General features: G+C 40.5%; 1 protein-coding gene across 15 annotated transcripts; it reads right to left on the bottom strand.

Annotated features, from left to right (window-relative positions):
* Positions 1-20,453: 20,453 nt before the first annotated feature.
* Positions 20,454-95,193, bottom strand: ilrun (inflammation and lipid regulator with UBA-like and NBR1-like domains). Of its 15 annotated transcripts, none has more exons than XM_043716941.1 (6): positions 94,637-95,176; positions 77,590-77,744; positions 66,896-67,093; positions 61,239-61,567; positions 37,070-37,100; positions 20,725-20,744 (listed from the first exon to the last, which is right to left on the bottom strand). In XM_043716941.1, exons 1-6 carry the CDS (start codon positions 94,789-94,791, stop codon positions 20,740-20,742), a joined length of 873 nt encoding a protein of 290 aa, XP_043572876.1. In that variant the 5' UTR covers positions 94,792-95,176; the 3' UTR covers positions 20,725-20,739. The 15 variants fall into 15 exon arrangements, with proteins under 15 accessions (XP_043572867.1, XP_043572876.1, XP_043572865.1 ...); XM_043716937.1 differs by lacking the exon at positions 20,725-20,744 and adding an exon at positions 29,102-29,344; XM_043716938.1 differs by lacking the exon at positions 20,725-20,744 and adding an exon at positions 29,890-29,915.
* Between the last annotated feature and the right edge of the window lie 26,974 nt (positions 95,194-122,167).

The following is a 122,167-nucleotide window of genomic DNA, read 5'->3' as shown; positions in this document are numbered from 1 at the left end:
ACCAACCCCACCAACCTGTGGCACAGCATTTCAACTCCCCCTCCCACTCCCCCGAGGATATGCAGGTCATTGGACTCATCCACCGCCAAACCACAACAACCCGACGGTCGGAGGAGGAGCGTCTTATCTTCCGACTGGGATCCCTCCAACCGCAGGGGATGAACTTGGACTTCACCAGTTTCTTCATCCCCCCTCCCCCCACCGTGTCTCAGCCGGATCCCTCCAGCCCGGCACCGCTTCCTGACCTGCAGTCTTCTTCTTGACCTCTCCGCCTCCATCCTACTCCGACCTATCACCCTCACCTTGACCTCTTTCCACCTATCACATTTCCAACGCCCCTCCTCCAAGTCCCTCCTCCCTACCTTTTATCTTCTCCTGCTGAACACTCTCTGCTCATTCCTGAAGAAGGGCCTGTGCCCGAAACGTCAAATCTCCTGTTCCCTGGATGCTGCCTGACCTGCTGTGCTGTTCCAGCAATAAAGTTTCAACTTTGATCTCCAGCATCTGCAGACCTCACTTTCTCCTATAGGAGTTGGGATGTCATGCTGAGATTGTACAGGACATTGGTGAGGCCACGTTTGGAGGGCTGCTTACAGTTCTGGTAACCCTGTTATAGGAAGGATAATATTAAATTGGAGAGCATTCAGAAAATATTTACCAGGATGTTGCCAGGGATGGTGAGTTTGTGTTACAAGAATTGGCTGGGATTTGTTTTTCGCTGGTGTGTAGGGGTGACCTTATACAAGTTTATAAGTTAATGAGGGACATAGATAAGGTGAATAGCAAAGGTATTTTCCCTAGAGTATTGAAGTTCAAAACTAAGGAGCATATTTTTAAGATGAGAGGAGAAAGTTTGAAAAGGGACATGAGGGGCAACTTTTTTTTAAACACAGAGGGTGGTTCATATCTGGAATCAACTACCAAAGGAAGTGGTAGATGCAGGTACAATTACAACATTTAAAATATATTTGGATAAGTACATGACTAGGAAAGGTTTAGAAGGAAATGAGCCAAACAGAGGGGTCAGAGGGGTGGGACTATTTTAGTTTGGGAAATTAGATCAGCATGGATGAGTTGGACCAAAGGATCTTTCTGTGCTATATGACTGTCTCTTTTTAGTGATGTTAAATACGTAATAAATATTGGCAAGGGGATAACTCCCCTGGTTTTGTTCAAAACACTGCTATGGGAATTTTATGCCCAGTTGAGAGAGTTTTGGTTCAAAGGCCTCATCTGGAAGTCAGCCAATTCAACAGTGTAGCAATCAGAGTACTTAACTTTAGTGTTAACTTGGATTTTGAGCTTAGGTCCCTGGACAGGAAAATGAACCCACTTTCTTACTATATAGCGCTACAGTAAATGCTACCAAATGAGCAATCTAGCCATTGCTTTGTACTCCAAAACTGCAGAATGAATAATTCAAACACCACAATGAGCAACTTGTTTGGCACCAGAAGATTTATTATATTGCTTAATATTTACACAAGCAAGACTTAAGCTTGAAGGTAAAATTGAAACTAGGATATTAAGGTGACACAATGATATTTCATAACTGGAACAGGAAAAAATTCTAACACCCAAAGGAAATCCAGTTAAAAAGTTCACCTTGAAACAGATGCAGTAAAAAAGGATTTGACAGAGGATGAGTTCTTGCTGTTTTGCAACATATGGACAAGAAATCATTTGATGACCCACCAAGTTTATGCCTTCCAAAAGATCCGCATGTAGGGCAGGTGATCTGTGGTAATGTGAAATATTGCTGTGAGTGCCAGCTGAATGTGTGGCTTAACCATGTACTAGTCTATATGCAGATTTCAGCTGTAAATCACTGTTCTTAATTTATACATAATGCAAAGTAATATATATCACCCAGAATCTATTCAATATGAAGACAAGAAAGTCTTGCATTCATATTGTCCTTCAGGATCCTGGGACATCCTAATGTTGATAACATACTTTTTTTTTTGAAGTGCAGAAACCATTGAAATAAACAGAAACTAAGCAGACAACTTAGTAATGTCGCAGTAAGCAGTAATGAGACAAATGGCGAAAATAATCCATTTGACTGGTGTGGATGGAGGAGTGTGCAGATTTTCTTAAGACTGCGTTCACAAGATTTGGCAAAAATAATTTCTATGTCAACGTGGCAACGTTTGGCATACGTAAGTACATTTATGCGCACCTGTCTCAATGTACCCATGCATTTGCTTATATGTTTGGGAATTCATACAATTCTTTGTAACTGTTTGTATAACCCTATCTGAGTTCACTTTTCCTGTATATTAATCAGGTGTCAAGGTCACCAATTTCCCAGGCAAAAAGTAAACTAACATTGGATTATTCTTCTATTTTCACGACTTTGCAATTTCCACTGCGATTTGACATTGAGAGTAATTTTGGCATATGACAGGGAGAAATGTAAATGTAGGAATCTTTTCCTGACCTCTCCTTTAGTAAACTATTCTGCTAGGTAAAACCAGCATGCACAGTGCACACAAAGTACAAAGAGAGGTATTGATGAAAAACATTTCAGTATTAATCTCCAGCATCATGACATATTACCAGTGTTAAAATTCTGCTGTTATAGCATGCCAACTTTAGAGCAATCTACAGAAAATTAGTGAGAAACCTTGTGCATGTGAACTCCAGCCAATATCATTCCAGAAGAATGGGTTTCAAGTTTACAGACTGCGACAACAAAAGGAAATAAATCCATTTTCACAAAGCTTTAGATTCACTTATGCTAATCTAGAAATTTTTTTACTGCTAGTCGCATTTCTGGTATTACTTTTAATGACTTAACATGTTTCCATTTTCATCATATGTTTTAGTTACTTTTAAAAACTTTTGTTGTCATTTTACACTGTGGAAATACACTGCAATACTTTACTGTACAATGATGAGGCACAAAGGAATTTTGTGACCAAAGCCTGAATTGTTGAGAATATGGTATGAGTTTTGCTTTTAAAAAGTCAGCCATTTTGGGGAAATCTTCAGTCATTCTGGGAAGTAACACAGGGCAGAGAAGCCATCCATCAAAATTCCAACCTTAAAATTAGCCACAGCAATTTCCCTAAGTCCCCTAATCATGCTGCATTTATGTAAGGTATGAGTATGATTTAATTCAAGTCCACAAAGTTGGAAGGAACAGAGGAGGAGATGGAAGTGGGGGTCAGTAAGTGAGGGGAAAAAAGGGTAGATTGAGGGAGGGAAGAGAAAGTGGGAGATAAAAGGGAGAAGAGAGTGAAGAGTGTCAAAACGGACAAGTGACAGATAGGAGAGGCAGAGAGTTGGAAAGAGAACAAAATGCTACAGAGTTTTCCAGCAAACATTTCCTGAAATATTGAGACTTATTGCACCCGACATAAATGCACCATTATATTGGGAAGGTGAAGGGAAAGAAGATATGCGACAATAATCAGTGCTCACGACAATGAAGCTTGGTGTTGTGTAATGAAACGGTTCAGAAATAGTTAAATATTGGAGATGCATTAAACTCCATCGCCATAGAGTCATACAGCAAGGAAACAAACCCTTTGGTCCAACTCATCCAAACTAAATAGTCCCATTTACCTGCATTTGGCCCATATCCTCTGAACCTTTCCTATCATATATATGTCCAAATGTGTTTTAAATGTTGTATTGATACCTGGATCTACTACTTCCTCTGGCATTTAATTCCATACATGAACCACTCTGTGTGGAAAATGTTGCCTCTTGTGCCCCTTTTAAATCTTTCTCTCTGGAAATCCAAGATGGCGGTGGTTTGAGAGGTCTGCTGTGCCATACCCCGGGCAAGGTGGACCTTTACCTCACCACCCCCACTCCCCCTTCGCTAACCACCCCGAGGAGAAAATTGATAATATAGTGTCATTGAATATCTAGAGCTTCTAAAACTGATGTGAAAGCTCTGAGAGCAGAATGAAGTTGAATAAAGGAAAAGGGGTGAAAGGTGTACAGCAGGCAGGGCACTCCCCTACTAGGTCGGGGGTACCCGTAGCCATTGCTCAAACTCCCGTGGCGGTTCCTTTGGGTTCAGCGGAGCAGCAGTGTTTACTCTCGAAGTTTAGCAAGCTCCAAGAAAAAGTTGAGGCAGTGCTGGAGCTGATCTCTGCCATGCTGAAGAAGCATGAGCAGGAGATTCAAACACTGGACCGCAGCATCGGAGACCGTCGCGAAGGACTCGGGAAAATGGATCCGAATGCTGGAAGGCCGGGTTCAGGTCCTTCAACAACAAGTGGATGACCTTGACAATAAAAGCCAAAGAGAAAACTTATGGCTCGTGGGTCTCCCGGAGCGTCGGGAAGGTGATGATCTTGTTGGATTCCTGGAGAAGTTTGCTCCCAAAGTTCCTGGGGCTGGAGGTAGCATTGGGCAAGGTGAGTGTGGAGTGGGCCCACCGGATTCCAATGCACAGGTCTTGCTCGGATCTGCACCCCACCCAGTCCTAGTGCGACTCCAGCACTATTAAGAAAAATAGCTAATAATTGAAACAGCAAGAAAACTGGGAAAAGATCCATGGGCTTTAATACACAAAGGCACAAGAATAGTGCCCTTTCAAGACTTTTCTGGAGCCATAATTTAAAAAGAGAAAGGCATTTGATGAAGTCAAGAGGAAATTAAGGGACCTAAACATTCAATATTCCTTGAGGAACCTGGCGGTGTTGTGTTTTGCTTACAGAGGGACGGTCTATAATTTCAATTTGGCAGAAAAGGCAAAGGACTTTATGAACTCTTTGAAATAAAGGACGCAGGTTCAGGGTGGGGTAAAAAGGGCACCATCATGGACAATGGTATAGTTTTTCTTTACTTTCCCTGCTCCTTTTTTTTCACTCTCCCTTTTTGTGATTATTGGTCTTACAGATTCTGTACTGCCTTGGTGTAAAACCTGATTTATTTAACATTTTGATCAGTTGGTTATTATCTGGGTGGGGGGTTTGCTGTTCTTTTCTGGATTGGGTTGGCTATATCTGTGGTTAAGATGTATGGAGAAGAGGTGTACACCGGGGAGGGTGGGCATCCATTTTTAACTCTCAGTAATGTAAATAACATAGAACATTATAGCGCAGTACAGGCCCTTCAGCCCTCTATGTTGCGTAGCCCTGTGAAACCAATCTGAAGGCCATCTAATCTACACTATTCCATTCTCGTCCATATGCCTATCCAATGATCATTTAAATGCCCTAAAGTTGGCGAGTCTGCTACTGTTGCAGGCAGTGTGTTCCATGCCCCTACTACTCTCTGAGTAAAGAAACTACCTCTGACATCTGTCCTGTATCTATCACCCCTCGACTTGAAGCTATGCCCCCTCATGCTAGCCATCACCATCCTCAGAAAAAGGCTCTCACTGCCCACCCAATCTAACCCGCTGATTATCTTATATGTCTCAATTAGGTCACCTCTCAACCTTTTCTCTAATGAAAACAGCCTCAAGCACCTCAACTTTTCCTCATAAGACCTTCCCTCCATACCGGGCAACATCCTAGTAAATCTCCTCTGAACACTTTCCAAAGCTTCCACGTCCTTCCTATAATGTGGTGATCAGAACTGCATGCAATTCTCCAAGTGTGGCTGCACCAGAGTTTTATATAGTTGCAGCATGACCTCATGGTTCTGAAACTCAATCCCTCTACTAATAAAAGCTAACACACCATATGTCTTCTTAACAGCCCTATCAACCTGGGTGGCAACTTTGAGGGATATATGTACATGGACACTGAGATTTCTCTGCTCATTTACACTACCAAGAATCTTACCATTTGCCCAGTGCTCTGCATTCCTGTTACTCCTTCTGAAGTGAATCACCTCACACTTTTCTGCATTAAACTCCATTTGTCACCTCTCAGCCCAGCTCTGCAACTTATCTATGTCCCACTGTAACCTACAACATCCTTCAGCACTATTCACAACTGTACCGACAATAGTGTCGTCTGCAAATTTACTAACCCATCCTTCAACACCCTTATCCAGGCCATTTATAAAAATGACAAACAGCAGTGGACCCAAAACAGATTCTTGCAGTACACCACTGGTAACTGAACTCCAGGATTAACATATCCCATGAACCACCACCCTCTGTCTTCTTTCAGCAAGCCAAGCTCTGATCCAAACCGCTAAATTGTCCTCAATCACATGCCTCCATATTTTGTGCAGTAGCTTACCATGGGGAACCTTATAAAATCCCTTACTGAAATCCATACACACCACATCAACAGTTTTACCCTCATCCACCTGTTTGGTCGCCTTCTTAAAAAACTCAGTAAGTTTTGTGAGGCATGATCTATCCTTCACGAAAACATGTTGACTATCCCTAATCAACTCATTCCTATTGAGATGATTATAAATCCTATCTCTTATTACCTTCTCCAACACTTTACCCACAACTGAAGTAAGGCTCACTGGTCTATAATTACCAGGGTTGTCTCTACTCCCCTTCTTGAACAAGGGAACATTTGCTATCCTCCAGTCTTCTGGCACTATTCCTGTAGACAGCAACGACATGTATTATTTGTCTGTGAATTGCCTGGGACTGGAGCATAGTCTCAGCTGGAAGGAGCCAGGATGATTGCAAGAATTGGGAGTAATGCCCCCCTATGAGCAAGGGGAGGGATCTCTAGTGAATTGGGTTTATTTGGGCGTTTGTTTAAGTTAAATGTAGTGGTTGGTTTTTAAGTTATGATAGCTTTCATATGAGTAGTTTTTAAATTTTATAGAGTTAATTTTTTTTGCTCGCTGCACCTCAGATAAACTTCCTCTTGGGAAACCATGGGCTGCCCTGGGTGACAATGGCTACTGATTCGTTCAGATGGTGCACCTGGAATGTAAAAGGGAGCCATTCCCCCATTAAAAGAAAGAAGATGCTTTCAAGCCTTAGGAAGGAAAGGGTGAACATCGCCCTGCTGCAGGAGATGCATTTAACTGATAAGGAACATCTGAAACTGCAGCAGGGGAGTTATGATCAGGTATTCTTCTCCTCCTTTAGCTCCAAGAGTAGAGGAGTGGCTATACCAGTAAAAAGGAACCTCCCATTCTAGATAACTGAGCAAATTAAGGAGGAACATGGACGGTTCATCATTCTTAAAGCTCTAATACACAGAGAAGAGTACAGTATCCTGAATGTTTATTGTCCCCTGGCGCACCCTCTTAAATTTCTAATTGATGCAGTTGCTAAATTAATGAATCTTGGGATGTGCCGTACAATCATAGGTGGGGATTTTAACCACCTAATGGATCCCAGAGTAGACAGGATGCCAGGGGCCCAGTGGGCACACCCGTACAACCTAGACATTTGGTGGACTTATGTGAGGAGTTGGGATTGATGGATGCATGGAGGTATCTTCACTCTAATGGAAGACACTTTACTTTCTATTCCAAACCACACAAGCGCCACACATGAACGGACATGTTCCTTATGCCATCGGTTTGTTTGGACAGAACATTGGTGTGCAAAATTGGGAATATAACTATCTCGAGCCATGCGCCAGTGTATTTAGATGTTAAAATCAAGGGTGGCAGAATAGATGCATGGCACTGGCGCATGGACCCATTCCTGTTAAGGGATAGCAAATTTGTTGAGTACATTACAAGAGAGCTCAGGGCCTTCTGGGATATCAACTTGAGAACGGCCAGTAATTCATCGGTACTTTGAGAGATCAGTAAGGCATATTTACAGGGACTAGGAGAAAGTGAGGACTGCAGATGCTGGAGATCAGAGCTGAAAATGTGTTGCTGGAAAAGCGCAGCAGGTCAGGCAGCATCCAAGGGGCAGGAGAATTGACATTTCGGGCATGAGTCCTTCTTCAGGAACCTGAAGAAGGGCTCAAGCCCGAAACGTCGATTCTCCTGCTCCTTGGATGCTGCCTGACCTGCTGCGCTTTTCCAGCAACACATTTTCAGCATATTTACAGGGTCTGACCATTTTATATTCAATGACTAGAAAGAGGCAAAGGGGGGGAGCAGCAATGGATGCTGGAGGCCCAGCTGAAGGTAACTAAGGAAGTATAATAGACCTTCAGTGGTCAAGCTACAGTGGGTCACGGCTTTCCAGGCTGCTCTTGACTCAGTGAACACTCAGGTGGCAAAAGAAGAGGTCTCCTTTACTAAACAAAGATTGTTTGAATTTGGAGATAAGCCAGGTAGATATCTGGCTTATCTAGCTAGAAAGAAAAGTGCTTTGCAAACCATTATAGCTAGCAGAGAGAGGGCTTGCACTGTGTCACAAATCTAGTCCCTTTTATTCTAAAAGCTGTTCCTTGGCTCAAGGAGACTCTGTCCTTGACTTTTTTTCAGAGGGGCAGTAAAGCCGGCCAGGCTCCGATCAGTCTGGTTTGGTACAGAGATGAAAAGGATTTTGAGAGGCTTTATGTTTAAATGTAAACAGATGAGACTTCAGACCAAAGTAGTCATGTTTTAGAAGTGACCTGTATAACGAAAGGGGAGTGGTCAGCTCTTTAGCAAGCTGAGCTGAGCTGAGCTGTTTTAGTTCAATCTTGAACTGTGAAGTTCAACAGTGAGCTGTGTGGAAACTCTCTCTCTTTTCTGCCCTTCAACTTCAACCTGTAAGCACATGTTCCATTTTTAAAGGGAGTTTGCTTATTGGGACTGTTGTGTCCATTTGGAACAGCATAAATAAGTCTAGTTGGATAGACCGAGTTCTGTAGGGCTCTTTATTCTGATCTTTGTGCTTCATTGTGTAATTTTGTGAATACTTTTGTCAGTTTTAGAATCTAGTAGTCAACCTACCTAACTTTCTCTGGGTAATTTTCACTGTATACTTACCAAAAAGAATTGCAAAGTTATGGTCTGGAGCTGCCTGCTTGAGAATGTTTTGATTGGTCTGGCCTAGCCCATAACCACAGTTACCTGTGAGTTGAAGATCAATGCTAGACTTCAGGAATATTTTGCAGAGTTATACCAGTCCAAGGCTGGCGAAGATAATGCAGCAAGAATTCAGTCCTTTTTTGAGAACCTGGACATTAATAGGCTTCCCTATTAAATGCACCTATGACGATACAAGAGGTGCAGGAAACAATAATACATCTCCAGGGTTGCAAAGCATTGGGGCTAGATGGATTCCTGAGGAGTTTTATAAGAAATTCATAAATGTGTTGGCAGATGTACAGTCATTCATATACTCAGGATTGTCTCCCGCCCTCTCTTAGGGAAGCTAATATCTCTCTCATTTTAAAGAAGGGGAAAGACCCAGAAGAATGTGCTTCATACAGACCAATTTTATTATAGAATGTGGACTTTAAAATTCTGTCAAAGGTGCTGGCCTTGAGGTTGGAAAAGGTATTGCCCTATATTATTAAAGAAGATCAGATAGGTTTTATGAAGGGCTGTAGCTCCTCCAACAATATCACTGAACATAGTGCAGGTATGCCAGCAAACATTGATCCCAGGTTTGGTGGTCTCCATGGAAGCAGAAAAGGCGTTTGACCTGATAGAATGGCCGTAGCTGTTTGGGGTCCTAGAGCACTTTGATCTGGGGCGTGCCTTTGCTTGGTGAGTGGCGGTATTTTATAACGATCCTAAGGCTGCAGTCATTACAAACGGTACTAAGTCAGATAACTTTACCATTGGGTGAAGTAGCTGACAGGGATATCCTCCCTCACCGCTGTTGTTTACCTTAGTCATTTGCCGAGACTATCAGGAGGGACCCTGACATAGTGGCACAAAGTGTGGGAATGGGGAAGCATAAGATCACCCTATACGCTGACAATGTCCTTTTGCTTTTGGCCAATCCGGAAAAATCCGCACCCTGATTGATACAAAAAATTAATTTATCTGGCAGTTTTTCGGGAGGCAGGATCAAATTCACAAAATCAGAATCCATGCCGGCGGGGAGTTAGTGGAAATGCCTGATTTGAAGGATGGAATGCAGTTCCCATTTAGATCGCCATTTACAATAAAATTTTTGTATTTGGGAATTTTTATTAACCCTGCCTTCCACAAGCTGTATAAAACAAACTATGCACAATCACTGGAGAGGATAAAACAATTTGCAGTGGTGGGAGGGATTACAGTTATCGCGGTTAGGCCAAATAGCCCTGATTAAAATGAATGCTCTTCCTCACATGTTGTACCTTATAAGAATGCTCCTGTTGTTGCTACCCAGATGAGCGTTACAGAGACTCAATGGTTGGCTTGAATCCCTCATTTGGTGTTGCTGGCACCCCCTAATTAAATTTAAGAAATTGCAACTCCCGCAAGGTGAGGTTGGACCTTCCAGACTTGGAGATATCAAATAAGCACCCTGTTAGCGTATGTGGGTGACTGGGTAGGGGGTGGGCGGGGGGAAGAGTCGGGGTTGATTTGACGTTAAAGCCTTGCAGCTCAGATGTCCCCTAGTTAATCTGTTATCTATGGATAAGATGAAATCTGTGACCTACCAGTGCAAGAGCCCAATCATTTTAAATACGGTGAAAGCCTGGAGAATAATGAAGCAAATTGCCCTCGTCTTGCCTAAGACCTCACCGTTTACCCCATTGGCAGGAGCCCCAGGATTTAAACCTGCGGCAATGGACTCCAGCTTTAAGGCATGGGAGAATAAGGGGATCTTTTGTTTGGGAGATTTATTCAAGGGGGAGGTCTTGTTGTTTAGTCAACTAAGTCAGAAGTATGGATTCCAGTATTTTCAGATAAGGGATTATATACAGAGGAGGACCATGCTCCTGGCTCAGCCTTACAAGTCAGACAGGGAGAAAAGAGTTCTCCAATCCATGGGTGCTCTTTCGGTTAGTACTTTGTATCATTTACAGAAAGGGTGCGCATTAGGAGATATGAAGAGACTCTGTGGGACTTGGAATCTGGAACTAGGAGAGGATATTTCATTGGAAACATGGGAAGATAAATAGGAAAATGTAAAGAAAATCTCAATATGTAACAAAGCGCAGGCTATGCAATTGAAGATTTTACACAGGGTTCATATGGCACCAGAGAGGCTAGCTAAGTTCAAGAGAGGAACATCTCCAGGGTGTGCCAAATGTAAAATTAGTATAGGCACTCTGGCACACTGCTTCTTGTCACGTTACAAGATCTGGAGCTAGGGGAGTGCCATAGTAAGGGAGGTGAAGGAAATCCTGGTAATTGAGGTCAAGATGGATCTGGTATTTAGAGCCATAGAGATGTACAGCACAGAAACAGACCCATCGGTCCAACTTGTCCATGCCAACCAGATATCCCAACCCAATCTAGTCCCACCTACCAGTACCTGGCCTATATCCCTCCAAACCCTTCCTATTCATATACCCATCAAAAAGCCTTTTAAATGTTGCAATTGCATTAGCCTCCATCACTTGCTTTGACCCCTCAGCCTCCGATGCTCCAGGGAAGACAGCACCAGCCTGTTCAACCTTTCCCTATAGCTCAAATTCTGGCAACATCTTTGTAAATCTTTTCTGAACCCTTTCAAGTTTCACATCTTTCTGATAGGAAGAAGACCAAAATTGCACACAATATCCCAACAGTGGCCTAACCAATGTCCTGTACAGCCACAACATGACCTCCCAAATCCCGTACTTAATACTGTGACCAATAAAGGAAAGCATACCAAACATCATCTTCACTATCCTATCTACCTGCACTCCAAGGTCTCTTTATTCAGCAACACTCCCAGGACCTTACCATTAAGTGTGCAGGTCCTGCTGAGATTTGCTTTCCCAAAATGCAGCACCTCACATTTATCTAAATTAAACTTCTCAGCCCACTGGCCCATCTGATTAAGATCCAATTGTAATTTGAGTTAACCTTTTTCGTTGTCCACTACATCTCCAATTGTGGTGCCAACCGCAAACTTACTAACTATACCTCTTATGCTCACATCAAAATCATTTATGTAAATGACAAAAAGTAGTGGACCAAGCACGATCTTTGTGACACTCCACTGGTCACAGGCCTCCAGTCTGAAAAACAACCCTCCACCGCCACCCTCTTTTTTTCTACCTTTGAACCTGCTCTGCAGCCAAATGGCGAGTTCTCCCTGTATTCCATGAGATCTAACCCATGGGGAACCTTGTCGAATGCCTTACTGAAGTCCATATAGATCACATCTACTGCTCTGCCCTCATTAATCCTCTTTGCTACTTCTTCAAAAAACTCAATCAAGTTTGTGAGACATGATTTCCCACGCACAAAGCCATGTTGACTCTCCCTAATCAGTACTTACCTTTCCAAATGCAGGTACATCCTGTTCCTCAGGATTCCCTCCAACAACTTGCCCACCACCGAAGTCAGGTTCACTGATTTATAGTTCCCTGGCTTGTCTTTACCACTTTTTTAGATTAGATTAGATTACAGATTAGATTAGATTACAGTGTGGAAACAGGCCCTTCGGCCCAACAAGTCCACACCGACCCGCCGAAGCGAAACCCACCCATACCCCTACATTTACCCCTTTACCTAACACTACGGGCAATTTAGTATGGCCAATTCACCTAACCTGCACATCTTTGGACTGTGGGAGGAAACCGGAGCACCCGGAGGAAACCCACGCAGACACGGGGAGAACGTGCAAACTCCACACAGTCAGTCGCCTGAGTCAGGAATTGAACCCGGGTCTCTGGTGCTGCGAGGCAGCAGTGCTAACCACTGTGCCACCGTGCCGCCCACTTTTCTTAAACAATGGCACATTAGCCAACCTCCAGTCTTCCGGCTCACCTGTGACTATCAATGATACAAATATTTCAGCAAGGGGTCCAACAATCACTTCCCTAGCTTCCCACAGAGTTCTGGGGTACACCTGATCAGGTCCTGGGGATTTATCCACCTTTACCCATTTCAAGACATCCAGCACTTCCTCCTCTGTAATATGGACATTTTTCAAGGTGTCACCATCTATTTCCTTACATTCTATATCTTCCATATCCTTTTCCACAGTAAACAGTGATGCAAAATACTCGTTTAGTATCTGCTCCATCTCCTTTGGTTCCACACAAAGGGTGCCTTGCTGATCTTTGAGGGGATCCCCCTAGTTAGCCTTTTGTCTTTAATGTATTTGCAAAAACCCTTTGGATTCTCCTTAACTCTATTTGCAAAAGTTATCTCATGTCCCCTTTTTGCCCTCCTGATTTCTCTCTCAAGTATATTCCTGTATACTCTCGATCTATCCTGTCTATACCTGACATATGCTTTCCTTTTCTTAACCGAACCTTCAGTTTCTTCAGTCATCCAGCATTCCTTATATCTACCAGCCTTTCCTTTCACCCTAACAGGGATACACTTTCTCTGGACTCGTTATCTCACTCCTGAAGGCTTCCCATTTTCCAGTCGTCCTTTTACCTGCAAACATCTGCACCCAATCAGCTTTTGAAAGTTCTTGCCTAATACTGTCAAAGTTGGCCTTCCTCCAATTTAGAACTTCAACTTTTAGATCTGGTCTATCCTTTTCTATCACTATTTAAAATCTAATAGAATTATGGTCGCTTGCCCCAAAGTGCTCCCCACTTACACCTCAATCACCTACCTGCCTTATTTCCCAAGAGTAAGTCAAGTTTTGTACTTTCCTTGTAGGTACATCCACATATCGATTCAGAACATTTTCTTGTACACACTTAACACCTTTCCATCTAAACCCTTAACACTATAACAGTCCCAGTCTATAATAATCACTCTATTATTCTTACAGATAACTGAGATCTCCATATAAATTTGTTTCTGAATTTCCCTCTTTTCGGGGGCCTATAATACAATCCCAATAAGGTGATCATCCCTTTTTTTTTATTTTTCAGTTCCATCCAAATAACTTTCCTGGATGTACTTTTGGGAATATCCTCCCTCAGTACAGCTGTAAAGTTATCCCTAATCAAAAACGCCACTCCCCGTCCTCTCTTGTCTCCCTTTCTGTCCTTCCTGTAGCATTTGTATACTGGAACAATTAAGCTGCCAGTCCTGTCCATCCCTGAGCCATGTTTCTGTAATTGCTATGAGATCCCAGTCCCATGTTCCTAACCATTATCTGCCTTTTCTGTTCGGCCCCTTGCATTGAAATAAATGTAGTTTAATTTATCAGTCCTACATTGTTCTCTGCTTTGTCCCTGCCTGCCTTTGTTCTCAACTGTACTAATCTCAGCTTGAAATCTTTTCTCACTATCTCCCTGGGTGTCCCCACCACATACCCCACCTTACTAGTCTAAATCCTCCCGAGCAGCTCGAGCGAATCTCCCTGCCAGTATATTAGTGCCCTTCCAATTTAGGTGCAATCTGTCCTTCTTGCACAGGTCACGTCTACCCTAAAACAGCTTCCAATGATCCAAAAATGTGAATCCTTCTCCCGTATATCAGCTCCTCAACCATGCATTCATCTGCTCTATCCTCCTATTCCTACCCTCACTTGCTCATGGCATTTCTTCTCCTGGGGTTGCCAAACTTGCCCTCTCTGAGGGAACATGGGAAGAGGTTGTGTAACATTCTCATGCACTGTGGGGAGAACATTCTAATGAATTGGGCGTCAGAAAACCCCCCAGGTCTTCTGGGATTGCGCTGGCTGGTGATGGAGCATCTCCCCCAAAACTACCTTACCAAATATGTTGCACCAGAAAATGGAGCAGTTTTATAAGACTTGATGGACATTTCTAAATTATATAGACTCAGACTTATTAGAATTATTAACCAGTGCCATGATATAGCCGAGGAAGTCAGATTAGGCAGCCTGTGGGGACTGGGAGGGGGAAGCTGGGAAAATCAGGTACAAATACTGGTACTCCCAGGGATGGAAGCTTCAGCAGAGGTGCAGTGAGTGAAATAGAATAAAGTAATGCGATGTAACTTAATTTAACTTTTTTTAAAAACTTGATTGTAGTTTAAGTAGATACGTTTGTTCTGGTAGAATAGTAGGTAGTTTATTACTAATAGTATTGTGATATGACACTTGTACTACCTCTACCCTTTTGTTTTTTATATATATATATATATATATATATAGTTGTTTTTTTATAAAAGATTTGAAACTTTTTAAAATAAAAATATACTCTTTCCTCTTACCTGCTGGCCGGCTAGTGATGCCTACATACCACAAGTGAATAAAGTCATTTCAAACAAAATACTCTGATCATGCACTCTTTTAATGATCTGCTTCTGTTTATTCTTGTGACTTGAAACAAAAAGGCACTAATTACCAATATCAAACAAAAATAGGCAACAAACCATTTTGTTGATGATCTCCATAAACACAGAAGCTTTCTACCAGGATTAGGCAGGTTTCCTCTTTACCTCAATGTCCTGCAGTGTAAAGTGCGATCCAGCCATCATAATCTTTAATATTTACATCATAACATGCCTGGAATAGAAGCTTTAAAACTTTCCAATTAATCTCAATTACTCAGATTGGAGAGAAAAGCCGAATTTAGCTTCGTATCTTGTACAGTGAAGACCAACATCCTAGGTCTTCTCAAAGTTTTCAGAACAATGTCTAACTTACTACTATATACAGGTCATTCGACCATAACGCACATTTCATTAACACGAATTTGCTGTAACATGATTGACGAATTAGGGGCACTGTTTCATAAGTGTGAAGTTTTAAAGTTTTCTGCCAGTATATTAGTCCCCTTCCAATTTCGGTGCAATCTGACTTTCACTGGTCATAACACAATTCTGGTCCCATTAGTTTAAATAGCGCTACTATTGCACGATTTTTCCGATAACACAGGATCACATGAGAATGGAACTACTGTGTTATAACAGAACCGACTGTCTGGCACTTGATTCCTATAATATAATAAACTAAGAAAACAGTGACCACGGGTGATCTGGTGATGGGGGAGGTGGGGGGAAAGCAATTCAGTTGTGTGTAACAGCACTTCTGGATTGAGAGAGGGAAAAAAAGGAAGATTGTTTAAGAAAGCAGCCTCTTGTTAAGACTCTCTTGGTTTTCTTCCACCACTGTAAATCAAATAGACCCTTAGGATCCAACAATAAGCTAGTAGTTGTTAACACTGCAGCACATAACAATCAGAAGAGAAGTTAGGGCTTTACTATGCTACCAACACATGCTATCAGGCTGGGAGTCCTCACTGCTTTTCTCCAGTAAAGGAATTATTTCCAATGGCATATCACAGTAAAACTCATGATCCCTTGCCTTATTCATACAACTTTCAATGAGTGGAACAGGACAGTTGCAAATATATAACAGGATTAAATAGATTATCTTTCTGTAAACAGAGAGTTTAGCAGATATATATGTTCAGCTCCTTTTTGAACCATAAATCATCATTTCTTCCCGGATACAGAATTACTCTGGAACTCTCTTCCTAAAAGCACCATGTACCTACCTATAAACTATGGATTGCACTGGTTCAAGAAGGCAGCTCACCAACTCCCACTCAAGGGCAGCTCGGGATAGAGAATAAATGCCAGCCTAGCTAGCAATGTTCACATCCAATGAACTAACAAAAATAATTCAAAATAAACCTCCTTTATTCACCAGGTAATCAATCTGCATTCTAGACTGCCCTTGGGAAGTTTCAGGAATGCAATAAGGAGCCGCAGCTTCCCAATATTTGCATCCCTTTCCATTTGCCTTGTGAATCATTGAAAAGAGGAAGCAAGGACATTCATGAAAACATTCTAAATAATGAGAAGGAAAGTAGCCAAGAAAAGGTTAGTAATAATGACCACTACTATAATTTATAATGAATGATTACCGATGTGGCTCCGATTATCAATTTACCGTTTAACCATATCAGTTATTTGTCAGATGATTAACAGACATTATAGTCTCAAAGAAATGTTATAAAAGAGCAGTGCTGTTTGCTTAACTGTTGCAATATGGATAAACATTAGTAATGCATTTCCACTTGACGTCAGTGTTAAAGTTGCAGCTGCTGGTGTAATTGAGGAAATGGGCATGAGTAAACACACTTATTGATCATTACAAATACATCCAAAGATTAGATAATACTCAAGCATTTAAGTGCCAAGTTTGATTTTGATGTACTCAGAATCTATTGGCTGCCAGTTAACTACAAGCTTCCATTATTATGTAGTTTGTGCAGTTGTCACATTTTTCATCAAAAATGATGAATCATATTAAGGTTTATGACAGCGTGATTCAAAATGAAATTTGAACGTAGTAGTAAGAAACATATCCATATACAAATCATGTCCAAAGTGTGATTCAAAAATGTCAACAGGTAAAATTCATTAGATTTTGATATTATTGGGTGTGGAAGTTATGAAGAAAACCAGTACACTTGTAATAACCAGAAACTACTGTTACTATTTTAGTTTTTCCATGGTGACTAAATTGAAATATAAAAATCTAATAATCACAGTCAACCAACAAAATACAAGAGGTGCAGCAACATATTGGCCCCTAAAAGGTCATCCATTTGAACCTCAATCTAAATTGCATGGCTGATAATTTTTTGTAAGGTGTGTTTAATATTAACATGTAATTTTAGTGTCATTATTCAAGTGAAGGAGATATGGTATTGGCATGAATTCTGGAGAAGGTGCATGCTATTCAAGGAGGACGCACTTCATCCAAGCCAGAGCAAATTAATGGTGAACATCAATAATTATAGCAATGAAGATCATTTGTATTCAAGAAAGAGATAGACAAAGCAACAAATCAGAACAAGTTAGATGGCTAGAATTAGAAAAAGGCAAACATACAAATAAAAGGAAGTATTTAGAATAAGGAGGAAATATAAATTATTTAGCTATAAGGTACAAAAATAGAAATAGCTAGACAATCTGACTTCATCTCTAGATGGTAACAGTTAATGTTGCAAGTCCAGTAACCCTTGAAGTTGCATTTCTCCATCATTGGATGCTGGAAAACTAAAACAAAAACACAGTTCAGTGCTTTTATTAAAGCTTTAAGATGTTGGCTTCAACAAAAGAAAACTGGGAATTAAAAAATTACGCCACAGGAAGTTATTCTTTGAATATAACCACCAGAAATTCAACTTCTGAGAAAAAGTAGGAAAATAAACAGATTCTGGTTTACAATATTATTAGGAGAGACAGAGTAAGTCTGTTTTGAGCAAGGAAGGAATACATGGAATGAGAATTTTCACAAAGGTGCTTCTCTTCTAGAACAGTAACAAAATGTTCCAGTCACTAGTGTTCATGATCAAAGATTTTAAAAACGTAGCACATCCTAAGCTATCCAATAACAGACAGATCAATAGGAGTTTCTTTGAGATTGGAAAATGCAAAATAACCGAACATTAAAAGGACATTTTAGTGTTTCAAAATGCCATAGAGTAAGATGTTGGCAATTAAAAGTCACAAGGAAATATATATAGCCATAGTAAAACTAAGCAATTTAAATATGGGAGAGATCAAGAAAGCAAGGCAGGAGTATGACACCACAATCTCCGTATTCAAAATACACTCCATTTTTTACAAATATACAAGCAAAATGAATCATTACATTAGATTGAAAATCAAGAGGTGAAAGCAGTGAATCAGGATTGATGTAAATTCAACAAGTTACTTCAGTGCTGTCAAAAGAGGACTTTGTGGTATAGATAAATTCTGTATTTAGATATTATAATAAACATGAAAGTTTGGCAAATTACAAGACAGGACGCTCATTGTGTGGATACAGGCATCCTAATCTTGATCCTAAAGGAAAACAGCAAACACATTTTAGAGGTCTTATTAATTATATTACAGAATTCCATTGGAAATATGTAGCAGAGCACTGACATGAATAGTACAGTATATACTTTCAAATGTTGAGACTGCATTTATTCAAGCAAAGTCAGACTTCTCACTTTAATGTCTACGGTAAGAAAGAAAAAATGGGAAGCTTTAAAGGTGAAGTTACTAAATATCAAGATGAACAAAATTAATTAGGAACCATCAACATTGATTTCAGTGAGCACATTTGACAAACTTCATGGAGGTCTTCAGACAAATCAAATACGGCAAATGGGGTAAATGTAATAGATGAATTCTCCACATTCAGAAAGCCTTCGACAAATTACCACAACACAGGATTATTGATGGTTTAAGGCAATGGAATGAGGGTAATAATAGCAATGCGGATTAAAAGCTACTATAAAGGAGGAAAGACCAGTTTCTCAGTCATTGGGGAGCGTACAACAGCATTAAGTTCTGGGATTATTGTTGACTGTTGCATGCGTATGAGTTGAATGCACAGCCATGTTGTTGCATGAGGTAATGACTCTGAGAAAGTTAATGCAGGACACTGCACTAAGCTCCACCCAATTTGGTAATGACACACAGTCATAATGGAGAATGGTAAGCAAGAATTAGGTCCCAATCGAGACAAACATCTTTACCTCCTGATAACCTTTGTAATGCTGCCTACTTCATTAATTTTATTTGCAGTTTTTGCTAATATGCAATAAATAGCACTGCATTGTTAAGACTCTGTATAGGTTTATCCTCTAGCACTATCAGTCATATATCATGGATTGCTAATTAAAAAAGGTTCTTAGATTAAGTTTTCAAAGAGGACTGAGCAGAAGTCTGTGCTGTAGTGGTAGTGTCCCTGCCTCTGAGCCAGAGGCCTGGGTTCAAATGCCAAAAAAAGGCTAAGATGTCTGTTGGTTTTCTTATAAAATTCTGAACAAAGGAGATTATTAAAATTAAATGCCTGATCAAATCAAAATCAATGTTAATAAATTATATTCTGGTTCTATCAGCTGCATTATTTTCCAGGATTCTAGAACAATGCAAATAAGACTAAACGCAAAATAGTTAGAAGGAAAATTTTACACAGGATATTGTGCATTTATGGAATTTGAGTAAAGACCATTATTTATTAAATAAATGTTTGAAGATCAAATCTGATGTCAGACAGGAATATAAAATATGAATGCAAAAGTGGATAGATTCTGTAGTTTTGATCTGCTTCAAGCTATTTTCTATTATAGATAAGATGATCATATAGGCTTACTACACAAATAAGGGAATAATGGGTAAATCTCTCCCACACTAGAACCAGAAGCTATGTTGAAAAGGGTGGAATTTCAAATCCATTAGAATCTTGGCACAGGAAATACATTTTCTCGACTCCCATAAATATTAGTATATATAATGGTGTATTCTTGATGTTCATTACATGTATTTGTTCTGTTTGGCATATACAGCTAGTAATGTCAGGAGATTCAAGGTTAGTGATACTCAATGTTGGATTAGTGCCAACTGGATCATTGTTACTCAACTGAGGATGAACATATTACGTAAATTGAATATCCAACATGCATTTCATTTCCTGCCATTTTCCATTTATTTCAGTCTTGAACTCCAGCTGATTAGCTCTTCCCTCCATGACTCACCCATTTCTTTCATTCCCTCCCTTCTAGTTCTCTACTACTCTCCCTCAACCCTCCTTTCAAACTCATGCTACATTTCCTGTTCCTCAACTTTATGCTTAGTGCAAACCTGTACAGCTTCACTTTTTGGTAGAATTCATACCATTTTAGATCTCTGTACAAACTTCATGTAGAACAAAATTGATAGGCAATACAATATTTGTTTATTCCATGCTTTATGTTCTTAAAGGCTTCATGTAGCTTATTGTACAGAAATAGGCAAGACAGAGTTGGCTGATGTTGCTTTAATACTAATGCATTTTGCCAAACTGGTGCAGGATCCAGGTTTGCGTCTGTGCTCGACAAGCATAGCCAAGCGCTGGGTTAAATGTTTAGTTTTTCCAAAGATTTGCAATCTACATCACTTGGTTCACTTTCGAGTTCCTCCTCCAGAGCACCATTGGTACACTGGAAATAGGTCACATCCATGGTCTTGCAGCTGGGTTCAATCTATGTTTTAAAAAAAAACAAAGTAATTGCCATTAAATTTTGTGAAATGCTTCAAGAAACAGAATACCAGAAACTAAAATCTTATTAGTCATGCAATAAACAATAAAATCATTTTGAGTATCTTTGAATTTGAAGTTTGATTAGAGGGGAGAGTTTGTCAATTTTGTTTGATACTGGAGTATAATTTCAAAGATGAAAGGTGTTTACAATACAATAACTGGGAGCTGCCTTTTCCACAACAAGTAATAAATAACTAATTAGTTTGTCTGCATTCTATACTGGAAACACCTTTGGTTTCCTTTAGCATACTAATAGAAAGAGCTATTGAAAATATCTTTTGGCAGAATAGCTTTACAAAACTGGACATGGAACTTAGAAACAAAGCATTGGAGACAAATGCTGCTCAAAAGGTTATTAACAAGACAGGAAATTGCAGGAAGAAAGGTATGTCCCAGGTCACAGGACAGTAAGTCACGAAATTTGGTCTTTAAACCATGCTAGTTACCTTGTCAACCTGTGAAATACATTTAATATTTCACACATATTACACCGGTCTTGCACACAGGAGGTGAAAAGTCGATGTGATTCAGAACTAAACCTAAAATTAGTGGACACAGCCTTAGAATTAGAGGGGGTAAATTCAGAACAGAAATGCAGAGACATTTCTTCAGCCAGAGAGTGGTGGGCCTGTGGAATTCATTGCCACAGAGTGCAGTGGAGGCTGGGACGCTAAATGTCTTCAAGGCAGAAATTGATAAATTCTTGATGTCACAAGGAATTAAGGGCTACGGGGAGAATGCGGGTAAGTGGAGTTGAAATGCCCTCAGCCATGATTGAATGGCGGAGTGAACTCGATGGGCCAAATTGCCTTACTTCCGCTCCTATGTCTTATGCTTAAATTGACAGCTCAATTTTACAGATATTGGGGAAACACGCAAGCAGAATTATAAAATAAAATACCAGATCAGAAAGCAGATACAAGATTATTTTAAGCAAGTAATTTGAGTGAATTAACTGATTACACCTGTGAAAATATGTGCATCAAAATCAAAACTTTAAATTATTAGGGACTTTTGTCATTTATATGGTACCTATCATTGGAAACTAGGGTGCTTTTAAATTTCAATTCTTCTTGTGTACCAAAGTACCCTGATATAACAGCTCCTGCCCTGCAACTAACATTGCCTGAGCATAAACAAATTTCAAGGAAATTAAAAAAAAGGTGCAAGAAAGGTGAGAAGAATCACCAGGATTCTAGAGGTTACAATGGTTCATTGAATTGTCAAAAAATTATCTAGCGTTATTAGCGCATCACCAATGCAGTGTTTGGGAAATTAAGAAGTTTTATTCTTGTAAAAATGAAAATGGGAGCTGGAAACTGTTATCCTTACGTCATGAGCAACAGTCCGGTTTCCACTGGCTAAAATGATTCACATGGGTGATCAAAGATAAACTACCAGTCTCTGGAAATATGGTATATATCAAAATAGTATCGGAGTCCTCGCCAGCAATCATCATAGAGGGCGATGTTTTGAGGGAACCGTTTTCTTCAACTGGAAGCTGGACCAGAAGGAATTGAGAGAAAACCCAGGGTGAATTCCTTCCCAAACACTTGTGTGCTATTTATCATATCTAAACTGTTGCTTCTTAACCAACTGGAAATATCTGACAATTGGTCATTTGCCCACGTTAATTGTGGTAACAAAGCCCTAAAATCTAATACCGTGGAATATTGGAAGGTAGCAACATTGAATTTAGATTCTAATGCTAATCAAAATTTAGTAGAGAAAACACATGGAACAATTTTAAATCGTGCAAAAACAGACTTCCTAAAAAAAGTTTCACAAGTAATTAATTCATGGGATGTGGGCATCACTGGCTAGGCCAGCATTTATCACCCATCTCTAATTGCCCAGAAGGCAGTTATCGGTCTTCTACATTGCTGTGCTTGTGGAGTCAAAGTGTAGGCCAGATCAGGTAAGCACAATAGTTTCCTTCCCTAAAGGACATTAGTGAACCAGTTGGGCTTTTTTGGATAATCAACAATGGCTGAATTATATTAGACTCCAAATTTCTGATATTTATTGACTTCAAATTTCACTGTTTCTCCAGCACATTACCAGAGTCTCTGGATTAGTTGGCTAACAAGAATGCTACTACGGCATCACCCCCTCTCAAACTAATTTCCTATCTGAAGCAAGTTTACATTTATGTGGTGCCTTTAGCAATTACAAGATATTGTTTAGCAATTCTGCCCCAAATCTTATGGCTTCAAAGTAATTTACACAAACAAACACTGAGATGCAGGAGAATTGGGAAGAATGACAAATGTTCCTTTAAAGAGGTGAGCTCTATGGCAGAGGTGGTGAATAAGTGTTAAGGATACTCCAGAGCTTCTGAATATGGGACAAAGTGACTCCAGGATGAACAAATGGTACAAGAGGAACAAAGTTGTTTGGGATTGCAGATTGGGCCAGAAAACTAGTGACGAGTGTTTGGAGTGAGGGGGTGGGGGACAAATCTGTTGTCATGAAAGCATTTCAACATGAAGAAAATATTAATCTTTAAACAATGAAAGCTTTTTAGCCAATAAACACCAGCAGGCACAAGATACGTGGGTGATTGGAAATTGTTGCAGGGTAGATTTAGTTATAAGGATGAGCTAAGTTCATGAAGCATAGAGTAGTGGAAGCCGGCTAAAAGGACATTGAAATAGTTTAGAGCTGACAGTTGTTGATCTAATAACAAAAGATGTATTTTAACAGCAAGCAGCAAAACTTGAGATTTCAGAAGTATCACTTCTGTAATTCTGAGAGATACTTAATTCCACAGAAAACAGATGTTTTGAAATTCAAGGCAGGGGTGGGGCGGGGGGGTAAAGTACAAAAGTAGGGAAATCTCAGATGACAAGCAACAGGAGTTCGACTGGGACAACACTACTATTATAGGACAAGCCAAACAGAGAACAGCCAGGGAATTCCTAGAGGCATGGCACTCATCCACAGATTCAATCAATAAGCACATCGACCTGGACCCAACGTACCGGCCACTGCAGTGGACAGTTGGAACTGACAACCGGAAGCGGCAGATACAAATCACTATAAAGGCTGGAGGAAACATCACAGAAGCGCTTCACAGGAGGCTCCCAAGCACTGAGGATGTCACCTAGACAGGGGACGAAACGTCTGCAACACAAATTCCCAGCTCGGCGAACAGAACCACAATAACGAGCACCCGAGCTACAAATCTTCTCCCAAACTTGAGTAGGGAAATCTTGTTTCAACTGTACAGAACATTGGTGAGACTGCAACTAGAATACTGCTTTGTTTTGTGCTGTTTTGTTAACTTTATTTAGGAAAGGATATACTTGCTCTTGTGCTACAGTGGTAAGTGTTTCTATCACTGGGATTCAATATCTGTTCCATAGATATAAATAATATGCCCCAACATGTCAGAACAGATTGATTAGAAATTGTGTCTGTAGCAGTTTGGAGAAAGCATTTGGAACATGGGTTGATTAGCTTTGTTAGTTGGTGCAATGACTGACATTAACACTCAGATGATCTTATTGAAACATGCAAAATCTGAGGGACTTGGCAGGGTAGATATTAACAAAACTTTTCTCCTCATGGGAACCTACAAAGGGGCATAGTTTAAAACTATGAAGTCTCCCATTTTAGATGGAGATGGGAGATTGTGCCTCAGAGGGTTGTTAGCCTTAGAATTTCCTTAAACCGAAAGTGAAGGCTGTGTAATTGAATAAATTTAAGCGCAAGTTTACAAATTCTGATCAACAATAATTGTAATGCTGGCCCAAGATGCCCACTTCCTGCACCTATTTCTTATGAACAAAACCAGAAATTGCTGGTAAAGCTCAGTAGATCTGGCAGCATTTGTGGAGAGAAATCAGAGTTAATGTTTCGGATCAAGTGACCCTTCTTCAAAATTGTTCTTGACCCAATACATTATTCTTCCGACAATTTGTTTTACAGCATCCGCAGTTCTTTAGGCTCCTGTTTTTTTTATTATCTTGGGCATGTTGACATAATTTTAGCCAAAACCTAAGTGCATATTAAGTGCTCAAAAATTAAAAATAACTTGTGGAAATTATCAAACTAACTTGATGTTGCAAATGATAAACAGACCTTAATATCTGGGACTAGGATCAAAACTCAACCAAGTATTTTGAGATGGAAGTTGATGTTCTCAACTGTGAAGATCTTTCATTTAATGAGCCTGACATAGTTGCTCATAAATACTGGCTCATGTTACTGAATTGGCAATCTTACCTAACAACCACACTGTCATATTTACAATAATGCGGGTTTGCACCTTCTCGCTGATGCATTGAGTAGAGGAAACTTTATAGGCAGGTATCCAATGCTGGAAACATTTGATGCTGACATCAAATATGTTGCCAGGACAAATATCCCCTCTTTTATTTGGAAGCAGAACTTAAATAGGAGTTACAGACTAAAAAAAAGCTTCTTCAGTTAACAGATGCTATTTTATGTACAGCTTTTCTATTTAAAATCTGCAATCGCAGGTTAAATTTTCTTTATCTGCACGGAAACCACTTATGCAGAAGTTTGCTTCCATTTTAAGAAGTGCTGTCATGACAGGGTTTGATGGAGGCCATTCAGCCCTGGAGACAGAAATATAATGCATCTGAAAAACATTATCCAGTCTTGTATTTTAAAAGACTGAGCCACTCAGGTTTACTTTAAATCTTGCTGCAAAATCTTTGCTCTTAAATGTTGCAGTTCTAATAATGTATCCTGCCCCTCTCCAACAAGATCTCAAAAATACTCTCCGATTCAGAGCACTTTTCACAGCTTCAGAATATTCCAAAATATATTCCAGCTAACCTTTGCAAGTGCAGTCACTGTTGTAATGTAGAAAACATGATAACCAATCTCAACTTAGCAAGATCCCACAATAGCATTATAACAACCAGATCATTTGTTTACAGGATTTTGACTGATGGATAAATATTGGCCAACCACCAAGGATAATGTCCCTATTCTTTTCAAAAAATATTGTCACAGGATCTTTTACACTCACCTTTGAAAGCAGATGAGACCTTCAGTAGTGCAGAACTTCTTTGGCATTGCCAACCACCTAGGTTTTTGCTTTGAAATCTCTGAATTACATCTTCAATTCAAAACTTTCTGACTCCAAGGCAAATATGTTACTCTACAGTTATAATGGCAGCCATGATGTGGAGGTGCTGGTGTTAGACTGGGGTGGGCAAAGTTAAAAATCACGCAACACCAGGTTATAGGAGCACTAGCTTTTGGGGTGATGCTCCTTCATCAGGTAGCTGGGCTGGTGTTGAGAGATTTTTAACTACAGTTATGACACTGAAATTGTACAATAGGAAATGGTATCCAATCAACAGAAGCTTCTGCAACCTCACCAACTCCTCTCCCACCCTCCCAATCACCCAGAAACAAAATGTTCCTCTGTTTTGGCACACTGTCCTGAATACAGTAACCCATTCCATTTCATAATTCTGCAAATGTCAACAGCCTTTTCATGGCATACTTTCCATGTGACATTGCTTAATGTGAACCTATCCTATCAGAAATAGCTATATATTTATTTGTTTTCATTTCCAAGACTTGTCCTGTTGAAGCAAGTTTTGAACACTTACTGCTGCAGCCGAGGTCAGACAACACACATCAGATGCCTTCTTAAACTGCCTGACCCGGTACAAATTGATAGTAGCCTTTTCCACAAGGAGAACAGACGTAATATATTTCTGAAATATCCCTTGATTATCACAAGCGCTGATTATTAAATTCAAATATATAACCAATGGGATGGTTGGTGGACACAATGACATCCAAAACAGGAGATGGATTAATACAATAAATTTCCTTTCCAACCAAGCGCAGATTATCAAAAGTTAAGTAAACTGGCTAGACCACATTTTGCTTCGCTCTGATCACCATGTTTACAGTAAGGATGTAGAGCACTGACGTAGGTACAAAATAAGTTTACAATGGTGACACCTGGACTGTGAAGTGATAATGATCTTTAAATATTGAACAATCTGGAACACTTTTCTCTAGAAAAAAAAGAAATTTGAGAGGTGATGTCTTGGAAATTATGGAGGCTTTAACAGGATAGACTTGGGTATGCTTGCACTTGTACATATGGTCCCTAATGACCTCACCTTAAGACAGTCACCAATAAATCCTGTAAGGAATTCAGGGGTAACATTTTTACTCAAGAGTTGTAAGATGGAACTTACTATCATATGTAACAGACAGGGATTCTCAAACCCATTGCTCCAAATCCCTGCTGTAGCAGATTTTTAAAGAGTAGGCTTCTGACTCACGGTAAATTCAGCATCAATATCCATCAGCTCCAGTACTCAGACCTGGCACCATAATCTCCCAGTGGCAGTGGTCAATTTGATCAAGAGCCAGTATCACGTAGGCTCTATGAACAGCTGCCATGAAAAAGTAGCAGTCAGCCAAATAAAGATTAATTAAGTAAACCACGCACTAACTGTTCATTCTTGGTCCATTTATTCTACAAATTAGCTGACCTATAATGATCTGGTGTGATGCACACCAGATTTAAACATGACAGTAAAAGACCATTCAGTCCATAGGCCTGTTCCACCATTTAAATGATATCATGGGTGATCTGACAATCTTCAACTCCACTTTCCTGCCTTTCCCATCATCCTTGATTCCCTTACTGATAAAAAAAACTGTCCGTCTCAGTCATGAATATACTTAGCAACCCAGCCTCAACAGCCATTTGCTGTAAATAATTCCAAAGATTCACTACCTTCTGAGAGAAGAAATTCCTCATCTCTATCTTAAATGTGTCTTTTATCCTGAGATTAGCCCTCTGCCTGAGACTGTCCCATAAAAGCAGAACACTTCCATTTCTACTGTCAAGTCTTGTATGTTTCAATAAGGTTGACTCATTGTTCTAAATTCCAATCGTTACAGCCCCCAACTAACTCAACCACTTCTCATAAGACAATCTGTCTGTGCTTAGTAATGCTGCACGGCACGGTGGCACAGTGGTTAGCACTACTGCCTCACAGCGCTAGAGACCCGGGTTCAATTCCCGCCTCAGGCGACTGACTGTGGAGTTTGCACGTTCTCCCCGTGTCTGCGTGGGTTTCCTCCGGGTGCTCCGGTTTCCTCCCACAGTCCAAAGATGTGCAGGTCAGGTGAATTGGCCATGCTAAATTGCTCGTAGTGTTAGGTAAAGGGTAAATGTAGGGGAATGGGTGGGTTGCGCTTCGGCGGGGTGGTGTGGACTTGTTGGGCCGAAGGGCCTGTTTCCACACTAAGTAATCTAATATTACAAACCTTTTTAAAAAGAACACTTGTAAAGCTTGCAGTTGTCAAATCACAAAAAAATGATCACATCTACACCCAGTTTAAACCACCACTAAAACACTCAAGCTTCCAATTTATGCCAAATGCTCTTTAACTACCTAGGTTAAGGGATAGTGGTAAAATAAGAGCAAAATCTTGAATTCCTGGAGTTTCAAATTGAGTCAACAGATGACAGAGCTTCTTCTTTAATGTGAAACCCTCAATTGTAGGTAAAGTCAATTAGCAGTTCGAATTCAGATTAAAGTTTATGGAATGCCACTACCCATGATCATACAAAAATTTGCAATAAAATCCTAATGAACCATATAATGCAGCAAATGACAATACCACATTGGTTTCATGGAGTCACCCTTAGAGGTTAAAACTTAGACCAGGAGCTCAGTCCTGCATCTACATGTAATCTGGCAATACTTGGTGATGGAACTGTCTGGGTAGGAGAATAAAAGCTATGCGCATCGTGCCAACAATTTTTAGCATGATGGAAAATAACATTTGCTTCACCTCATGAGGGTAGGTGGGGAAGAAATTTCAGTAACTCAGAGAAGTTACTGTGAATGATAGTTCCACCAGGTATTTTGTGATCATGTTTTAATAGTAATCATCCAAGACAATGGCTAGAGGCCTCATTACTATTAATATATCCAGATGTATACCAATCTACATTTTGTATAACTTGAATTATATCACGTGGATAAAAATATTATGTGCCTCACTTTGATTTTATTTACAAAGGCTTCACTTAGTGTCTTTAATATTACTAGAATTAAGATGAAATTGAAAAACTACACTGAGAAAGGACAACTTCAGGATTTTTAATTAGAGTCAAGCACCAACTATATTTTAGTTACTGTCCAAGCAACTTTGTTTCCAGTGCTGTATGGTTCATTTAATAAGTCTATTCCTATACACTGACAAAACAGAATTTTAAGTTTACTCAAAATAGCAGCTTACTTTCTCTTACACCAATACAGGGCACTTCCTTACTTTGGTTTGGGCTGTGGGAGGAAAAATTTAATTGAAGGACCATAAAGCATCTAAACATTACAATCACTTTACAGTTAATAAGTCATGTATTAAATTCCTTGGCTCCTGTTGTGTAGGGTTAGCCTGATTTTGGCCAAACGTTTCTTGCTTTGTTCAATATCAAATGCCATAGATTTAAACACAATTGTTCTGTCTTGAATACTTGGAAACTGCATTATGATGTCTTAACTCAAAGCCAAATTCCTAAAAGACAGAAGGAATTAATGTTATGAATCTAGTAAAATTTCATAATACCTGACAGAGATATTGAAGAAAATTTTAATTTCAAGAGAGCAATTCAACCCAAAAGAATGAAAATTTAAGTTATTTTTAAGGCATCCCTGCGACCTTTGAAAATTCAAGGTCATACTGTTCCATAGCAAAATGATTTGTTATTTTCATTTTTTTTGATATAAAGAAAACAGACATAACAGAACTTGATGGAATATTAGACTAAATATCATTCATTAAACTCTTAATTTAGTCACAATGTCCCATAACAGCAATATAAATACAATTGGAATTGAGCAAATTAAACTCTAGTTGTCACTGTTAGGAGATATTTGAAGAAAGTGAGGACTGCAGATGCTGGAGATCAGAATCAAAGTGTGGTGCTGGAAAAGCACAGCTGGTCAAGCAGCATCAGAGGTGCAGCAGTCATGTTTCGAGCACAAACTCTTCAATCCAGGATATCACCCAAGCTTTGTAGATTTTGCTTATTTTCATATCTTAACCCAAATCCACAGTTAGAAGAACAAAGTATTTCATAAGAGTCCTATGGACAAGAAGATTCAAAAGTTTTAAGGAAAAAAAAGAGACAGGAAAATGCTTTTTGAAAGTATAACTTAATTGATAAATAGGCAAAACTTGTTATAAATATCTTCTTGGCAATTGTGCACACCTATATTTAATGACCTTCATTTTACTTGGGAAGAAAAATATTGTATGAAAGAAAGCACTGTACATTAAACCAGTAAGGATAGACAACACCTCCTGGTCCACCCAAATCACAGTGGTGTCCCACTAGGCTGCATAGTTGGTCCCCAACCACATCCTGTACACACTAACAACTGTGGGGCCTATTTCTGCCTCAAATCCATTTACAAGTTTTCTGACAACACCAAGATTGTAGGTTGGATCTCAAACAATGACAAGACCCAATACAGGAAATTCAGTATGTCCTCAAGGACTCTTACCAACTTTTGTAGATGCACTGTAGAAAGCATCCTAATCTGGATGCATCACTGCTTGGTATGGCAACTGCTCTTCCCAAGACCGCAAGAAACTAGAGTCGTGAACACAGCCCAGTCCATCACCCAAAACAGCCTTCCATCTATTGACTCAATCTATAGTTCCCACTGCCTTGAGAAAGCAAGCAACATAATGAGAGACCCCTCTCACCTGTTATACTTTCTTCCACCCTCTTCTGTCAGGCACAACATATAAAAGTTTGAATACACGTATGAACAGTTTCAAGAACTTCTTCCCGGTGTTATTTGACTTTTGATTAGACCACTCAAATGTTAATTCTGATCTCTCTCTGTGCACATCTGCAGATGTAACACTGTATTCTGCACTCTGTTCTGCTACCCTGATGTATCTTCTATGACATGATCTGCCTCTTTAGTATGCAAAACACTTTTCATTGTATCAAAATCAATGCTTTGCGGAGACATACTGTATACGTAAACTTTGTGCAGTAAATCACAATAGCTAGATACTTCCTGCTAAAAGTTGAGTCAGTTATGAGTTAGATGATGCTGGTCCATGCTATTTTTTTTTCAATGATCTATTCAATAGACGGACTATAAAAATAAAAATGATTATACTTTCAGGGATGGTTGGGTGATGTGAAATATGACAAGGATGAGGCAGCTCAGGTTCACAACCTTTAAAAGGAGCCCTTCAAGTAAACAATGTCATCAATGTCATTTAAGAGCTAACTGAATATTGTTTGCATGAAGCATAAAATAAAGTTTAAGGTATGAACATATGCAAAGCTTATGTAAAACTGTAGTAAGGTATGTCTTACACAACAGAAGAACGTTGAAGCTACCGAGAGGAAAGTGTAGATTTACAGAGTCTCAGAATTGTAATGGGCAGAAAGAGGTCATTTGGCCCAATGCACTTGCACCAGTTCTATTAGCTAGTACAGATACACAATGCTTTATCTGAAAAGCTTGGGACCAGTTGGTTTTCGGAATTTTTCAAATTTCGGAATAAGGGAGAGTTCAACAGTGAAATTTTAAAAAAAATTTACAGCAGACTTATTGTGAGTATCGGGCCGTGGGAAAGAATTGAGGTCAGCCAGTGCTGCCCCCCCCCCATGTCACATCTGAGTGACACGCATCGAGTGGGTGTGGAGTTGGGTTAACTGCTTGCATGCCAAACAACCTTGTTAATGAGATAAAAACTTCGCAAAAAAACCCTTCCAATTTTGGAGCTTTTTGGATTTCAGGATTTTGGATAAAGGGTTGTCCACCTGCGCCAATCTCCTGCCTTTTTCCCCATATCACTGCACACCATTTCTATTCAAATAATCATCCAAAGTCCTCTTGAATGGCTCAACTGAACCTGCCTCTAGGCACTGCATTCCATTTCCTAACTCCTCGCTGTGAGAAAACACTTTCACATCACCCTTGCTTAATTTGCACATTGTTTCAAATCTATAACCTCCCTTGTCTTCCTTTCATGAGTGGGAACAGTTTCACCTTCTCCGCCCAGCCTGCTCCATTTTGAAAAACTCTATCAAATCGTCCCTCAGCCTTCTTCTCTCCAAGAACAGTCCCAAGTTCTTCTTGTAAATCCCTTTTACATTCTCTCCAATACATTCCCACCTTTCCTATTATGCAGTGCACACAACTGTACAGAATACTCCAGCTGATGTCCAATAGGCACCTTGTAAAAGTTCAACATCACATCCTAGACCCTTGTACTCTATAACCCATTAATAAAGCCATGAACACTATGTTTTGACTGCTCCCTCCACCTGCCTTGCCACCTCCAATGGTCTGTGCACATTCACATCAGGGTCTCTCAACTCCTGGACATACTTTAGAAATGTACCCCTTATTTTGTACTGTCTTTCAACATACGTCTGACCAAAGCACATCACCTCACTTTTCTACACTGAACCTCATCTACCATCTATCAGCTCACTTTGAAATTGTCCCCTATACACTAAGATCTAGATCATTATAATACATCAGGAAAAGAAAAAGGCCTATGCCAACTGCTGAGGAACTTCACAACAAACTTTCTTCCAGCCCAAAAAATATCTATTGACTATTTCTTTCCTATCACTCAGCCAATTTCATATCCACATTGCTACTGTCCTTTTATGCCATGACCTTTAACTTTTCTCAGTGTGGAGTAGGACTCTATCAAACGCCTGGAGGTTCATGCATACTGCATCAATAATGTTATCTCATCAACCCTTTCTGTTACCTCTTCAAAAAGGTTCAAATTTATTTTCTTCATCAACCCACCTTTTTCCATGTGACTACTAATTTTTTCCTGAATAATTGTTTCCATAAGTTTCCCCATCACCAAAGTTACACTAATTGGTCTGTAATTGCTGGGATTATCTTTACTATTTTTCTTGAAGGCCATAATTTTTGCAATTCTCCAGTCTTCTGGCAAAGCTGGATGGAAGGGTGGGTGGTGAGGAGGATGCAAGGATATTGTATTGTGACTGTGACAGGCTGAGTGAGTGAACAAATGCATGGCAGATGGAGTATAATGTTGCTAAATGACATTATGCACTTTGATAGCAAAAATATGAAGGCAGATAATTAATTGAATGGCTATAAATTAAAGGGAAATGTTCAGCAAAACCTGGGTGCCCTCATGCACTCGTTACTGAAGTTAAGTGCAGGCAGTAAAGAAGGCAATCTATGTTGGCCTGCATAGTAGATGATTTGAGGACCTGAACAGGCATGACTTGCTTCATTTATACAGGACACTGGTTTATGCAGTGTTTATCTCCTTGTCTGGGGAAGGATGTTCTTGCTATAGAGAGTGCATCGAAACTTTACCAAATTGATTCCTGGGATGGCAGGTCTGACGTAACAGGAGAGATTGAGTCAGTTTTATAATAATAAGCAGAGCAGTGGTGGTGGTGGGGGTGGTTCACAGTTAGAATTCTCATAGAAACTTATAAAATTCTAAGACAACTACACAGCTTACATGCAAGATGGTTGTTCAAAGGATTGTTCAAAGGTTCATAGTTTAAGGATAAGGGGAAAATCTTATAGGACTGAGGTAAGGAGAAAATTCTTCATCAGAGAATGGTGAGCCTGTGGAATTCACTCTCAGAAAGTGATCGAGGCCAAAACATTTTGTTTTTCAAAAAGGCGGTACATAAAGACCTGTGATAAAGGGGTCAGGCCTTTTGTTTTGAGGGGGACATGATGATACTATTTAGCTTGATGAACAGCCATGATCATTACAAATATTGGAGCATGCTTGAGTAGCTGAATGGCCAGCTCCTCTTCATTTCCATATTTCTATATTTAATGCCTTACTCCTGTCGTAAGTGCACTATTTCTTTCTAATAGAAATTTCTACTTCCTTGGATACCCAGGGATCAAAGGCTTACAAATTGTGTAAGGTAAAAGTAAACAGAAAAGAGACTCTGATAATTTCAAGAGATCTGTAATTTTAACAACTTCTTTTTCCTTTTAGCACCAAAATTCTCCCAGGATACCAAAAGTGTATCATTTATTTTAAATATCTTGGAAAATAGATAAGTAGTTTTGACCAAAGTACAAAAACACTAGATGCTAAATTGTTTACTATGAGCTAACTTATTAATTCATATTAAATCAGTACCAATAAAACTTGTTAAGGAAGATTACTGACCTTTCGATATAGTCTTCCTCATCCTCTAGGCATAAATGCAATATATACAAGTAGTTCTCCTATAACGTGGGTTTATTAATTGTGATTTGTCGAAAATGTGATTTGTGAATTGCCAACTTTTTTTCAAGTGAACTCCTGTTCGCTGTTATGGGATTCTTACCATCAGCATTAGGTGTACGAGGACTGGACTCTGTGTCGGTGTCACATGATCAGTCAGTTTGTGTGCTTTCTCATGAAGAACTTCGTGAAAGGTATTGTGAAATGTTTGTGTCCACAGCCTGAGGAGTAATCTAAGTGAAATTTCACTGGAATTGACTAACAGCAAAATAGTGTTGAGGAGCAGTTTGAAACTTGGCTTTGTTACTTGTATTCAGAGTTTTTTTTCTCTTTTTGTTTAATAAAATGCTTAGATGTTAAAGAATATCTGCAGACTCATGTGAATCTGTTTCAGTGACTAATCACTATAGTAGGTTAAAAACAAGGACTGCAGATGCTGGAAACCAGAATCTAGATTAGAGTGGTACTGGAAAAGAACAGCAGGTCAGGCAGCATCCGAGGAGCAGGATGCTGCCTGACCTGCTGTGCTTTTCCAACACCACTCTAATCTGATCACTATAGTAACCAACTGCAAAAAAAAAAACAAAATCAGCAAAGGGGCTTGGGCATGATCAGTCAGCTGCTCAGGGTGGTCACAGTCAGGAAACTCTGCATACAGCACATGAAGGAGAGAAAGGTGGGTAGCACACTGTTACTTTTGGTGCATGTGTGGAATGTCCTGAGTGGGTGAGGAGGCTGTGCAGAAGAGATTCAGGGTTAGTGAGCATGAGTGTGTGAGGATGATATTGCAGGAAATGGGTACAGCAGCAAAGCTAAAGTGAGTGTGAAGTATCAATCAGAAGATGGTGGCACTTTCACTGGCAAAGTGGAGGAGGTCATTGATCTTCTTCCTACATTCTGTGCATTCCTTCAGATGGTTGAGACTGCACTGGCCTGGATGGTAACCAGGTGGGCACGGTTCCAGTAGAATGCTGTCCACTGTTGGCCTGGGAGAAAGGACCTCCTGCGTCTGCATCACTCCATCCCGAGCAGCAGCATCTCCATGTCTCTGCCCAGAAAAAGGAGAATCGACGTTTCGGGCATTAGCCCTTCTTCAGGAATGCCAGAAACGTCGATTCTCCTGTTCCCTAGATGCTGCCTGACCTGCTGCGCTTCTCCAGCAACACATTTCCATCTCTGATCTCCAGCATCTGCAGACCTCACTTTCTCTTCTGCCCAGAAAAAGGCTATTTTCCTGGCAATTGCCTGCCATGTCCAGGGCCAAAGTCAGGAACAATGCAGGGCAGCTCTAGACTGACAGCTCTTGTGTGGGTGCACGATATCTTTTTAAAGATGGTGCTGCACCATAAATGTTGGTAAATTTGAGATAGCCAGGAATGGTGCATTGTTTTGGAAATGGCATATGGTATAATGGTGTTAGAATGTGAGAGGCGTACCAAAGGGTGGGACAGATAATAAATCAGGCAGGTTTTATAAAATAAGGTGCTAGATGTCTCCAAACATCACAATGTGCAAACCTCGAAAAACACTTGGCAAAACTTGGCAACACCTAGCGAAAAACATTAAGAGTCAGTGTATGCCATCATTGATCAGTGCATTGAGTATAGGAGTTGGGAGGTCATGTTGTGGTTGAACAGAACACTGGTTAGGCCACTTTTGGAATATTGTATTCAGTTCTGGTCTCCCAGCTATAGGAAAGATGTTGCGAAACTTGAAAGGATTCAGTAAAGATTTACAAGGATAATGCCAGGGTTGGAGGGTTTATGCTATAGGGAGAGGCTGAATAGGTTGGGCTATTTCCCCTGGAGTGGAGACTGAGGGTTTACCTTAGAGGTTTATAAAATCATGAGAGGCATAGTTAGGGTGAACAGCTGAAGTCTTTCCCCAGGAAAGGGGAATCAAAAGGTAGGCAGCATAGACTTACGGTGAGAGGAGAAAAATTTAAAAGGGATCTAAGAGGCAAGGTTTTCACAGAGAGGGTGGTGCATGAATGGAACAAGCTGCCAGAGGAAGTGGTAGAGGCTGGTACAATTACAACATTTAAAAGGCATCTGGATGGGTATATGAATAGGACGGATTTAGAGAGATATGGACCAAATGCTGGCAAACGGGACTAGATTAGTTTAGGATATTTAGTTGGCATGAATAAGTTGGACCGAAGAGTCTGCTTCCATGCTGTACATCTCTATGACTTTCCAACATTTTTAATGGGAGACAGCCCTGAAGTGTACAGATGATCATATGACAAACAAACAAAATTAAAGATCTAAGCACTGCAAAACAACCTGGTCTCTGGTTATACTAAAACCTTAACTTCTTTCATGAATTTACAAACTCAACAATGAAAGTGCTTGGGATGCAATGTGTTTGAATCTTAGAAAGCATCTGGAAAAGTCCAACCCATGTGGCAATACAGGACAGAATATGGTGGATGATCAAAAAGAAATTAGACTGAAATAGCAGGAAATGGAATACTATATAAAAAAAGTTGTGTTAGAGCAGTCAAAGTCCAACAGCCAAATACTACAAGGCATCACTTAGTCTCATACTCACGTGCCTAAGTGGAAGAGGAAAAGTACAAGTTTAATCTTAGTAAGTTTGCAAAGAAAAAAGTCATTAAGAGCAATAGGGCTCAAAACATTTATAATTTGAAGAATTTAGATCAAGTTTGACAATTGGTCAATTAAATTAAATTCAATATTGACTAAAGTATTATAAATTTCTTGTAAAGCAAAATTAGTGCAGGGAGGCTTACAGAAAGTATTGAAGGATTCATTTTAATGTTGATATATTAACAATCCCAAAAGCACAATCCAGAAACTGAAGTCTAAAAGTCTATGAAGTCTTTATCATGGATTGTTCCAATCAGAGAAGAATTGAGCACTATAGCTTAACATTATTGAAACAAAAATACCCAATTCTTCTTCTTCATTCTCCATTAAATTCTGCTCCAATTGATCTTACCTGAACTCTTCAGTCTTGAGGAAAAATTCAAAAGCATGTTCTTACCTGGCTTATTTTCTCTTCTTCCATTCATCATCTATGGTGTGAAAAATATAGAGTAGCAACTCTAAGAAACTAACAATGCGCAGACAGATTGTTAGAAAGGAAATACTGGGGATATCTACAGAGTTGTGGATATTAGATTATAATGCAGTGCTCACTTCAGTGATAGTCAAGTAAATTAGTTGATAACACTGCCAAGCTGCAAATGTAAACAATATTTTAAACTATAATTGGATCAAGCAGATTCAGTCACTAGATTGAGAACTCCACTACTGGTACAGGCTATGCTTCAGCGAATTCCACCCAGCAGAAACTGTTCGGCCTGGGAAAGCAGTTGGGGGAAGAAAGCAGATCTTTTGACTAAAGTTGGTTTTGTAAGATTTGAAATCCAAATAATAAAGACAAGCTACAAATTCCAAACCCCACTGCTTTCATCTATCAAGGACAAAAATTGAGTCACATTAAACGCTGAGAATACAGATGAACAAGACACAGGTTCAAAATATGAATGCAAAGTTGATGACCTTTCATCAAACTGAAACATTAAAATTTTTCTGTCCACAAATGCTTCCAATCCTTGCAAAGTAATTGAAGCATGGATATTAAAAGTCCTACTGCAGCACATTTAACACATAATTAGGAGCTCTTTCCAAGAAAATTCACACCGTGAAAGTCCAGCTACTTCTTTCCAATTCTAAGATCCTTGGTACAAGGGTAGCGGAAAGAACACGGATTGTGAAATGGATGCTCGGTTCCTTCACAAGAGGTCAAATCTGAGGGCTATTCAGCCTGCTTTATTCATACATTTATTCCAAAAACTGTATCAAAATTATCACCCTTGGAGATTTAGAAATTGGTTACTTGCTTCTTACAGCAGGTAGATGATATGATAAAGGCCGGGGTAAACTCTGCAGTTCCAGAGCTGCATGCGCTCAACGTCTCACTTGCAGCTCCCAAACTTTATCAGCTGGTTCTCATTTTCATGAAAAAAATCTAGAATTATGTTTAGTGAAAGTTAAACTCAAAGAACTAGAAGGCAACATAATTACCCTGTGGGAATCAAAGGTTAAAAATTAGAATAAATTTCACAGTTTCAAATTAGTTTACGAGGAAAGAATGACACCATCATGCTGCCTGTTCAGGTCACTGGTTAGAGTTAATTCCTTGGGTCCAATGATGAGATTTTAATTTTGCACAATTGATGTTTCTAACATAGCATTCACAATAAATTATTTTGAATTAGCTCTCTGGACTGGACAGTATCTTCGTCCTGTATATTTTGTGAAATTCCTACTTTAACGATGCTCTACTGGCAAATTCTGACCACAAAGATCTTCTAACCAGTTGAATAATATATTAGAATACTTATATTGACAGAGGAATTACTCTTCAATCAATTAAGTTTAAAAGTAGTTACCAACTGAATAATTTATTAGAAAGCTTATATTGTTGGAGGAATTACTCTTCAGTCAATTAGGTCAAGTTTACAAGTGGTTCCAAGGGGCTCACGTGACGCAGTGGCAGTGTGCCTACCTATGGACCAAAAGGCCTGGATTCAAGTCCAACCTACTTCAAGGATGTGACATAACAAAGATTTTTTAAAAAGTGATTTCTAATATTACTCACAAAAGTGAAGGTGAAACATTAAATTTTGCCATACTGAAAATCACATCAGCATCTCACCATTCTGGCAATATTTTTAAAAAAAGATTCAAACCTTAGCAGAGATTGTATTTACTTCTTAAAGTCTCACCAAGCATCCCAAGTAAAAGCTTCCTTTGCTCAAAATACATGCAACTTTCAATTATACTTTTATGTAATGGTATATTTGTGCAAAAGATTAGTTAATTCATAATTATGTTGTGCTTTAGGTAATAAAGTAATGAAAACAATTCAAATTAAGATAGCATACTATGGGAAATCACTAGGAGTATTAATTTAAGATTGTAGGACTATTTCTGCCATTAGAAGATTGAGCAAATGCAGGGAGTCAGTGACAACGAGTGGGGCTATCAAGTTAAAAAAAAGACAATGAGTAGTGCGCTTCGGATAAATTTATTCACACAGTGGGCTGCTAGTGCTGAGCCACATCAGAACACGTTTTGTTTTCTTTACTTGTTTCATTACTGTTCCGTTAGTCATTTAATGTTGCCCAAATCCCACATGATCACACATTCCTTGTTTGTTCTTTTCCCATCCACCTCCATTTGGTCTGCTTAAAATCTATTACATTTCTATTCTTCCCAGTTCTGATGAAAGGTTATCGACCTGAAATGCATTTCTCAGAGCGGTTAGAAATTTCTTGCATTTTTTGTTTATATTCCCATTTTCTATGATTAAGATCATTTAAATTAAGTGTGAAATCTATTTAATATTATATTTTGACTTTCAAAATGTCAATAGTGCATTTGGTTTGCATAGGGAGAATCTCACAGCCAATTCTTAATGCTGCGTTACAACATACACAATAATAAATACATCATAATGCTATCAATAATTGATAAAATAAAAGAACTAACATAATCTGGATTCATGTATGGCTCAAGATTGTCCATCACAGAAACAACAGTTGGATCACAAGAAATAGATTTCATATCTAAATAGCTTCTATACATATTTACTGTGCAATATAATTACAAAGATGTGATCTACTCTACACCTAAACTGTATGAAATCTTGATAAGACCATAAAATTACTTAAAGCATGAAATTACATTTTTATAATCCTAAAACCTTTACAACACTGAGGAAAGAAATACTTGAAATATGAGTATATAACCTTAAACAGGATGTAAAATTATTCACACAAGTTATAAATTGGCATTTCTTTAATTTAAACCATTTCCAAGTGCTCTTGTGAAGATCAGTTCAGTGCAGCAATCAGCCATGTACATACATCAGTTTTCAAACATTTTCAAAAGTCTACCAATGCATACATAATCAGTTGATTATACTTTTCGATTGATGGTGACTCAAGAATATCAAGCAGTTAAAAGAATGCACAGATTAAAACAATTTTCAACAAGTACTAGAGGTTTTGTGCAGTTTTAATGACAACTTGAGTTTATCCTCAGTTTTGTACTTTATTGTCCAATTTTCTTCAACTGTTGACCACTAAGGTGGGGAGGTTAAATTTTCAACTTAGTTGTCATACATGAGTCTCTTTTGCAGAACATCTTGGGGTCTGTACAGACTTTCATATTTGATAGACTGAACTGCAAATGTAAAAAAATATAAAGTGATTGGTGCAATGGCCAATTCTGCAAACAAATGCAAATCTTTTGCGACTCTCAGTTCACACAGGAAACTCACATGCTAAGTGCTGTGCCATGAAATAAGTCCATGACTTCAACTGATAATAAGACAATTGTATGAAAATTGAGCAGCATATGAAGATAATGAAATATACAGCATTTCATCAGTCAGTGCAACATAATACTGCTCCACTTGTTACACTTCAAAATTCATAATTCAGAATCTTAATTTTTAAAGCAGTCTCTCCAAATATGCAAAGGCTCAGACCTCCATGTCACTACTTACTACTGATTTTAGTATTTTATCACAATTTTAAAAAATAAACATTCAGTCACCACCAATTTATTTATTTAGTATTTGGACAATTCAAATGGCTTTCTTCCTAGAAGTGTTACAGAACAGGTTAACGCAGAAGTCTTCAAGTAGTATTTGGCTACAGCACACATCTTCATTAACAGTTGCCCTCATCTTCAGGATGCAGAATATTCATACCATTTGGAAAGCAATTGATACAGTGTTGAAGTACCAATAAGGAAAATATCACCAGTGCTTCCTTCAATCTGATGCTCCTTTGTGCAGTTCTTTTTGTGAAGACTTCACAAAATAGGAAATGAGGCCCAAGCGAAAACATTAGCACTGAACAGAAATTAAATAAAAAGTATCTTAGGAACAGTAATTATGCTTAGAGTTGCAGAACCATTTCACCTTGGCTTGCTGTTTATGATCTTACTTCTTCCTACATGGTTAAGTGCCCTTGTCCTACGCCTAAGACCAAACCTATCCGAAATGCATCCTTTTCATCTACCGTATTCTATATGCAATGGTATATCTCACCAAAGTATAAGAATTTTAAAAGTGCTTACAAGTATTGTGAACAACTTGGGGTAGTTCCAGAATGAAATGCATTTTATAAAAACTGTACTGTGCTTCCAACTTTGGGAAACATGGCATCAAATGTCTAAGTTACTTATTCTTTGGAAGGGCTTTTAGGAGGAAAATGTGGGTTTTACTAAATTCCAAGCAATTTAATATAGTGCAATAACCACTGGCTACACAGTAAAATTTCAGTGCTGATCCATTACTTTACAAGTTCAACCTCACGGGATTTCTCCCAAATACCCCATCACTGCTGCAAAGACAGCTGCTCCCACGTCTCAGCAGTTTTGGAATCAGCTATAGCAAACATAAAGAAACAATTATGACAGTTTTCTTAATTTTTCCTCTTTGAGAGAGCCCTTACTTTCATTCTGTATTGTTCATAGTCTGGATAGAAGCAGGAACATAAATGACGTTGAATTCAAAGTACAAACATGCTCGACTACTCCTTGAGACAGAAGGTGCACCAAAACCACTGTACAATCAGTATCCTCATCTAACATACTATGAACCATCTTCAGCAACAGGTATAAAAGTTACACCAATTCTGTATTATTAATAAGCATCAATATGGTTACAGGCAAAGCACCATATGCAGGTGAACATCACTGCTTAACCAATCAAGTGATGCAAAATAGTTCCAAAAAGCACATTATAAGGCTAGCAGCTCTAAGATAATTTTTTTTTAAACTGCGAGCATAGGACAGGAAATGTTTGCTTGGTATACACAGAACCATAAGCAAATCTTCTACGAAAAAATAGATGTAAGAACAGAAGAGATATTTCTCAGGTTAGGCAATGTAGTTGCATTGATGGTATTGGATATTTAACAAACCCACATCAGATGTAAGAGACATCAGTTGTTTCAACAAATGAATGAGTAATTGATGTGATTTTTGGGTGTTTGGGTGAACATGAAATCATCCAATTAGTAGATCATCCACACACAGCAAAAATCCATCAGCGCACAATAATATATTTGCAATCAACTGGAGTCTGGAATAAAACATTCTCAACAAATTGAAAGTTTGCCACGAGTTGGTATCCACTGTAATTGAGAACGTGATTTCTAAAATTAGACACAAGTTTGATTAGAGACTTTTCAGTGTTAATTTAATAAACTTCATTTGTACAGTATGGAAAAGTCTCCAATTGATTGTGCTGTCATCAACTGCTCCCATTCTAAAGTGAGTTATACTCATCTTGCATCCAATCCTACTCCACTCATGCATTCTCCATGTCGTACTCTGTAGGTTACAGAACAAACTCCCACTCGCACAGGAAAAAATCCAACAATTAAGATGCTTTGAACAAACAAATACAAAATAATTTTTTTTTTATCTTTTGCTTAAACTACAGTCGCTCAGTAGGCAAAATAATTTGAACATGGCTTTGTGTTTAACTACATAATTATTCCGACAATGTCATCTAAAAAATCCATTTTTTAAACAATTACAGCACTCTTTAATTTAGCATTCACACATGCATACATTGTTTAGAAACAACCAGCCATCATTTTTCAGTGTTGGGTCAAAGGGGATGGGGCCATTGCAAAATTGCAGAGTGACACCAAGACCCACAGAGGCTGCTGGACAATGGCAATACCCGTTTTAAGACTGACCAAAAGGATAAGGGCCATGGAAACCCTGAAAAGAAAAAAAAGAAGAGTGAAAATGTTTCTCTTAGCAACAGAACAGAATTTCATGGGAGTAGTGTGTTAGTATCAATCTCCACTTAGTTTAAAATAGGGCTGTAACGAAGCCTCAAGAATTGGCATGATACTTCATTAGCTTGAAAGCAAAATATCAATCTGCCAAGCTCTCATTTCAACTTCCATTTTTATCTTTTTCTTTCCCCCTCATTCTCCCTCACTCTCACTTCAACTTTCCACTTCCAATCAAAACTGGACAGAATAGACCAACTGGAAAAATTTCCAGCTGGGTGGCTTCAGTTTAAGTCCAGGTCCAAGTGACCAGAAATGGGCCAATTTTAGCGGGCTCAGTTTCATGACATTTTGGAATGAAATGGAAAATTCACAGCATAATTGGATGCAAAATTGAAATTCCTAATTATGTGGAGCAACATCTGGATAGAAATGACTTAATTGTCCAAAAGAATTGCAAAGCGTCCTGTCAATAATTCAGAAGGTGATATTTTAAAAAGGCTTCGTTACTGCTCTAGCCTGGGACAATTACTCCACATCCATGCAACCTTCTGTACTACGAACGCATAGACTCAGATAAATAAAATTCTGAATTACCTAACAAAAAAAGTCAATAACTTTATTTCCGTCATCACAACAGGAAGTTAGAACAGCCTCCTCGGCTGATAGGGGGAAAGAAAAAGGGATATTGTAGGCAAGGACACATGAATATAGGTTTGTGAAGCTCCAAAACGCTGTAAGCCAGTCACGTTACCATAAGGTGAAGCTTATTTTTCAACTATATCATAAGGCTGCTGACTCACAACGCCAGGAATCCGGGTTCGATTCCAACCTCGGGCGACTGTCCGTGTGGAGTTTGCACATTCTCCCAGTGTCAGCATGGGTTTCCTCCCACAGGCCAAAGAGGTGCAGGTTAGGTGAATTGGTCATGCTAAATTGCCTGTAGAGTTAGGTGCATTAGTTAAGGAGAATGGGTCTGGGTGGGTTACTCTTTGGAGGATCGGTGTGGACTAGTTGGGCCAAAGGGCCTGTTTCCACACTGTAGGGAATCTAGTCTAAAATCTAGTCTTTAAAAAAAGATAGACACTGTCGCTTCCTCAAACAGCAAGTTGAAACAAGAATCAGTGTCAGTAGACTTGTTCCACTTTGACAGGTTATCCATTAAATAATTACTTGACATGATTTGTAAAGGCTAATTTACAAGTCTCCAACCCATTGCCCATACAAGATAAAAGTGGAGCAAAGACAGTTATGAACTTTCAAGTGCAAATTATCATCCTAATTCAACCACCTCGGGCTGAGCCAGAGAAAAACTAATAATGTCACACCAGCCACAAAATGTAGGATTCTTCTAGTCCAAATTCACATTCTTATACATGTATTGAAGTACTCCTTACAACTTGCACTGTTCAATGATCTAATATTAAACCTACGTTATGAATTCAAAGCTTTAATAATTAAAAGGTGCTTTACATTTAGTAAACAGACATTATGGCTCAGAGAAACATAAGGCAGCAACTTATAAATCACTCCGAAAATTGCTGAAGCTTCACTCGTACAGATTTATGATATTAGAATCCATCTATTTGATTTGTGCCTTGTATCCTTCTGCCAGTCATCCATCACCCCATACAGCTGAAGCTATTCCAATTTCCTATTTGGATGCTGTGGCATTTACAAAATGAACATTTCTCTATGGCATTCTGTAAAGTCAAGCACACACAACATTACGGTCCAAAGACACAAAGAAAAGTTGAGGATTCTAATAAAAAAACAAGTCACCTGAGAAAAATTCACAGAAATGAATGCAGCACTAGGAAATCCCAACAGCCAGATATCAATTTTTTTTGTACAATTGACCCTCACAGTGCCAACTAAGTTTAACTTGTATTAAAAGCTCCTACAATCTAAGCCAACTACCTCACTTGACAACTTACCTGGCAACATCTCAACTTCAAAATTTCTATCCAGTTTCTTGGTATATTTTGAGAGATCACTAAAGAATCGGATGTCATATGGTCTGACAGCAAGATAGTTAAAAAGAAAATCAGACCATATTTTTATTTTTTGTAGTATTCCGACATTCGGTTGTTAATATAAAATTAATAATACAAGCAGTACATGTTCTTTTCCTTCAAAGGCAAAGAAAATACTGGGAACTCAAAAGTATTTTCAATATTTTTACGATTATCTGAAGCAGTTTTCAACTCTCTATCTAGCAAACAAATAAACATGCTTATAATTCCAAAACTAGTCTAATGCCAATTCAGAGGTCTCTGTCCAAGTGCCCTGTTTCTATTGATCCTACATTTTAAAAGTGTCCAACGCACATTTATACTTTTGGACATAGTGTTACAACTATGGCAGACGGCCAACAAATACCAGTTTATGTACCATATTGAAAATGTGAAAAGGTTTATTCTGCATGAAGTTAAGGGAGGTCTAAAAGTTAGTCACAATCAATGGACTTATCTTTGAAATATGGCTATCATCATGTAGGTAAAGGCAACAGCTCATCTTGACATGGGAATGTTCCATAAATATCAAGTGAATCAGATGACCAAGTTTGAATAAGATAGAAAACTTGGACAGAACACTAGAAGAATCTATGATGATGGCATTTTCATCTCAACATGAGAAGGCAGATGGGACAGCGGGTTGAACAGTCTAAAATATATCTGTGATAATATTGGAAAAATTCTGCACTATGGCTATAACAAGTGCACATGAAATAATAGCTGAAATAGTGGTGCATCATGGCCACCTGCAAGGCTCTTGTGGATTCTTATTAGATTATCAAGAGTTAAGTCAGTGTCAGGCATCATAGAAATGTTTTCGTCATTTCCTTCCCTCATAACTTGTCAGACGTTGCTAATTCTACTTTGCCTAATTTCAGGTCAGAGAGTATAAGAGAAAAAAATTTTGTGTATCCATCAGAAAATGAGCTATGACTTTATATCAGATTTTAACAAAATAACTGACCATTGCTTTCTGCTCATTTGCCTCATCAACAAGAAAAAAATCAACAGTTTTAATTCACATTCATTAAACTGACAATTGACTCAGGTGCATTCTTGGGAACATGGATGATAAAAGTACACATTAGTGCATTTTCAGAGTTTTCTATTTGTATGCTTTTACTTTATTAAAGGGAGCTCGACTCAAGAAATAAGCTTAAGTAGAAGAACAAAGATAGGCCCAACACAAAAAAAAAACCAACGGTCTTGGCAAGTTAAATCAGACTGAATTTATTGTGTATTTTTATACTTATGCTACAATTCTTATTTCAATACAATGCTCTCTGGTTACTTACAAAATTAGACAGCAGACTAAAGGGACTCAAAGTACTAAGTTAAAGCCCTAGCATTTGAACATCCAATCTACACTGAAACTTCAGGACACTATTGAGGGCAAGTTTCATTGTCAAAAGGTTTAATGAGAGTTCAGACTGAGGTCCTATTTGTTAGAAGATGCAGAGTCCTATGAAACTATTCACAGCGAGTTGGGGTTTCCTTGTAACTGGACCAATTCAACCAATGCTACCAGGTTAGATTCACAAGTCACTCTCCTTATTTGCTGTTGATGGCATCATGTTACAAGCAAAATAACTGCTGAAATTGCTTCTGGTACCTAGGCAATTTTGGGATATTTGAAAGATGTCAAAACATCAAAGATTTTCCAATAATGACAAGTTGATAAATGGTTCACTACAATGCTCAGAAAACCGAAGAGCTGTTTATGTCAGAATAAAAACCCAGGGAAACTTCAAAACTTCAATGCATCTTATGGCAAACCTATCTAGCTTTTGTTGGGGCACCTGAATTTTTTTTGAGTCTCTGAAGTTACAGGTTTGTAAACAGAAATTTGATATCTCAAGTTTCATCCTGAGCACTTACAGCTTACCCAGTAAAGAAAATTTACAAAAGCCACAACTTCCAGCTTCAATTCCTATTCTGTGGTTTGGTTGAATGATCTCTGCACAGTCAAGTAGTAAGGGGCAGGCCTCAGAATCCCTGGACAATTTCATGGAGCAGAAAGTAAGGGAAGAAATAGATCAGCATGTGTGCCAATTTCTGACTGCAATCCAGTTGCCCCTTCTGGCAAATGCAAGCATCTAAATACAACATCTATTCCTGGTTCGCCATGGTGCAAACCTCCCCAACCAAGTACTGATTTACTCAAGTTATGCGCAACCTTAATAGTCTTATACATTTACACATAAAAATCGCCACTTTGATGAACTACCACTGAACTATATACCCGTATTACCACTTGCAGGACAAATGAAGAGAAAAATGTGTCATGATTTATTAATAGTACTCACCATAATTCTTGTACAGCTATGTTGGGAAAAACAGAAGTGTTGTTACAGGCCAATCTAAAACCTGTTGAACTTATATTGCTTTGCCTGAGTTTTGCAATAGCATTGCTATCTGTCCCACCAATGGCACGCATTAAATATCATGAGGTTACTTTGACTGTGTGGCAGATACAAACTAAACTCATTATAGTAGCTTTGTCTTTTCAGGCATAAGTGGGTTTAGCAGTGTGATGCTTACCAAATTCCTCTGTCTCACCCTAATATTTCACTTGCTGTATTTGGTTTTAAATTATTTTCTATTTTTCCATGTTTCTTCAATTATATTGATTAAGTACATGCATATTTAGTTTCTATCATCACTCTGATGATTGATATCATTCCCAGACTGTACTGTTAATACCTTAGCAAATGCATCAATCTTTTCAAGCTGCAAGGTGCAGAGGTGATTCGGCCCAGACATTAGATACTCTGGAAAAATTTGACTACTTAAATTGCAAAGAATTAACACTGAATAATTGAGCACATATTTGTACTCCCATTACCCTGAACAAACACTCTAACTTAGTTGCAGTGCATGCCAGATACGAGGAACACTTACTCAGTTTAACCAGCAATATGCCTTAACTTTAATTTTAAAGCAGCACATCTACTACACTTATGCCTATCATCTATGACATCTACTCCTTGTTACTGTTAACTTCAGAGTTTTGAACTCTGATAATCAGTGACAATAAATAGGGATTTTCTGTTTAATGGAGAAGTGCCTGATAAGTACGGAATTAAAACTCTTTAGTACATTTAATACGCAACTAATACAGTGCCTCATAACAAGGATTAATGGATTTAGAAACAGAATTATGTTCAGTGTTGTTAGCACTTGGTGCTTTCCTTGCCCCGAATTGCGTCAACTTTCACTTAAGTAGAGAAAATCATCCAAATCACTTCAAGTTTGATTATTTAAACTTGTGAAGTTGAGGAGAAGACACTCAGGTAGACTACAAACTTGCTCAAAGAAGTGCTTTTTAAGAACGATCTTAAAAGAAAAGATAGGAGGTGGAATGACAGGTAGGTTTATGGAGGGAACTTTGGACCTGAAGCCCTGGGTAGCACACGGCAAGTCTGCCAAAACTATGGTGAAAGACTGGACATTGCACAAGAGGCCAGACGTGGAGAGGTGCAAAATTCAAAACTCAATGCTGCAAGCAGTCTGGCTCAGTTGAGGTAGTAGTGGCTGGGGAAAAGATGGAATTAGTGGCATGGCAATAAGGCCTATCGCTGGTTGGGGGCAAAGGGAGGTTTGAAAATAATTATTCAAACCATCTGATGTTTAATGGAAGGAAATTGACAGTTATCCATTTCAAGATGGCAACACAAAATGTTTTTCATGTGCTACAACTTTCCAGCACAGAATAAGTGATTGACAGTGCTATCTCGACATAATTTAATTCATGCCATGATAGAGGCAATAGGGGAGGGGTAATATCACTGGATTGGTCATCCAAACCCTCAGGTTAAAGCTCTGGGGGAGATGGGTTTGAAATCCCACCAAGGCAATGAGTAAAATATGAATTCACCAAAATCTGGAATTAAAAATAGCTAGTCTCATGGCAACTATGTACCCATTGTGGATTGCCATAAACATGTATCTGGTTCACTAACATGCTTTTCAGGTAAGTAATCTGCCTTCTTTACCTGTCTGGCCTATATGTGACTCCAAATCCACAGAAATGTTGTTTGAAGAGCACATTTTAAAAATTTATCAGAGTGGATAATCTAGTTTTGTACCTTCGACAAGCATCCACTTCAAGCTCACCATCCTCACTCATGACACTCAACGGTTTCCTAAACATATTTTGCATATACTTAGCCAACAAGTATAAATACCTTTGAACTTCAGAGCACATCCATCGAAACTCCAAATCTGCCTCAAATTTTGCAGATATGTTCCATTCTTGAACTACTTCAGTCATTTGTGCTTCCCCCAACATCTGTTGTGACAAATTTGCAGCAAACCTTCAGAGCTTTTCACTCCTGACACTTGCATTCACTACCACCCTTAATGCATAAGCTGAAGCAAATAAGACTTTCGATCTGCTTCAAGCACATGTTGGAGATCAGGTTGGTGAGGCACAGCACACGGATAGAGTCATAGAATTATACTGCATGGAAACAGATCCTTCAGTTCAACTTCCATGCTTACTGTAATCCCAAACAAAACTAGCCCCACCTGCCTACGTTTGGCCCATATCCCTCCGAACATTTCTCATGCATTTATCCAAATGTTTTTTAAACATTACAACTGTATCTGCATCCACCACTTCCTCTGATTGTTCATTCCACATATGAACCAGTCCCTGTGAAAAAGCTGCCCCTCATCTTTTTAAAATCTTTCTCCTCTCCTGAAAAATATGCCCCCTCGTATTGCAACCCTCCAATCTCGGGAAAAGACACCTGCCATTCATCTTATCTATACCACTCATTATTTTATAAACCTCTGTACAATCACCCCTTAACCCCACACATTCGAATGAAAAAAGTCCTAGTCTATCCACCCTCTCCTTATAACTCAATCCCTCCATTTCCGGCAATATCCATGCACATCTCTTCTGAACCTTGACCTGCTCAATATCCTTACTCGGGAAGACCAGAACTAGGCACGGTACTCCTCCACGTCCTGTACAACCTCAACATAACGTGACAACTCCTATACTCAAAGACCCGAGCAAGAAAGACAACCATGATAAACACCTTAACCACCCTACCTGAATGTGATCCAAACTTACAAGAATTATGTACCTGAACCCCTAGGTTTCTCTTATATAAGACTACCCAAGGACCTACTTGTAACTGCCTTTGTTTTACCAAACGTAATACCATGCAAGTTAAATTTCATCTGCTATTCTTCAGCCCATTAGTCTACTATGTGGAACCTTGTCAAAGCCTTTACCAAAGTCCACGTAAACAATATCACTGCTCTGCTCTTGTCAATCTGCTTGGTTACAAACAGCTCAAGTTTGTGAGACATGATTTCCCTCGCACAAAACCATGCTGACTGTCCTGAATCATTTCTTACCTCTCCAAATGCATATTCTTTCAGAATCATTTCCAACAATTTACCCACCACGGATATCAGACTCACAGGTCTACAGTTACTATGCTTCTTCTTACATCCCTTCTTAAAGCCACAACTTTAGCCACTCTCCAGGCATTCGGCATCTCACCTATATTTATAGATGATAGAAATATTTCTGCAAAGCCTCCTGCAATTTCCTCCCGAAACTCCCTTGAGAAATAGGAGGGAGCCAAAAGTAGGAGCAGTGGTGAAAGTGGGATAGAGCCATTATCTGGCTATGATTGGATTGACAATATAGAATTAGGTGATCACAGTCTCATTCAATTGAAGGATTAGATATCCCCCATAATCAATTTGATCATGGTTTATTTTCAACGTACTAAACAGATGCAAATATTATCTGAGAGATTCAAACACTTGGGAGTATTCTAGAAAAGCAACAAAAATGCTCAAGGACTTCAAATGGAAGACTGAAGATGGAATAATTACTTCAAAGAACAGTGATGTCAAGGAGGGAGGTGATTATGGCAGTTTTGAAAGGAGGAAAGACAGTATCCAAGGAGAGGGAAACATTTGCCATGTCAACTAGCATAATCACAGAATATTAGAATCTCAGGAGTGCTGAAAGAGAACATTTGGCCCAGCAAGTCTGCACCAACCCTCGAAAGAGCATCCCACTCAGTCTAATCCCTGACCCTACCCCATATTCCCGCATTTACCATGGCTAGTCCACTTCGCCTGTACATCCTCGGACACCATGGGGCAATTTAGCATGGCTAATCCACCTTACCTGCACATCTTTGGACTGTGGGAGGAATCTGGATCACCTGGAGGAAATCCAGGCAGACATAGGGAGAACATGCAAACTCCAGAGTTACCCAAAGCTAAAATCAAACCCAAGTCCCTGGCGCTATGAGGCAGCAGTGCTAACCACATGCCATAAAGCCTGGGAAGGATGGTCAAGTGTTCAGCAATTCAGTTCAGAGCTCAAAAGGTGCACACTTTGTACAAAATGGTATGGCCATAATTAAGCAGAGGACAGTTTAAAATGGAGAAAAATATTAAAAATGGAGGAAAAGATAGTGCACACAGAAAAGAAATCCAAGTTGAAATACTGGAGCATGGAACTCATGAGTCAGAGTAAGCCATTTGACCCATAAAATCTGCTCTGCCAATCAATAAAATCATGGCTTATCTGGTTGTGATCTCAACTTCACTTTCCTGTCTGAGTCCTACAAAACATAACTCCCATTTTGATTAAAAAGTATAACTCTCCCTTGAATAAATTCCATGTACAGCATCCATTGTTTTCTGGGGATGACAATTCCACATACCAACATCTCTCAGAGAAAAAATCTCCTCATTTCAATCTTCAAAGTGAACACCTCCATCGCCCACCCCCCACATTCTTCCACCCCATAGCTGTGCATCCTGAGGTGAATAAATAGCTCGTTGCTGAATCTGAATACCCAACAACAGGTGTAATAGGTGATGTTTCATGAGGCAGATGGTTGGGATGAGTTTTCACACAGTCCTTTCACTGAAGAGTCTGGCCTCCACCTTGGCCTCTCAGAGATGCGTAAAATGGTGGGCAACTTTATTAATGCTTCTTTTCTAGTTTAGGTTGTTTTCAGGAAGAAATTCTCACTTAACTGTGGGGATATTCTTTTTCCTCACAAACTTTAACATTAAAGCATCCCCTGCCCTCTAAATCCAAGAGTAGACGTTCTTTGTTATTCACTTGACCACTTTCTCAAAAAAGTGAAAACAATTCGTTAAACATTATTTCCTTTCCAAAACATGGAAGTTGATTGAAATTACTAAGGATAAAAAGATATTCAGCAGAGTCAATGCCTCATGTCTTTCTTCCCAATTTTAATGAGAAATTTGGGTGAATCAAGAATAAATTTGTTCAAGGTTTGCAAAATGGCAATTGCCCAAAAGGAGATAGATGAACTGAGAAGAGTAGATGACATCAAGGTGAAATAAAACAATTAGGATCTTGTATCAGTAGCAGGTTGTGGCTGCAATAACTTCAACATGTGGAAAAGCATCCAACACTCAAGATTTCTGCCGATCACTTGATTTCAAGAAAATCATCCTTAATAAAAAGGAGGATAATATTAATACAGCTTCCAATGGATGGTCATGCTGGTGGAAGGTATGGAGATAGGCAGACTCTGCACACCAAGGAGTCAGCAGTAATGTGGTGATTGACAGGAAGGTTAACAAGATTAGACATTAGAAGAATGCAGGAGCTGTAACAGGTGCTTTCAAGGAAGGCCCATTGGAAAAGCTAACAAAAGAAGCTGAGAATTTTATTTAAGTAGCAGCATTCAAACCTGGAGAGGTGGCAGGATAGTGAGAAGGAACAGTCATGGCAGAGGCACAAGTTGGGAGGTAGCAGGAGCAAACTTTTAATGCCGGGACAAATGAAGAGCAATGATCGGCTAAGAAGCTGGAAGAAAGAAATTGGCTTATTCAAAAGCAAAAGTTCATTCGAGTCTCAGAGCAAGGCATGTAATAGAAGGGACCCTTTCTAAATTAATGTTATTGAAACCAAGGGCATGAGTAATAACCAAGGGGAGCCAGTTCATCTTTTCTCACCTGAGAGCTCAACAATTTGGAACCATAACAAACTGCATAATCTCATCTGGGGTCAAAGCACAGCAAAATAAAGCGTTTACTTGCAACATCATGAAATTCAGTAATTCAATATGTCAGCTGTTCATGCATAAATAAAAATTCAGAAAGGTTTTTAACCTGCCAAATTCAAATATAGAGACAAAATAAAAATTGCAGATGCTGGAATACAAAGCAGACAGGCAGGAGGCTAGAAGATCACAGTCAAGCATGTGGTGCTGGCAGCACAGGTCAGGCAGCATCAGAGGAGCAGGATAATCGAAGTTTCTGGCAAAAACACTTCATCAGGAATGAGGCTAAACATAGCAAGCCAGGCAGCATTAGGTAGTGGAGAAGTTGATGTTTCGGGTGCAACCTTTCTTCAAGGCCTTCTCCACCTCCAAATTCAAATACAGAGCTAGCATTGTACAGAATATTGAAAAATTCCCAATCCACAATCAATCATTTATTCAGACCGAGGAAATGAATAAATTGCTATAATCCTGACAATGGGTTCCTGCCTTTTAAGCGTTCTAGCTTCAGGCATTATTTTCAAGTGTATTGGAAACTTATTCTGAAGAATCCTTAATTGGAGAGTTGAAAAACCAATTACCCTCTAAGTTACCCTTCTTTATTCCCTGGATCCCAGATGTTTTGCTACAATCCAATAGGAATTAACAAAGCAAAGATCACAGGCACAAACCTGTAATACCTACAGGCATTACAGAAAGTCACCACATGGAACTTTAATACTATTAACTGTATGAAATTAGCAGTGACAGATGAATAGGAATTATGTCAGTTCAAAATTGCAGTTGACCTTTTATTAAAAATGCTGTGATTGCTATAATTGGTTTGTCATAATTTGCCACTTGAAACGTTTTTGAGTTTTAGTGACCTCTTTATAAACTGATCTAAACTTAAACCATTCTAAGTACAGAGGGCCTCCAACTGGTTGCCTTTTGTAGTTTATGCAAGTAGCCCAATTAAACAAAGTAAAGCTCCTGAGCAGAGGAAGGGAATGCGGGGAGGAAAAGTAAAAGCCATGATCTTAAAAGGATTCTAATTGTAGCTGCTGCCAAATTATCAGTATTGAAACTCCAACTGCTTAACTCATGATATTCTTCTTTGTACCAGCCCTGCAAACATTTCAGGATTTACAGCTTTCATGGTGATTAGGACAAGACTATTATGAAGAATATTTTGTCATAAAATTGTTTATCATCAACACAACTGTGCCCAGTCTCTTGACAAGATTTGGTCCTGCAATTAGAGAGGCGGATGTTTGCCATACTCCAATTCATGTTCCCTTATTAAATAGAATACAGTTTTTTTAAGTCAATGCTCAATGGCATTATGTCCAATACAGCTATAAAGTGAAAAAAGGGAGTTTACAGGTTACTGCGGATTATATCTGCAATGAATTCCATTCATTGTGAATCCTATCAGATCAAATGGATCAGTTGTAGAGACAGTTAGAGGCAATGAGGAATTTACAGGAGCAGGGGGATGTGATGGATGGCAGTTAAAGGAAGGGGGGGGAAAGTCACAGATACAATCACATAGATGGGTTAACTCCAGGAAAGATAAAAGAGGTAGGCAGTTTAGTGCAGGATTTTTGTGTGGCTTTCCCCATTTCAAACAAGTATGCTGTTTTGGAAAATGTAGGGGTGATAGATTCTCAAGGGAACGTAGCACAAACAGCCAAGTTTCTGGTATGGAGACTGGCACTAATGCAATGAGGGGTATGTCGGGTTCCGAGAGATCAATTGTGTTAGGGGACTCACTATACAGACAGACGTTTCTGCGGCCAGCAGCGAAACATCAGAATGGTGCGTTGCTTCCTTGGTGCTGGGATAGAGGATGTCTCAGAGAGGGTGCAAAATGTTCTCAAGGGGAAAAGGGGCCAGCAGGAGGTCATTGTCCATACTGGAACCAGTGACATAGGAAGGGGAAAAGGTTGAGATTCTGAATGGAGATTACAGAGAGTTAGGCAGGAATTTAAAAAGGAGGCCCTCGAGAGTAGTAATATCTGGATTACTCCCGCTGCTACGAGCTAGTGAGGGCAGGAATAGGAGAATAAAGCAGATGAATGCATGGCTGAGGAGCTGATGTATGGGAGGATTCACATTTTTGGACTACTGGAATCTCTCTTGGGGTGGAAGTGACCTGTACAAGAAGAACAGATTGCACCTAAATTAGAAGGGGACTAATATACTGGCAGGGAGATTTGCTAGAGCTGCTCAGGAGGATTTAAACTGGTAAGGTGGGGGTGGGGGGTAAAGAACTCAGGGAGATAGTGAGGAAAGAGATCAGAGACAGGTACAGTTGAGAACAGAAGTGAGTCAAACAGTCAGGGCAGGCAGGGACAAAGCAGAGAACAAGATGGGACTGATAAAGTTTGGGAGAAGATTTGTAGCTCAGGTGCTCGTTGTTGTTGTGGTTCTGTTCGCCGAGCTGGGAATTTGTGTTGCAGACATTTCGTCCCCTGACCTTAGTAGCCACACAATCAGATGACAAGCAATACGAGTTCGACTGGGACAACACTACTATTATAGGACAAGCCAAACAGAGAACAGCTAAGGAATTCCTAGAGGCATGGCACTCATCCACAGATTCAACCAATAAGCACATCGACCTGGACCCAATATACCAGCCACTGAAGTGGATAGCTGGAACTGACAACCGGAAGTGGCAGATACAAATCACTATAAAGGCTGGAGGAAACATCACAGAAGCGCTTCACAGGAGGCTCCCAAGCACTGAGGATGTCACCTAGACAGGGGACGAAATGTCTGCAACACAAATTCCCAGCTCGACAAACAGAACCACAACAATAGGACTGATAAATTAAACTGCAATTATTTTAATGCAAGGGGCCTAACAGGGAAGACAGATGAACTCCGGGAATGGTTAGGAACATGGGACTGGGATATCATCGTAATTACAGAAACATGGCTCAGGGATGGGCACGACTAGCAGCTTAATGTTCCAGGATACAAATGCTACAGGATGGATAGAAAGGGAGGCAAGAGAGGAGGGAAAGTGGCATTTTTGATAAGGAATAGTATTACAGCTGTGCTGAGGGAGGATATTCCCGGAAATACATCCAGGGAAGTTATTTGGGTTGAACTAAGAAATAAGAGAGAGATGATCACCTTATTGGGATTGTATTATAGACCCCTAATAGAGGGAAATTGAGAAACAAATTTGTAAGGAGATCTGTTATCTGTAAGAATAACAGGGTGGTTAATTGGTAGGGGATTTTAACTTTCCAGACATAACACTATGGCAGTCCCAGTCTAAGGGTTCAGATGGAGAGGATTTTTTTAAGCTTGTACAAGAAAATTTTCTGATTCAGTATGTGGATGTATCTACAAGAGAAGGTGCAAAACATGATCTACTCTTGCAAAATAAGGTAGGGCAGATGACTGAGGTGTCACAGGAGGAGCACTTTGAGGCCAGTGACCATAATTCTATTAGATTTAAAATAAAGTTGTGATGGAAAAGGATAGAGCAGATCTAAAAGTTGATGTTCTAAACTGGAAACAGTTTGACGGTATTAGGCAACAACTTTCAAAAGCTCACTGGGGGCAGATGTTCGCAGGTAAAGGGACGGCTGGAAAACGAGAAGCCTTCAGAAATGAGATGACAAGAATCCAGAGAAAGTATATTCCTGTTAGGGTGAAAGGAAAGGCTGGTAGGTATAGGGAATGCTGGATGACTAAAGAAATTGAGGGCTTGGTTAACAAAAAGAAGGAAGCATATATCAGGTACAGAGAGGATAGATCGAGTGAATCCTTAGTAGAGTATAAAGAAAATAGGAGGAGACTTAAGAGGGAAATCAGGAGGGCAAAGAAGGGGACATGAAATAGCTTTGGCAAATAGAATTAAAGAAGAATCCAAAGAATTTTTACAAATGCATCAAGGACAAAAGGGTAACTAAGCAGAGAATAGGGCCCCTCAAAGATCAGCAGGGCAGCTTTTGTGTGGAGCCACAGAAAATGGGGGAGATACGAAATGAGTATTTTGCATCAGTATTTACTGTGGAAAAGGATATGGAAGATATAGACTGTAGGGAAATAGATGGTGACATCTTGAAAAATGTCCATTTTACACAGAGGAGAAAGTGCTGGATGTCTTGAAATGGGTAAAGGTGGATAAATCTCCAGGTGTTCCCTACAACTCTGTGGGAAGCTAAGGAAGTGATTGTTGGGCCTCTTGCTGAGATATTTGTATCATCGATAGTCACAGGTGAGGTGCCGGAAGACTGGAGGTTGCCTAACATGGTGCCACTGTTTAAGATGGGCAGTAAAGACAAGCCAGGGAACTATAGATCAGTGAGCCTGACATCGGTGGTGGGCAAGTTTTTGGAGGAAATCCTGAGGGACAGGATGTACATGTATTTGGAAAGACAAGGACTGATTAGGGATCGTCAACATGGCAGTGTGCGTGGGAAATCATGTCTCGAAAACTTGATTGAGTTTTCTGAAGAAATAACAAAGAGGGCAGAGCAGTAGATCCGATCTCTATGGACTTCAGTAAGGTGCTCGACAAGGTTCCCCATGGGAGACTGGTGAGCAAGGTTAGATCTCAGAATACATGGAAAACTAGCCATTTGGATACAGAACAGATTCAAAAGGTAGAAGGGAGAGGGTGGTGTTGGTGCGTTGTTTTTCAGACTGGAGGCCTGGTGATCAGTGGAGTGCCATAAGGATTGGTGGTGGGTTCACTACTTTTCATTATTTATATAAATGATTTGAATTTGAGCATAAGAGGTATAGTTAATAAAGTTTGCAGATGACACCAAAATTGGAGGTATAATGGACAGCAAAAGAAGGTTACCTCGGATTACACTGGTTCTTGATCAGATGAGTCAATGGGCAGAGGAGTGCAGATAGAGTTTAATTCAGATAATTGTGAGGTGCTGCATTTTGGGAAAGCAAATCTTAGCAGGACCTATACACTTAATGGTAAGCTCCGAGGGAGTATTGCTGAACAAAGAGACCTTGGAGTGCAGGTAGATAGGATAGTGAAGAAAGCATTTTGTATGCTTCCCTTTATTGGTCAGAGTATTGAGTACAGGAGTTGGGAGGTCATGTTGCGGGTGTACAGGACATTTGTTAGGCCACTGTTGGAATATTGCATGCAATTTTGTTCTGGTTACTATTGGAAAGATGTTGTGTAACTTGAAAGGGTTCAGAAAAGATTTACAAGGATGTTGCCAGGGTTGGAGGATTTGAGTTTTAGGGGGAGGTTGAATAGGCTGTTTTCCATGGAGTGTCACAGGTTGACAGGTGACCTTATGGAGGTTTACAAAATTATAAGGGGCATGGATAAGTAGACAAATTCTTTTCCTTGGGGTGGGGGGGGGGGGGGGATCCAGAACGAAAGGGCACAGATTTAGGGTGAGTAGGGAAAGGATATATGAGAGCGACCTGAGGGGCACATTTTTCATGCAGAGGGTGGTACATGTATGGAATGAGCTGACAGAGGAAGTGGTGGAGGCTAGCACAATTGTAACATTCAAAAGGCATTTGGATGGGTATGTGAATAGGAAGAGCTTGGAGGGATATGGGCCAGGTGCTGGCAGATGGGACTAGATTGAGTTGGCATATATGGTCGGCATCGATGGGTTGGACTGAAGGGTCTGTTTTTGTGTTGTACATGTCGCGGAGTCTACAACCAAATGAATTTGCAGCATCCAATCCATGTTATAATTGAAAAATGTGGCAATGTCAGGAATACATTTGCCATTGACTTAAACAGATAATTATAACAGGAATTGCTCTGAAGTCAGAAAATTGGCCCAATAATGAGCAAAAGGAAACAGCTGACAAAATCTACTAAATCTGGGAAAAGGGCGTTTAGCAATCAGATTTCATCCTTAAAACTGAAATATTTATCTCTTATTATACTAATTAGTTTCCAAACATCAAAAATTAAATATAAATTATTACAAGGAAACAACATTTGAATAGAAATAGATCTCACTCTGCATTTTGCTTCAATTGGACTAATCTAGTAAATTACCCAAACTGGCAAACTCAAAACAATTTGATCAGTTGTCCTTTGGGGTGACAGACTTTCTTGTAGTACAATGACACTGGCAATTTTTTACATTGAGATTAGACAATTAAAACCAACTAGATGTAATTAACGACTTGCACTGAAAATGTAAGCGTTTCAGTTGGTCCATATCAGTATGCCACCTACAGTAAAAAATTAAATACTACAATACTTCAGCAATAACTGATCTTTGAGCAGTTGGGCATGAAGAGACTTCAGTTCGTTATCTTACTTAGTACTGGTACATCACCATTTAAAACAAAAAGCAGAATCCTTGATTACAATTTTACCCCAATTAAATCCAAGATTATTTCACAATACAGAAAATATTAATATTACTTTAAACTATTTTCAACACATTGCTTTATCATGCATATCGTTAAAAGTAGTAAGAATGGTTTCACTAGCAGACACCTTTTCTTTCATCTATCAGCATTCTGCAGAAGATTTCCTATGCTTCCTAACATTGGCCCAATCAGTGCATTGTTCATTTTACTGCTGATGCCATTAGCAAGTATTTCAAAAATGTGCCAGAGTACTGGTGGATAAAAAAACAGTATTCGTAGCTCTCTCAAATCATCTGTGCATTACCTCAGTAAAAGAATGATTGCAGGTACTCAATCCAATGTCTTTCTAAATCATGGATTCCAGTTCAGACTTTCAGTTTAATTATATTGATGAATGCAGAAGGCAGAAAATATCTTCTTTTAGCTTATTCTGTTCATTTCTTTTCAAAATTAAAACATAAAAGAACAATCTTTGAAGGGCTTGCCTCTTAAAACTTCTCTGTCCTGACTAGCTATGATTCACAGTGGAATATGACTGAAGATCAAGTGACCCTTGTACCTCACACAACAATAACGTGCATAAAACTCTTCAATTGAGGGTAGCATCATCAGAATAGGCCCAAATTCCATTCAGCATTCTAATTATACTTGCAGTGTGAGCTATTGACTCATGCTCTTAGGAACACAAACTCAAGAAATTTTTGTTTCCATTGGCTGAGAACAGAGTTAATTTTGGAGAGTCTCTTTTGGCTCAACAAAGCCACAAGTAAAACTGACAGGTAACCCAAATGAGCAATTTAACCTGGTACACATTGTTTTAAAAGTTACATGAAGTCTCTCTCTTGTTCAACAATGTGACATTAAGGGTTTTGCAGAGGGAAGAAAATACACTAATTAAAAATTGTACCTGTAAAATTTCCAAATACTTTCCATATCAAATAAATGACACGCTAAGTAGTATGATTTCCTAGTTTCTAAATCTAGCATTTTAGAATTATACAGAGTCTGAATTTCACACAGAAACAGGCTTTCAAACACTCAAAAAAAGGAAGACGCTTTGTTTTTCAAATAAAAATTCGCAGTACATTGTATTGTAACCAGCAATCAAACATGGATCCTCAGCTAAAGGATCTCAAGCAACCAACAGACAAATCACTTGCACCAGTTTGGAACTACACATGGCACTATGCTCAAAGCAAGAAATAGCCAGGATCATCCATACTGGATTAATATGAAAAACAGTTGCAGATGATTCGGGCACAGTGTATTGCACTCATGACAGAGAAAGCAGCTGGAACTGCGCAAACTAAGAGATTGGATAAGATAGCAAACTAGGCAAGACAGTTAACAATCAAAACAATGAAAGTTAAAATGAAGTATAAAACAAGTTCTGATTTTTCCTTTTATTTACAGAACACTATTAACATACATTTGTGTTCTTCAGCCTCTGTAAGCATTCAAATACTCTTATGAAGCTAAGGATGCAAAATGTGGTTCCCTCCCAGTGTCAAGGAAATGCACTCAAAGGACTTTGTCAAATTGCAGGTCGCAGAAAAGTCAGCCATCTACACTTGCTGTTATCCAGGGGATAAATAGGAGAGAAGAGAAAGCTTACCAATACAATGCATCATTACAGTCCAAGAAAAAAAAAACAAATGAAATTTTCACTGTCCCATATGGTCAGGGTGGTTCAGTGTGGGTAGTTCAACCCAATTTTACAATACAAAGTGAGACAGACAAGTTACCTTCAAATATTAACAATCTCACCATGCCTGCAATCGCTTCTGAAGTTAAGGTTTACTTTTATCAAGAATTAAAATGAAATCAGGCTTCTAATACATCAGACCTACAGCACGACTTGAGCTAGGGATAGTTCATGGCGTTTCAAAGTACAAATGGGAAATTGTTCTCCCCCAACACTAACATCCCTTGACTTCATAAGTTCATTCACACATGCATATAAAATATAAAAAAGGGACAAACAAAATAAATCATTCTGTATTTACCTGACTGTAAGTCACCACAGATAAGTTGCTAGAGTGACTGTTAGGGGAGATATTTACAGAGTTCTGCGACAGTCCATTTTGATCTTGTTCATTTTGGTCTTCAGTTGGGCCCCATGAATTTTTACTAATTGGATTTGTACTTTGGCCCCCGGGGTCCTTCACATTGTTGTCTTCAGATTGCCGGTTTTTCTGTGGTGAAGCGAAAGGGTTAAAATTGCCTTCAATCTTGCGACAGGGTTGTGAAGAAAATTCTGTTTCAAATGAAGAAAGCTGCTGCGTAACTCCTAAAAGGCCTCCGATTTCAACACTCAGAATCACCCAAATCACATCTGAGAGCGACATAAAAGTACATAGTTATGATTAGTTTGGCATTTATAACTTGTAGTGCTAAAATTCTTATGTTCCTAATAACCACAGCACTCAGTATAACTTGCATTTACATATTTTCCACTCTCAAACATTTTCTTGAGATGAACTTGATATGATTGCACTAAAAAAAAGTGTAGAGGAGATTCATTAGGATTTATTTGCCTGGGCTAGAGTATTTTAGCTATTTAGAGTATAAATAGCCAGGATTATTCGCCTTACAACAGAGACAGCTGAGGTGCAACCTGTATAAATGCCACAACTTTTTACTTTCTGTATTTTTGATTGGTGGATTAAAATGAGAATAGCGTTGTTTATATTAAAAAAAAAATCAAGGACTGGGAAAGGAATTGCTACAGTTAAAACAAGTTACTGGATACTCATTATTAATTCTGTTTACACTGTTGCTTTGCAAGCAGTATGGGAGGTGAGGTAAGACCATAATGTACCAGGGTATGTGCACAGTGATTCAGCCAGCAACAGGTAGCAAATGCCAACAGCCTGACAACAACTCTCTAACTGGATTCTGGGCAGGAGACCCTATATCATGACCTGAACTGAGAACATGTGGATTTACAATCAAGAGCGAGAAGTTCCATGCTTGCTGGAAGAGCAGTTTTTGTGTCTCTATTTCTCTGCAGTACAAGTACCTGAATAAAACCAGTTATTTTCTCCCATCAGTTGCTGTAAGCTGTTGCCTTTAACCGTATGCGTTCTGGACCAGACCAGACCCCATCAAAACATTTTAAGGTAGCACAGACCGTGGCATTTTCAAAGGTAAATGTCAATGCCTTGTTCTACAGGCAACACAGCTGGTCAAACTACTCACACTTAAGCAAAGAAATAATATATTTAAACATCAAAGCAAGTGGTGAAGGCTGGTACAATTGCAACATTTAAAAGGCATCAGGATGGCTATATGAATAGGAAGGGTTTAAAGGAATATGGGCCGGGTGCTGGCAAATAGGACTAGGTTAGGTTGGGATATCTGGTCCACACGGGTGAGTTGGACTGAAGGGTCTCTTTCCGTGCTGTACATCTCTATGTCTATAATTAAAATACAACCAAAGGATGAGGAATTTACAATAACTTAACTGTTGGAAAACTTTATTAATAGATACAGTAACCCTCAAGAATTATCTTTTCCAATCTGGTAACATTTCCTAATCACACCCTCTGCCGAAAAGAAAATTTGGAAAAATAGATTTGTTTCACAGGTACCCCAGCAGAGAGAAACCCCAGCTTCCAACTGTAACCGAGGAGAGAGAAAAGATATCTCCTACTTCAAGCCCACAACAGCAACTGCTTAAAGCTAGACCTAAAAACTAACAAAATAGAAAGCCTGCTCTGAGAGACCTGTCACGCTATCTCTATTGTTCTAAAATTACTAAAAATAAACACCAAGGCAATACAAGCTGTTTACTTTCTTACAGACAGCTTGGGACCTCTCGTTCAATCTCTCTTTAAAAAGAGAGGGACAAAATAACCATTAAAAGTCAGAGCATGTCACAGTATGAAAGATACTTTCTAATTATGTACCAATCACCCAATGCTTCCTACTAAGTGGTGAAAGAAACCAGCAAGTAAATAAAAGAACAGAAAGGCTTGGGAAGCAAATGCAACATCTCAATCAATCCTTGTGACTGGTGCTCGAGAACTCTTTTTCCTGAGTTTTTATTTTCTCCACCAACAACCCCAATTTTTTTGTGTCTGCCTCTGTGTTTAAGGGTTTTAAAAGGGGGTTAGAGTTTCAACTAGTAGAGTTACATGCTGATACTTGATAGTTTTGTTTACCTGTGGCCAGAACACTTTGCTTGAAATAAATAGCAGTGCAGCACAGGAAACCAGTGAACATTTCCTATTAACCTGACTACATCAGATGTAAATTAGGGATTGTGTACTTAAATTAAATCATTAACTTGTAATATAACCCTGGGAGTGGAGGAGTCCAAAACTCAGCACACTTGCCCAAGCAGATTATAAACCTATAGACACGGAAGATAGGAAGTAACATGTTATTGATCTCTTGACTAAGGGACAAGAAGCCCTAGATTGAAGGCTAAGGGGAGGAGGCTTAGAGGGGATTTAAGAAAGAATTGTTTCACCCAGAGATGATGGGTATCTGGAGGTCACTGCCTGAAAGGGTGGTAGAGGTGGGAATGATCACACCAATTAAGTAGTATTCAGATAAACACTTCAAATGTTACTGCACACACGGCTAAGTGCTGGATAATGGGGCTACAGTAGATAAGTGCTTGATGATCGAAGCGGACGCAAAGGGCCTTTTAGCATGCTGTACAACTCTAACATATAATTCTTTGTTTATTCAGGCACATGGTTATTGCTAGCTTTGCCAGAATTTGTTGCTCAAACATAATTGCACTTGAGAAACGCAAGTGCTGGTGAGCTGTCTTGAATCACTACAGGTCTTGCGATGTTCATGAGTTCCAAGATTTTTATTCAACAAGTGAAAGATAGCAATGTCGTCCCCAGTGAGGAAAGAGAATGACTTGGAGCAGAATTTGAATGTAGTTTCCATGCATCCACTGCCCTTGTCCTTCCACATGAGAGAGTTTGCAGATTTGGAAAGTGCTGTCAGAGCAACCTTGGCGAGTCACTGCTGTCTATTTTGTAAATGATACACATTACTGCTGCTACACTTTAGTGAGGAAGCAAATGTGGAACATGGTGGTTAGGATGTGGATCAAGTGTGCTGTTTTGTCCTGGATGCTGTTGAGCTTCTGGTCTGGACTGTTGTTGGAGCTCCACTCATCCAGACAAGAGGAAGGTATTCATTCACACTCCTGACTTATACCTTGCATGCAATGGACTGGTATTTGCAACTCAAGAGGAGTTACCCATTCCAGAATTCCCAGCCATGGACCTATTCTTGAATCCAAACATATAGCTGATGTATTCAGTTTGTGTTCAGTAGTAAACCCAGGATGTTGACAGTGGGAGATTCAGCAATAGAAATGTCTTAAAGCGATCGGATCCTCTGTTTGTGATGGTCATTTCCTGGCACCTATGTGGCATGAAGGTTATTTACTACTTATCTTCCTAAGCTTGGATGTTGTCTAGGGCTTGCTGCACTTGGATAAACTGTTTTGGTGTACAAAAAGTGCTTAAAATTATGCAACAATCATTGAATACCCTCATGTCTGATGTTATGATAGGGGAAGGTCATTGATGAAGCAGCTGAAGGTAGTTGGGACTGGGACGCTACCCTGAGATACTCCTGTAGTGATGTGATCCTTGGATTGAGATGAATGACCCTAACAATCATCCTTCTCTACGCTAAGTAGGACTCAACCACACGACTCTTTTCCCCTGGCTCACATTGACTCCAGTTTTGTAAAGGGTCTTGATTGCCAAGTTAAATGCTGTCTTAATGTCAAAGCCGGTCACTCTCACCACCTGTGGCCTAATTTATTCTTTGAAAGTTTTCAAATTTTACAATATTTTGCTTTGAGAGAGAAAAAAAACAAGTCTATCTAGTTTTCTTTGGCTGGAGGCTTTGAATGATCTATTCCAGCTCCAAATACTATTCTGTACACCGACATGAGCTTTTTCAGGTCCTTTTCAAGTCAGTCACTTTCCACGATAACAGTGCTGCTTTGATTAGCAAAGAGGGACACCGTCATTAAAACATAAGAGTTTCTGCTGCAGCCCCTGCTACCTGGTTTTGCCCATCAATGATGCCATCTTTCCATCACTTATCAGAGATCAGTTCACTTCCTGACATATATAATATGGAGCAGTAAAACTTTCCACGAGAATCCCCTATCTTCCAACTCCACGCACAGGTCCCAACTAAAAGGTGCCCAGAAAACCTTATTCTCGGCTCAAATACCACTCAATAACCAGTGTCTGTAATAAACACAGACAAATGACACTCATCACATTGTTTCCATGTTGTCTGGACAAATTTCACATGCAGTCAGCAATACTTCAAAAACAAAACGCTCATGGGGATGAATTTGTTACATGACAAAATCATGGTTCTAACTCATCATCCTATTAATGTCTATTAGGCTGTGATGCTTATGTAACGAATTGCATCCTTGATAATATTAGGAACTAAAGAGCTAATAGCCTTATTAAGCTATTGCATCAACTAAGTTTATGCAGATTCTGCTTTCATCTCAAGCCAATTTAGAGTGTCTCCACTGTAAACGTGAAATAATTTTTAACATAAATTAGTGCAACAAAGCTCTAATTTTCTGCACATCAACAAAGAAAGAATGTATCATTTTCTCCAGTCTGAACAAATTCCAAATAAAATAAGCTCCATCTTCCATATTCAAAATTCTGTGTAAACCTCTTGCACATAGATTATTCAACATCTTCCGATTTTTGACGAGTTGGACAACGGCAAAGATAGACAAAAGTGGGAGAAACGCAAGGACTTAAGAGTGAGCCTAATTGAAACATACACAACATCACAAACAGCTTGTTTCAGAAAAACATGAATAAAAAATATAAACCTTCCAGACTGCCACTTCATGGTAATCTTTATCAAAAACTTTTATGAATTAAAGCTTTGTTATTCAAAATCACAAATTAGGAGGGACAGTAGTATGTGAGGGTAAAGCAAATACAGCATCCAAATTTAAAAGCACATATAGACATCTTAAAGCTGAGTATCAGTCTTGTTAAAACAGAAAGGAGATAAAATTACAGAAATGATGCAAAATCAGAATCTTTCTAAAAGCATACGAAAGTGGCTGCATTGATGCATATATGGAGTCTCAGGAGTCACAATATCCCTGGGTAATCTACATACATTTCAACCTGCTGATACTACCATTTTACCCTCATGATGAAGAGATTTATCCACTCATTAGGCAACATTACTGAGAATGGTCTTTTGCAAACCTTTCAGGACAAAAGGTTTACATAGGCTAATGTTTAAGAAACAGCAGTACAAAAAGAAAGAACCATCTCAATTTCATGGTCAAATTATCAGGCTTCATAGGCTATGACTGACTCAATGTAGTTTGAAAATCCCAGTTCCAAAGATGTAAAAAAATCAACTTTAATGTAAGACCACCCACTAACAACATAACATTCTTTATACCGAGACTTCACATTTACTTGCTAATTTATCACAGGTTAATAAGCCATGCAGAATATTTATTAAAGTCCTCTTCTTTTTATTTGATTATTGTAATTGGAATTTTAATACACTGAAGATAGTCAAATTATTTATGACTTGGACAAAATAAAATAGGATAAAATATGACTTGCCCTAATTCTTCTCAAATTTGTGGTCTATTTTATCACATTACCTCCAAAGTAAAGTCCAGTTGCTGTACACATACGCCACTGTCCTTGGTACATTGCTGGCGTTGTTGGACTTCGCATCTGAACGCTGACATCAGTAACTTCCTGAGGTTCCAGTGATCGGACCATCACCATGTTAACGTGCCCAAATTGGTCACCTCCCACGTATTTTAAGGACACACCTGGAGGCCACTGCTCTGTGCCTAGGAAGGAGAAGGGAAAACAAGGGGACCAGTACTGTCTGTCCAGAGATATCGACTCAAGTGGTTCAAAATTTTAATCCAAATTGGAAAAATTACTAACTTACCAAAATATAACTAATTTTCCAAATAAGCAAAAAAGCATTTATTCTGCAAACTAATCCTGAAATATAACAATGAAATGGAGAATGCACAACTGCTGAGTAAAGAATAAGATTTAGTTGGCACAAAACAAATCCCTTCTCATCCAACATGATGTGAACATAATTTTTGCCTTTAAAATCCCAACAAGACAAACACAATTTAATCTCATTTGGACAGATCACTTGGCTTCTGTAATATTGTGGGTAAAATAGCACTCAAATAAATAAGCTTCCATATGCTAAATTATTGAATTCCCTCAACTTTGGCATTTATTACTACCAGTAATTTAGTTTGATTCAGAAAGAGACCTGACGACATCCGTGTCCCATTATGTTTGACGGATATATATTAAAATGATAAAATGTACTTATGTACTACTGAAAAAAAAAACAGATTTGGTCAAAGCTTTTCATCTTGCACACATCTGGACAATTTGCAAGAAATATCAAAGTAAAGGGAAAACAAAATTTCTACTCCATGAGCAGAACTCTGATTGGTTGGTAATAGAGTCTGACTGATGGAGGCCTTGTAGTGGAGAAGATACCAGTTAATGAAGAGTGAAACTTAACTGGCAACTTGAGCTTAAATTTTAAAGCAGGCAGGTTGACTCTGATTAGTCAAAGAAATGAACCAGACAATGACTGTCACTATTTTGTTGAGTTGAGACAGGCACAATGTTTGCAGACATTCTTTCTACCTTTAGAAGAAAGCCTCTGGATGTTAAAAAATATGTAGCTTCAGGGACACTGATGTGCACCACACAAAGTCCAACTGATAATCTGAACACTCAAAACTATTTAGTCAATGTTGTCCAAACACAAAATTACAGCTAATGTTGGACACTTTTCAAAGTTTTGCAAGTGCAGTCTTGTGTACGGGCAGTACATTTTTTGTGACAATCAAAGGGATATGTTGTTTGACACACTCCTCCATCTCTCTTTAGGACATACCAAGCACCACATTGGTATGGTAATTTCAGTGCCACGTTACCAATTTATTTTACATGCAAAAAACCTTTTTGATGAGCTGACTGCATCCTTTTAGCAACAAACAATATGCATGATTCTACTGCATAGTTATAGTGTGAAACGACTAGCTTTAACTGTTTTGCAAGCTTCTGAGATAACCTTCTAGAGAAATCTCAGGTAGACTGAGCACTGTTCTGTGCAGACAAAGATGTACACACAATGTGCACATTTCAAATCAAAACAGGTGACAATTAAATGGCACTCATCATTAACTAATGCAGTCCCAACAGCAACCAACTTTCTCCTCAGAACATAAATATTGTTGTGGTTCTGTTCGCCGAGCTGGAAATTTTTGTTGCAAACGTTTCGTCCCCTGTCGAGGTGACATCCTCAGTGCTTGGGGGCCTCCTGTGAAGCGCTTCTGAGGTGTTTCCTCCGGCATTTATAGTGGCCTGTCCCTGCCGCTTCCGGTTGTCAGTTTCAGCTGTCCGCTGTAGTGGCCGGTATATTGGGTCCAGGTCGATGTGTTTGTTGATGGAGTTTGTGGATGAGTGCCATGCTTCTAGGAATTCCCTGGCTGTTCTTTGTTTGGCTTGCCCTATAATGGTAGTGTTGTCCCAGTCGAATTCATGTTGCTTGTCGTCTGCGTGTGTGGCTACTAAGGATAGCTGGTCGTGGTGTTTCGTGGCTAGTTGATGTTCATGGATGCGGATCATTAGCGGTCTTCCTGTTTGTCCTATATCGTGTCATCGACCTGGACCCAATCTACTGGCCACTACAGCGAACAGCTGAAACTGACAACCGGAAGCGGCAGGGACAGGCCACTATAAATGCCGGAGGAAACACCACAGAAGCGCTTCACAAGAGGCCCCCAAGCACTGAGGATGTCACCTAGACAGGGGACGAAACATTTGCAACAAAAATTTCCAGCTCGGCGAACAGAACCACAACGAGCACCCGAGCTACAAATCTTCTCACAAACTTTGAATATAAATATTGTTTTTCCTTTAATTTGGTATTTCTTGTGAATTGTCCTGATGAGTAGAGATAAAATCTTTTGCCAAAATGTATATTTATTTTTCCAGCAATACTCAAGTTGTATATCACCAAGTTTTATTCATGAACAGTTTGGAAGCCTAACGTTTTGTCCTTGAGCCCCATTTGTTAGCTAAAATTGGTCTTTAAAACATCCCAATCTCAGTAGGGAAAATCTGTAACTGTACAGCAATATTTCATTGTTCAAAAGGAACATACTGTCAAAATGCCATATGCCCTTCACTATATACTGAGATCTCAAGATTTAGACAAATAAATTCAAACTACCATGAATGGGAGGAACAACATTTCTTTGGTTAGTAAAGTATTGCAACAGAGTACACTACATGGGCTTATACCAATGAATATGTTTCTGTCTTTTAAATTGTATCAAACAGAATCTCAACTATACAGACTCAAATACTGGAAGCAACAGGTTGGGACAGTGATGAGCAAAATTTGAGGTAATGAAACAAATCAATCTGAGTACAGCTCAAGCTTCACAGTCATACAACAAAATGCCAGTACTAGTGGTACTTCTAGAAATTTGGGGGCGGGGCAGAATAAAGCCACATCCAGGCCTACCTTTTCAATCAGAAGATTAAATGCATTAAACAGTTGCCCTTTCCACAAGTTTTTAAAAAATCAAGTGCCAAGACAGTTTTCATCAATAGCTGCATACCATATGCTAACAATTGTTTTGCAGCAAATTATTCTCAAAGCAGATGTAATTTGGTTGATGTTAAACAGGTCATATACTCGCGTATTGGTCGAATTTTGAAGACAGTTTTTTAAAGTTGAAAGTAGGGGTCACCTAATATACGGGCACAAGCTTAGAGGGCTTGAAATTCATGCGGCAGTTCAAAATACCATATTATTAGCAAAAGTCGATTTAATCGCTTAACTAATCCCGGGTAAAGAAGAAAAACACAATGAATTATGGTAAAGGTAATTATCAGATAAAAGCAAGAGACCTGTATGAAAATTGAACAGGTCATTGAAATCCTGCAAAATCTCACAGTTCAACATCATCATGGCCTGGTTTAATGGCACACTTAACTGAAACACTTAAATTTTGAATGTGTAAGCATCTTTAGCTTTCCCGCCAAATTCTTCCGTTTCCCTCCCATTTACTCTCATGTTATGAATCTCGGCAACATTAACACATTTGTCAAAGAATTAAAAGATGCAGTGTGTAGATAATATATCTTACTTTTATTTAGATATAATTACACAATTAAAATGATTAACGTTTTAACGATATTAACTTTGGATGGAATCTTGTCTTTTATCCCCAGGACTCTGTGGGAAGCCAGGGAAATGATTGCTGGACCTCTTGCTGAGATATTTGTATCATCGATAGTCACAGGTGAGGTGCCGGAAGACTGGAGGTTGCCTAACATAGTGCCATTGTTTAAGAAGGATGGTAAGGACAAGCCAGGGAACTATAGACCAGTAAGTCTGACGTCGTTGCTGGGCAAGTTATTGGAGGGAATCCGGAGGGTCAGAATTTACAAGTATTTGGAAAGGCAAGGACTGATTAGGGACAGTCAGCATGGCTTTGTGTTTGGGAAATCATGCCTCACGAACTTGATTGAGTTTTTTAAGAAATAATGAAGAGGACTGATGAGGGCAGAGCAGTAGACGTGATCTGTATGGATGTCAGTAAGACATTCGACAACATTCCTCATGGGAGACTGGTTAGCAAGGTTAGATCACATGGAATAGAGGGAGAACTAGCCATTTGGATACAGAACTGGCTCCAAAGTAGAAGACAGAGGATCGTGGTGGAGGGTTGCATTTCAGACTAGAGGCCTGTAAACAGTGGTGTGCCACAAAGGATCGGTGCTGGGTCCACTACTTTTTGTGATTTATATAAATTATTTGGATGTGAACATTGGAGGTATAGTTAGTAAATTTGCAGATAACACCAAAACTGGAAGTGTAGCCGACAGCGAAGGAGGTTACCTCAGAGTACAACGGGATCTTGATCAGATGGGTCAATGTGCCGAGGAGTGGCTTATTTAGTTAATGTGAGGTGCTACAGTTTGGAAAGGCAAAATCAGAGCAGGACTTGTATACTTAATGGTAAAATCCTAGGGAATGTTGCTGAACAAAGCAACCATAGAGTGCAGGTTCATAGTTCCTTGAAAGTGAAGTCACAGTTAGATAGGATAGTGAAGGCAGCGTTTGGTATGCTTTCCTTGATTGGTCAGTGTACCGAGTACAGGAGTTGGGAGGTCATGTTGCGACTGTACAGGACATTGGTGAGGCCACTGTTGGAATATTGTGTGCAATTCTGGGCTCCTTCTTAGAGGAAGGATGTTGTGAAACTTGAAAGGGCTCAGAAAAGATTTACAAGGATGTTGCCAGGGTTGGAGGATTAGAGCTACAGCGAGAGGCTGAATAGGCTTGGGCTGTTTTACCTGAAGCGTCAAAGTCTGAGGGGTGACCTTACAGAGGTTTATAAAATCATGAGGGGCATGCATAGATAAAAAGACAAGGTCTTTTCCCTGGAGTGGGGAAGTCCAGAACTAGACGGCATAGGTTTAGGGTGAGAGGGGAAAGATATAAAAGAGACCTACCTAAGGGGCAGCTTTTTCCAGCAAACAGTGATGCATGAATGGAACAAGCTGCCAGAGGAAGTGGAGGGGGCTGGTATGATTGCAGCATTTAAAAGGCATTTGGATGGGTGTATGAGTAGCAAGGGTTGAGGGGGATTTGGGCCAAGTACTGGAAAATGGAACTGGATTAGGTTAGGATATCTGGTCAGCATGGACGGGTTGGACCAAAGGGTGTGTTTCCGTGCTGTACATCTGTGACTCTGACTCAAGTCAATGTGGCACAAGAAAATCTGCTCCCCTTACCCTTAAAGAACTGGTAGTTATGATCTCAATCACAAACTGGATGCTGATAACACTCAATTCTCTTCCCGGTTAAAAGCCTTTAATATATCAAATGGCCAAGCCTCTACAGCCCTCGGTCATTAAAAATTCAATAAATTCACGACACTCCTCCTCATCTCTGACCTAACTGGACAACACCTTACTCTGATTGTAAGCAAAATTAGATGACAAATGAAATGCTACACAAAAGGTCCACAATATGCTTTCAATTGGTACTGCAAAAATAGAAGCGTAATTTGGTTGTAAATTTCACACTATAGTGTGACAGTGTTTTCTTTTTGGCCATCAAGTTACTGACTTCAATCGTCTCCACTTATTTTTAAATCTAGGTTAACCAAACTTTATGCTTGTACAAACTATTACTCTGTCAATTGCATGCACATCAGGTGCAATGGATGCCTCCTGGATTGATGGCTTGGTTATATTTTATGATGGATCTATGCAATGATTATAAGTTCAGATGCCCTATCTTTAATGCTAACATTGGTAGGTACTACAAGGTTGTAAAAACAATGACTGCAGATGCTGGAAACCAGATTCTGGATTAGTGGTGCTGGAAGAGCACAGCAATTCAGGCAGCATCCGAGGACAGGCAAAATCCGAGGACAGGCAAAATCGACATTTCGGGCAAAAGCCCTTCATCAGGAAAGGGCTTTTGCCCGAAACGTCAATTTTGCGTGTCCTCGGATGCTGCCTGAATTGCTGTGCTCTTCCAGAATCCAGAATCCACTACAAGGTTGTCATCAGTGGAATGATTGAGATCATTCCAGAGCATTTTAAGAGCAGAACCTCTCAGTTTCATAATAGTATTAGATTAGATTCCCTACAGTATGGAAACAGGCCCTTCAGCCCAACAAGTCCACAACAACCCTCCAACGAGCAATCCACCCAGACCCTTTCCCCATACTTACCCCCCAACTAATGCACCTAACTTGATGAGCAATGTAATATGATCAATTCACCTGACCTGCACATCTTTCTGGATTGTGGGAGGAAACCCACACAGACACGGGGAGAACATACAAACTCCACATGGAGAGTTGTCCAAGGCCATAGTCAAACCCAGGTCCCTGGCACTGTGAGGCAGCAGTGCTAACCACTGAGCCACCGTGCCACCCCTGTTCAGGCGCCAGCCCAGAAAGCACAGTCAGAAGAGTATTCCGGAACTAGAAATTTCCAGTACAATTATTGGCCTTCCATAAAACAGATGCTTTGCTCGACCATTAACCATACCCCTTGTACCAATGAGACTGCCCATCCACCTACTAAAGTTTATTCAATGAATTCAGTGTAAACATTACCCATTTTTCTTGTCAATGACTGTCTCCTGCAGTTAAACTATAACAACCTCCCCCCCTGTGTGTGGTTGACCATACCAACATTAATTTTGAATGGAAACTGTTGTTTGCAAGCCACGGCTCATAGGAGTGATGGCATGATCACAGATGATCAAATTGTTCAAGTGTTGACTTCACTTTGCTTCACCTTCCCTTTAAGCTAGTTTTAAAACGTCAATCTGGAAACTCTCCGATGGAATCGGAGCTGGGTTAAGTCCATGCCCCCTGTCAACTGGACTGGAGTACTAATATCTGCAGCTGCAGGTCTGCGTGTACCTGAACTGTCGTCCCTGGCTGTAGCTCCGCCACAGACACTACACATTTAGATGAACATACTCTAATGTCTCTTTATTAAAAAAAAATGTACTTGCTACAGTGTGCAAAAAGGCCATTTAGCCCATCAAGTCCACAGTGACCCTACAAAAAGCATCCTACTCACTCATCCCTCTACCTGATTCCTATAACCCTACATTTCTCATGGCTAATCTACCTAGTCTGCACATCCCTGGACACAGTGGGCAATTTAACACGGTCAATCCACTTAACCTACACATCTCTGGACTTGGGAGGAAACCAGAACACACTGAGGAAAACCACACAGACTTCGGGAGAATGTCTGTGCGGAGTTTGCACAGTCGCCAGAGGGTGGAATCGAACTCGGGTCCCTGGCACTGTGAAGTTTTGTGTTTTTCATAACGGCTCACCATGATTTATAAATTTGACAAATATCTTATCCTGTAAATAGGTTTTCTGCAAGTATTGTATAACTGAAAAAAAAATCATACTGAGGACCCTAATGCAATTTAACACTCAATGTTGAAACAGTAGTATTATTCCACAACAATAGGTTAATTTGTAAATACAGCAGCCACTGATTCTACAGTAGATTTCTGCTCAGGCGATGAATTTAAAGAAAACAGACAAAATTGATACTTAATAATGCAAAAGAGCATACAAGGATTTTCAAACATGTCTTCTTCTGCTAATTTCATATCTTTAATATTGCTGACCATTCCAATTAGTGAATGTCATATCCCCTGACTCAGACTTGTAATTGGGTAAACTGTAACCCACTGCCCCACAACTTAAGACTTCCTGAAGCACATTATCTTACTCTATTTTAAACTATTTTTTAAAAAAGATAATTGCTTCTGCTTCAACATCCTGTAGTGAAATATTGCTTTGTTTATCATGGCCTAAAGGATCTCCTAATTTTATTCTCATTTTTTTAATTACAAATGACTTTAACAATTGACCATTCCTTGCTGGCAGATTGAAGTTTTTCCCTTATTTGATCAATTTTTGCAGCCATCTCTGATTTAGTGGTAAATTAGCAACCTCTCAAAGGCCCAGTACTTCAACTGTGAACAAAGTGAAGCTTTTCATCATTCTTGCATCTAGGAGTGCAGTGCTTGAGGACAAGTGCATCACAAATATTTCTCCTCTCTTGGAACAGGTATGCAAGATAACATAAGCAACCAGAAGTTGTAGAAGTTTCACACAAAGTCATTGGGAGCAAAACTGGGACTTGGAAGTTCATGGTTTTGACACCAAAGATATTTATTTTTCTCATTTTTGCATGGAATTTGGAGCTGATGTTGAGAGTTGGCCTTTCAACTTTGAGCAGCAGTATGTTTTAAAACAAAGAACAAATAAGCTGATATTTGGTTATGGGGAATGGCCTGGAAAGTTAATTGCAGGTTGAATTTGGTTCTAGGAACATTGTAGATGTTTGAGCACCTAAGATGCATTATGTTCAAATACCAGCAAATGCACAGATATGAAGAGGGCCATCACAGTGAGGCTGATGCTGAGTCAAACAAAGAGAATGTTGAAATAGAAATCACACATTGAACTAGTTTTTGTTAGGCAGAAGGCAGCTTGGCTGCCAAAGCTGCTAGACAGAATTTGGTTGTTCTCATGACCCACCAGTTACCAACTTATTAAAAGTTCTAAGAATATAAGGATATACTAAGTGAATACAGAGAAACCTTGATTCTCTAAAGCACACAGGTGGGGAGTATTTTGTTTAGTTAATCCAATTCCAGATAATCGAATGCCGGATAACATAGCTTAGCCGAGCATCAGGACCTTGCGATCTTGCCTGATAAGCCGGTATTCAGATAATCAAACGTTGGATAATCGATGTTTCTCAGTATTCCTTGGAAGTCTGCTGGAAGCTATTTGCACGAATCAATTACTTCAGAATTCAAGCAATGTATGTAGTTTATTTGCCTGTGAATAATCTGGAGAGCCACGTAATTTTCTGGGGATCCAGGTTCAAATTCTACATGGCAGATAGTAGAATTTGAACTCAATAATTTTAAAAAAGTCTCGATTCAATAGCCTGCTAATGACTATTGTCGATTAATGAAAACACTCATCTGGTTCATAATTTCCTTCAGGGAAGCTAACTGCTGTCCTTGCCAGAGCTGACCTACACCTGGCTCCAGACCTACTACAATGTCACTGACTCTTAACAGCCAGAAATGTCCACGTCACATGAACAAACTAAGAGAATGCATATTAATGATTTTGATTTGTGTGTACAGAGAATACTTTCAAAGATAGGTTCAAAGTGACTGGAGAAATGCACAGATTAAATTTTATTATAAAGTGATACATTTTGGAATGCGAAATGACAACACAAATCAAAAATCATACAATCTTAAAAAGGAGGCGCAGGAAAAGAGACACCGATGGATAACTGCTTAAAATCTTTGCAAGTGGCAGGGGAAGGTGATTAGACTGTTATAACAAAGACATATGGGATCATTGGCTTTGTAAACAGAATCGTATTCCAAGGAAAGGTGGTGGCAAGACCTCAGTTTCCGAACAAGGGAAATGTCAGATTGCTTCATGGGCCCAATTGTAGTTCTCCTACTATAAAAAGATGGTCAAGGATTTTCAGGTATGTTGAGAATAATCAGGAGAATGGTACCAGGGATGAAGGGTTTCAGTTTCCTGAGAAGATTAGCTGAAATCGCCTTCTTCAGAACGCAGCGGTTAAAAGAACACTTAACAGAGTTGATAATTATTTCTCTCAATCCATTGTTTCCACTGATAGGACAGTCAGTATGTGGAGAACACGGATTTATGAGAAGATTTGTGGCTAAAATCTCTAATTTAGAATATGAAATGAACTGTCCGAGACTTAAAATTTCCTTTTATATTACCCGTTATCCATATTTCCTTTTTGCCATTTTCACCTTTCCAATCATTAGCCTTATAATGCTTTCATTAATTGTCTTAATTTCAGAAACTTTCTCTTTTAAATTTCAATGTTAATTATTTCCAAACAGTTGAAACGCTTTGGAAGAGTTGGAGAGAACAAATGTTGAGTAAATTCAAGGCAGGGATAGATCTCAGTTAATCAAAGGATAAGGGACAATCATAGTGCAGTTGAGGTAAATCTGCCATGATTACATGCAGTGGCAAAGTCAGTTCAGAGACAATCGGTCTATTTCTACTTTTACGTACATTCTTAATTTTTTCTTGCTCTAACTAAATATTAACATTTCCAATATTTTTCCATTATACTTTCCCCATGACCTCACCAGTACCATAATTACAAACTTTTTAGACTACACAGGCTATGGAGATGCGAGTGAGTACAATTAAACTGTGACAAACTTGCAAGTGCAGCTTTCATTATACATGGAAACCCACCCATATATATTTTATGTACATATTACCATTATAAAGGTTAATTCACAGTTAAAATAAAGGGGCTTGAATATCATTTGTGGGCCCTTGTCCAATTACCAGTATCCACGTTTGTCTTATGTTCCTCTGGATATCTTCTAACGTGACCCTCCACTCAAGATGGTGTGGACAAGAATTAGGAGCAGGAATAGATATCACAGCGGGTTAGGCCTGCTCCTCCATTCAATACAATTTTGGGATTAATTTCCACTTTCCTACTTGCTCCCGATACATCTCGATTCTGTCTATCCCAGCCTTAAACGTATTAAAAATGGAGATTAACAAACCTCTGAGGAAGAAAATTCCCAAGATTTAAAACCTTTAGTCTACCAATTTTGCATTATCTCAGTTCTAAAAGATCAAACCCATAGCCTTTCAAAATCTCATTCTGAATGGACAATTACCTGTGTTCTGTATCCTCCATGTTTTGGTGAACTGGGTGTCAGGTGGAACAGACTCTCCTTCTCCTATTGTAACATCTTCTACAAATGACATAGAAGGTGCATTTATATTTGGGCTCTCAAAGTCATAATAAGCACCAATGGCAGCCTGCAAATTCCTGAAAAACAAAAAAAAAAGTCGCTCATTAATTATCTTGAATAAGAAAATATTTGAACTGCTTTAGAGTTACCAAACTGGATCACTTACATAAACATCATTGAAAACTGAATTCATAAAACATCATTGAAAACTTGGCTTACCCATGCAATAAGGGCAAAAACTTGAGTTAACTTGCAAGGCAGAACAAATAGAACAAAAACACACAACAAGCAGTATTACACACACAAACACAATAAAATCCATTAACATAGAAAAATGCCCCATGATGCTTCAATGAGCAATTGTAAGTCTTTATGAATGATTTCAGAGAGGTGACTGACATTTGGTCATAGAAATGGGTTCATGTAGGTTTCAACTGCAGATGGATATTGGAACAAGAAGAAAGTTATGTAACTAGGTCTAGAGATAATAAAGGTGTGCATCAGGATTTTGGCATTGGTGAGGGTAGGACAGGTATAGAGGTGATAAGACAGGGGCAGAGGTCTGAGCAAACAGTCTTTGTGATTGATGAGTTTGAAGCCCAACTATGAGTTTACCTGGATGCCATGGATGCGAGCACTCTGGTTCAACATGAGCAACCAACCAGGGAAGGAGATGGAGTCAATGGCTTCCAACATCGTGATTTTCAATTGTAGGAAATCCTGGCTCATCCACAACACAAGATGATAGGATCAGGAGTCAGCCATTTAGCCTCTAAGCCTATTTCAGCATTTAACTCTATCACTAATGCATCCTCAACTCCGTATTTCCTGACACTCATTCCCAATTACTTCACCAATCTTGTAAACTCAAATGAACGCAAGACAAGCTTATGCCACCTCTGCCCACAGCTTAAGCCAAAGTGTCCACACCCAATTCTTGTGAATCTACACCATAACCCCTACAATGCTCATACATCGCTCCCAAAACTGAGCACAGTACTCCAGTTGGGGCTTCTCTAGACTAGGTATAACCAAACCACAGCTCCTTCCCTGCTATCTTCAAGCCCCACCTTGCCCATTTTATTTCTTTTTGTACCTAAACAAAAACTTTTAGTGCATTTTTTTGCCCTACCACAGAGCAGATTTACTGAAGTGAATAACTCACTTCCACAAGTTAAATTCCATCAGCCACAGGTGTATCCATTCCATCCGTTTATGGCCCTTTTGAACTCCCTCTTCCACTTGTATAACATTGTGTCTCATAATTTAGAGTTACTTGCAAACTTAGTTCTATTCTTTTATCCAACTCAATCAATACTATGAAACGGAGAAGCCCAAGTGCAGATCCCAGGGGAACACATCATATTCTACTGATCAGAATACATACCTTTACTCTCACCTTGCTGTCTCCTAATAATTGTCAATTAGCAAACAGCACTATGACAACACAGGCTCTCATGGGTAATTAGGTCAAAGAAGGGTGGAGTGTTACAGAACAAATGTCTTCAGCAAGTGTACAGGAGCTTACCACGTGAAAACAGATGATAGAGGGATAGCACAGATATTAGAAAGGGTTAGCATAAAGATCAGCAACAGAAAGAAGCCTGGAATGGATCCTTGGAGAACATGCAATGAAACCATCCAGAAACTGCAAGTGTGAAAACTACAAGAGTAATGTAAGCACAGTTACCCTGATGTGGATCATAGAATAGAAGCAAGTCAAATGCTCAACAATTTCCAAGCAATTGCACTGAAGCAAGGCAACTTTCAGTGGCAGGCAGAGTTCCAAACTATGGCCATGCTTCAAGAAAACCACAGAGGAATTAAGCCATTTGGGAATGAGTTCATCATATACAAACTTAAACATTTCAAGTGCATTAAGGGTAATATTTGCAGCAAAGACCTGAGCTAAAGCCATATTAACTGTCCTCTTTAAAATTTTCCAGTGAGTCATTTTTGTTTTGCAAGTTGATTTAGATAATATGGCAGCATGGAGAAAGATTAAACAGCACATTCAAGTCATACATCATATTTTATACTTTCAGCTTTTTTTTCTTCACACAATTCAACATCAGACCCAAATGGCACGAAGTTGACAAGACTCAACATAGACATCAGGAGAACTACTATAGCAACAACTGATCTGGCTCTCATCAAAAATTGTTTTCCATCTATTTCTCCCACATGAACACTCTTGAAACGAACATTGTAGCCTCTGCCACAACTCTTTCCCACAGCAGGAACAGAAAACACAGTGTAGACCAGAGATCAAAACACAAACTACATGTATGTGGATCTATTAAGGCTCAATTAAATCACAAATAGATGCAGTACATCATCAGGGAGCTCGCACCATTTTGTAATCACAAACATATTGTAATCAAATTAATCACTTAGTGCTAATTTTGTTTTTTAATTGCACAAGCAAAGGTAGCACTAAATCCAATGGGCAAATAATCAATTTCATAACTGTGCATTTTACAGAGGGCACTGCTAAACATCTAAGTGCTTGCGATCAAACTAATTGAAATATACTTCTGCTTTGCAGTTTCTCTAACCTTCCCCATCCATCTGTAACAGGTATCCCAAGATTAAAAAGAAAGAGCTGAGATAAAACAAAGTGCAGAGCAGCCCACTTAAATGAAAGCAATTAGTATTGCAACCTCTTAAACTCAGAAAACATTTCTTCCAAAAGATGGAGAAATTAGATGCTACCTGAATGTCCATAAATGGCTCTTCATTAGTGCTCCATGTAACCCCAAAACCTTAACGGCAAGGAACCCTACAAAATTAGCCTTTCGTGAAAGGAGGTCTACCTCTGTCAGACAGCAAGAAGAAATATCAGGATATGCCTGGGAAGACGACAGTCTGGAAATTGAAAAAGTGCACACCCGCCCAAACAAAAAAAAAATTCTGGAAAATGAACCACTATTTCTGAAATTAACAGATAACAAACGTAGCTAGCAAGTACTGTTTCCAAAGCCTATAGCATCCCAGTTGTTCATAGAACATGTGCACTCTCGTGTGGTTATACAGTTCTAATGAAATTTTTGCACCTTCATGTTCTCTCTTTAGATGCTTCCCCGCCACTTGGTTTTTATTTAAATCTCCAGCATTTGGCAAATCAGGAGCCCCCTTGATTGCAATGTTACACTTCCAAACGCAATCTCATACAGAAAGCTCTATGGGCTGGAAGATATGAGATATGGGGAAAGATTGAATGGGCTGGAGGTGTTTACCTTGAAGCAATGAACATTGACTAGTTAGCCTCCATCACTGCATTACCTCACTTTTTTCAGGTTGAATTCCACTGGTCACTGATCTACCCATCAAAACAGTTCATTAATATTCTCCTGCAGCTCACAACTATCCTCTCATGACTTACCACTCTACCAATTTTCGTATTAGATTTACACAACAGACCCTTCAGTCCAACTAATTCACGCCGACCATGTTTCCAACTAAACTAGCCCCACTTGCCTGCATTTAGCCCATATCCCTCCAAACCTTTCCCATTCATCTGCATATCCAAAATGTCTTTTAATATGTTCTAACTATACCTGCATCCACCATCTTCTCTGGAAGTTCATTGCACACACTAACCACTGTTTAAAAAAAAACATTGCCCCATAGATCTCATTCAAAAAATATGCTCCCATGCTATGGACTCCCTCATCTTATGTAAAAGATCTTATGTAAAAGGTCACTGCCTCCACCAACTCTGGTAGCAGGTTCCAGATACCCACTCATCCTCCATGTAAAGACTGTTTTCCTCACCTCTCTCATCCTTCTCCATTTTGCTCGAAATTGTGATTTCTGGTCCTTAAACTCTCTACCAAGGGAAACACATTCTCTAGTCTATTTTATCTCTGACCCTCACCATCTGCAAGGTTTTTGATAACACCACCTACATTTAATTCCAAATCATTAATGTACACCACAACAGCAAGGACCCCAGCACCAACCCCTGTGGTGTCGCCCTGTTGCCCTCTTCAGTCAAAGCAAAACTCTCAGAGACACTGTATAGTTTCACCTCCTTCATCTTTATTCCAGGCTCTGGTGGGAGAGAGAGAACGATCACCCATGTGCACAGAGACATGAGTTCACGGTCTTCTCTGGAACAACAGTTTCTCAATGAACTATGTAGTCATTTTACAGGGAGGAGCATCCAGATAAGGTAACATATTTATTGATTGGGTGACCATTACAATCAACAAGTGTCAATAGTAAAGATTAAGCCATCTGCTGTTACACAATGAATAAATGATTTCACATAATGAATACTTTTAACCTTGTTAACTGATGTTACATACTAAATGCTACCTCATTTTGTTAAATGGATCTATATAATGACTGCTTTTTCACATTATTAACCCATTACCCTTGCCTTCAGCACCCCATTGTTAACTGCAAGTTCTTATCTCATCTGAGTCATGCTCAGCTGAACCTCTTGTTTTGCAAAACTCATAACTTTAACTCCTTCCCTGCCTGCTTATACCCAATACACATTCTCACAAGGACACACAAGTCTCGCTTCAACCGCCCTCTTTCACAATTTATTTTCATTCAGAAAATAATCTGCCTTTTTGTTTTGGCGATCAATGTGGATGTTTATGTTTACCTACATTATACTTCATCTAGCTTGGATTTGTCCACTCATATAACTTGACCAAATAACATTACAGCATTTCCGCATCTTCTTCACAGTTCATCCTACCACCCCATTTTGCATTTTCTGCAAATTTGTAGATATCACTTTATTTCCCTCATCTAAATCAAGAGTATGTATCGAGAATAGCTGGGTTTCAGGCACTGATCCCTGTAGGACTCAACGAGTCATTGGCTGCTCAGCAAAACACACGTCTATTCCTAATATTTGTTCTCTGACTGCCAACCAATTCGTGATCCTTCTCAAGACACTAGCCCAATCCAACATGTTTAAACCTTAGATGCTAATCCTTTATGTGGGATTTTATCCAAAGTCTTCTCAAAGTCCAATTAAACCACATCCACTGGTTTGCCAAGTCTACGAGTTACATCCTTGAAAAATTCCAGAAGATTTGTCAAGCAGGATTCCTTTTTCATAATTCTGGAATGACTGTCCAATCCCAGCACTGTTTTCAATATGAACTTCTATTTAATTTTTATAATGGACTCTAACATTACCAATGTCAGGCGAACAAGTCTATTCTTGTGTTTTCTGTCAACCTCCTTTTTAAAACAGTAAGATTACATTAACTACCTGCAAATACATGAGAGTCATTCCAAAGTCTATAGAATCTTCAAAAGGCTCTGGATGTAGGTTTACTCGCTGAGCTGGACAGTTCATTTTCTGACATTTCATCACCGTACTAGGTAACATATTCAGTGAGCCTCCAGATGAAGCATTGCTGTTTCCTGTCTTCTATTTATGTCATTTCCTGTGGTGATGTCATCAACCCAAAGAAACCCAAGCATATAAATAGAAAGCAGGAAACATCAGCAGTGCTTCATCCAGAGGCTCACTGAGGATATTACCAAGTATGGTGACAAAACGTCTGAAAGTGAACCTTCCAGCTCAGCGAGCAAACCTACATTCAGAACCTCAACCTGAGCTACACATCTTCTCAAAACTCGCTAATCTTCAAAGGTGGCCACCATTTATCCATTAGGGTCACTTCATTAAGTCCTCTGAGATGTGGGTCCTGGGAATTTATCAGTCTATAAGCCCTTGAATTGCCCCCACATCATGTCCCTACTAAACATAGATTTCCTTCAATTTCCCAATCTCACTAGACCCTGTCATCCCCAATATTTTGGGATGTCATTTGTATCCCCCTTTGTGAAAGCAGGATCAAAATATGCATTTAATTGGTCTGCTCCCTCTTTGTTCACTACTGTCACATCTTCTACCTTTGACTGTACAGGATCTACATATGTCTTCACTAATCTTTTGCTCAAGATACAAACTAGCCCTTTGTCCCTCCTTTGGTGAAACCTGATCTGCTCCCAACACTCGTGTATGCTTTTTAAAAATTTTTTGGCTGATGTGTTTTTCTCTTGCTTGGGTTTAATACTATCCACAGTTTCCCTTGCTGGCCATGGTCAGGTCAGCTTTCTCTTTTATTTTAAATTTCTGTGCCAGACAGAGTCTGGTTATGGGATATGTGGATTTTTCTTTTGGATAATTTACACAATTTATTGTTGATGTGTATTAAAGAAAACATCCAACTACTGTGCAAACAGAGTTTTTTCCAAGTATGTTCTAAAATTACTGTTTTACGAAAAAAACGCCTGGAAACACCAGCACTTCAGATCACAGCACGGATTGACAGGCATTCTGCATGCCCAAGGCCATGATATACATCGTCACTACTCGCTTTCTTCAGCCTCTACAGTTCTCACTCTTGGTGGTTTCAACCTCTATCTTAACTTATTGTCGTCCCATTACCACCCTCAGACTGTGCCGTTTTACCTCCATCTTTATTCCTGGCCCTGGAGGGAGAGAGAACGATCGCCAATATGCACAGGGATATGAGCTCACGGTCTTCTCTGGAACAGCAGTTTATCAATGAGCTACATAGTCATCTTATAGGGAGGGGCATCCAGATAAGGCAACATACATATTAATTCGGTGACTGTTACAATCAACAAGGATCAATAGCAGAGACCAAGCCCTTTACTGTTAAACAATAAATGTTCTTAACCTTGTTAACTGGATTCATACAATGGATACTTTTCTCCTTGTTAGCTGACCTTACATACTGAATGCTTCCAATATTGTTAAACTGCTCCACATTATGACTGCTTTTCCACCTTGTTATCTCATTATCCTTGCCTCCAGCACTTCATTGTCAACTGCAAGTTCTTATCTGATCTGATTCATGCTCAACTGAACCTCTTGTTTCACAAAACTCAGAACTTTAACTGTTGCCCTGCCTACTTATACCTATACACATTCTCAAACTCATCCTGCACTTTCTCAAACTCCTGATTCTTCCATTGTCTCCAAATCTATCCATCCTTATAAATCCATCAAAACTTTTTCCATGACCATGGTCTTTGCAGATCCAATTGATGAATTTCAGGTAAGGCTCTTTCGAATCACTTATTGATATCATTCATTAACATTGCCTTTCCATGCCCTGAACCCACTTCCTTCTCTACCTATCCTTTGGGAAACATTACTAGCCCAAATGAAGAGCTCACTTAAACTATCCGAATTACCCAGTCTTTGGGCCCATGCTCACAACAACATTTCTGTACCTGATTTAGTCAACCATACACTCACCTCTACTTTTAATGCCCTGGTCTGCAGTGAAGCCAATACTCTCAATTTGGCAATTTTCTCACTTTCACTCGAAAGTCTAAGGGATGCAAACTTGAAAGGAAATGGCCGTCAATTGTTTAACCATCCATCACCAAATTGGGACCAAGTCAACATGAGTGGATTTGAGTCTCATCAATTTTTCAGAAAACCCTGAAATGCAAATATAAAATCTGGTTGTTTTTCTTAACTGTTTTTCTTAAGTCCCTCTTCCTTGTATCCTGCACCCTCACCTCCAGCAAGAGTTCATGGATCTGTCGATCGGGATTGAGATATCCTGATCAACAGCCTCTAACACACCTATCACCTCTATTATTCTATTAATAATCTATGTTGGTGAACTACCTTTAAGCCCTTCTCCACCACCATCCTCTCCCTTATTCCTTGTATGACCTGAACATGTCCACGAACTCACCTCCTGTTCCCTCAATCCTATTTACATTAAGTTGATCACTTCACTGGTCTCCATTTTGACTAAACATGTCAAGAGTTCAAAACACTGCTTAATCTGCATCATAACTTCTCTCCACACAAAATTAACTATTGACCCCAACAATACAATTCACAGTCTGATTTCCAACATGTCTTACTGCTCCAAATTCCTTGAATGTGCTGTCTACCCCAAATCCGTCTCATCCTTCCTGAAATTCCACGTTTCAATCCCCCAATCAGGTTTCCAAAACACAATACCCTGTACCAAAGTAGCACTTATCAAAGCCAACAAAATAGCTCTAATCAAAAAGGACATCATGTGCGGATTTGACAAAGATAAACTTTCCATGCTTATCTATCTCAACCCAACTGCAGCCTTTTGATATGGCTGTTATCACGTTCCCCTTCATTATTTCTCTGCTGTCATCTCATCTGGGTGGGACTGACGTCGTGTGGTCAGTTCTTGCCTCTCTAACTGTAACCAGAAAATTATTTGCATACAGAAAGGCATAATGACAGTTTCCATATTGGCATCCAGTTTTATCTGACTACCACCTCGCTCAACTGCTGCTAAATCAAATCAGACCAGTTATCCCAATCTCACAATTGATGTGCAGAATTTTTTCCAAATTTAATGTTGAAAAATCTGAAAGCATTTTCAGTCACTACTCTTTACTAAGTAAAATGGCCCAATTTCACCCTTTTCTCAACTCATTTGCTAGAAAATTCTCAAATCGTAACTTTGAAGGTTGACAATTCAAATGCATTCCTGATAAGCAACTTATGGTTGCACAAATTCCTAATTCAACTTGCCCTATGCTTAATTTACCTTGTTCTAAACTTCAAAACTTCACTATTATCTTGAGAAAGCTCAAGACAGCGAGGAGATTTTCTCGATAACTTTGTACTAAAATATAAACTAACTGTGCTGGCTTAAAGTGAAATTTGTCTGACAAGGACTCACGAATTTGGGAGCAACCTGCAGCATGAACATTATGTTTAAGAAGAATGAGAGGCAACTTTATTGAGGTAAGATTCTTAGAGAGCTTGATATGATAGATGCGAAGAACTTATTTCCTCTTTCAGAAGATTCTAGGGCCAGAGGGCATAAATCTCAGAGAAAGGGGTCATCCAGTTAGCACTCTGGAGGAGGACGAAGCTCTTCTCTCAGACGGCAGCATAGCAGCCTGGGTTGTTAAGAATATTCAAGATAGTGATTACAAATCTGCCTATCACATAGGGAATCAAGGGTTACGGGGATTAAGCAAGAATGGGGTATTCAAGATTATCTGATCAACCATGATTTCATTGAACGGCAGAGTGCAGATTCGAAGGGCCAAGTGACCTACTTCTACTCCAATATCATGGTCTTACTTCCAAATGTACTAGTGGTACTGAATATTGCTTTACATTTAACAGCAATAACTTTTCTAAAAGGAGGCAAGCAGAGAAAGCAAATCATTCATATATATGTAAAAAACCATAGACGGCATACTCTGTATTTGTTAACACCACACTTAATTAGGTCATTCGAGTCAACTTAAACACAATATTACATTTGAGGCAAGCAGTGTATTTCTCATACCAAACCCAAAACTAGAATGAAACAGGCACCACATAGTATAAAGAAGAACATCCCGCCCCATTTACTATGAAAAACTATATCAACACCATGCAGACCATCCATAAACACAAGCACAGAACACAACGTTGAGGAAGGGTCATTTTCCACAGATGCTACCAGTCCTGCTGAGCTTTTCCAGAAAATTTCTGTTTATGTTACACAACGTGGTGTAATTCAAATTAGGGGTTTCCAGGTCAGTCACCAGACATTTTTTTTTAAATCTCAGTAAAGATTATAGTAGGTTTTGAGAACAGATATTCTATACCAATCATAAATAAACATTGATAGCCTCTGCAAGAAGGCAAACAAAACATGGTTTCCACACAATTTTAAGAAAACATTTCCAAATTGAGGACCATTATTAAAATGGCATTTAAGAACAGAATGCCAAATTGGTTGCAGTTACATTTTACTTATTACTAGTTATGCTACAATAAGCAGCATTAGTGGGACTTCAACACCAAAAGCAGCGCAGCTTAAATATCAATCCCAGTCTGAACCATATATTCCTTAATGCACAGGATATGATTAGTTTGAGGCACAGTACATTGTTCCATAACCTTTCTATGGCTCAACAGAGTTCAACAAAATTACAAATTACACATTGTTCTAATCAATCGCCAAGGTTACAAAAAAGTTCAACACATCATTTATTAAGGTCGCCAATTCCTCGGCAACTCAGCAGTCTGTTCACATGTATACAGTCACTGGTAAATACCATGTCCCAAAGTACTTCATGGAAGTATTATAAAACAAAGTTTCCTAAAAGGAGGAAATCAAGGCAAAGGAGAGATGGGTACCAAGACCACCAATTAAGAAATTAAAACTGGGGATGCACAACAGACCAAAATTTAAGGAGTGCAGATCAGAGGATTGTAATGAAGATGGCCTACATGAGAAGCGGTGACACCATGGAGAAAGAAAGCATGAGAATCTGAAAATTAACACTATGATCAAGAGTCATATTAGATCATCAAGCACAAAGACCAAGGTGGAGTGAAATTTTGCATAATCTAAAGCATTGGTAGAACAGCTATGGATTACCTTAACTTTACAGTGGGAGACCAGGCAGGACTATCTTGGAATTGTCAGGGCTGGAGCTAACAAAAGCTCGAAGGTGAGCTTCAACAGCAGTGGAGCTGAGCCAAAGCCAAGTAAAGTAATATAACAGAGGAAGAAATCAGTGGTCCAGTCATTCTTAAACTCAATATAGTCCCCTTGAAGACTTTCAACATTCACTCCCTCCAGCACCATGGCAAAAGACTATCCACCAGATGCACTGTAGCTGAGTTTGAAAGATTCTGTTGAAATCTGCTATGCCCAATTCCTAAAAAGACGAGGGCATAAGAAACATCGAAAAATGCCAGCTGCCATGTTCCCTTTCAAATCTCAATCTCATCACTAGCAAACATACTGCCTTCACTGTCTTCAGGCCAAAACCCTGGAACTTGCTGCAAAACAGCAGAGAGTACCTTTGCTACACAGACTTCTGTGCCCAAGGCAGCAGCTGCCATCTTTTCACGAGCAATTCAGTATGGCCAACAAATGCTGGCTTTTCCAATGACACATTCTGAGTGAATAAATAGAAAAGAACAAAGGCAGGCAATCTACAATAACTGGAGGATAACTAGAGCCCTTCATTAAAAATAACGGCTTTGATCCCTTACTGAAAGCGTGCATATCTGCTACCCTCCCCCTTCAGTGTTTTCCAGCTAGAATATGGTTGATATTCAGACATTGAAGAACGGTGATAATTTAGAAATAACCATTTACCTTGCAAGAAATTGCACATCTTTCTGAACGAGTCACAAAGCTGCTGGAGTTTCATTTTATTACTAGCTAATTATGCCAGTCGAGACTCAAAAGCACCAAAATGGCATCACGTTTATTTTTATCTCTAAGGCAGCAGCTCACTTTACTCCATTGCTCCTAAACATAGTTATATGCAGTATTTGTCACTCAGTCATTATCATTAGCTCTGCTTACCTGTTCTAATCATGAACTGGAAAACCAAATGTCTTGACAGAAAGATAAGCAGTCTCCAAATACTTAATTTTCTCTTTCAGTATTTTTTCAAAAAATATGCTTTACCTTTTTCGGGTTTAAAATACATAATTATCTGTTCTCCGAGCTGGGAATTTGTTTTGCAGACGTTTTGTCCCCTGTCTAGGTGACATCCTCAGTGCTTGGGAGCCTCCTGTGAAGTGCTTCTGTGGTCTTTCGTCCGTCATTTGTAGTGGCTTGAATCTGCCGCTTCCGGTTGTCAGTCCAGCTGTCCGTTGCGGTGGTCGGTATATTGGGTCCAGGTCGATGTGCTTATTGATTGAATCTGTGGATGAGTGCCATGCCTCTAGGAATTCCCTGGCTGTTCTCTGTTTGGTTTGTCCTATCATAGTAGTGTTGTCCCAGTCAAATTCATGTTGCTTGTCATCTGCGTGTGTGGCTACTAAGGATAGCTGGTCGTGTCGTTTCGTGGCTAGTTGGTGTTCATGGATGCGGATTGTTAGCTGTCTTCCTGTTTGTCCTATGTAGTGTTTTGTGCAGTCCTTGCATGGGATTTTGTACACTACATTGGTTTTGCTCATGCTGGGTATCGGGTCCTTCGTCCTGGTGAGTTGTTGTCTGAGGGTGGCTGTTGGTTTGTGTGCTGTTATGAGTCCTAGTGGTCGCAGTAGCCTGGATGGTAGTCAGTAGTCTGGCTACCGGACATCAAGAGCATTTCCGAACTGACAGCCAGACTACTGCGACCACTAGGACGCATAACAGCACACAAACCAACAGCCACTCTCAGACAACAACTCACCAGGACGAAGGACCCGATACCCAGCATGAGCAAAACCAATGTAGTGTACAAAATCCCAGGCAAGGACTGCACAAAACACTACATAGGACAAACAGGAAGACAGCTAACGATCCGCATCCATGAACACCAACTAGCCACGAAACGACACGACCAGCTATCCTTAGTAGCCACACACGCAGATGACAAGCAACACGAGTTCGACTGGGACAACACTACTATTACAGGACAAGCCAAACAGAGAACAGCCAGGGAATTCCTAGAGGCAAGTCATTCATCCACAGATTCATTCAATAAGCACATCGACCTGGACCCAATATACCGGCCACCGCAACGGACAGCTGGAACTGACAACCGGAAGCGGCAGATTCAAGCCACTACAAATGCCGGAGGAAAGATCACAGAAGCGCTTCACAGGAGGCACCCAATTACTGAGGATGTCACCTGGACAGGGGACAAAATGTCTGCAACACAAATTCCCAGCTTGGCGAACAGAACCACAACAACGAGCATCCGAGCTACAAATCTTTTCACAAACTTTGAATATATAGTTATGTGACTGGCCTTAAATAATGCAAAGGGAAACATCAAAGACTTACATTAACTATCAGCTCCAAAGGCTTCTTTCTAAATTTTTAATGATGCAGTATATAATGGTTCCAACTCTTCCATTGTTCCACATGTTAGAAAGTGAGAAAAAACATATTCCATCACCAGAAAACAGGAGTTTGTTTTATGAATGAATAAATATATACAAGGGCTGACTTAAAATGTTGCAGTAATGTGGTTGACCCACATTTGCCACACAGCAAACAATTGCCCTAGTATTTTTCTTGGATATTGCGAACCGACATTAACTATTCGCAGTCTCTCAAAGAATCATTGTGTTTTCGATCCCTCACCTCCAACAGTTTAGCTTTGATAAGACATTTATTTGTTCTTACTCCTTCTAATGCTAGACACTTGACAGTTTATTTTGGTCATTGTGTTCCATGATTTAAGTCCAATGCATGATCAGCATGAATATCAAGAAAACTGAAAGTTTCTGTTGCAGTTGGTGTTTCCACAGCTGCAAAACCTTTGAACTCTCTCAGGGCATGTTGGATCTTGCACGTTTGGATGATCCTTGGAACATGTGACACAAGATTCTGTCCCTTCCATTATGTGAGCCAGCCAGCTGTAGTAACTTCACAAGAATGTGGCAAAACAACATTTGTCCTTTTTATGCTAATACCTTAACAACACATACATAATCCCTTTAAAACAGTCTGCTGTTGCTTGACAAACATTTTAAAGAGATGACTGCACAAGCATGGCACTGTTAGCTGCTATGAAATAAAGTGTCAAACCACTCTGCAGCTATAGGGAGGCGATGGGGAATGCTGGTAATCACTCACTGAGCATTCACGCAGTATTCCATGTCCTGCAGAACCCTCATGTTCAACTCCGATATGGCTCAACAGCCATACTCTGGCACGGCAGTCTTAGCTGAATTTACTGCAGAAGATGACTGTGGGCTGAGATCCTGCAAGATTCACCAGTATCCAGGTTCTCACTCAGCCAGTTGAGCTTACAGATTTTACTAATCTTTTGTGGCCCTTGAAACAGTCAGACTTCAGAGGTTGGCCCAGTATGTTCTCTCCCTTTCACACCCTCACCCCGAACCATTCCCCATCTTCGACCCATCACCTTCCCCTTCCATTCTCATCCCATCCATTGCCTTCTTTCAGGCCTGCTCCGGTGCCTGCCAAGGAGAACGAATGGTTCAAATCTCCAATATCCAGCCCATTCTCAAGAACCCCCCGCTAAATTCACGGCTGTATCCGTTAATACACATGCACATACTTGCAGGAAATAACGCTCGTGCTCCACGGTGTCACCAAATGCATCCAGTCATGAATGTAAATTGTAAACAGTTGAGGCTTCCGAGGAGCCCCGACTCATCACATCCTGCCAATCAGACAACTGTCCATTCATTTATCTTCTTTTCTGTCAGCAACCTGATCTTTTATCCAACTAAATGTTACCCTTTTACCATAGAGCTTTTACTTTTGCAGTAACATTCCTGCCATAGTTTTTTTTTGGGGAGGGAGGGGGTGCAGGGGGTAATGAGTTGCACAATGAGCTTTTTAGATAAACGTGGGGTCCTGCATTTTGAAAGGCAAATCAAAGCAGGACTTAGACACATCATGGTAAGGTCCTGGGGAGTGTTGCTGAACAAGGAGACCTTGGAGTGCAGGTTCATAGCTCCATGAAAGTGGAGTCACAGGCAGATAAGATAGTGAGAGCGGCCTCTGGTCGTTATTAGCCTATGCATCGAGTACAGGAATTCAGAAGTCATGTTGCAGCTGTACAGGACGTTGATGAGGCCACTTGTGAATTGCTGCATGCAATTCTAGTCTCCCTCCAAAAGAAAGAATGTTATGAAACTTGAAATGGCTCAGAAAAGATTTACAAGGATGTTACCAGGTTGGAGGGTTTCAGCGAAACTGAGTAGGCTTGGGCTGTTTTCCCTGGAGCAGAGGCTGAGCGATGACCTTAGAGGTTTGTAAAATCACAAGGGGCATGGAGAGGGTAAATAGACAAGGTATTTTCCCTGGGGTGGGGGGAGTCTAAAACTAGAGGGCAAAGGTTTAAAGGTGAGAGGGGAAAGATTTAAGAGTGATCTGAGGAGCAACTTCTTCACGCAGAGCGTGGTGCATGTATGGAATTAGCTGCCCAGAGAAAGTGGTGGAGGCAGGTACAATTATAACATTTAAAAAGGTATCAGGATGGGTATATGAATTGGAAGGACTTAGAAGAACATTTATTTGGGATATCTGATCAGCGTGGACAAGTTGGACTGTTTCCGTGCTCTACATCTCTCTGACTATGTAGATTTCCAAACAGAGCATCCCTTGGGCAAACAACAAAATGAGCAGCCACCCAGAGGTGATTCCCACATAGACACAGCATATAACGGATTTTTCAAGACCTCAAAGGGTAAATGATACATACTTGTTTGACCAAGGTTTTAATATTTCAAGTGGCTCAATGCAATATTTTATTTAGTTAATGTTCTTCAAGGTTTCTGTACCTTTGATGACATTAAAAGGCACAAATAAAGGAGATGGCTGTTGTTGCTGCATACCTGCAACAACTATACCAGTTGGAAATGAATACACAAGGCACAACTAAAACCATTATCATATTCTGTATTACATAATTCTAGATGAAAGGTAACTGATTTAGTTCTGTAAAATTTCTGTCTTCAGGAATCAAAGCACACCAGAAGGAGTTTATCTCGCAAATCCTACGCAAATCCTACTCTTATCACCTATGTTCAAGTTTAGGAGGTTGCATGAGGTTTTGAGGTATCGACTCACCTAAAATTATAATTTCTCACCCACTGTACCCATTATACTTCCTGTGTAACCAGCAACTGTAATGCTTTGAGTAAATTTGAATTTTCCAAAGTACTTGCTATCTTTACTTTCTTTGGAGAAATAAAAAAGATATTTTCTGCTAACAGTGTTGCCAACATTTATTCACCCCCATACCCGATATGCATTACAAATAACAGCCTGTTTCCAGTGCTGTTGAATCTTGTGCATAGGCTGACTACAGTATTTATCTACATGACAAAGATTGTACTATTAAAAGTAATTTATTGGTTATGAAACACAGATATTTGTAAAAAAAAAGACTCAAAAGCATTAACAACTCTAAGCTTGATAAATAGTGAGCTTGCACTTATAATAGCACCCTTAAGCAAAAACAGCATTCCAATGCACTTGAGAGAAGAAGAAACTAACACCTTCATCCTAATTTCCAAAACAATGAAATATGTGGTAAAGCAATAAGGATTTGATTAGAGCATGCAGAACATGAAAATATTACACATATTATGAACTTTAAATTGCAAAATACAAGCAACTAAACATAGGACTAATCATATCATATCACATCACATCACATCAAGATCAGAACAAAAGCCAGTACTTTCAAGCTTTAAACGATACTTTTAACCTGGTTCATATTCAGCATTGCTAGTTAGCATTGTACATGTTACATAAAATATAAATGCACTCAAACAGTTCTAATATGAGAAGAAAAATAAGCAAATTTGCAATCCCTTCACCACCTGCAAAAAACTTTCAGAGAAAGTGGTCAGTTTGAAGTTTTTAAATCTCAATCTTACACAAGAATTTCTACAATTCTACTCCATTGTCAATCCACTCGAAAGTCATTCGAAAAGTGAGACAGTACTGTATTCAAATAAAAATGCAGAAATATTGCAAACTACGTAGAATTTTCTAGCAATGTATCAAGAACATTGTTATAATTTCCTAACATTATTGTACTGAAGGTCATTAAACAGACAACTCTCATCAACTCCAACTCTCCACGAGTGTGCAATCAGAAATAAATTCTTTTGCCTGAACACCGAGAGAAAAAAAATCAATAGATGGTTAATCAGTGAGAAACACCAGCCAGCCGTACACGAGCATATCACACAACCTTTCAGCCTCGCCGCTGCAAAATGACTCGACAGAAAAAGGACCGAGCGCCCAGCTGATAAAGGCGCGCTGCTGTTAAAAGTACATTTGTGGCAAAGGGCCGGAACAGAGGCCCCTCCCCGAATCTCTAACAATCACCCCTTCGGTAACGGAGGAGGGAGGCTGATGGTAGCGTCCCCCCTCCCACTGGAGCCGCTTATGTAATCCGCGGAAAGACGCACAACAACAAGGCCCTGAGTGAGCACTATCGGCCTATCAAAAGGGAGTAGGAGGAAGAAAGGTAGGGCCTGGGGAGGCCTGCCGCTTACCAATTGGTCATGTCCAGGAAGAACGCACAGCCGGCCGGGTTGAGCTGGAAGCCCAGCAGCCTCTGAAACTCGGAGATGAGCACATCCTTGTCGGTGGTTCCCATGCAGCTAAATTTCTGCATCAGGTCCTGATCTAAGTCCATATCCACGTCCATCGCTTTTCTCTTTCTTGATCTCTCTATTTCTCGTTTGTGTCTTTGAAGTGCCGCCGGGCCCGGCTGTCGGTGAGGGGGGCCCCCGTTCAGTTTGCTGTGTACGGGCGCGCTGTGACGTGTAAGGTGAGGCCGAGGCCTACCCCTTCAACATTGTCGCTACCTCGTCCCGATGGCGTCCGCTTCAACCGCACGCTCCCCCTCTCGCAGGCCATGCGCATGCGCGCACAGCCAGACCTACCCTCCCCGCCAGTCACACTCACTCGCCCGGCGTCACCCCCGGGCTCTGATGTCACACATATCCAACGTCACCCCACAGTTGACGTCACACATCTGATGCGTCACGCGTTGCTCTGATGTCACACTCTGCCTGCTAAAGATGGCGTCCCTTTCTTTCTCACACCGGAGGACGTCATTGGTTTGGGCTGTGCTTTCTATCTATGATTGACACAGGTGCAGGACCGAATGGCATGTCGAACAGAATGCGTGAGTTGTGTTGTTGTGGTTGTAAGGGCCTGTCTTTTTACATAGTAAGACCTTGTGTGAAAACAAAATATTACTAGTAAATGCGTAAATCAGGAGCCGAAGCAGAATCTGAATAAATCTGTGTAGTAAGAACAAAGGAGTCTGTATTTCAGGTGTGAGCTTCTTATGATTGAAAGTTATTGTACAGCAATGTTTATTATACAAAGAATAGTGAAACAAAAATGCATTATCAATTTGGACAAATATCTTAAAGTTTGTTTTACAGAGAGTCCTTCAAAATATTGAAGAGAAGCAAAATGTAGATTATTATGGAGGTGACCCGGAGGCTTGGTTAAATAACCTTTTTAAATTAGATACTTAAAGAACAACAACAGCCACATTCCAGGACTCAGAGCCCAGACAATTGAGCACTGCACCGGGATGGCATGCTGGCTCAGCAGTTAGCACTGCTCCCTCACAGCGCCAGGGACCCAATTTTGATTCCAGGTCTCTCTGGAGTTTGCACATTCTCCCTATGTCTGCGTGGGTTTCTTCCAGTTGCTCTAGTTTCCTTCCACAGTCCAGAGATGTGCAGGTTAGGCGGATTGGCCTTGCTAAATTGCCTGTAGTGTCCAGGGATGTGCAGGCCATATCGATTAGCTGTAGGAAATGTGGGGATAGGGTAGGGGTGTGGGTCTGGATGGGATGCTGTTCAGAGAATCACTGTGGACTCCATGGGCTGAAGAGCTTGCCCCCACACTGTAGGGATTCCATGACTGTATGATCCATAGGGGGCACATGCACACAGAGAAGAGTGCCCTATAAAGTGCTTATGTTGAAATCATTGATGAAATGGCAAAGATGATACTGACAGGTGATTTTCACCACAACTCAGGAGCACTCCTCCCTTCCTTAAGTATCCGGTTTCAAGTTCTACTGCAAGGCTTGAAGTACAAAAATTCCAATGAGCTACTGCGATCATGCTGCCCTGCCAAAGTGGCGGCATTAAACTGAGATCCCATCTACCTGCTTGTGTGGCTGTAGTAATCCAGGAACTCAGCTAATGTTTGGGTTCAAATCATAGTGGATGATGGAGTTTGAATGCAAAAGTGAAAAAAATCTCATGACTATGAAATGATTGTCTCATAAACCCATCTTGTTCACAATCCTTAAGTGAAGGAGATCTTTCTTTTTTTACCTTGTCTGATCTCCCTGGAACTCCAGACCTATTGACTCTTGAGTGCCCCCTAAAATGATATTGCAAGCTGCCTGGTTCCATCAAGTGCTACAAAGTCTAACAAATAAAAAGAATGGAACCAATGGACCAGCGGCATTGGCCGAAACAATGGAAACCACAAATTTAACTCTGTGAAACCTGCAAAGTTTTCTTGATACTTATTTGGGTAAGTGCCAAAACTGGGACAGCTGTCTCACAGAATAGCCAAGCAATAGCCTGAAATAGTCATAACCATAGGCCTTGCAAACCATTTCGCAGTTACCACCACCATCCCGGACATGTCCTGTCCCGCTGCATATCCAACCCAGCTGACATGGCAGCAATGGTATACAGTTGTGATCGAGTTACTCTGGGAATCCTCAACATTGACTCTAGTGAGTATGAAATGAGCTGCAAGAGAAGTTGGTACAATTACAACATTTATAAGGCATCTGGATGGGTATATGAATAGAAAGGGTTTACAGGGATATTGGCGAAGTGCTGGCACCTAGGACCCGATTAATTTAGGACATCTGGTCGGCATGGACGAGTTGGACCGAAGGGTCTATTTCTGTGCTGTACATCCCTATGACTTTATGACCCTACAAAGTCTTTTGTTATCAGGTCAAACACAGGCAAGGAAACTTCCTACTGATTTCTACCTAGCACCTTGGCTGATGAATCAGTACTCTTTCATATTGAAAGCACAGAGGAAGCACTGATATTGCTTGGGCATTGAATATACTCTGGATGGTGGATGTCAGTATCCATTGCTATGGTTGGTTTGACAGCACCTCTACTGGTCAAGCTGGTCAGGTCCTAAAAGACGTAAGGCACTAGACCAGATATGTGGCAGGTGTTGAAGGAGCTACAAGAATGGAATACAGACTTGACCTCATCCTCATCATTTTTCCTGCCACAGATTCATCTGACCATGACTATAATGGGAAGTGGAGAAAAAGTCCTGTCTTCACATTAAGGATACCCCTCTATGGTGTGTGGCACTATCCACCGTGTTAAGTCAGACAGACTTTGAACAAACCTAGCAACTCAGGACTGGAATTCCGTGAGGTACTAGGGGCCATCAGTAGCATTACACTCCAACACAATCTGCAACCTCGATTTGCATAACCCCACTCTACCATTCGCATCAAACTAAGGGAATCAATTCTATTTCAAAGGAGAGTGCAAGAGGGCATACAAGGAGTAGCATTAGACAAACCTAAAAATGAGCTAACAACCTGGTGAAGCGACAACATTGGATTACTTGCATGCTAAACAATAGAAGCAGTAAGTGATAGGCAAGAGTAAGTGATTCCACACCCAACAGATCAGAGCTAAACATTATCATCCTGCCACTTGCAGTCTGAATTTTGGTGAACAGTTAACTCACTGGAGGAGGTGTTTCTACAAATATCCCCATTTTGGATGATGGGTGGGCCCAGTACATTCTCAAAAAATGTTAAGGATGATCCATCCTGCCTCCTTCAGAGGTCCGCTGCACCAGAGATGCTACTCCTCTGCCATTTTGATTGACTCCACCTAATGTCAAGAAATGGCTGAAAGCACTGAATACTGCAAAGGCAATGAGCCCTGATAACATTCCAGCAATAGCACTGAAGATATGCTCCAGAATCCACAGCTGTTCTAGTCAAGCTGATGCGATATGGGTTACAACACTGAAAACTACCCAACAATGGAAAATTGCCCCAGTATATCCTGTACAAATCGAAACCAACTGTGCCCACCATATGAGTCCTATTCTTGAACATCAGTAATGTGATGAAAGAGTTCATCAACAAGTGCTATCAAACAACATTTGTAGCACAATAACTGCTCACTAATGCTTTGTTCAGGTTCCACCAAAACCATTCCGAGGGTGGTATCAAGGAGCCTCGGCAAAACTAGAGTAAGTTAAAATCTGAAGGAAAATTCTACTTTTTGAAGTCATATTAAGCACAAGGGAAAATGGTGACGCTATTGCAAATTAGTCACCTCAGCTACAGAACATGTCTGCAGGAATTCCTCAGTGCAGTGTCCTCAACCCAATCATCTTCAGCTAATTCTCAGTGACCTTCCCTATGAGATCATAAAACACAATCTAAGGACCTCTGGTGAATTTCTGTATGGCATCTTGTAGATAGTACACACCGAGCATCGGTGGTGGGAGTGGATGCTTGTGGCCATGGTACCAATCAAACAGGCTGGTTTGTCCCAGGTGTTGGAGCTGCACTCTTCCAGGTAATTGGGGAGTACTCCATCCTGACTTGGGCCTTGTAGATAATGGACAGGCTTTCGGGAGTCCAAAGGTGAGTTAATCATTGCAATATTCATAGCCTCTGACCTGCTCTTCCAGCCACTATGTTTATGTGACTAGTCCGTTTGAGTTTCTGGACTGGTAGCCCCCAGGATTTTCATTGTGTGGTGCTCACCAATGAGTATTTTCAAGGGGCAGTGGTTAGTTAGATTCTCTCATAGTGGAGATTGTCATTTTCGAGCATTTCTATGACATAAATGTAACTTTCCACTTAACAGGTCAAGCCTGGATATTGTCTAATACTTGCCAGGTTTGTACATGGACTGCTTCAGTATATGAGGAGTCACAAATAGTGCTTACCATTGTGCAATTATCTGCAAAAATCCCAGTTCTGACCTAATGAGGGGGGGGGCGGGAGAGTGGAGAGAAGATCAAAAGGAATGGGGTATAAAAGTAAGGACATTTTCGTAAAACTATACAAAACACTCGTCAGACCACAGCTCGAATACTGTGACCAGTTTTGTGCCCCTTGTCTACGGAAAGATATACCGGTGTTGGATGCATCCAGAGAAGGTTCAATAGGCTGATACCAGGTATGGAGAGACTGTCATATGATGAAACACTGAGTGGTTTGGGCCTGTAGTCATTGGAATATAGAAGAATGAGAGATGGCCTTATTAACATACAAGATTCTTAAGGGACCTAACATGGTAATTGCGCAAAGGTTGTTTTAACTCAAGACTCTCAATATCCTAAAATGGAGATATCATCATTTCTTCACTAGCCCAAATCTTGGAACTTCTCACTTTTGCATTGTATGAAGCAGTTCAAGAATGCAACTCACCACCACCATCTGAAAGGCAAAAGCATATTCAATAAGCGCTAGCTCAGCCAGAGAAGCCCACATTCCATAAATGAATAAAAATTCCTGTGGCACGATTTCAAAGCAAAACGGGAGCTCCAGTGTCTTGGCCATTATTTATCCCTCAAGAAACATAACAAAAAACAGATTATCTGGTCATGATCAAATTGCTGTTTGTGTCAGTTTGTTAAACACATACTGACCACTGTGCTGCCAAAATATCAACTGTGACAACAATTGAAAAGTACTTTGTTGCTATAAAACGATTTGAGATATTTGAAATCGTCATGAGTATCCCTCTATAAATGCAAAACATTTTTTTTACCCCTAATGCAGTGCATAATAAGATAATCAAATAAACTAAAGATATTTACAGGGTTCATGTTCTGACTGAAGGAGATGAGACAAATAGAAACAGAAGAATGAAAAACAGGATGCAAACATATCAACAAACCTGAGAGGATGAAAAGCAGATCAGCATCCCAAAGGTACAAGTCAGCATTATGTTCCAACCCTTATCCAAGAAACAAAGTTCACCGGAAAAGCTGCAAACCCCATCTTTAAAAGAAAGTGCGTTTAGTTTTTGTCAAAGTCATTAGATCGAAAATAAGGGCTATCGGGCTGCCAAGAGCCAAATAGTAAAATAATGTGTTTGGACAAGGGCTGTTTTGTTAAAGGAACCAGCCAAAATGGATAGAAAATTTGAAGCTAGATACCATTGAATACACAGCTTTGCTCAGTTTCATTGATGTGTGGGATGGTCTCACATTTTCACTGAAGTATAATTTAAAATTACATTTGTACGATCACATATTTGAGTGGAAAGCTTTATTTCATAACTTTTAATTTTATTTATAATAGACTGTAAGATAGAACAGTTTATTTGTTACAGAACAATATAACAGCAACATGAATACTGAATCACTCAGTTATATTTTGTGGGCTGCAAACAGGATTGGTGTTGAATCACATAGCACAGTTAATTTACAGCTTTTGTTTCAAAGCTTACCAACTCGATCATCACTCATCTGCTGCCCAGGATATCAGATAAATGTGTAAAGGTTTTAAACATGATTCTATATGTTTATCAACCCACACAACCAATTCAGAGTTTGAAATTTACATTTTATGGTTATCAGTATGATTGCTAACAACTTTGTTGCTGATGTTGTGTCTACCGGCAGCAAGTCATTGAAATATCAGGGATCAATTGTCTCTTCTTTCCAATGCACATTAGGATAGTGAAACAACTTGCAATTATTAACACCAATCAGTTGCTTAGCTCATGAAAAGTATGCCTACAAGTTTGTTCCTGCTTTATTGTACTTTGTTTTACATTTCAGTGCCAATTTAATGGGTTGTGTACTATTTTGGCACACATTAATGGAATTTTGTATCTGCCCACCCTGAAGGAGAACAGCTAAACTGTATGGAATGATTCTGGGGAGAGTAGGAGGTAATAGAATAACGGCTCAGATATTCTGATCGGAGTCGGAAACCCCATTTCAAAATCTGCTCAGATTAAAAATTATCCACTTACCTTTAGGCGCCTTCTACATTGGAAACATCTGGACATATCTCCAGTGGCACATATGTCAGAACCAACAATTGGGTATGGGGTTTTGGTTCCAAGATAGGGGGTGGGGTGGTTGTGGTGGGGTTTGCATTGGCACCCACCTGGGGTCTGCGAAGTCGGGAAGAAATCAGACCAATGGATAGAGTGTCACTCAAGGTCAGGAAATTGTTCAGTTCAGAAATTGATGAACTGTCAGGCCATGGTCTGGTTGGAGGAATTAGTTCTTAACAAAGTGGGAAAGGTTGTTACTTCTTGGGGGTGATCAGATCAAAGGTGGGGAAAGATGTTATTCTGAGCATAGTTGGGGGGTTAAGCAGCAGGGTCAGAAGATGTTAGGTTCAGCGGGTCATAACAGGGTGCTGAGAGGAGTTGAGTTCAGATGTGAGTGGAGTGAATGTCTGATATGAGGAGAGGTGGAGTTGTTTGGGGGTTGGGGGGTGTTTTAAAAAATTCTCAAGGTCAAGGACCAGGCTCGCAGGAAAGTAGTCTGACACAGAACAAACAGCCAAGAGGCGAGTCTGCTAGAATATAAGTGTTTTATTCCCCGCAGCGTCGCCACAACCAGGTCTCGTACTTACAACGGGTCTGGTTTATACTCACTCTACGTGTTACCGGAACTGGGAGCCGTCAGTTCTCGTAGAGCGGTTGCCAACAACCCACGCTCGGCGGTTAAACGCAACCCCGGAGCAGACTCACCGAACTGGAGACTTTTCCAGCTGATATACTCTTTTCCAGATATAAACATTCATGTGAACAGCAGAGCAAGGCTAAAAAACACATTCCATTCTGGTTACATACAGATAAGAAGATTCACACGGGGAGGTGTGTAATAAGATTCACACGGGACTAAGCAACACCTCCATTCCGGTTAGATTCACACATGTATTGGGACATAATTTTTAACTGTTTCACCACAGGGGGGGTGGAGATGGTTAGTGGCAAAATGAGGGGGCATCAATGTAATACTCACCCAGGAGTTAGAGTAGCTTTTTAATCCTCGAACATTTCCTGAGTAATTATTAAGCATCAGCAAGTTGGAACCTTTCAAATTCTCTGAATTTAATGAACCTATTTAGAGAATTCCAGATGCAGGGGAGTTGGCCAGCTGAAAATTCAATTTCCCAGTCAATTGCTATGCAACCAGCTATGTTGTGGATTCCACTTAGTTCTGAGGTGCAACCAGTCTGCACTGCTCCAACTGATCTGTGGCCATTGGAGTATCTGGACCAGTGTCTCAAGGCAAAACAAAAATATGTGGGCTTAGAATGGGCAAGTTTTTTGTTCCCGGTCAGCACAGGAATGGTAGACTGAGTGGTTTGTTTCACTGCTGACTTTTCTGTGGTTTCATCATCATGATCCCACTGTTACCACTGAACACATCAGTTCTCAAAGTTAAATTTGGCTTGATAAATCATAATTTGATTTTTTTTATTAACAAGGCATTCTTTGACTGAAATACAAACACACAAGGCTGTGGATTTGGTTTTAACCTTAGAACAGAAGTTTATTACACAAACATTGAACAAACCAAGCTAGCTATACACAATACAGGTTGAAAAATTTCAAAACACTCAGCAAAACAAAGTCTCATCTACTCCCCAACATTATCACGTTATAGTTCATCAAAATCCCAGAGAAATGTTCATTCCTTCTTGACTCTGTGGTATTGGCTTAACTGTACCTTTTCAGTTCCTATCTTGAAATAACTGCAGAAAAGCTAGAATCCTGTCACCAAGTCACCGTTTATGTATATGTGCGGAGTACATAAGCTCTGACCAGTCACTCCCTACAATGAGGAGTTTCTGAATTTCCTGTTTATATTTTTCTTTGTAGGATTAATCTTCTGGTTTTTTTTCATTTTTTTTTGCTTTCCTCACACTACCGCCTAACTGCAGTCGTGCTTATTTTTTCCCCAGCACCTATGGTGGGTGTGTGTGTGTGTGAGAGTGAGAGTGAGAGACACACAATGAAAGACACAAGGTGCATGAATCTTTATTCAGTTTCCACCATCAGGAAGAAGAGAAACACCCGAGTGGCCAGTGACAGGCAGTGCCTTTCACATCAAAGGGCAATGTTGCATGATCAAACAGTGAAGGGGAGGGCAGGGATTAAATCAAAATAGAATTGGAGGGAGAAATAATGTTCTCCACTCCCTGCAGTGCCCACTTCTCCCTGAACAATTCCAGGGTTATGGTGAATACCACGTGCTCCTTCTTCAGAGACACCCAGGCTCTAACGTAACCGCGGAAGAGGGGCAGGCAGGCGGCCCTAATTTCCCCCTCCACGGCCCGCTATCTGGACCTATTTATGGCCAGTTTGGCCAGGCCTAGGAGCAGACCCACAAAGAGGTCTTCAGACCTGCCCTCCCCCCTCCGTACCGGGTGCCCAAAGATCAGGAGCATAGGACTGAAGTGCAACCAAAAGCAGAGAAGGTGGTTTTTGAGAAAATCAAAGAGGGAGCGCAAACGCCCACACCCAATATATACATGGTCCACGGACTCCACAGCACCACAGAACAAGCAGTTGGGCTGGGAGTCGGTGAACCACCGTAATCTGCGGTTGCAGGGGACCGCTGCATGCCGCACCCTCCATCCCAGATCCCCAGAGAAAGGGGGGAGGACTCCCGCGTAGAGAGCCCTCCACTAAGAATCTCCACCACCCGGTGGCAAATGGGCACACCAAGGGGTGTCTGGGTGGTGGATGAGGGAGAAGAGGTGGACGGTGTGCAGCAGCAGTCGATACAGGGCCTGCCTTTTTATGTCCTTAAAAGGGACAAAACTAAAATTCCAGAGGTGGCTCAGGTTGTGGGGCACAGGCTCCCGTGGGAAGTACAGGACCTTGGGGCCAATGTGAAATTCCATCCGAGCAGGGGTAAGCACAGATGGGATTCCACCGCACACCTGAGCATTCTCCAACTGGTGCACTACATTGCGTCCGAGCACCACAGTTTTAAGGTGTTGGATGGTGGTGGCCACATACTGGACGTCTACTGCTGCCCTGCTCGCTATGTCTTGTGGCAGTGTCCAGCCCAGGCCCCTGCCACCCAGCACATCCCTGACCCTGGTCACCCTCACCGCCACAGCCCTCCCCTCCGACAGCCACTCAAATCCGCGAGTACGGAGGTGCTGATTCCTGAGCAGTGGCTCCCTGACGACAGCCGCTACTCCTGCCGGAGGGTAGGTGTGACGCGATTCGACCATGTTCCAGACAGTGTTCAGGTCCTGGTAAAAGACAGGCAGCGTCCTGAGGGCGACCTCCAAACCGTCACGGTCGAAGAACAGGAACTGCGTGTCGTAGTTGAGGTTACGCACCTGGTGGAAAAAATACGTCGCCAGGGCTCACCACCTAGGAGGAGGCTCGACGTAAAGGTATCACTGCAAGGTCTGAAGGCGGAACGTCACGACCTGGGTGCGGACGCACACCAGCGACTGACCGCCCTCCTCAATAGGGAGACTCAGGACCTGCGTAAAGACCCAGTGCATCTTTTTGTCCCAGAAGAAGTCGACCAATGTTCTCTGGATGTCTGCAACAAAATCAGGAGGAGGGACCAAAGTGACCAGCTGGTACCATAGCATGGCAGCCACCAGCTGGTTTATGACCAGTACTCAACTCAGCAGTCCTGTCCAGAGGCCTAGGCGAGCCGAGACTTTGGCCTCCAGCTCCTGCCAGGATTCCTCAGCCAGGCTGAGGTAGAGCCCTAGGTAGAGGAGATGGGTGGTACTCCAGCTAAACCCCCAAAACTCCTCCGGCAGAGAGTCCACCTGCCATGGACCGACCAGTAGTCCAGAAGATTTGGCCCAGTTGATCCTGGTGGAAGATGCTGCAGAGTACACGGCCTGGCACTCACGCATCCTCCCCCAGGATCAGCCGGGTCAGTGAAAGTGAGGAGCACATTGTCGGCGTAGGCAGAGAGGACCACCCCCGTGCCCGCGCTGCGCAGAACCAGCCCCGACAACCTCCTCCGCAAGAGGCAAAGGAAAGGCTCCATGCACAGGGAATACAGCTGGCTGGACAGGGGGCAGGCTTGATGTACTCCTCTCCCGAAGTGAAGGGGCGCCGTCAGGGACCCATTAATTTTAACCAGACACTGTGGCGGCGTACAAGAGTTGGATCCAGGTGACAAACTGTATCCCAAACCAGAATGCCCGCAGAGTCCTGAGCAGATACTGGTCGAGAGATAGGAAGGTGCTCGGCAGACCAGCCCGTCGACAGAAATGGATCAGGTGGATGTTGTCGTGTATCCTCCAACCCGGGACCATGTAGGACTGGTCCGGGTGAATCAAGTGGGCCAGCATGGAAGCCAGGTGAGAAGACAACACCCTGGTGAAGATTTTGTAGTCCATGCTGAGGAGGGAGATCGGATGCCAGTTTTTTTAGAGAATGAAGGTCCCCCTCCTTTGGCAGCAGGACGATGACTGCCCTGTGCCAAGAAAGGGGCAGCTCTCCGGCATTTAGACACTCCCCCAGGACCTGTGCACAGTCGCTCCCCAGGACGTCCCAGAACGCCCTGAAGAACTCCACAGTCAGCCAATCCAGCCCGAGGGACTTGCCCCTCGAGACCGCCAGTCAGCTCCTCCAAAGTGAGCGTCGAGCCTTCCGGCATCCTCTGAGCTGCAGCAGGTCCTCCCACAGAACTGTGAACATCCTCGCTGGACGGTTCCGGAGAGAACAGAGCCGTATAATAGGGTTCGGACGTGGGCCCTGATACCCTCTGGATTGGAGAAGAGGGACCAGTCATCGGCCCGCAGCACAAGGAGCTGCTGGCGGGTGCCACACCTTTTTTCCAGCGAGTAGAAGAAGGGGGAGCCACGGTCCAAGTCCTGGAGGAGCTGGATACGCGACCTCATGTACGCGCCCCGAGACCCGACGAGCTGCAGGTCTCGGATCGCTGCCTTCTTCTCTTTGCACACCCTGCGCAGGGCCGGGTCTGCGTCAGGCTGACCGAGGCATGACTCCAGGTCGAGCACCTCCTTCTCCAACTCCTCGATCCTGGATTTCCATCTCTATCGACTCCCTCGCGTACTCCTGACAGAAAACGCGGACGTGAGCCTTGCCCACTTCCCACCATAGCCTCAGGGAGGGGAAGTTTCCCAGCTTCCTTCTCCAGCCGACCCAGAAACGATGGAAACGAGTCCTGGAACTGCTCGTCCTCCAGCAGCAGGTTATTAAAGTGCCAGTACGCGGACCTGAGCCGGGCGCCAAACGGAAGGAGTTCCGCCCACACCAGGTGATGGTTCGTGCACGACACCGCGTGTAGGCCTTCGAAAAACAAGAGGCGTACACAAGCGAAACGTACAGGCGGTCGATTCTGGACACTCCGACCCCAGGCCTCACGAAGGTGAAGGCGACGGAGTCGGAATGGAGATTCCGTCAGACGTCCACTAGGTCGAAGGACTTGACCAAGTCCCCCAACCTCCTCCCCAAAGCCCAACCAGTGTGGGCACCGCCATGGTCCCTGTCCTCGAGGACGCAGTTAAAATCTCCCCCGAGGATGATGCACTGGCTCTCGTCGATAGAGACGAGATGAGCAGACACTTCTCTGAAGAAACTCGCTTGCCCCAGCCCGGCCAAGGGAGCGTAGACGTTCACCAAGTGAAGCACCGCGTCCCCCCCCAGCCGAACTGTCAGGTGAAGCAAACGGCCTGACACAGGCTCCCTGACCCCTAAGATCTCTGGCTGAAAATGCGGGGCCAACAAGATAGCCACCCCGCCAGATCTGTGGGTGAGGTGACTCATGTAGACCACCCCCCTCTTTGCAACTCCAGGAGCCAGGTATCTTCGTCTCCCGAGGTGGTGTGGGTTTCTTGCAGGAAGCACACCACATACCTCCCGTCCCTAAGGACTGAGGGAGTCTGGAATCTGTGTTGTGACTCCCTGCTGTCGTTGATGTTGAGGCTGGCTATAGTTGTCTTCATGTCAGAAGCATTGTGCAACCACCACCAATACAGTCAAAAACTATATACATTTACTGGGAGGACGAGGAAGGGGCACAGAAGTCCCTCGCCCTCACCAGGAGTGCCCCCAGGAAGTTCCTGACTCGCTTTCACTCGTTTGCATCGAGCCCAGGCGCCTGGCAAGCAGCGTGGGCCAACCAGTAAACTCTCTTTCAAAGGAGCTCCAGCAGTCGAGTGCCGGTTGGGCTCTATCCCGGCGACTCAGAGTTCCGTGACAAACTCCCAGAGTTCCTCAAGGGCGATGAGGGGGAGATCAGTGGGAGGCACCTGGGATTCAAAAACCTCACTGGAGACAGACTCCACGTCGTCCCCAGTGTCCACCACCGATCCCGAACCCTCGTCTGGGAAGTCTCCCTTGGTCACCAAGCCCTCCCCCAACAAGAGGGTGGGGGCTGGTCCGGCACCGCCAACTGGCCTCAAAACCCCGGTATCCCACCCAGAGGGTCACCAGCAGTAACTTCCTCGGTGCATCCCCAGGAGGGAGGAGCGAGGATAAAACCTTCCCCCACTGCTCAACAACCCAGTTGACATTTTGCTGTTGTCGCCCGCACCGCGCCCATGTTTTTTAAAAGTCATCCCCAGGGGCCAATGGAATTATGATAGCAGAAGGACCTGCTGCAAACCCTAGGGGGTTCCGCAGGCTAGGCCACAGTGCGGGACAGGCAGGAGATGCCATGGGCTCATCCCCTGGGGAGGGACAGCGCTGCTGGCACACTGCCAGAAAATCTCTCCTCTTCAAGGGCCAGCACCTCTTCCCCAGTGAGACAGGGGGGAATTTATGGGCCTTCCCCTCCCCGCCCGTCTTGGTGGTCATGGGGCCCAAGGACCCCCCCCCAAGCTTCTCCCGGAATACTATTGGCTGGGGGAATGCAGGGGCGTGGCCAGGGTGGGGAGGGCCAGCATGTCACTTCCTGCCCCAATCCTGGTTTATCAGGTGATGGTGGGTGGCACTGGGGCAGGGGCCTAGTTCCCTCTCTAGGGCCCAGAGACACAGCTGCTTCCCCCAGGTTAGTGCAGGGGTGTGGCTTGGGCTCTGGGACCCCCAGGTCAGGTGTTGTAGGGTCAGGAGCAGGCATTGATGCTCCAGGAATTTTTGTAATGAGGTGGGGGTTGGATGTGGGGTCAGTGGGTGCAGTAGGGCAGGGATCAGGTACAAGTCTGGGGCTCAGGGCTCCTGTGCCAGGGCAATGCTGGCATAGCCACAGGGGCATTGTTGTGGAGGAAGGTAAATGAGCCCTTGGTGACCTCCTCCCAGGCCAGGCAAATGAACACCTGGCGATGGAAGGAGTATATATGCCGGAGGGCAGGGTCCTTCAGGCTGAGCAGGAGCGGTTGGACACCTGACTGGATCTCCCCCAAGGTGTTGAGGTGGGGAAGAAGGAGCTCCCTGGGAATAAAGGGCGGGATGTTGGAAATCATGACCCTCTGGGCTGTAGCCTCCAAAGGGCTAATGGGCAGATGTGTCCTGCCCACAGTGAGCCCCCTCTCCATGGCCAGGTGGACTGCCTGCTCGGTCCTGAGGAAAAATATGGCCTTCCCATACATCCTGGCCACAGTGACGATGGCCAGTGGGCTGACCACACTAGCCATGGCCTCAATGCAGGCCTCGATGGACATGTTGGGGTGGGGATAGGCCTTGACCCTCAGGTGTTTAGTGAGGTGCCTAAAAGGGGTTGGGGTTGTACCCGGGACGGGAGCAGCCGAGCCTAAAGCAGTGGCAACCCCGGGACCTGCTGTCTTTGGGCTTGCCATGGCTATGCTGTCGGCTGTTGGTGGAGAAAGGCCCCAGGAACCAGGTGTGGTTTGAGTCCAGTTGGGGTCACAGGCCCCAGGCAGCAGCAGTGGTGGAGGCAGGCCGCGGGTCGCAGCAGTGGAGGTCTTGAGAGGGTCCCAAGGCAAGTCCCAGGCAGCACCAAGGTGAGTCCCAGGTAGGCCTCTGGTCGCAGCAGTGGTGGAGGTCCTGGGGAGGGGCCCAAGGCAAGTCCCAGGCAGTAGCGGTGGAGGTGGGCCTCTAGCAACAGCAGGGTGGCGGTCCTGGGAGGGGCCCAAGGCGATTCCCAGACAGCAGCAGTGAAGCAGGCCCCAAGCAGTAGCAGCAGAGGCAGGTCCAAGTGGGGTTCCAGAGACCAGGGGTGGGCCCCAGGCAGCAGCAACACTCCCTTGACCTGGGTGAGGCCCAGGCTGCAGCTCCAGAAGCAGGCCCAGGACTCAGAGCTCTCACCTCCTTCTGCCTCCTCCTTCCTCTTCTTCCTCCTTTCTTTCTTCTTTCTTTCCTTTCCTCCCTTCTTGATGTGGGGCAGCTGGTCCACAGTCAGTCCTCCTCCCCTCTGACACAGTCAAGAATGAGAGTCCTTGTGTACACACACTGGTCCAGCTCCCTCAAGAGCAAGCTCTGAGTGAACAGAATGGTCTGACATGCTTGGTTACTTTTTCTTGTGTGCAGGTGTGAGACACTGTGAAAGACACAACGTGCATGAATCTTTATTCAAATTTCCACCACCAGAAAGAAAGGAATCACCCGAGTGGCCAGTGACAAGCAGTGCCCTTCACATCAAAGAGCAATGCTGCGTGATCAAACAGTGGAGGGCAGGGATCAAATCGAAATAGAGTTGGAGAGGGAAATAATGCACTCCACTCCCTGCGGCGCCCACCTCTCCCTGAACAACTCCAGGGTGTTGGTGGACCCATCGTGCTCCTTTTCCAGAGACACCCGGGCTCTAACGTAACCGCGGAAGAGGGGCAGGCCCTCGGCCCAAACGACCCCCTCCACGGCCCGCTGCCTGGACCTATTAATCTCCTGTTTATTTTTTTTTCTCTGTGAACAAAATCTCTGACACCTGTTTATTTTTTTATCACCACTGAGAATCTCCACAGAGGCCAGTATCCCATCACCAAGTCACCCTTTATTCACTCACACAACTAAGATTTTTGATTTTCTATGCTTTGAATTAACAGTACAAGTTTCTAAATAAATACTCCTGATCTGGAATTTCACAAACTAAACTCTTTCATTGAGTCCACTTATTACTTAAACTGTTCTAAACAATAACCTTTCTCGGAAGAAATATTATTGCTTCACATTCAGGTCTCCTTCAAGTTGAACACACAATCTTTTGAAGTATACTTTTAAAAAAAAAGCTGATTCCAGATTCTGCTAAACTAACGTTTTCTCTCTCTGGTTGCAATCCCTGAAAATAAAACTTCCCATTAACATTCCACAAGGCCTTGCAATAATTTGCTCTCTGATACATATTGTTGAAAGTTATGGTTCTGGAAAGACTGAGGTAATTAACTTTTAACCCCTGAGCAAAAATAAACAGCATCTATATGACACCAGTTTATGATCCAAAATCTAAAAAAAATGTTTTAATACATATAAATCACATAAACATTTATCACATCTGCTCCCAAAAAAAGAATGAAAATGAATCTTAAAGAGGCATTTTCATTTCCATCAGAAATTCATTCCAGCACTATTTGTGTCACATTAACAGTAATAATATATTAACATTAACATGCAATGAGTTACCTGGCAACCTTACTTTACATAAGGCCATTTGCATTACAGAACTCAGTTTCCTTCATATCTGCTCTTGATAAAGAGTCTGTTATAATGTTGCTAAAAATCACACAACACCAGGTTATAGTCCAACAGGTTTCTTTGAAAGTATAAGCTTTCGGAGTGCTGCTCCTTCGTCAGCCAGCTAGTGGGACAGGATCATAGGACACAGAATTTACAGTAAAAGATCAAAGTGTCAGATAACTGATGAAATGTATTAAGCAAACCTAGATTGCTGTTAAGTCGTTAATCATTTAGAATGGAGATGCAGGTTTTAATTGATGAATATGTTAATCCCAGAACTTCTTTCAAGCCACAGTCCCGGGATAACTTAAGATTTTATCAGTATAAAAAAAAGGTGACGTCTCATCTCAGACAATGTCTTACAGGTGTGAGGGTTAGAGTCTGTCTGTATCCAAACTTTGAGTCAGACTGGTTTTACTTCCAAAGTAGGAAATTATAAAATGTCACATGGACTGACCGCTTACAGGTTGTGTGCTTTTTGAACAAAATCGAATGTATCCTCAAATACGAATCTGCAAACGCAAATTCACCCCATAAACTTATGTCTGTGTGTGTATTTGTGTGTGAGAGAGTACATGCCTGTGAGAGGGTGGGTGTGTATGTGAGAGAGAGAGAGAGAGAGAGCATGTGTATGAGAGAGGGTTTGAGAGTGTGATCGTGTGTGTTTGTAGTGCAGTGGGGTCACCTGTAGGGTGACATGAATCCAAGATCCCAGTTGAGGGCATCCTCATGGCTACCAAATTTGACTATTGGCCTGTGCTTGACAACTCTGCATCGTGTATCCTGTCCCACTAGCTGCCTGATGAAGGAGCAGCATTCTGAAAGCTTACACACACACACACATAGTCTATGGGGTGAATTTGCATTTGCAGATTTATATTTGTAAATACATTCGATATTGTTCAAAAAACACACTGTCTTTTGGCAGTCAATCCATGTGACGTTTTATTAATTCCTACTTTGGAAATAGAACCAGTCTGACTCAAAGTTGAGATACAGACAGACTCTAACCTTTCCCCTTTAATACATTGTCTGAGCTGAGATGTCCCTTTTTTATATACTGTTAAAACCTTAAGTTATCTCGGGACTGTGACTTGAAGAGGTTCTGGGATTTACACATTAATTGAAACCTGCATCCCCATTCCAAGTGATTGAAGACTTAACAGCAATCTAGGTTTGTTCAATACATCTCATCAGCTGTATGACACTTTAATCTTTTACTATAAATTCTGTGTCCTATGATCCTGTCCCACTAGCTACCTGATGAAGGAGCAGCATTCCGAAAGCTTGTACTTTCAAATAAACTTGCTGGACTATAACCTGGTGTTGTGTGATTTTTAACTTTGTCCACCCCAGCACCTCCACATCGTGTTTCCCTGGCACCTCAATGATTGTATTGCTGAAGGATTAAGATTGAAACAACTATAATTTCCAAAGATATCAAAGGATTCTGGTCCACATAAGTGATCGTTCCTTCCACGTTTTTGGTGATATATGCTAATTCACTCAACGAAAGTTATAACCAAATTGGCATTTTGTCGCTGATCAACCAGTTCAATGTTTTAGCTGTTATTCCGAGGTTTGGTTGAAATCAGCCAAGTAATCAATGTAAACCATGGAGTTATATGGTCCTATAATGACTTTATTGGTCAATCATTTAATTGATAGCAGTGCATTTTTTATTCCAAATGGATGACCTTGCATTGAAGAAGTCAATTTGGTCTTCCAAAAACTGATTTTCTTTGGCTCTCTCAGCCAATCGGTATTACCAGTATACCTTTAGCAGGTTAAGTTTGGTGACAAATCAGATATGTTGAATTCTCAATGCAGTACACCAACTGTGGAACTGGATATGAGTCCACTTTTGTTTTTACATTATCTTTCTGACAATCAGTACAGAATCTTTGTGACTCATCAAGTTTCAGCATTATCACGACAGTGTGCTCAGCTACTCTGGTTCAGTTCAATGATGTCTTTGTAAATTATGAACTTAATTTCTTCCATTACATGAGTTAATTTTTCTGGATTGAGTATGTATGGTATTGTTTAACAGATAAAACATCCGTACATTAATATAATGAATGGCAAGGGTGTTTTTGCCTGGCATATTCATACAGATCTATATTTGTAATCACCTTTGTAAGTAAATTTGCTAGATATATGAACAATAAAATATTATGCCAACTCACTTTTAATCACCTCTATTATTCAATTTGATTGTTGCAGCATTAACTTGAATTTTAAATTTCTGTTTCATTCTCTAAATGGGGAGATGCCAGAGTTGTACTGGGATGGGCAAATTGAGAAATCACATGACACTTGGTTACAGTCCAACAGATTTATTTGAAATTACAAACTTTCGGAGCACTGCTCCTTTGTTAGAAGTGTCACCTCATCTGAAGAAGGAGCAGCACTCCAAAAGTTTGTCATTTCAAATAAACCTATTGGACATTAACCTGGTGTTGTGTGACTTCTGACCAAATGGGGAGGCAGTGGCATTTTGGTATTGTCACTGGATGAGTAATCCAGAGACCCAGGCTAGAGCTATGGGATATAGGTTTGAATCCCACCATGGCAGACATGAGTCAATGTAAGTCTGGAATGAAAACCTAGCCTGAAAGCAACCATGTAACTAACTACCGTTGATTTTTGTAAAAATACACCTGGTTACATATGATTACAGACCTGCAGTAATGCAGTTGACTGTTTACTGCCCTGTGAAATGGCTCTAACAAGCCAATCAGTTCAAGCAGCAATGAGGGATGGGCAATAAATGCTGGTCTAGGCAAAAGTGAGGATTGCAGATGCTGGAGATGAGAGTGGTGCTGGAAATGCACAGCAGATCAGGAAGGATCCGAGGAGCAGGAAAACGACGTTTTGGGCAGGAACCCTTCATCCTGCCCAAAACGTCGATTTTCCTGTTCCACGGACGTTGCCTGAACTGCTGTGCATTTCCAGCACCACTCTAATACATGCTGGTCTATTCAGCAAACACCTACATCCCATGATCAAACATTGAAAAAGATTCTGCTGATATTTTCATTTCACCCACTATTTTGTTGCCATAAACACATTTTACTCCTAACTATTTTCCCTGTTGTAATATCTCTTTAAGATATTAACATGTCACATTTGCTGATTCTTTCCCATCTGAAGTAATCATTCCACATAGCTGAGTTTCTTTTTTTTTATCTGATATGGTCTAGTAAACATTGTTTTTAATGGTCTCCAGAGTCCAATAACAATATCAATACCTTGTCTCTAGCAACAAAAATTTTAATTCTGGTCTCCTTTCATTTTCACTCTTTGTGGAGCACTTTTCAAATATTTCTTTTTCAATTGGTGTGTTTTGATAAGTTTATTTCTAAAACTCAAAACATAGGCTGGAAGTATAATCTTTGAACTTTGGTTTGTTAATTTTTTCAAAATCAGTTTAAGTGATCCCCTCATCTTGTGTCCATATGTCAGTTCAAAAGGATTGAATCCTGTGAACTCGTTATGAGCATCCCTCATGGCATATAGTAACAAGGGAATTCCTTTATCTCAAACATTAAGACATTCTTGACAATAAGCTTTAAGTATGAACTTGATGCTATTTCACTAATGCACCTTAAGATTGTGGGTGTTAAGAATATAAATTGCTTTATTCCCAAATTAGTTGTCATTTATTTGAATATTTTGAATCCATTTGTGACATAAAATTTGAATTTTAATCTGATCGGTTTTTTTTAGGTTATCTGTATTTTGTGAAAAATTGAACTAAGTTTTCTATTACGATTTTCCCAGCAATTTCTAGTAAAAACACTGCTTCAGGAAATCTTGTTGAAACAATCATAATCATTAAAAGACATGATTTCCGTTCCTGGTTTTAGGTAGGGAACTTACACAATCTATTAAGGTCTACTAAACAGTCTTTGAAACCTGATATCAGAATTAAAGTGTAGGTGTCATCAATAGTTGGGGTTTTCCCACTCTCTGACATGTCTAACACAATTTGACGATATCTTTCTCTAATCCTGGAAAATAAAGATGTTTTAATATTTTAGCTTATGTTTTTCGAATACCGAAATGACTTGCCAATGGCATTTTGTGAGCCACTGGTGAAATTTAATTACATTACTCAGAAGGCCCCAACACTTGATGGACCACAGCCCATTCCTCATCAGCTGATATTTGAAGTAGTTTCCATTTCTTCGTATTTCGTCTTTCAAGTATTATCTATTTCAATTCTGAATCCATTTATTGCATTTCTAAGAAAGCAAATGAGCCAAGCATTTTCTTGAACTTCATTCTTTTCAGTTAATTTCTTGAAAATTTTATTCACTAACTGAATTTCCAAGCCACTACACTGTTTCATGGATTTCTCTTACTTTTGCCCCATTCGTTGGGCTTGAGATCTAGTCAGTACATAGTCAGGAAACAAGCCAGAATATTCCTCTTGCAGGAGATGGTAAATGGGATCCAGGTCAATGTGTTTGTTGATAGAGTTCCATGAGAAAAAGAACTGGAAATGACATCACCACAGGAAATGACATCACCAACCCAAGGAAACCCAAACATATAAATAGAAAGCAGGAAACACCAGCAGTGCTTCGTCCGGAGGCTCACTGAATATGTTACTTAGTATGGTGATGAAACATCTGAAAATGAACCTTCCAGCTCAGCAGCAAACCTACATCTAGAATGTCAACCTAAGCTACAAATCTTCTCAAAACTCACTAGACTCAAACTGTTAACTCGATAGCTGTCTGCATAAATACTATCAGGCTGCTCAGTTTTTCCAGCACTTTCTATTTATACTAACATGTTTGAGACCATTCGTTAGACTTGGAGCTCAACCAAACATTCATAATGAAACCATTTTGCAATCATATCAATGGAAGCAGTTGGAACACATGGCCATGCACCTGTTTATATACACAATCTCATTATGAATGCTTGTCTCCCATGCTAAAGTGATAGTTAACTCAGCTCAGTGGAGATCTGTTTACTCAGCTTGAAGGGAATCATTGTTTGATTGGGAGCTTTATGACATGTAAGAAATTATTCTTTCATTCCACATGTGAATAACTATCTGTGTAAAAAGGTTGCCTCACATGTCCTTTTCAAATCTTTCTTTTCACTCCTTAAAAATATGCCCCCTAGTTTTGGGAAAAAACTTATTTTCACCTTATCTCTGCTCCTCATTATTTTACAATAAGGTCACCTCTATAAGGTCACCCCTTGACCCCCTGTGCTCCAGTGAAAAATGTTCCAGCCTATCTTTATAACTCAAACTTCCATTCTTGGCAACATTCAGTAAATCTTTTCTGAAACTTCTCCAACTTAATAGTATCCTTCCTATAGCAGGTTGATGAAAACTGTAAACAGTACTCCAGAAGAGGCCTCACCAGTGTTCTGTACAACTTCAACATGACATCACAACTCCTATACGCAAAGGTCTGACCAATGAAGGCAAGTATGCTAAATGCCTTCTTAACCAGACTGTCAATCTGTAATGCAAATTTCAAGAATTATGAAATTTCTAAACAGATATTTGTAAATATCTATTTTTTTATTTGGATACGATTAATAGATGTCAAGAGAACTAAAGCTTAATTTATTGATTCTATGAAGGTCTATGGTTTATTATAACTGATTGCATTTGTGATTAGAGTTTTATAGTATACATGTATTATCATTTTTGGAACTTGGATTTTAAAATACAGGCAGGTGAATTTTAGTGTGTTCTGGTAAGGTTGTTTTTTTAACACTCAGAAAGTCATTTTAGAACAGCAACCTAAATATATCATTGCTAGGAACATATGTTACTTCAGTGTAACAGATCCTTGTGTGTAAATGGATCAGATGCTTATACTGTTGGGTTTATGACAGGGAGAGTAAACAGAACAAAATTATTAGTTTTGTTTGACTTCAGAAAGAGATTTTCAGTTCCATTCAGAAGAGAACTTTTTTTTTTCTCCTGGAAGGAGAACAGAACTTTTCAGTTCGGTTCAGGGGAACCAGTTATTTCAGCAGAATTGTGCCTCAGCAAATTTCGAGTCTGTGGAGTTTCCAAACTGGTAGAATGTGTATCGAAGTCTTTAGTGTAAATAACTGAGAAAGTTTAGACCTCAGAATTCTGAAAAGTTCTTATTATCAGATTTGGAAAGGAATTGTGAAATTGCCTCTGCAGTCCCCAGAACACAACTGGAAAAAATCAGTTAAGGAGAAACTTAAAGAGTTGAGCTAGCAGTATAATTTCTCCAGCCTTGAATCTCTGCAATGGATTAAGAAACAGACTGAAACATTGTTTAGAAGACAGTTAAAAAGATCTTTATGCATACATCAAATACAGCTCTTGTTTGTTTATTTAATCTTTTGAATGATAAACTGATATTCTGTTGTTAAGGAGTCATCCACAGCCTCATGTGAATATATTTCAGTGACTATCCATTGCATTAACCAATGGCAGAAATTAACTATGAGCTGTATTAGCCCAGGTTTCATTCTGGGATCTGACCTGTCCATTATTATCATCAGCTGGGATCCTAATATATTTCTTTAAATTAGTAATTTTATAATACTTGTTGAGATTAACATGATGTTCATCATCATTGCCTTTTAGTCATTCCATTATTGGTGGTGCGGCAAATTGTCCAAGTACAACTTCCATTTTCTACTCATTTTTCTCCTCTGCAGGTAACTTTTACAATAACTTGTGTAGCACCTTTAAAGTTATCAAACTTCATCTCAAGCTGCTTTATAAAAAATAATTGTCATTAATTCACAGAAAGAGTTATTAGACAAGATGGCCAACAGCTTAGTCCAAGTAGGTGGGATACCTTGTCTTAATAGCTTGGACAATGGTGGTGTACTTAAAATTGGAGGTACACAAGAGGCAGAATTCATGGAACACAGTTCTCAAAGAATTGTCTATATTGAACAAGTGTGAGCCAAGGAAAGGTGAGTCCATGGAGGAATTCGAAAACAGGGAATGAGAATCTTAAAATTAAGATTTTGCTTAACCAAGAGCCAATCTGGCTCAATGAGGATGATGGATAATCAGAACTTGAAATTTCCAATAGGTAGAACATATTGCCCAAGCTTGAGTTGACTCCACAGTTAGGAAAGGGATATTTGAGGATTTCAGCAGCAAATGAGGTGGGGTAAATCTATCTGTGGTTAAAATCCATTTAATTCAGTAGCAGCACTTCTAACTTCCAATCATAGCTTCGACCTCTTTCAGTCTTTCAGCTTTTTGCTACATTCCACCCTGCCTCAACTTTCAGTTGTTCCCTTGGTAGCAGATCATTTTGTAGAAATGGATTAAAAATAGCTACAGAACTGTGAGACTGTAAGAGCTAAACAAAACTCAACAAAAATTCAACACAAATTCAGACAAAACAATCGATCTTTATTATCAAAGGAATTGCATGCAGAGTGGCTGAACTTGAAAATGAGAGAGAGCCGACCACAGTTCTGGGTCTCCCCCTCAAGTTGGCATTTACAGAGAGAAGAGCAGGAATTTTTATACTTAAAACTAATCAATAACTATCACTAGAGATTAGTCATCCATTCAACCGTTTTACTGAATTATGATCTGTGTTATTATTTCCGAGGTTTATCATATTGACTTCGTGCCACATGCGTCATCTCATACTCTGACCTTGTTGGGGGCTTAGAGGGTTTTGTGGAATGTCCTTATTTAGGCTTAGTGTTACGACATGGTCTGCTAATTTAAACCCGACACACAGAGAAGCTCAACTCGCACTATCATCTGTTACATTTCGAGAGGCAAAGAACTATCCCAGATGTCACTATTTAAAGTTAAAATTAACAATTTTATTCTTTAAGTCCAACAGAAAATACAAAAACAACAACTATTTACAAATCCTTTCTCTTAAACGTATCTTTTATCTCCCCCTCAACAATACTGGTTTGAAAAATTCCCTCTTAAATTTACAGCAAAATTATTTTGAAACCCAGGTATAGTATTTGCATGTCAAAGTTACTCTGTAGATTTCTCTAGTTCGACTTTGGTGTTCTGCTGCACAAATCTCTTATCGATAGATACCTTTCAGAGAGCTATTTGTCTAGCAGTCTGTTTGTTGGCACTTGTTGCTGTTCTCCAACCTAACTGTCCAAAATGTCTGATCTTATACCCCAAAATATCGGATCATTTCATTGGTTTGATGTCATCCCATACAGTAAAATTCAAATTTGATTGGATTTTAGTATCTGGGACATAATTTAAACTGATTGGCCGAATTTGAATTTGTTTTTGTTCCATGACCACACATGACCAGCTATTTGTTAACCAGCTGTTACATTTTTAAATCCTTCTGCACACTGTGTGCTTCTCTAAGGCCTTGCCAGCTTCCTCTCTCTTATGGACAGAGAAATGGCAAATACGGTTTAATCCATGTAAGTGTGAGGTGCAGCACTTTGGGTGATCAAATGTTAAGGAAATGTATACAGTTAATGGCAGGACCCTGAACAGCATTATTGTACAGAGGGATCTTGGGGTTCGAGTTCATAGATCCCTGAAAGTGGCCGTGCAAGTTGATAGGGTGGTAAAGAAGGAATGTGTCATACTTGCCTTTATTGGTCAGGGAATTGAGTATAAGAGTCCAGATGAAAAAGTGTGGTACTGGAAAAGCACAGCCCTATTCATTCCTGATGAAGAGCTTTTACTCGAAATGTCAATTCTCCTGCTCTTTTCCAGCACCACACTTGTCGACACTAATCTGCAGCATCTGCAGTCCTCACCTTCTCTGACAAGAGTCATGTTACAGCTTTATAAGTATTTGGCTAGGTCACACTTAAGTGTACTGCATTCAATTTTGGTCACCACGTGAAAGGAAGGACGTGGAGACTTTGGAGAGGGTGCACAAGCAGTTTACTGGGACGCTGCCTGGATAAGAGGGTATGAACTATAAGGAGAGGCTAGAAAAACTTGAAAATCACACAACACCAGGTTATAGTCCAACAGGTTTAATTGGAAGCACACTAGCTTTCGGAGCATCGCTCCTTCATCAGGTGATAGTGGAGGGCTCAATCCTAACACACAGAATTTATAGCAAAAATTTACAGTGTGATGTAACTGAAATTATACATTGAAAAATTGATTGTTAAGTCTTTCATCTGTTTGAATACCATGAAAGTTTCACACTGTAAATTTTTGCTATAAATTGTGTGTATTAGGATTGAGCCCTCCACTATCACCTGGTGAAGGAGTGACTCTCCAAAAGCTAGTGTGCTTCCAATTAAACCTGTTGGACTATAACCTGGTGTTGTGTGATTTTTAACTTTGTACAACCCAGTCCAACACCGGCATCTCCAAATTATAGAAAAATTTGTGTTGTTTTCTCTGGCGTGGCATAGGGTTGACCGTCAGAATCTTTTTTCCCAGAGCTGAAATGTCTAAACCTAGAAGGCATGGTGACTGGGGGTAAAGTTCAAAGGAGATGTGAGGGGCAAATGTTTTTTACATGGAGTGTTAAGAGTGTGGAACGTGCTACCAGGGGTGATGGTGGAGGCAGACATGATAGGGGCATTAATATGCAAGGACTAGAGGGTATGGACCAAGGGCAGGCAGAAGGGATTAGTTTAATTTGGCATCATGTTTGGCACAACATCGTAAGCTGAAGGGCCCATTTCTGTGCTGTACTGTCTTATGTTCTACGAGTAGAGACCATTCAGCCCCATTGTAATTAGAAATGATTAGTAAAATCGAGAACATTGTTTCTTCCCCAAATTCAAAAATGCTGTACTGTATTCATTTTACAAATCTACAAAGAAAGTCTTGCATTTATATAATGCCTTTCACAACTTCAGAATTTTTCAACATGCTTTACAGCCTATTAAATCACAATCGATTTGCATGCAGCCAGGTCTAACACTCTGATAGTGACCAGGTAACCTGTATTCAGTGAAGTTGCTTGAGCGTTGGCAGGGAAATAGCAAGATATGAGGGATAAATCCACTGCTCTTCTTTGAATGATGCCATGGAATCTATTAGATTTACCTGAGACAATAGTTGGGGCATTATTTTAAAATCATACCAAAAGACAGCAGAGCCAACAGTGCAGCATTCCCTTCGCAATGGAGTGCCAGTCTAGATTATATGCAAAAGTCTCTAGCATGGGAAATTGCACTCATAATCTGGGAACCCAGAGGCAAGAGTGTTCCACTGAGCCAGAGCTCCCACACAGTGTTCCAAGATTTCTAAACGTTATGGCCACCTTCAATTCAATTCAATGTCTGAAATTTTCCAGCACAGCTTGTGTAAATTTAAACATTTTAATGTATATGCCCTCCAAAAATTTTAAATAACGTGTCACAGTAGTACCTTCTGAGATTTACTTCAAAATGACTCCACTTGTATTTCAATGCACTGATTAGTTTCCACCTCCATTTCTGTGTGTGGTTTTTTTGCTTTGTGGATTCATGCCAATAAGTACAGAATTATTCAGAATTCTCTTGAAATAAGCCAAATATAGGACTGCCATTTCAGGGATATATGGACGGTATTGTTCTCTGTAATCTTTTTACATGTTTCACCATATTTATATACACAGTGTGCTTATTTATCAGCGTAAGATACAACGAACCAAGTCCCATTTTTAAACATAGAACATAGAAGAATACAGCGCAGTACAGGCCCTTTGGCCCTCGATGTTGCGCCGATCCAAGCCCACCTAACCTATACTAACCCACTATCCTCCATATACCTATCCAATGCCCGCTTAAATGCCCATAAAGAGGGAGAGTCCACCACTGCTACTGGCAGGGCATTCCATGAACTTACGACTCGCTGAGTGAAGAACCTACCCCTAACTTCAGTCCTATATCTACCCCCCCTTAATTTAAAGCTATGCCCCCTTGTAATACCCGACTCCATACGCGGGAAAAGGTTCACACTGTCAACCCTATCTAACCCCCTAATCATCTTGTACACCTCAATCAAGTCACCCCTAAACCTTCTTTTCTCTAATGAAAACAGCCCCAAGTGTCTCAATCTTTCCTCATACGATCTTCCTACCATACCAGGCAACATCCTGGTAAACCTCCTCTGCACCCGTTCCAGTGCCACCACATCCTTCCTATAGTATGGCGACCAAAACTGCACACAATATTCCAGATGCGGCCGCACCAGAGTCTTATACAACTGCATCATGACCTCAGGACTCCGGAACTCAATTCCTCTACCAATAAAAGCCAGTACGCCATATGCCTTCCTCACCGCACTATCTACCTGGGTGGCAACTTTCAGAGATCTGTGTACATGGACACCAAGATCCCTCTGCTCATCCACACTACCAAGTATCCGACCATTAACCCAGTACCCCATCTTTTTGTTATTCTTCCCAAAGTGAATCACATCACACTTAGCTACATTGAATTCCATTTGCCACCTTTCATTATTGGGATTGTATTATAGACCCCCAATAGTCAGAGGGAAATTGAGAAACAAACTTGTAA

This window comes from Chiloscyllium plagiosum, chromosome 26 (genome assembly GCF_004010195.1).
Source record: "Chiloscyllium plagiosum isolate BGI_BamShark_2017 chromosome 26, ASM401019v2, whole genome shotgun sequence".
Taxonomy (NCBI): domain Eukaryota; kingdom Metazoa; phylum Chordata; class Chondrichthyes; order Orectolobiformes; family Hemiscylliidae; genus Chiloscyllium; species Chiloscyllium plagiosum.
This window is presented reverse-complemented; position numbering and strand designations above follow the sequence as displayed.

Bases quoted from the DNA above. Each gene is read 5' to 3' on its own strand.
- ilrun (XM_043716927.1), bottom strand. From the start codon at position 94,791: ATGGACGTGGATATGGACTTAGATCAGGACCTGATGCAGAAATTTAGC. The intron at 77,745-94,636 runs GTAAGCGGCAGG...TTTGTTTTTCAG, and splicing joins TTCCTGGACATGACCAATTG to GAATTTGCAGGCTGCCATTG. The intron at 61,568-66,895 runs GTAATGTGATAA...TGTCGCTCTCAG, and splicing joins AACTGGACTTTACTTTGGAG to ATGTGATTTGGGTGATTCTG.